Source organism: Polyodon spathula, chromosome 16, assembly GCF_017654505.1.
Source record: "Polyodon spathula isolate WHYD16114869_AA chromosome 16, ASM1765450v1, whole genome shotgun sequence".
Taxonomy (NCBI): domain Eukaryota; kingdom Metazoa; phylum Chordata; class Actinopteri; order Acipenseriformes; family Polyodontidae; genus Polyodon; species Polyodon spathula.
Window position 1 is genome coordinate 26,723,851 of NC_054549.1, and position 144,179 is coordinate 26,868,029.

The 144,179-nt window shown below is 37.6% G+C and overlaps 7 protein-coding genes across 17 annotated transcripts in view; 3 read left to right on the plus strand and 4 right to left on the minus strand.

The window, feature by feature from the left end:
* LOC121329379 (coiled-coil domain-containing protein 71-like) overlaps positions 1-5,684 on the minus strand; it is a 15,075-nt gene extending 9,391 nt beyond the window's left edge. Inside the window, exon 1 of the mRNA XM_041274958.1 lies at positions 5,432-5,684. The gene's annotated coding sequence lies outside the window, so the exon portion shown is untranslated. The remainder of the gene's footprint in view (positions 1-5,431) is intronic.
* A 14,772-nt stretch (positions 5,685-20,456) lies between these two features.
* LOC121329381 lies at positions 20,457-28,690 on the minus strand. The gene is made up of 5 exons (XM_041274961.1): positions 28,533-28,690; positions 23,028-23,163; positions 22,173-22,290; positions 22,054-22,083; positions 20,457-21,221 (listed from the first exon to the last, which is right to left on the minus strand). Exons 2-5 carry the CDS (start codon positions 23,106-23,108, stop codon positions 20,641-20,643), a joined length of 810 nt encoding a protein of 269 aa, XP_041130895.1. The 5' UTR covers positions 23,109-23,163; positions 28,533-28,690; the 3' UTR covers positions 20,457-20,640.
* An 11,393-nt stretch (positions 28,691-40,083) lies between these two features.
* Positions 40,084-83,693, plus strand: dnase1l4.1 (deoxyribonuclease 1 like 4, tandem duplicate 1). Of its 7 annotated transcripts, XM_041274384.1 has the most exons (19): positions 40,084-40,191; positions 41,152-41,194; positions 41,567-41,627; positions 45,413-45,512; positions 45,761-45,849; positions 46,935-47,021; positions 72,320-72,432; positions 73,152-73,264; positions 73,675-73,829; positions 75,628-75,724; positions 77,245-77,384; positions 77,486-77,585; positions 78,268-78,356; positions 79,247-79,333; positions 80,214-80,326; positions 80,729-80,841; positions 81,279-81,436; positions 82,252-82,348; positions 82,832-83,693. In XM_041274384.1, exons 4-19 carry the CDS (start codon positions 45,432-45,434, stop codon positions 82,886-82,888), a joined length of 1,689 nt encoding a protein of 562 aa, XP_041130318.1. In that variant the 5' UTR covers positions 40,084-40,191; positions 41,152-41,194; positions 41,567-41,627; positions 45,413-45,431; the 3' UTR covers positions 82,889-83,693. The 7 variants fall into 7 exon arrangements, with proteins under 7 accessions (XP_041130318.1, XP_041130316.1, XP_041130315.1 ...); XM_041274382.1 differs by lacking the exon at positions 41,152-41,194; XM_041274381.1 differs by lacking the exon at positions 41,152-41,194 and having other exon boundaries at positions 41,580-41,627.
* Positions 83,694-83,789: 96 nt separating this feature from the next.
* LOC121329073 (translation machinery-associated protein 7) lies at positions 83,790-86,968 on the minus strand. Its single transcript, XM_041274387.1, has 4 exons — positions 86,867-86,968; positions 85,915-85,970; positions 85,367-85,454; positions 83,790-84,000 (listed from the first exon to the last, which is right to left on the minus strand). The coding sequence occupies exons 1-4, from the start codon at positions 86,880-86,882 to the stop codon at positions 83,966-83,968; spliced, it is 195 nt and encodes a 64-aa protein (XP_041130321.1). The 5' UTR covers positions 86,883-86,968; the 3' UTR covers positions 83,790-83,965.
* An 803-nt stretch (positions 86,969-87,771) lies between these two features.
* Positions 87,772-96,922, plus strand: LOC121328666 (mitochondrial potassium channel-like). Of its 3 annotated transcripts, XM_041273582.1 has the most exons (5): positions 87,772-87,851; positions 88,031-88,084; positions 89,056-89,414; positions 89,933-90,097; positions 91,040-96,922. In XM_041273582.1, the coding sequence occupies exons 3-5, from the start codon at positions 89,103-89,105 to the stop codon at positions 91,820-91,822; spliced, it is 1,260 nt and encodes a 419-aa protein (XP_041129516.1). In that variant the 5' UTR covers positions 87,772-87,851; positions 88,031-88,084; positions 89,056-89,102; the 3' UTR covers positions 91,823-96,922. The 3 variants fall into 3 exon arrangements, with proteins under 3 accessions (XP_041129516.1, XP_041129517.1, XP_041129515.1); XM_041273583.1 differs by lacking the exon at positions 88,031-88,084 and having other exon boundaries at positions 87,788-87,851; XM_041273581.1 differs by lacking the exon at positions 87,772-87,851 and having other exon boundaries at positions 87,858-88,084.
* Positions 96,435-110,261, minus strand: zgc:171775 (STKc_p38 domain-containing protein). The gene is made up of 12 exons (XM_041273584.1): positions 110,072-110,261; positions 108,580-108,709; positions 108,048-108,106; positions 107,108-107,219; positions 106,069-106,098; positions 105,489-105,536; positions 101,820-101,934; positions 101,129-101,200; positions 100,143-100,222; positions 99,458-99,536; positions 97,761-97,934; positions 96,435-97,170 (listed from the first exon to the last, which is right to left on the minus strand). The coding sequence occupies exons 1-12, from the start codon at positions 110,188-110,190 to the stop codon at positions 97,109-97,111; spliced, it is 1,080 nt and encodes a 359-aa protein (XP_041129518.1). The 5' UTR covers positions 110,191-110,261; the 3' UTR covers positions 96,435-97,108.
* Positions 110,262-137,143: 26,882 nt separating this feature from the next.
* LOC121329137 (plexin-B1-like) overlaps positions 137,144-144,179 on the plus strand; it is a 122,472-nt gene continuing 115,436 nt past the window's right edge. For all 3 annotated transcript variants that reach the window (XM_041274518.1, XM_041274517.1, XM_041274519.1), the window contains exon 1: positions 137,144-137,583. The gene's annotated coding sequence lies outside the window, so the exon portion shown is untranslated. The remainder of the gene's footprint in view (positions 137,584-144,179) is intronic.

A 144,179-nucleotide genomic window follows, 5' to 3' on the forward strand; every position in this document is an offset into this window, starting at 1 on the left:
ATGGATCCACACTACATTATTATTATTATTATGCATAATTCAGTATGCATTTTTACTGTAAATGTTATTAGAAAAATGCAACCATTTGACTCAAGGGGCACATAAGTAACATTTTTTTTACAATTTTTATTGCATAGTAAAGAGCAACACCATGTCTCATCTGTGCTGTGCTGCTGTATATGGTCCCTGATCTTTACAACGCAATACACGTTGCAAGAAGTAATTGTTTCTTCCCGGCAGTCTATTATTTTCTCATTGTTGTTCATTGATTTAGATTATTGCATGGGAGTGTTTAGCAAACGTTTTTATATTTCCATGATTACAAGGAGAGATGTTACTTGCCTAGAGATAGTGTAGGTTTCTTAGCCTTTCAAGATAAGCTGTCTGCCTGCTCCAACAATCACTCACTCAGTTCCTTTGTTTGCCACATGTCAATCAAAGTAAAGATGAAAGGAACTAAGGTGTTTTCAGTCTGTCAGTCTGATTTAGAGCAGCAAAGGTGGCTGCAATCTCTATTATTATTATTATTATTATTATTATTATTATATTATTATTATTGTAGACATTTAGCAGACTCCTTTATTCAACAATCAACACATGTTCACCTGTCAGCAGTGCTTGAATGAGTGTAACCACTTTATTTTGGAAAAAAAAAAAAATCTCCTCATTATTTTGCTTCTTGACATTTACATACTTAAGCAAGTGAGTAACAAAATAGTCAGATACTGAAAATGCAGAGCTACAAAAAAAACTCAGTAGCAACATTCTCCTGCACAAACACACAGTTATGTGAGAGCAATGTGCCTGACAGTTGTGGCGTATGAACTAAAAGTATTTGTCATGCATACTCATCGTGGATACATTTCGGACACCCCAAAGCTCTCCAAAAAGGCCACTTTTTGAATGAAATATCGGACAAAAGTAAAAAAAGACGATTACAAACTCTAATTCATGTGGCAGTGTATAGCATGTGAGGTGCCAGAAGGTAACCTCCCTTTTAGAACTTGCTCAAGAAACTAGTGTATGACTGGCCATAAAGATTTACACAATATTAATTTTTGGACAGGTTTGGGGACCCTTGGGCCTAGTTGTGTAAAAACTCATGTAGAATTTGATCCCTTTATTCAATCAGTTTCGTAGACATGTTGGGGAAGCACTGGAAAAAAATCTGGCTCTTTTCATGTGCTACATGGTCAAAAAATGATGATAGAATATAAACAAATGAAAAGCGTTTCTTGATTTTTGTTTTCTGGATATCTCCTTCCAGTGTGGTACTGAGTAAGACTTAAAACAAATCTGAGGTTTTAGTCCGAATGGCCAGGGGGTTACCTTGAATTCCATGCCTGTGCTTTCTACACTTTGGAAGATAATGCGATTTACTTAAGGCCATAGCTCTCCAGGCAGAAATTGCCTGTGGGAGGCTGGGGGTTTAACAGGTTAAATATAACACGCTCCAATTTTCATATTCCTGCCGTCACTAGCCTCTGCCTTGTTTTGTGTAAACTCTGACAAGTTTCCAGTGTTTACAGAATGGTAAATTAAGAAAAAAAAATAAAAATCAACCCCACTGTCCAAAAGAGAAAAAAAAAGGTTTGAAAACTACAGTAACATTATGGCCTATTCAAGTCAAAATAATTTGATTGGTTACAATCTCAGGGTTCTCCCCAGGAATTACATACAGCCGGGCAGCAGAGTATTATAGCCGGGAGCACTTTTAACGGAAAAATAAACTTGCCTAAATCTATAATACAACAAAGAATTTGAATAATGTGTTGTCTTTATCTTTTCATTTCTGTTTTTTATTATGGTAAATTATCGTGCTTAGGCATGCTACAATTTGACTGGAGAAAGAGAATTTGGGTTTATTGGAGTTAACAAGTAGAGAAATAAAACTTAACCTTTGCACTTCCTTTTTAGCTTAATTATTGAGCTTATTGCTTCATTTTGTTAATGCACATCTGTTTGTTTTTCACTGTTCTACTTTTTTTTTTAATGCAACTGTTCATTAACTATTTTTTTTTTTTTTTTTTTTTTTTTTTTTTACAAACACAACAGTACTCGCACGTTTGGTCACCATCGTAACTGTTCCATGCAAACACAGTATTAAGTGGTGGGTTGCACCGATCATGGGCTTATTTTGACCCCCTGCATTCATTGTCACTTTTTGCTTTGAAAATATATATATATTTTTTTTGTTTTCCTTTAACGTTTTAGCCTCTCGAAGTGCTTAACACTGAAAATTCGCCCCTTAAACTCTCTGAATGGTTAAATGTTTGGTCAACACGTAATACAGCTGTCATCTGGTTCCAAGATTTCTTTATTCATGCAACAACGGTCTACTAGAAATGCAGTCAATCCTTATTGTTAAAGGTACAGTAGCACCTGCAAAACTGGCAGATAGGGTTTTTTCAGACCTGGGGAGAACACTGCATTGATTAACCATGTGGCTCAGCTTCTGCTTCCCAGTGCCTTCAGTCCCTTCCAGCATGCCACGGCTGCAGAGATGCATTTCACTTTTTGCTGTCATATTTTAATCAAAACTTTACATGACTTTGCATAGCCACTTAAATTTGCATTACATTCAGGTGAATACAACTATATCATCATTTTTGCCTTTCCTGCAACAGGAACTTTCGACAGCGATTGGTTATCAACTCCAGATGATAATTTTATTTTGCGTCTCCATATTTGAATATGTAGAATATCTCTTTCATGTATGTATAGGCCTAATCAATCTACATACCATGTTGCAACCAAAAATGCATCACATACTGGAGTGCTCAGAGAAGCGTTTCGCCTACATGAATTCGCTTACACTTATGCAGTAAATTACTAAAATGCTACTTATTTCATGGCCGCGAAAAACGTCAAATTCATTCTTCACCATGAAAACTGTCTGTTTTGTGTACTTTTACCCTAGACTTAAATCCAATTAAGTTATGTGTATCGGTCAAGGTTCCTGAAAGCTTGTTTCAAATTCAAAAAGAAAACTGGACAGGATTTATTGATTGACACTTAACAGCAACCAATAACCACTCTGCACTTTTCTCACTGATTGGTAGATATGGGCATCCAGGCAGGTTTAATATCCTAGATCAACTGATATTGTTAAGCGCGCGATCATTTTGCGAGCGTCCAAAATGAATACATTTTGTACAACCTGCAATATTTCCTTGGATCACATATGTCGAGCTACGATCCAGCGGCATTTAGACTCTAACAGCAACCAAAAACAAAGGTTGCGGATAGTGCATTGCTTCAAAACAAAAAGGTAAAACAAACTAATAATATGTTCTGAAGCAGCGGCAAGTGACAATGTAGTAATGTTAAATATTATTAGTTTCGCTCAAGACAGACGGCTACAGTTGGGACTGATTTAAAGCAAAATATGTAAAAATTACATTAACAAAGCAGGTTACTCTTGATCTCTGTATCATCCTGCATTTGTTCACAGACACATTCTCAGTAACTTTTCGAAGCAACACCACAGATTACGTTCTTGACAGTAAGTTAATACATACAAGACACGTTTTTAATCTCATGGAATATTCGATTTCATTAAAATATTATTGATGTGTTACCGTGGGGTCCAAATCGATAAATAATTTGATTATTATTGTTAAGCCTAACTATTATTATGTATTATTCTTATTTTTAGTAGTAGTAAAATGTGACTGACTGCTAACCTTCTTGGAATGGGGACTGTTAATGTTTTATTTTGCCCAAGTCCGCTGCAGTTCTTTTAAATGGCTGCAATAAGGTGCTGCTGCAATGCAAGCTTACTATATATCACAAGCAGCATCAATTACGAGTATGTAAACATGCATTTATTTAAACTTAAACACTTTGAAAAATCAACAGATGTTGTCAGAGGACGATAATGGCTTGAACTTCTGCTGCAATGGACAATCGGGTTCAGTTTAGTTCGACTTTGTTAGTTTAGTTGCTGTTTGTGTTCTTTATCTGCTAATCAATTTTAAAAATTTTTTTTTAAAAAAAACTTACAAAAACTATTCCAAAAGAACAAACAAAACACTCAAAAGTCTGGCTACATACAGCTTGTCAAGCAGAAACATGAATTCTGTTTCAAAAACTAGTTCTGTGTATTTCGTGCAATTCTGTAAAATGACCCTAAATTCAGTCAGCAGTTCTGTGGTATGCAGGTGCAAAACTGCTGGTGGCTGCAGTTCAGCTGATGCTCAGGAATTCATCTGTACATTTAAGGAACTTGTCTCTATGAACCATGTGATGCTATACTATATAAATGTATGCTCCAATGTCCCTTACTTAGCACTAGTCTCCTTTCAGTTAAAACAGCACCTAAATCAGTTTCTATAAAAGGTACTCTAAAAACAGACAAAGAAAACTGGAACTGCATTTTCTAAAAATGGTGGCTTCGCCTTGGAAAACAAATCAATTTTGAAAAAGAACATCCCTAAAAAAAATACATTTCATTCCAATTGGTAAAACAAACATAAGCACATAAGTTCAAAATTATGCTGAAGCTCAAGTAAAGGACATCAAGGTTAAGCTAGGTAAGGTGTAACTTGAAGAGTTTGAAAACTAAACACGTATATACTATTTTGATTATGAGCAATGTAAAAAAAAAGTTATAAAACAATGGTATTAAGTATAATCAGCAGCATATTTATTAACAGCAATTAGTTATTTTAGAACTACACTGTACGCCAACAACGGAAGTCATCAAAAGACATTGGTTATTAGTTTGTCTCAAATGTTTCATAATTAGCAAAAACATTAAAAAAAAAAAACACAAACATACTAATTTTAGCATTGTCAAAAATGGACAAACTCTAGAATATATAATTAACTTTAATTGCTGAACTAATTTACTGTACGGTAATATAGCGGTATGCTTGCAGTACTGGAGAAGTGCAAGGTAGTGCTTCTTACAATATATACGGTAACCCGGACAGCAAAAAATAAAGTTACCCAACATTTTTAGCCGTTTTCTTGTTATGACACTGGCTTTAAAATTTAAAAAGCTACTCAGCAACTACCAAATACTTTCAGAACCTCGTTTAAATGTCAAAAAAATGTACAGCGAGTATGTTTTATAGGAGACAATACCGTTAGCTAGCATCAGTGTAAAAAATTTACTTGTTAAATAATTTTTCCTACATTTGGAGAATACATCGAGTAAACAGCAAATATGAACTGTAATATGGAATTGAAGAAAAATAAGAGAAATTAAAAGGTTCGCGTCTCTTTAAATTTTTCGCACAAACCTACTTCAAACAGTGTTCTCACAACAAACATTACATGATTTACAAAAAAAAAAAACAAAAAAAAAAAAAAACCACGGGGCATGTGATTCAGGGATTACTATGGGAGACCGAAAACTAAACCAGACATTTCAAAACAACATAACAATGCCCGCAAATGAAAAACAGAAAATAGTTTGTATTACCTTCAATAAGGGTGGTGAATCCAAGCTCCACAGACACTACAGAGACGACGTACCATCAGGTTCGCTCTGTCTTCAAGACAGCGACACACAATGCCAAAGATAGCAGGGCTGAGAAAGAGGAAGACGGGTTCCAATTCCTGTTCTCGGGCTCTTTTATTTAGCACTGGTTGGCGTCTCGCTGAGAGAGACAGTGACCAAATTAAAATGGCTGCCACCACATAGCATAGGGAGTTTCAGCTCAAGATAACAGGCAGAGAAGGGGGCAGGCTTTGTCTGTATATAAAAAAAAGAAAAAGAGGTGGAGAAAGGGGTGGGGCATACCGGAGAGTCTCCAGTACGCCCCACCCCTTTCTCCACCTCCTTTGTCTCCCGTGGAGACAGACCCCCAAAAAGGCGTGGTCAATGTTAATGATGCATGGAGAGGGAGGGGTTTGAAACAACAGGCTGCTTTTTGGGATGGGGAGTAGGTGTGGGATATCAAATCTTTGGCAAAGAGGCAATCAAGAGGTGGAAGTGAAGGGATGTGGTTTAGTGGGTGATCCGCCCAAGGTGGGCTCGGTTAATCAGATAGGAGGGGATAAAGCCTGATTGACACAGAGAGTGGGAATAAGTCCAGGGGAGGGCACAGGAAGGGGAGGGCACAGGAAGGGGAGGAGCAAAACAAGAAGCCACTGGAAAAGGAGGAGGTAACAGGAAGTGATTAAAATGTGTGGGTTTTTTTTTGGTCAAAATGTCTAATAGCAGTGTTAAGCCAAAAAAACAAAAACAAAAACAAAAACCAAAACCAAAAATAATTGCTTGAGTGTCTTTTCAGTGACCTACTTTAATTGTTATTGTTATTTTTTGTGTGTCTTTGTTTATTTCTGTGTATAATTTCTACATTTGTTTGCATGTATGGCTACATTTGTATTTGTACATACAGGGGGTTATGTGGTCCAGTGGTTAAAGTAAAGGGCTTGCAACCAGGAAGTCCCTGGTTCCCAGTAAATGATGCATAGTTCACACACCCTAGCCTCTGTAAATTGCCTTGGATAAAGGCATCTGCTAAATAAACAAATAATAATAATAATGTGTTGAATAATCCTTATAATATGTCTTTAGTTATTTTGAGCACATCCTCATTATGTAATGTGTGTGTTGCTTTAGGGGTCTTGTTTGAACTCTTTTATAATATTTGCAGTTGCTCTTCTATTCTAGTTGCCTGTTACAGACACAAGTAACATAGACAAGATTAGCCAAAGTGTAGAAGTAAGTGCCAGTCCCATCTAGTAATCTGCCAAGCAGGGCCAGGGGCGGGGTTAATGATTTTCATAATTATGCTGCGTCAATTGGTGCACTTGAGGAAGACGAGCAGCTTGTCAGATCCAAATCACTGCTCTCTCTGACCCTAATCTGCCCGTCGTTGCATTTCACTTGTATTCAGTAATATAGGACAGTAGATGGTGCTGGCACTTACTAATACAAAGACAATTTGGCTGATCCAGCCTGCATTACAAATGTCAATGGCAGACGACTAGAATTGATAAGCAGCCTGTGACAAAGCAGAGGCCCAGCACATTTAAATATGTGTGTTTGTGGTTGGCAGCCATCTTAGCTTGAGTGAGGGAACAACCTGAAACCAAGATGGCCGCCCTCTGCACAGTCACATGGTGTGGTGTAAGTCTTTTATTTGTTAAATAATAAAAGTGTGCAGGAGTGCTGAATTGCAATCTTCCTTGTCTAAATTTCATAGAACTATGCGATTTATAAGTGAATTTACAGTCCTCCTTTCCCTGACAGTATCATTTAAAACTTCACGCTTGCTTCCTTTATATTGGACAATCGAGTTCAGCCAACCCACAGTCCTAACTGGGTCTGTCACAGTGCCTATTGAAATTGATTTGATCTTGATCTGCAGCTGATTGAACTGAGGGAGGGATTTGACATCTCAGTGGCAAAATGGAAATATAATTTAACAGACAGCGGTGTTAAGATACATCTTAAAACCTAATGCATCTTTCTGTATCAGAATGGGTTATAAACTGTATGGTCACGGCTCCCACATGCTACAAAATGTCAATTAAGTGGCACTTGTATTCTTATGTAAAGGCTGTCTCTTTACTATTGCCCCCAACTACAGTGCTATGAAGGGTGAGCACGGCATTGAGTGGTGCTGTACTTATAATTGCTCAGCAACAGAGCCATGTGGGCAAGGGAGTGGATCCTAAACGTGAGGAGAGGAGCTTACCATCATTATTTAAATGCTTTACGCTTGTCATGACAGTTTTGCTCACATGGATCCAGACACTTTTGAGGCGCTGCTGAGGCTTGTAGGAAATGACATGCAATGCATCAGCTTACATATCAATACAACGATTGATTGTAGCAGGATTCCAAACCATGACATCTGCTATAGAAGTCACCATCTTGCATAGTCACATGATCGATGACTCATGCTCCCAGAGTCTTTCCTAAATACTAAATGTTTCTCGAAATTTTTTCCCAAAGTAAAACCGGGAATCATGTGTCCTTGTTTTTGGACACACGGAAACACTCAGCATACACAAATAAATATTTTGTCTTGAAAGCTTGCCCAGTGTTTCACAGCTGCTTTGTCAAATCGGTGTTTATCTCTTTGACTATGTTAATAGCCTTGTTTTATCTGTGGCTTTCATTTTGTATGCACTCCTTTCATTTCATATCTATTATCTTGTCTCCCCATCTTCACACTCTCCTCAAAGCTATTCAATTCATTCCTTTTCTTCTCACCATCTCTGGTCACAGGTGTTTCCTTAGCTAATCACCGTTTTAGTTTCTATTTTAATGTTTCTTTTGACAACCCCTGAAGCCTGAACTGAATGGTACATACTGTGCATGATCATTGCATGAAAGCAATTCAATATAGCAGACACTCTGGGTCAATTGCAACAAACAAAAAGCTGCAGATGATCCCCTGTTAATACTTCAGAACAATACTAAACGAGTAAGCTAGATAGCACCAACTGCAATGAACCAAGAACTTCCAGATAATCCCCAAGTGCGTATTAAAAATGTTCCCAATTGCAACGAACTCCAGATAATGACTGCTGCCCCCTAGATGTTCCTAATGTATGGTACTAAATTAAACCAACAAACTCTTCAGACTAAGTAGAAGAGTCACCATACTAACTCAAGTTAAAATGAGAAACCTCATTACAGCCACATTTTCTGAAATAAAACCATAAATAAAAAGCAATATCAAATATATGTTAGGCAACCGTGGTTAAGTTTTGTGTGCTCGAAGAGTACGGTCTGGCTGAATGATATCCAGATATTATCGCTGGTTACAAAGATCTATTTGTTACATATAATGAACAGGAGTTTAATGTATAGTTTTGAAAAACATTGACTTTAATAAACCAATTATTACCCATGTTTATTGGCTTACGTTTAAAGTTGCATTATGGCTGCCTTTATAATAGCTTCAATTACATTTTCAAGATTTTCTTTTACTGGTCTGTGAACAGGACAGCGTCACTGGCAAGGCTGGCACTACCAGGAAGTGAGACTCAAACAAAGGAGCTGCAAATTTAAATGCTAATGCGCACATTTAATAATAACAATAATAAAACCACCAAAAAAAACACAGGAACAAACAAACCAACGGCACGACAGCCAAAGCAAACATTTAAACAAAACAAGACAAAGACAGGACAACACTTACCTTAACAGCAACTATACCCCATGAAAACCAACATACACTCTACTCTCACCTTCTCCAACATTAACTCTCTACCCAACACCGTTAACACCTTTTTTACACCCTGTCACTCAAGATATTTAATCTCCTTGTATTCAATTTATGGCACCAGCCACATTCCCACATGTTTCTGCATGAAGGAATTTAACCCCCATGTCTCTCCAGGACCACAATGTTTTTGATTGTGTGCTGACCGAAATTAAACACAGTGCATTGTACAACCTCATCATAACCTCCTTGGATTTGTACTTTACACTTTTGCCAATATACCCAAGCCTTCTGTTTGCCATTTTAATTGCTTCCCACATTGTGACTCTATTACATCACCAAGGTCTTTTTCTTGGTGGGCCTGTTCTAGTTCTAATAATCAAGCTCACAATTCCTGTGACACACTGTGGCAAAGTGGCTGGTGAGTGGGGAACAGGTGTTGTGGTGATGCGCTGCAGGAGTGAAAGGCAGACAATCATAATCCTTTGGAAAAGTGCCTTTATTTGTATTCCAGGTCTGATGACCGTTTTAAATAATAAATCCCCGGCAATACACAACCATGTGTAAAGCACGGGGGATAACAAAATAGGGCACAGTCCCAAACAGGAAAACGAACACACAGTCACCAGTCCTGGGTGAGTACAGACGTGCTTGTGGTGAGTGAAGACACAGGTATTTCATAACAGTTTTGTGCAATGGTGATCCTGATCGTGCTGACCCTCGGCGTCGGCTCTGGATTTGTGAGCTGGCTGTCTAGTGATGCAAAACACAGGCAATTACTGGACAGACAAAGCACAACACACAACACGTTTTTTCTTTCTGAATGAGAGCTCCTCTCTCTGTCTTTCTCTCTACTGAGCCTTTACCCAAACAAAGGAAAAGATCAGTGTTACCCTGGCCCCCATATGCAATCCCGCATGACATCTTGGTAAATGGTTGCAGCTGCCTTATTGCTTGCAGCTGCCCCTCGTTTATCTTTCAGGTCAATACGGTCTTACAACAGAGTCTCTCTTCTTTCCAGGCTGACCGACTTCCCGGCCCCGGAAACTAACTGTCAGGCCAGCCCTTCCAGATACTTCTCCTCCCGTTCTTTAGTGCCCTCACAGGTCGGGGGGGGAGATTTACCACCAGAACTCATTGTCTTTCTGTCACACACACACACCTTGCTAATAAGATATATTACTACAAGAGATTACAAGACACAGGAAGAGTACCAGAAACCAACAATATATCATCCCCAAATAAGGAATGTGTCTTTTATCAATACTTTTCCACAAGCTTGCCTTTATAATGAATGTAATGAAATCCACAGACAAACCATAGCAACACAAAATAGAGACACATTAACAAAACAAAATATTGTTCTTCTTCTTCTAACACTATTAAATTGGCAGTGAAATGATTGTGTGACTGTTAGGAATATGTCTGGGCTTGAGCCAGTAATCATAAATAAAAGCTTCCACTAGAATACAGTTGTAACTATACTACTTCAATGCTATGTGTGCTTAGGTGTTTTTAGCACAACATATCTTAATTATTCCTATTCCTCTTCAAGTTTGTTTTTAACAGACTGAAGCTTTTCATTTTCATTTACATTTTTTTTATGAAACCTATAAATTGTGCAGTTTGCTTGTACCAGCTACAATATAAAAGCAAATTATTTTGATAAAAAAAAAAAACAATTAAAAAAATATTTATAATCTATTCTTCCAAAATCATTTTTTGATTAAATATATATTTCATGTAGAATCAAACTTCGGTATTATAAATTGCTTTCATTTTCTTTTGTTTTAGACCTGCTTTTTTGGCACAGTTTTCCCCAAAATGATAGCGTGTTTTTTTCTTAACTTTGTTATAGAGAATCATTAAGACAAGATCACTCTCTATCTTCTGATTCCCTGTAATTAAATCTGGCAAGGCAGGTGGTACAGCAGCTATCACTGATCCCCAGCTTCAATATGTCTGCAATGCCATACCAAGTCATGACGTGTTTCAGCTCTTTAGAAACTTAGTAAAATAATATATTGGTTATCAAATTAATTAGCAAGTCAAAATGTTATACTATTAACAGATTTGAATGATATTTCAATAAAACACAGCTCAGAATAAATTAATCTAAATTATAAGTATTGTTTTTTGTTTTTTGCTGATATACTTAATGCTAAAATGGTATTTATATTACTTATTAATTAACTCTAAAGTTAACCCCATAGGTAAGCACAGCACAGAATCCAGGACCAGAGGACACTACTGTATGTAAAGTTAGAAGAGAGGGTAAGAGACACTTCTTCACACAGAGACAAGTAAGGGTATGAATTTGGTAAGCTAACCATGGAGATGATGCTGAATCATTGGGATCCATGAGTTATGATATCATATAAAAGTAATGTCTTATATTAAAGCAGATTCAAGAATGTTTTCAATTTAGATTTAAAATTAGACTTAGAATCCAATGTTTCAATTTGCCTAATGTCAACCGGAACAGAGTTCCACAAGCGGGAGAGCACCACAGCAAAAAAGCTCTGCCTCCAGATGATTTAAGGTGATCATTTTGAATAACTAAAAGTTCTGCATTTTCTGATCTCAAAGAACAAATAGGAATATACAGAGTTGGTAGTTCTTGGAGATAGGATGGTCCTAATCCATGAAGGACCATATAAATTATTAACATAATGTTGATATTCTATTTAACATCATGTAATCAAAGAAACTACAAAATTGCATAGCAAAAGTCTACCGGAAGCCATAATAGCAGAACAGTATTTTGTAGTGTCGGGGGGGTGGGGATGTCATCATATCATTCTGTGCATGAAAGTAACAGAATTGGAATATACAGGGGGGAGTCTTAAACCATTCTCTGTGTCTTCTTGGTTTCTGGTCTCCAACTCCCCCACTGAAGAAGAATGTTTTTAGAAAGAGTCGTAAACTAACAGCTGGACAAGTGTTTTATCTCTACCTGTCACTGAATGAGTCATTTTGGCTCCAGTAGTGTTTTGCTGAAGGCAACTTCCAGACAATTCTGAATACCTTGACACTAAGACGAGAAACAGTCCTTGTCGTAAATCCAGCCAACAAGGGGCCATGTCGGTACGAGAACAACCAATGAAAGACACTTCATGTGGACTCAGGCACTGCCCAAAATAACCAGAATAGCCAATCACAGGGTTGAAGTGAGAATCACAAAACCCCCTGACTTTCGAAGTGCTGCGAGCTGTTGCTAGCTGCTGCTGTGAATGACGTTGCAGAGGCAAGGAAGAACCAATGTTCTGAATAATGGCTAGAATCTTCTTCTGAGGAAGGTCCCTGCCGTCTGTCCTACGAGAGACCGGATCAGTGATGGGATACTGCATTAATCGGAAAGCGGGTCTTTGTTTCCACGTGTCTGCACGAAACGAACTGAAGCAAAGCCGTACAGAAGAATTGCCAGAAGAACACTTTTACGAACTATAACTTTTCAATTGCAACGCATTAGCTGAACTGAGTTACGTCCGATCAATGGAACTATTCCCAGTGGGAAAACTGCCAACAACAAAGATAATAATGTAAGCCTTGGAAATCGACAAGCTGATCTTCATTTGAAAAATAACTATGGTTATTGCAAGCCTATGCAATACAATGCGTGCTTCAAAATACCATCTAAATTGGAACTGCAGTTTGGAAAGCTGCAGTATTCATCGACACAGATTGCCGTCTGTATATGGAAATCGATAAGTATTCAACATATCTGTTCTGCAATTTGGGTTACATGGTGCACCAGTCATATTTTAAAGGTTAATGAGCCAGCTAATCAAGCCACACGAGCTGTTTCCTACAGTATACTTAGAGATGTGGTAATCTTCAGTGTCGATTGTGAGTCACACATTGGGAAGGTTGAGGCTGTGTTAGAATCTCTGAGAAAAGTGGGTTTAACAGCCAATATAAAAAAAAAAAAATGCATTTGCGTGGCAAGAAACAACATATTTGGGGTTTTCGTTGGGCCTCAAGTAAATAGTGTCAAGGCTATTATGTCCTGCAAATGTTCTGTAAACAAAAAACAGGTAAGAGCCTTTCTTGGTTTAATGGGATACTATAGAAGATTTATTAAAGATTTCGCTAGAAGAGCAGTTCTGTTAACAGAACTAACCAGAGGCTTAACCCCAAATATGGTAGTGGTCAACTGATGCGGAAACAGCATTTGAGGACTTGAAATCAGCAACGTGTTCCGATCCGGTATTATGAAGTCCAAATTTTGAGCAACCATTTATCTTGCAAACAGATGCCTCAGAGGTCGGTTTGGGGGCAGTGCTGTCACAAATGCACGAGGGTGAAGAGCACCCTGTCCTGCATTTAAGCAGGAAGTTTCTCCTCAGACGGAAAAACTACACAACAATTGAAAAGGAGTGTTTAGCGGTGAAATGGGCAAGAGAAGCCCTCCACTATTATCTCTGGGGTAGAAAATGTATGCTTGTCACAGATCAAGCCTCCTTACATTGGATGCACAGGCAAAAAGGTACGAATAAAGATGCAAGAATAACCAGGTGGTTTCTAGCATTACAGTTATGCTATTATGATGTAAAGTACAAGAAAGTAAAGGAACATATAAATGCTGATTTCTTGCCAAGGTTCCCCACAGACATGGGAAAGTTTGCATGCCCAACCTCACAGGATCAGGGGAGGGTATATGATGAAATGTACATTGCTAACTGGAATTTGGAGGCTTTAGGACCCTTGGGTTATGGGTAGTGCACTCCATCTTGATAAAGGTGAGGTACCTGGAGGCCATGTTGGTTAACACCTCCTAGATTGTAATTAGTGGTTTACTGATGTGGGTTAATTGAATGATTGTGTGACCTTTAAAAACACAAGGAGGGAAATGTGTGGATGAGGGACATTTTGAGAGAGAGAGAGAGAGAGAGAGAGAGAGAGAGAGAGAGAGAGAGAGAGAGAGAGAGAGAAAAAACAACTTCCTGGAGTGGAAACTCAGGAAGAGTGAGTCTCAGCATCGGGTTCTGTGACAGGATTGCATCCTGGCCAAGAGGAAGGCTGCAGTTTAAGCGCAGAAGCACACATTTATTGACATGAAACAAGAACAAAGTAAACACAGGAACAAACAAACAGGCCACGGAAACCCAGAATAAAAGGGTTCAACAAAACGTGCCTTGCTGTTCAGTCTGGGCAGTCACCTTCATTTAACACCTCCAAACTCCTCTCCCAAACAAAGGATTTTGCTTCCCTTTTAAGCATGCGGTACTGTCACGGATGTGATTTAACCCCATCCCTGCCAAACTTAAACATATATATTACAAGAAATAGATGTGTACAATTATTTGTTTCAGCAATTATTTTTACTAAACTTAAAAAATGCTAATTCAAAAATATTCATAAACCCACAAGGAAAATGAAATGAATAGCTAGTTGAGGCACTTTTAGAAACAATAACCTCTTTTAAACAGTTAGGATATTTGTCAATGAGCTTTTGGCATGATACTTTAATGATTTTTAACCATTCATCAGCGCAAAATTGTTCCAGTTCATTCAAATTCCGAGGACTTCTCTTGTGCACAGCCTTCTTCAACTCATACCAAAGATTCTCAATTGGATTTAGACCGGGAATTTGACTAGGCCATTCCAGAACCTTGATTTTATTATTCCTTAACCATTCAGAAGTAGAACTGTAATTAAAAATAATAAAGAACTTGGTTTTGGTTAGAATAAACAGGTTTAGGCTGTCCCCATATTAGACAAGGCTCTAATTGTTTAGTTAGGAACCTGAGGTGGGTTTTGTTTGTTTTGTTTGTTTTGTTTTTTGTTTTTGTGTGTATATATATATATATATATATATATATATATATATATATATATATATATATATATATATTAGGGATCCAAGTGCAAGAAAAGCTCATAAAAATGTTTTAACATGACACCACCGCCTATAATTGTTTGGACACTTATTTTAGTAAGGTCAAACCCTACTGTGATAGAATCAAGAGGCCTGTTTGTCATAAATACTGACTTATATATAAAATAAGTATCTGTACGCTATACTCAATAATTTCAAATCCCCAGCATCAATGCAAATCTCTGCTTCGTGCACACACACTGCACACTGAGTTAAACAGTCTCCAGGCTCCAGCTCAGCCAACAAATCTTGATATTTCTATGCACTATACCTGTTAGTCAGTTGTAAGTAATGGTTGTTGACTAGTTTTATTTGATATTTAATTTACCAGAAACCAACCCTGAGTGCAACTCTTGTTAGTCAGTAAATGAGCAATGCTTTTCAAAAATCAAACATAAAGAATGTATATTAGTAGAGTCTTTAAACTGCCAAGATTAAATGCTACCTGCATAGTTTGAAAGAGGGATTGATTCAAATTAAAGGATAAAAATGCATGTACCTTTTTCTGTGAATTGTGATGCTGATGCTGTAGGCCCAGATATGCACAAAAATGTATATTTTCCAACAGGGCAAAAAACAGTTGCGCTAAGTTGAAAAATAGCAGTTTTTTGCTCAATTCACAAAACCACGTGAACATTCAGTACCAATATAGCAGAAATGCACAAGAGCTACACATGAATGCGCAGAATTGGAATACTACACGACAATGTAATTTAATGGAAACATTCGACATTATAGCAAAACTTAGCAATTTTCATTCAAATTTGGCCTTCGGAGCAATTCAAATATTTTGTGCTTAAGCATATGAAATTTGCACACATGCACACATTAATCTAATGTTTTTCATTAACACAGGCATTAGCATGGCTAATAAGCTAAATATTTAAAGGGCCATCACAGATTTTACAGAATTCAAACAGATGATGTGCTGTGAGTTCTCTGCTTCTGTCTCCATAATTTTGACAGGTGTCACACAAATATGACTACATGTTACCTATTCTAATTCATTTACATTTCTTGACTTTCTTGTTTTCTGTTTCAGTACCATCAGTTTTTTTTTTCTTTATCAGTATTAGCCACAATTCCACTAATCAAACCGCTGTTGCTCCCTGTCTGGACTGATTTTTGTAATGTGTTTTTTTGTAAGAACTGTAAATCGTCCTGGATAAGGGCATCTGTTATAAGAAAATACATACACACATTAATTAACATAATTAATAATATTAATAATCCAGTGACAATCACCTGATTTTTTTTTTACTTACTTATATATATATATATATATATATATATATATATATATATATATATATATATATAAAAAATAACTGCTAAACTCCAACTGCAAAACTCTGGCTCATGAATCCTGAAATGGTATATTCACAAGTATATTTAGAGAAGTTAGATTGAAGGTTGATGCTATTGATTATCTTTGATGCATGTTACATGTTTACGACTTTTGAGATTTCTGTATTCAATAAATATCTGCTGTTAATTCAACCTTTCTTGTGTCTGGTATGGGTGTTCATAGTAAGTCCTCGATCTCGACGAACTTAAATAATATTTAACATTGTAAACTACACAATTGTTCCAATTGTCCGTGTTAAGGTTCTTTCACCTGAGTTTAAAAATGAATGAATCATTGAAAGGTGGTCACAATGCAAACCCTCTGCAGACTTGCAGGTCAAAGCACTGCCATCATTGCTGCACTATATTCTACGTCTTCTTAATGTTGAGCCCTGTAAATATTGCAATAGCCAGAACAGGGCTGTTTTGCTTTCAAGATACATTTTATTACAGTCTGCTCACTTTTTTTTTTTTTTATTTTAAGGGTAGCATGTACACTATAATGGTATTAAGCAATATTCAGAATATATCCACATATAGAATATGACCCTATTTTTTAGTATAAAATGCTTCTTCATCCTGTTCCAAATAGAAGCGGTTATACATTGATGCTGAAGTGGTTATACATTGATGCTGTATTAACCACTGCCTTCCAGCAGATAGCACTGTTGTATCCACTATTGCTGTGGGAGGACTACTTGCCGTTCCCACCTCCACCAGCAGAGGGAGAATACCTGCTGATTCTGCCTCTACCGCTGTGGGAGGACTACTTACCGCTCCCACCTCCACCAGCAGAGGGAGCATGCCTGCTGGTTCCTCCACTGCAGCCAGAAGACGAGGAGCCCCTGCCGCCTTTGCCGCCAGAAGGGGAGGAGCCCCTGCCACCTTTGCCACCAGAAGGGGAGGAGCCCCTGCTCCCTTTGCCGCCAAAAGGGGGAGGAGCCCCTGCCGCCTTCGCCAGGAGCAGAGCAGCAGGAGCTGCCTTTGTCTCCACCACCACCACCACCCACGGGAGAGGAGCAGGAGCTGCCTCTCGCTTCACGACAGGACAGACCAGGACAAGAGGCTGGTGGTCCACAACTCTTTGCATAGGCTGCTGAGCAGAGCAAGGGGGAAAACTGCTGGGCTGCAGCTGTGGAGAGGGCCATACCCAGCACAACAGTTAGTTCTGGCTCCCCTCCTGCAGTCGCCTCCCAAGGGTCCGCTGCCGCAGTCGCCTCCCGAGAGTCCGCTGCCGCCATTGCTTCCTGAGGGACCACTGCTGCTCTGTTGTGCATCACCTGGGGATGACAGTTTTGCCATTGCCCAAGGATACCTGTCTTGCACTGCCCAAGAATGCCTGCAGTTTTGCCAGCTCGTCCTCTGCCAGTGTAATTAATAGACTCATGCACATTGTGGCCTAGGGGTAATAGAATAATTACGAGCTAATTAAACTCAGCCACGATATATAGCCCTGCAAGTTCCCCTGCTCGAGGTGGGTGTTCAGAGGAGGAACGGGAGAGCGAAAGGAGCAAAACAAAACTGAAACTAAAAATAGAAAACTTACAAGATCCGTGAAGGATACTGCCCAGCTGGACCTTTAGTGCTTTGTATTTGTGATTTGTGCTCTGTGAGCAAAGTGTTTGTTTGTTTAATTATTTTATTTATTTTTGTATTTAAATAAATGGCGCGCAGCGTCTTTTTGCCCAGCAGTACTGCCTTTTTTTTTCTGCCAATCCTACAGCTGGCCTGACGTCACCACTCGCCAGCTTGTCACACGTCTGTATCTGAAATGTTTTCTGAAAGTGTGACAAAGACTGTTTTGTCACGACAGCAACTCAAAAAATGTACTGTTAGTTGACAATATCCATAATTTAATTGACTGAAAGAATAATCGAGTACAGTTGCGGACCAAATTTGAAGTCAACACCTCAAAGGCATATTAGTTTAAGGCCGAGGCCTAGGCCAAAGTTCAGTATTGTGGTAGACTAATTTAACCGAGATTACAGTTGAGGTAAAAATAGCTGAATGGGTTGACTGGTCTCCACTCAAACCCCCCCCCCCCAAAAAAAAACCTGTATTTGATAATGTGGGTGGCTACTTTAAAACTACTTTGATTTAAAAAAAAAAAAATTGTTAATGTTCTAAAATATAAGTTAAATGTTCTTAAACTTCTGTCCATCTGAAACCGCATGCTTCACAATGACATAACCCTTAATAAGACACCTATAATGATGTATTAACCACTGCCTTCCAGAAGATGGAACTAATGTAGCGAATGTTAAACTAACCCTAAACAACACAGTGTTCGATTTGTTACATATATAAATGCGTACCGCACCCTGTAAATTTCACATATAAAACTGGGAAGAATTATAAGGACATTTTTCATTTACAATTCAAAGTTCAACTGAGATAAGTTTGAACTTATTTCAAAACTTGGTTAGCCTTACAAAAGAGTACAGGCAATTTAAAACCATCTCGGAAATGTCATTTTGGTGATTCATGCAACTAAATAAATGGCTTCCTAAAGGTCTGAGCTATTGTACTAGATAAAATAATCTGGGGAATTCAATTTGGTGGGCAAATCTGATAGTGAGGTAAGCAAATCTTACCATTGTCCTCAGCAATGTAAATGCTGCAAAAGTAAATTACAGTGGAACATTTTCTTTATACTGAATAAAATGCAGTCGCTTGAATGTGAATATGCTCTCTTTAAAAGGTGTTGAATGTGAATATGCTCTCTTTAAAAGGTGTTGAATGTGAATATGCTCTCTTTAAAACATACTGAATGTGAATAAGCTCTCTAAAGGGTGTTGAATTTTAATATGCTCTCTAAAGGGTGTTGAATGTGAATATGCTCTCTTTAAAAGGTGTTGAATGTGAATATTTCACTCTTTAAAAGGTGTTGAATGTGAATATGCTCACTAAAGGGTATTGAATGTAAACATGCTCTCTAAAGGGTGTTGAATGTGAATATGCTCTCTAAAGGGTGTTGAGTGTGAATATGCTCTATTTAAAGGTGTTGAATGTGAATATGCTCTCTTTAAAATGTGTTGAAATGTGTGCATCTTACTGTTAATACAGGATTGTCATAGAATTGTCAATCAAACATATTTTAAAATAGAACGACAACAACTAAACAACAGAAGATACTAGTGTTTTGGTCACAGACGTATTTGGTCAAAGATAAACATCACCAGCACATTTTACACTACCCCTGGCCTTAAAAATATAAAGTCTGTATCTGAAATGTTTTCTGAAAGTGTGGACTGATTTGTCACATGACAGCAACTCAAAAAATGTACTGCTATTTGACAATATCCATAATTGAATTGACAAAGAATAATTGAGTACAGCTGTGGACCAACATTGAAGACAACACCTGAAAGACATATTAGGTTGAGACCGAGAACTAGGCCAAAGTTCAGTATTGTGGTAGACTAATTTAACAGAGATTACAGTTGAGGTAAAAATAGCTGAATGGGTTGACTGGTCTCCACTTAAAAAACAAAACAAAACAAAAAACATGTATCTGGGTGTGCTACTTTAAAACTACTTTGATTTTATTTTTAATAATGTTCCAAAATCTAATTTAAATCTTCTTAAGATTTCAACCGCTTTTGTCCATCTGAAACCGCATACTTCACAATTGCATAACCCTTAATTAGTCACCTTAATTAGTCAGTCTTAAAAGATTTGATGACTGAATGAATAATACATTAGATATGTCACACCCTTAACAAGTTACTCTTGAATAAATTATTTTAAAATAAATAAATAAAAGATTTGTGTTTTTTAAAATTAGGGGGCTGTGAATTTGTAGACATAAACACTTTTTAAAACATGTGTTAATCAATGGGAACAAACATTATTATTATAAAATAATGAAGTTAAGACAATCTGTTAAAAGACTTAAATGAACCTAGATGAAAACTTTTGTGTGATATGTGATCACCTGCGATACACGATACCCATGTGCCTATGGGTGTGTACACACACACACACATATATATATATATATATATATATATATATATATATATATATATATATATATATATATATATATATATATATATACACACACTCTGTTGTCTAGGTGACAAATATCCTGGCTTTTGTAATACATTAAAAAATATATAAAACGTCCATATTAACCCTACCCAGAAAACAGTCAAATAGAAAGTTGGATAGAATCCAAGTGGTTAGACGTTTTGCATACCAGTGAGTACTGTTGCATAGTGCTATTGCATAGAGAGAGATCTGAGTTACATTGATTCAACTTTGCCTGAGTTAGAGCTGCAAAAGTCCCAGTTTTTTTAAGGCTTCCTGATGGTCTTTATCCTCAATGGTGGATGCCAGTTGAGGGCTCGACATGGTCGTATTTGTGGGCGACTGAGAGTACTTCTGTTCCTTGGGAGACCCTGGGGGTGTTGGTGCCTCTTCTGGAGTTTTAAGGAGTCCCAGTTTCAGAAGAGCGTCGACCCTTGGGCTATTGAAGTCTGAACCTTCTGGAAATAGAGAAGTGGGGGATCGTGGACCCTCGCGAAGGTTTGAAGATTCATCCGTGCAGGTACCACCAAACCGAGCCAGAACCTGAGCCCGTAGCTCCTGAACGCTGACTCCTGATCTCAAGATGGTGTCAAACTTGCGCACGTGAGCAGGCTGGTGGCTGAAGGATCGTGCCAGTCGTGGAGAGACCAAGGTTTGTTGGCGGAGAGCTGGTATATCCAGGGGGGCAGATGTTGGCATTTCAAGTTGGTGATTGTGAACTGCTGTGGCTGGATTTGGGTTTTCGGGTTCCTCAGCAGCAGGGGTGACCTCCTCTTGTTCTGGTTCTATGTTAGGACCAGTGTCCTTATCATCCATATTGTCTAAAAACAAAACATACAGACAGTGCTGTGATCTATTTCATTATACACTACCCTCCAGTAAATATGGGAACAGATAACACACTTAACTGCATTTCTTGATCAATACATATCCTGGTATTTTTCCAATACCCACATATATTTTACAGTGGAAGTTTTACCAATGAAGAATGATTAGGTAGGACATGTATATCTGCAATGACATTTGGTAAGACTGGTATGCTTTACAGTGTGTACCTCATCGCCAGTTTAGTTCATATATTCATCTTTCCCAAAACCTGTTGGAGAGTTGTGTATATGTACCATGGTTATCCCGGGATTACCCCTATATATTGTACAGTGGTTATCCCGGGATTACCACTATATTACCCCTGTATATTGCCCCAATTAAAATCCTTTAATCCTGGAGGATTACCAACTCTTGATTAACGCACCTGAAAGTCATATATTAATATAATGATGTTTTGCTGCTGAAGATGGGTCTAAAACAGAATTTATAAAACTGAAGTTAGGGATATTTCTTTGATTCTACGTGAATTTCATGTTTAATCAAAAAATTGTACAGAAAATGAGAAGCTTGAATTTATGACATCATTCTATGTAAAGTCTATGCATAGCTGCCACCAAGATTAACTAACAAAATAGGTTATGAAACACACTACCAGCCCCAACATAGGCTCTGCATCATAGAGTCATTACCCTCTCTATAAACATTTGATACCTTACATTCTTATTCTTGCTACCAAATATTTAGCACTGTAAGACCAAAATGTATAATTTTAGTTAGGAATTGTACAGCAAAGGAGAATTTTCCATCACTGATTACATACATTACCTGTTAGTGTTCCTGTTTCCTGTGCTCCTCCTGATAGAGAAAGAAAAATATATAAATGCCGGTTCATCTAGTCAGACCTATGTCGATCATTCCACTGTAATATTACAGTATTACAGTACCTGTCCTTTCTTCTTGATCATCAGCCACCATATCAGCTTCCAAGGAATCAATGGTGTCCATTAGGTATTTCAGACATTCCTTCTCCTCGTTAGACAGATAAATGAAAATGTCTTTATCCTAAAATTGAACAACAAAGTATGTAAGAGACAAACAATCCCACATTACGAGTGTCATTGTGTTTTCATTTTAAAACATCATAGGGTCTAACATAATGATGTAAACAGGGGTGTGTCTTCAAATTGTCTTGCCTTGATTCTCCAGGTGAAATGAGCAAGGCTTCTTTAACCCAGTGTTGTACAAGAGATCAAAACACATGTTTCCTGTAACACCTTTTTTTGAAAACTGCAGGAACATCTTGCTACGTGTACTTTTGATGATTGTGACAAAACAACAAGCATCATAGTTTACAGTAGTATCTCTACATTTTAAATCTAAAAAATACCACAACAACTGAACACCAGAAATAAACATTTAAATACATATTCCTCTGTGACCTACAACACTAAAAGAAACTTAATAAATTCAATGACGAATGTTACAACTAGAAGCCTTGTTCATGTTTAACATTGATGACTTCCCGTCAAACCATTTCTTTAGAAATCTGTATGCCCTGAATAAAAGTTTAAAAATGACAAATGTTATATTGTTTCGAAGGATGTACCTCCTACAGCACAGTGCCTCCCAAGATCACTGCAGCGCCCAGGGAAGAGTGCCCCTTACTGATCCAATAAAAACCCTTCTAAAGTACCTGATTGTCCTTGAAGGCCACTCATCCAAGTACAGCCAAGCACAACCTTGCTTAGCTTCGCATAGCTGATAATGTCATACCAGTGCAGATATATAAACTAGCTTACCCCCTCTTCATTAGCCGGCTCAGCCCATTCCTCACCATTTTCCTCTCCATTTATACAAACTGGATCTGAAACTGAATCCATCTTTCAACAAGTTATGTGCTGTTCAATTCCTGGCTAGTTTTACTGGTTCATTAACCTGAATTGGAAAACAAAACAAGAAGAGTTACATAAAGTCAAAACAACCCTTGTGCTAACTGTGTCCGACCATCTGTTGGCACACTAAATGGTACACATTATAACTCCATATACTCTTAGCCTCCTATAGATGTTTCGAATTGTATTTGGCTAAGGTCAAATGTTTTCAGCCTCATAGGTTATGCCATTGTGAGGATACTCTGTGTGTGTGTGCCCAGGTTAAAACACCACAAAAGACTTGGCCAGCCTAACAAGGTCCATGACATTGTGTTTTTGATCAATTCAACCAGTTTTACCGATTAGGGCCTGTGGCAGAGCACAGCTCTGCTCTTTAGAAATTGGCAGGGATGGGGTTAAATTCCCCTACCTGCCTGGGTTCATTGTGTTCAGGTGGCTGGGGTTGATTAGATGATTAGTTTAACGATCAATCAGCACCCAGCCACCTGACATAAAAGGAGGCCTCTGCTTCCCATTAATGAGGAGGGAGCTGAGGAAGTTTTTTTTTTTTTTTTTTTGGTTGTTTGGAAAGTTTGAATCCAGTGAAGGCATTGCCCAGCCTGGAAATTGTTATTTTTGTAAGTTTGGTTTTTTTGTGTTTAAATTGCTTTGTTTTGGCCCTTGTGCCCTTTCATTTTTGTGTTTATTTATAATAAAATAGTTATTTTTTTTAACTAGAGACTGTCTCTGGGCCTCTATCCACTCGCCAGCCTGCCACAGGGCCCAAAAGAGATGTCCCATATTGTTTATATTGGGGTCTTCCTGAATGTAGCAGGTCCAGCTGTGTGGAACTGTGCTAACATACATACACAAAAAAAACAAAAAACTGTTGAATTGAAGGAAGAAGAAAAAAGGATCTGCATTTATCTGACCAATACGGTTTACATTTATCAAATGTGAATCACACAAAAATGTCATATTTGAGAAGATACTATAAAATTCAACTAATTCAGTACATTCAGGAAACTTGGATCCAAACCAGCGTTCCGTCTTTAATTGTATTCTAACCAGCTAGGGTTTGATGATGCAATGAATCACATTTAACATTACAATACATGTTACAAATCTGGAACATGAACTTCAGAGGCTGTATTCAGATGTTAAGAACACTGAAATGACACCTACATCAAAGGACGTGAGATGCAATTAGGGTTTTCTTTTTTGTTGGCAGCTGTGACCCACACATAGTCAAATTAATTAGAGTGATTCCCATGCTGATGTGTCACTAAATTAGACATCCAGATTATGACATAATTTCCAATTTACGCTGACAGTCAACATGTCCGACCTCACCAGTGGTAACGTCACATCATGCAAATCGCTGACAGTACTCCTCGGAGGACTGTGACTCTTACCTGGCAGTTATTATGTCAAATCCAGAGAGTATAGTAATAGGATTTGTGGTTTAAGGTTTTACCTGATAAACAACAAGACATCAAATGAAACCAGTCCTCAAAATGCTACATGAATATAGGAAATACCAAAAATAATCTGTCACTCCACTGGTGGGACTGTATAAAAACTTAACTAAATCGAGTTTGCAGCTCATGAAACATGTTGTTAACTGTTCTAGAGATGCTTAGAGGTTTATTTTCATTGTCAAAGCAACAGTCCTTAAAAACAGACTCATTGTTGGCATATTTTAAAAGTATGGTATTTGTACATATTGTTCACCAGCATTGCTGTACAACATTACTGTTGTTCCCATCCGTAACTTGAACTGACTTGAGTCTGGAATACTGAGGGAAAAAAGAAGAGAATGGTGACCAATATATATTTTTTATTTAAGAACAAAATTTACGAGCGAGAGGAGTCCATTCCGCCCATCAGTGCTTATCCAGTTCCTAGTAGATGATTGATCTCTGACCTTTGTCGTGGTTTGAAGGATCCCAATGATTCTTTATCAACAACTTGGCTACTGTCTATGTAAATAAGTGCCTCCTACTCTCTCACCTAAGTCTGACACAGAAATATACAAGTCATGACAAGCCCCTCAATGACTTGTTTCTGTGAAATACTTTTATGCATCACATATTGCTTGAACACAGATTGATTGAAATAGTTTTCAATTTGTCATGCAGTCCTTTGGGGGGTTACGAACGTAGCCTGCATTCAGTCTATCGCACCAATCACTTTGGGAAAACCTGCAAATTAAGATGTTCGTTTAATTGCTGCTGTGGACTATCAAGAGAATTCCATTTATCAAAGCAGTGTTTACCTGAGGAGAGTTTGGTGCTTATTCCTGCTGATCTACCTGCAGCAAATTGTAGCAACACCCGTTTGGCTCTCAGTAAGAGAGTTTCCTGGTTGCTTTCAAGTCATCTTTACGGGTCCAGTGGTGTCTGAATACAGAGTAACCTTGATGAACTGCCTAATAAATAGAGTCCCGTGTTTTCCGCAAATACGAAATAGCACAAAATAAAACTAAATGCAATACATAAAACTAAACGAAATGCAAATATAAAATAAAATAAAATGAAAACTCATTATAAAGCAAACATAGAATGACATTTTTAAATTCAGAGGTTTATATAAAAATATTTGTAAAAAATATTTGCAGTCGTAGTTGTCAAGGCTCAGCCGTTACCATAGACATGGTCTGAAGGGAAACAGAGGCTCTGACTTGCCTTTGCACAGATGCATAATTTGGAGCGAGTCATTTAGGAATTAAAATTGTGTTGGAAGAGAAGAGACGTTTCTTTCTAAAATGCCTAAACCACGCATAAAAATTAAACAACGCTGAAAAGAATTGCTCCTGACTTCTCTTGGTCAACTGTTTAATCCACTGGAGATAGCCACTCGGGCATCAGTGGATACAAACGTAATGTATTCTGAACCTGCCACTTCTGAGGGAAGCAGAAATAAATTATTAAATTATTAAATAAATTATTTTGTGTTGTGGTATCTGAAACTAAGCGAAAATGTGAACGATGCAGTTCAGAATAATTTTGACGGCTCTGAAGATATTATTGACATGCTTATTCAATACCGTGATTTCTTGTCTCATGTACCCTGTGGTTTCCATTGACTGTGAAAGTTTTTTTTTCTTTCAAAGTATTCACTGATTGTAAGTGACAAGCAACAAACCATGAAAAAAGAAAACGTAGAGTTCTGTTGAATGCCTGCGTCTAATTCTTAATTTGAATATTTGTACTAGAAATATCCAAATTTCCTTTCAGTAACCTGCTTTTTGAGTTAATACTGAATTGTACAACATTCTGAAATAAGCCATTTTTGTGTTTGTTGATTTAATATCCATGCTGATTTGATTTTCATTGTGCAGTAATAAAAGTATTTTTGTATTTATATTTTATCTTATTGTATTTTTTTAGACGGCATGGCCAGTATTCACTGTAAATAGCCAGTTAATTAAAAATAGTGGGGACTTCACATACTGACACATTTTTAGTGGCTAAAATGAAATAAAATGGTATTTGTGAAAAATAAAACAAAAAATTATAAAACAAAAAAATAAAAAGAACTTCACGGGGCTCTACTCATAAACAAAGTAGGACACCTGTGCAATGCAGGATTCCATGTGGGAATACATTTATCATGCAAGTTCTCAGTAAATGGTGAGGGCCCCCCACAATATCACCTCTTTTTTTTCCTACTCATGCCCCTTACTCCCTAAATACATTGGTATCCCTGAAGAGAATAGTCCCCTTTTTAAATATATCCAAAATATCTTAGTTAAAATCCCGCAGGCACAGTGGCACCCCAATAATGATCACATTACTACCAATGCAGAATGACTGTATGGGACCCTTCATTCTAATCCAAAGCATGCTCCCACATTGGTGACTGCCAGGATTGGTGCTCCATTTTGTACTGGAAGCCACCACTGCAGAAACGTGTTCTTTAAAGGATGATGACTATTCAGGGATACCAAGATATTTAGTAAGTAAGGGGTCTTGGTGGGGTAAGGGCTGTTTCAAGGCTGGTGACAGCACCGTTTGGTGTTTATTTTTTCCACAGACCTGGTGTATTGTATAACAGCAAGCTGTTTTTCTGCAGTGCCTTCAAATAACCTAGTTATACAGCTGTGATTTGCTCTTTCATGATATTTGGTCTGGAGCCTGGCAAGACCTGGCCCCATAATAAACAAATCTTGTTTGTCTATTCCTCTGCAGTGGAGCATTTGAATGTCAAATCCCTGTTTAAAGGGATACTCACCAGAGTTTGAAGTTGTACTCGTGAGCATTGTTTTTATGTATGTATGCTGTGCAGTATGCTTGTGTATTTGCATTTACTGAGGGCTAAATGCATTTTAACTGTGACCAGACTCCCAGAGTATAAACACATGAAAGGCAAATTGGCTTGTTAAAATTGATTAAATTTGACATCTCTATCCAGTTAAAAATGCTTTTATTTTCCCAGCAGGTGGTTATATGGTTGTAAAATCAGTGCATGTGTGTGGGGGTTCTGATCTCGTGTTGTCAGCCCATGTTACAGGACAGCTTTTCATAAAATACCTATCTAGATTGTAAGTGGAGTACAGCACTATGGTAACCAATCAAAATACATTATTTTTCTTACATATGTTAGGCTGCATTTCCATCTGTCATTGGATCAGCAGATTAGCAGCCAGCAGAACTAGATCTCTCCAGCTTGCACATGTGCACTAGTCCAACAGTAAAGTGACAGTTGACCAATGCAAAGAACGCTAGAGGCGTGTTTTAAATCTCAGCAGAAATAAAATATGTAAACTGAACGTGAAGGCTGTGAATATATTATAATGTCAAGTGCTGCTGCCAAGTACTGCTTGTATCCTTGATCACTTTTACCTATAGATGGGAGACTATAAAGGTGTACATTACTACATGAATTGATTTTCAAGTAAGTCTGCAAACACCTTAAGTTACACAGTAGGCTGCAAGTTAGTGTATTAAGAGGGCACCTCCAGATCGGGATAACATTAAAAAAGTATGACAGGGTTCCAGGTTCCATTAAAAAAGTATGACAGGATTCCAGGTTCCATTAAAAAAGTATGACAGGGTTCCAGGGTTTTTCCACTTACAATACTACAGAAACCCCCTCTTCCTCAGCAAATCATACATTCTTAGCCCACGGAATACAAACTCTGTATTCATGCTGATTACATGTTCAGGGTAAAGCGGATTAAACATTCTTCACCGCTTTCTTTAAACTGGTCCTTGTAACCCCGTGAGGGATTATTACACGACAGCTATTTTATTAATACTCTTTTGTTTGACATAAAAATAAAAAAAATTAAATTAAAAATCACATTACACAGCTACCAAAACAGTAATTCACTGTACAACTTTACACAAACTTTGGTTATGCCATTCATTGACAGGGGACGTTAATAACACGCACGACATTTAAAACTGCTAAAGTATATAAACTTACCTTTATATTTTACTATATTAGTTATCTCCGCGTGCAAATGTCGTTTTCATTTTGAACTTCACCAACCTGTCGCTTTGGAGACACTAAAAAGAATCTTCCTAAACACTGGAAAACTCCACCAAGCTAAACAGGAGCCACGCGTCGGATGCACCTTTCTATGTCTCGCTGTCTGTTTCTAAAGAAATCCCAACGAAGCACGGACTGACTACGTACTGCACATCATTCACGCAGGACCGGTGTTTGTTTAGAACCGGCAGGTGTTCTGGGTGTCTTGTATTCTATGAGCTGTAGGCAAATACAGTGCTCTCCTTCTAGTTTAAGGTGGCTTAGCTAGAGTAAACAGTCACATTCAAACCAGTTTCCATTTCGTCTATAGGAGATCTGTGGCAAAGAATCTATACAAATAAACCAGTTTTGTATAAACACGACAAAATTGTATGTGTTAAATCTTAAACAAAATAGATATTGTTTATACAGATTTGTACTTCTAAAATACAAGATATTTAAAACGAATAAGGTAATTAAGTAATTAAGGGAAGGTTTTAATTGCGAGCATAAATCCATTAGCTGAAATAAATGAATGTTTTATTTCTAAAAATGAACTAAGAAGGGGGGGAAGCAATGTAAAGGAAATCCCACCACGTAAAATAAATATAGTATGAAAAATATATAATTGATCTGTGCTTAAACCAACATGGAACTTGATAAAATAATTATAGTCTTCTGTTATTAATACAATAAGTCAAAGTAGTCAATCATCCTGACCAACACATTTAATATACAGTGTTTATATAGCGCTGCAAATATGAAGTCACTATCTCAAATGTTCTTTAATATATTATGGTAGGGTGTTTGAAAAATAATTTCATGTACAATTGATCTAGAGGCCTTTAAAAGCACAATACTTGATAGATCAGACTGTTATTTAACATTAACAAACCAGTTTATTTAATTTCCCTTTAAAACAGTAGTACCACACATTATTCAGACAGTTGCCTTCAATGTCCTTCTTGTTTTGTGTTCCTAGTCGTGCTAATTACTAGAGGACTAATCCTGAATTATTACTGAAAAGAAATAATAAATAAAGGCCTTAGAAGGAACACGATTACCCTTTAATACTGTATATAATACTATGGCTATCAAAAGGGATAATGGCATTTCTGTGGTGAGTTATAAGGTAATAATGGAACTCCTAGTTCCATAACAATCTTTTACGGTTATTTGTTTATTTACCTCTGTTTCTTGGAAATAATGATTGTGGTCAACTGAATGAGTTCACTTTTTGAAGTTCTATTTTAGAACTGGTGTCATTAATTAGTGGCTGACCTCCATATACCAGTGAAATGCATAATTTCTTCTAGGAGAAAAACTGGGGTTCAGTTAAACAGTAAGTAAAGTCAGAACAGCAAAACAATAAGAGCCTTTATGTTAAACTGTATGCTTCTTACGATGTGTGACATTCTGTTATATCACTTGTGTTATTAAATATTGCTAGGCAACACACTTGCATCAAACACACCAATACCCTACACTGAGTTATATAAAAGCTACACTAACGGCTGGACAAGGAAGTATAAATGAGTGTGTGGCTGAGATATCACATCAAACACAAAACAAAGTGAGGCATATTATTACCACATATCATGCACATTTTGGATAGGAATACTTGAAATGCCTCTTGAACTTGTCTGAATGCAGATAACTTGATAACTACGTGCTCCAGCAAGCAACTACTCAATATAAAATCAATTCAGATGGATAAATATTGAATATTTAGACCAGCGTGTACCAGAATTGCCACAATACATACTGTGGGGGTGATGTAAGTATAGGCACAGTGCAAATAATTGCAGCTGCAAAATTCAAATTGTATTGCGGCCAGGCAATTATTTTGCACTGTGCCCTATGTAAGGAGCGGATAGTGAACATTCCCTCCAGACATTCCAACTGTGGTCTGAAACCACTTTCACATGTGCAGGGATAGTGGTCTCTAGATTGACACAGTGGTCTAGCTCATCCCTCAATTCAGCTATTAGGTCTAGGATGACCTGCGGAGTGAGACGATAACACTTTAGCACCTGCATTCTCCGGCATCCCAAACAAAGTCTTGCCCTTCTCTTCCGAACATGTTCCTGCCTCTCCTCAACAAGAGCCAAGTGTTGCCACATCAGGAAGTGCACCACAGCAGCCATCTTGAAGCCAATGACAGGTGTGGCAAAGTGGCTGGTAAAGGGAACAGGTGTAGCGGTGATGCGGTGCAGGAGTGATAGGCAGACAACGATATTTCCGTGAATTTGTGTTTATTTTCATTTCCAGGTCTGGTGACCGTCAAATAATAAATCCCCGGCAATACACAACAATGTGTAAAGCTCGGGGATAACAAAACAGGGCAAAGTCCCGAACAAAAACAAAAGAAGCGGTCACCAGTCCTGGGTGAGTGCAGACGTGCAGGTGCTCGGTGCAGATACAGGATGTGTGGTGTGCAGGGGTGCTCCGGATCGTGCTGACCCTACCACAACTCTGGAGGTGTACTTAACTGTCTATTAGTGAAATACAAAAACAGACAATTACACAGACAGAAACTATAACACAGAACACGAACTCAATTCACTCTGAGAGCTCCTCTCTTAGTCCTTCTCTCTCCCACCGTTTAACCCAAACGAAGGAAAAGATCACTGTTACCCTGGCCCCTATATGTAATCCTGCATGACATCTAGGTAAACGGTTGCAGCTGCCTTATTACTTGCAGCTGCCGCTCGTTTACCTTTCAGGTAAATACGGTCTTACAATAGAGTCTCGCTTCTTTCCAGGCTGACCCACTTCCCGGTCCCGGAAACGAACTGTCAGGCCAGCCCTTCCAGATACTTCTCCTCCCGTTCTTTAGCACCCTCACAGGTCGGGAGGAAGATTTATTACCAGAGCTCATTGTATTTCTGTCACACAGGTCTCTGCAGGTGCGTGCTTTTATACAGCTCTTAGTTACTCGCTTCTACAATGGTTTGCACCTTGGAAGAAGAGGTGTAAAGGTTTTGAAGGGTCAGCAATTGCCCAAGTGCAAGGCAAAATCCTTGCATTACATTATAATGTTTGTGCCCGCTTAGTATCCAGAGCCCGCACAATTCCATGCTCTTTTCTTTTTGAATGCATTTCAGTATAATTCGAATGGATCAATGATGGCAAAGTGCAAATTTGACAGTGCGTGCAGAATGGCAGATGAACACCATTCTTTAAATACAATGCATTTTTTTTGCGGCCACTAAAATCAGACTTTATGGCTGCTGAGCACGATTTATACAGCATTATAGGGGTTTTGCACCCGCAAATCACTTTGCACGTATCCTTATATCACCCCCATTATGTTTATATACAAGAACTGTAATCAAGCGCAGTGTGTAGATTGGAAGAGAGTCATAATGAAGAGGTGGATAACAAAAAGTCTTTAAATTTGAAAGTGCTTGCAATCCTTAATCTTCATGTAGCTATGAGGACAGGTTTATCAAGGTTTGTACATCAAAATGTAATTGGCACCCTAAAAATAAATCATAAAACTAAAGATATTATATTTTAACTTTGATAGATGAAATGGTAGCCGTATTAGTCCAGAGATGATAGACAAAGAGAAGGAGATGTGCTACCTTTTATTGGACTAACTAAATAATAATTATTCACAAGCTTTCAAGATCTCAAAGGCCTCTTCTTCATATGAAAGGTGTCTTTCCTACTTTCAACTGCAGAAGAGACCAAGGTCTTGAAAGCTTCTGAATAATTATTATTTAGTTAGTCCAATAAAAGGGATCATATCTCCTTCTCTTCGTATATTATAACTTTATAATGTTCTAATACTGTTAAACAATAATTCAATGTTGTCAATATATTTCTGGAATATTCAATTACTGGTGCAGTGTAGTTTTATCTAATTCAGTACATTCATTGGGCCACCTAATCACATTTTCATTGTACATGATGTAATATGTGTGTTAAACTGAACCACTCTTTTGTGAAGAGAAAATAGTAGCTGCCATGGTATCTGTCCAGTTCCACTAAATATTTACCAATAGCTTAGTCTGTGAGATCCCTTTGTTATTTCCTTACATGGACTAACAAGTAATGTAAATACGATAACGTGAGAATGGGCGTCCAAAGAAGCAATTGAACATTTGAATAACATGTACTTTATGATTCAAATACATAAAGCGCTTTCAATTTATCACTATAGCATTCAGTATCAGTTTATGCAGTTTTGACCCCCAAGGCCAATAATGAATATCTAAATAATGTCATACATTAATAGAGAGGCCTAGTAAATATACTGTAGCAGTAGATGTGATCAGATAAACAACAAACAATATCGGTATTTATTTTAAATTTAAGCTCTAGTGTTGACTTTAACTTAGGCCCTGGTTATTCACTATAGCTGCTCTCTGTCAAAACTGCCTCTAGCTGACCCCTCCATTCCCTGTCTCTGGAGCCACTCCAGTCAGCAACTTCACCTGATGAATAACCCCAAGAACAACAACATTGGTGTAGAAAAACATTATACTATTCCATTCCCATAGTCACTGGCGAATGCTCCAAACCAAGCCCCCATAGCTGAGCATCTCCACCCGCTAGCCCATGTACCCCTGGGTAACCTTTTATAAGTGAGTACAGTCAAAATTCTGCATATTGTTTACTTTTGAAATTAAATCCTTTTAATTTCAGTTTCCTTTGAAATGCGTCATCTCTGCAGGGAGTTGTTGGGATTGTAGTCCTCGACAAAAAACTACAAATCCCAGTGTCCACAGTGGTAGTTCTTGAGTTAGGTTCAAAGGACAGTCTACTATTTAGTCAACTTTTTTCTCATTGGTAGTGATAAATACAATTGTATTTGTTATTCAATCACATTCATTATTATTCATTCTTATCATTTATACGATATTTAACTCGTGGTACCTTTGTGTTGACTTTCTAATTGTTCTTCTTCCTTTTCCTCCTTGGCGAGTCTGGAGGTGGACGGAGTGTTTGTTTCAGTGTTTTCCAGACAGTGTCTGTTCACAGCCAACGCTACTTAGATTTCATGCTAACTGTGCCACTCAAAGGTGTACATATTCAGTTACAATCCAACTCCTCCGTAGCACAGCTGCGAAGACCCGGTTCTGTACCAGCAGCCTCAGTATCTCCTGATATAGATATGTAGCAGAGTCTTCCCAGCTTTATCAGTTTGATTATTAAAATAGCTGTTTGTTATTCATTAACGCCACTTTTAGTTCAGGTTTACAGTAACTTCTTGGTACTTTATTATTGCATTCATTAATTGTACTGCATTTGTTTCTAATATGTCGTGTTTGTGTTCAGTTTTATTTTGTTCAAATAATATCTCACACTCCGTGTACTTCAGAAGTCAGAATACATTTAGATTAATTGCCTAGTACCTAATAAAAAACATAGGCAGGCAGGATGTAGAATTTATTAATAAAAGTTTGAAGATACTGGGCTTAGTTTATTGAGTATTTGCGATATTGCAGCTTTGACAGCTTCGAGTTTTATTTTATAACAGGAGCATTTTACAAATAAATCAAGAATCAAGAACAGTCTTTTCAAATATGAAACACCGTCATTGGATATTTTATAAGTTGAACGTAGAGCATGGGAGCCAACAATATTTCACCTCCTTGCAATAATTATTCTAACCGCTTGGTGTCGCCAAACACAAAGCTTTCTACCCGCAGGCGCTTTAAGATTGTGTTTTGTGTTCTGGAAGGCCACATAAACTACATATAACTGGATTATAGTGTTGTTAATGGTGACTCTGATTTTAGGGTGTAATCCGATACAGTCAGATTTCACCTGGAATAGTATTCATTATTATCTGTAAATGTTCTGATGTTATATGTTTCTTACGATCACCTGGAGTCCAAGTTCAAACAATAATACAGAAAGACAAATGACCTTAATAGCCTGTCTCCTTGCAACACTGCCCCTAGTGGATATAAGACATACCATGTATGTATAATATGCCCTTAGACCAACTGTGGTATGTATTACATCCACTTGGAACAGATTGTTTCAGGGTTGTGATGATTGAAGCAGAAACTATGAATAAGAATACAGTAGATAAGATAATTCTGAATGCAAAGTAAGAGCAAGACAAGCCAGAACCATTCAGAAAGATGAAGATCATGAGAGAAATGTGACAAAAAATCTATTAAAATGATATTTGAAGTCATAGTTTATCATAGTTTGCCTTGTTTCTAATATGCTCTCTGGGCTTTACAATGTTTACATGTGCTTTACCATGCTTTCACTATGCTTTATTCCACTTTGCTATACTTTTACTATGGGAAACATTTATCATGGAAGCTACTTGTTACATGGAAGCATTGTTATCTTCAATACCAGTGAAGCAGCTAGTTAGTGTGGTGATGTTCTATAAGTGTTGTTGCTAGTTTCCATAAGGTTAATGCTATAAATAGACCTTATTTTGCTCTCCAATCAGTGCCTACTTGCATGACACACTCTCATGGGAATTAAACATTACTGCTGTGTAAGGTTCAGTTTTCACACTGAACACATGGTTTTGTTGAGGTGGTTTAGGTTGTGGTTTCCTCTGCAGCAGGTCTTTTGCAATTCATAGGCAACAGATCAGTAGAGTACTCTGATAAGCTTCTTGACAGGATTGACTGTTAGCAACTATCATCAGATTTCAAGTGGCCTACAAGTTTCTTCTAGGCATCAGTGTAGAAATGGATACCTGGACTGGAACCCACTGAAATATGAATTCATAACATAAGAAAATTGATGAACAAGAGCAGGCCTCGTCCGGTTCCTAGTAGCTGATTACAATAACGATTCAGCATCAACAACATGGCTTGGAAACCCATTCTCCTACCCTCCGTTCTACTGTAGGTCTGTCTTTACCACATTTCCAACTATCTCCTCTGGTCCTGGTTTCTGTGTTGAGTTTAATCTTTGGCTAGCGTTAACTTTGTCAACTTTTTTTCAGACAATAAAAAACCCTTTCATAAAAAAGAAAGGCTGAAGTTGTGCAGCTTGTCAGTGAATGGTTGATTGCTTGATTGCTTGATTGAGTGAGTGATTGGTTGATTGATTGATTTATTGATTGATTGAGGGTATAATGAGTGGAGGGTGTGAGGTGTTTAGGAAGGCTGTGCTGCAGATGAACTGTGCTGGAGAAGGGACTTGTAATTCTAAGTGTGGTCTCACCAGTGCATCATGCAACCTCATCATAACCACCTTGGATTTGTACTCTACACTATTGGCTATATACACAAACATTCTGTTCCTGTTTATTATTGCTTCCCCACACTGTGTGGTTGCTCTCATTGGTGTACCTACTGTAGTTCTATCCCCCCTCCCCATTTAGTATTTGGATGGTTTTGTGATTGGCATGTAACACTTTACATTTGTTGAATTTAATTTGCCGCGTTTCTCTGCCCAGTTGCATGTGCAGTCTTTTTCAATTTCCTGGATGGCTGTAACCAGGTCTGCCACTCCTCCTAGCTTTGTGTCATCGGAAAATTTGACAATTCTGCTGATTATCCTCTGTGGCACTCCACTGAGTACACTGCTCCAGTCAGAGGTTTCACTCTTATAGGGACCCTCTGCTTCTTGTGTTTTAACCAGTTTATATCCACTTGTATGAACCACCTTGTATTCCCACAGATTGCAGTTTGAGGATTAGTTTTTCATGTAGCACTTTGTCACAGGCATTTTGGAAGTCCGAGCATGATGTCATAGGCTCTTTCTGACAAACAACCTAAATTATTCAAATTGAAAACCACCCTTTAGTATCCAGTGAGATCCTACACATTTCAACATATCTAAAAATCAACAAGAAGTCTGACAAGACAGAACCTTCTACGTTTTGCTTAAAAAAATAAATAAATACATTTAAAAATGCCAAAGTAGTTATTACCAATACAGGATGTTAAACAGGAAGAAAATCAAATACATGGACAACCTCTTATTGTGATGATGTTTTGTGCACCTTCATTTTGATCACCAGATTAATGCAAAGATGTGGATGAATGAACAGACATATAGACACATCCCCAGAATCTGATATTTTCAATGACATATTTTTACTACCAAGTTTCAACTTGAGACTCATAGAGTTAAACTATATTTAAGTTACATTTTTAACTAATGTCTATATTAGGGGTGTGCCAGTACTCGTATTGTCTGAGTGTTTCCCTTTAAGAAGTGTAGTTGTTAGGTAATCATTAAATGGAATAAAACACACTGAATACTCATTTGCCATTGTTTCCACAGTACTGAGTACCAATCAATAACAAGCTGACAGTATAATCTAATATAGTTAGATCAAATTAACTAAACTAACTAAAATCCCTAAACATGTATTTGTGATTATTTGTCTTACTTCTTTCTTTTGTCCATTTGATATAAAATAATTTAAATTTCACTTTGCTTCCTTCCTTAGAAATGCATCATGTCTGCAATGAATTGTGGGACTGTTGCAGGATTTAATCACTCATTAAACTCAATTGAAAAAAAAAAAAAAACATTTCCCAGTTTGCACAACGATAGCTCTTAAGTCTAATATATATTTCATTACAAATTAAATAGTCTGCTTTCAAATTACTTCTACCCTTGACTCCTTGCACACACAATCAGTGGGGAGGCTGAGCACCTGGGAATCAATATGCAATAGCCCTATACAAATACAAATACAAATACATATACATATACAAACACCTATTCAAATCAGGGCTTTCCCCATTCACAACCAACCACACCCCAGGAAAGCTAGTAATTTGTTATGCTAAATAACAGACAGGGTTTCTGGCGCTATGTAAATATAAATAATCAAATCTACACCGAATAAGGTAGACACATGTAGACACATTTATTGTTTGACACCCCTAATCAAATTTGACTTACACTTGGATTATTATTATTATTATTATTATTATTATTATTATTATTATTATTATTATTATTATTACCCCCAGTTGAGAATGTCCATATATGTTCTCTCACGCAGCAGCTTCCCACAACAGCTCAGGTGAATTGAAGATCTGTGGGTGTCCTCCGATCCCACGGCCACACTGAGGAAGTCAACAGCAGTTGTTTGATGCCAGCCCCTGGAAGGTGTAGCACAGTGAGTAGAAACGGTCCCTACTAATTTTGCCTTCCTAACCATTTCATTATTTTTTATTACTGCCCCTTCACTTTTCATAATGTCTGCTGTCTTTCTGGGTGCTTCAATTCCCATTATTTAATTGCTGTGTTTTTATTTTAATCTTAAGTCTGAGTTCAAGACTTGCTCTTCAGTTTTTGTTTCCTGACATACATATAATTGAGAGTCTTTATAGAAGTGAGCATCACTTTGGATCAAGCTTCCTTTAGTTTCTCTAGAAATACAGAGCCGTTCTCAAGACAGTGCTGGTACTTCCTAATATAATGACACTTTGGATAATCACGCCTATCTTACATGTATCAGTGGCAGGCAACTAAACCTGAAGACCACTTCTTGAACTCATAGGGAAAGGACCTTGACACAGAATTGAATTTGAAGCACCTTTTTAATCTTATTTTTTAATGCCAGGTTTTTGATAAACCCCTGATGAAGTCAACCTACCCTGCTTAATTTCACCATAGCTTAGTCACTTTGAAGTGAGACTGTAAGACTTTGATTGCATTTTGTAAGTACTTTAACCACCAGTGTATAAAATGTATAAGTGGATGAGAGTATTAGTAATTGAACATACAAAAACAAGTGAAAGAATACCGTTACACTCATCTAAATGTACTGTGTGGCAAATACCTGTTACTTAATTCAGATGAAAAGATCACCATTTAATTTGTTGCTTTTTTCCACCTGTGACTAATCAAATAAAACCAAGACCAGTCCCGAGTTGTTTTCTATAGATTGAATTACCAAGCAGGTGGCACTTCTGCTTCCTCTGCTTCTTGCATTTCTCACCTCTACATTGATGACAGATCATCTTCCTGGTTATTGTGAGAAACTAAATGCAGCACACCCTCTATTTCCTTTAGTCATCTCACTCTTTTGTGCTAGGTGTGTATGGTGCAGAATCCTGCTTAAAAATGGAGAGACCACCCTGCGTACGCCTCAAATGGTCTTAAGTGGCAATGCAGTTGTTAAAAAAGACAGCACAAAGGCAAACACACACACACACACACACACACACACACACACACACACACACACACACACACACACACACACACAGAGTTCAATTTAGTGGGTGGCTGTGCAAATGGTGGCCGTCTTGGCCCCAGGCTGTTCCTCCTTAGCCAAGATGTCCACCAGCCACCAAACACACATCCTTCCATTTGCAGAGCCCCTGCTCTGCTACAGGTCCATTATGTATAGTGTTCCACTTCTTCAAATTAACGTAAAGCCCCTTACATACAGTTGGCCTTTATTTTTAAGTTTGGCTATTAATGCTCTACAGTCTTCCAACACAAGTTGAAAAGGTAAAAACTTTGTTAAAGAAAATGTGGAGCATTACCCCCTAAATTTACTCCACAAGACAAAGCCACAGCATGTGTCAATGCACATTGTCCTACACCCACAGTCAACAACTCCAGATAGGCAGGTGACTGTGAAAATCATCTCCCTCAATTCACTGACTATTTTAAATTAGCTGGCGTCTCTTCTACAACAACAAACACTCCTAAGATAATGATCAAAAGATGTCTGGTATGTTACCAGGTTTAAGGTCTGTTACACTTAAATAGGTTGTTCATACTAGCCTTAGAATTAGTTGACATTTAGAGCAATTAGCTAGAGATGACAATGGTGAACAATGAACTGAATTGCGTAACTAGGGTGCAGTACAGTTTAGCATTGATATCTATAAAAAATATATGCCAAACTCACCATATTAAGTTATATAGTCAGTATCCTGCTTTCAAACTTCACATCAGTTGGAATCCAACCCACATATACAGGTCAGCAATTCAGAAAGAAGTCCTGCCAGTAAAATAATATTCTAGTATGCATAGGGCTTTCATCACTGGAAACATAGGTTTGAATCTAGCTCAGGTCACATCACGAAAGATCACGACCCAGTGTGCCATTTATTAACACCTGTACACCAAAATTCACTTTGCTTTAAGTAACTGAACTCAAAAACTTGCCTACATCGTTTGTTAATAATTTTGTCACATGAACAGTTTCATTTTCCATTCCCAAAAAAATAATCTTGTCCAATGAGTCTCGACTGGAGTCCCTGTGCTGAAAGACAGGAATGAGGATTGGCAATGAGGTGGGTTTTCATCAGCCTTGGAGCTCTCTAGGTGTCTGCTGGAACCACCCCTCACTATAGCCAGAGCAACTGTCCCTATTGTCTCAACACAGCCTTAAACGACAACATGTTAACAATGGTTTTCGTGAAAATAACACGCAACAAGGAAAATACTTCTCTCAAGACAACTGGAACAATAACAGCAGACAGAAACCAGAGAAAGCATCAACAAGTCAGAGTCTCAAATTACAGCAAGCGAAGTGGTCTCAAGTCTTATTCTGGTTTATCTGGTGTGTTCTCTTTTTTTGCTTGTACAATGGAGGCTGGGCTTAAGTGTCTACTACCTCTAGTACAGTCCCAACTAAGACCTGCTCAGAGCTAACAAGAGGCACCCAGTCATCTCCAGTGTGAAGACAACAGCGGTAAGAGGACATTTATTTCCTTGCTGTCTTTATTGTACTGTACATGTACCGATTTAGTTTCTTAGTTTTAGCTCACATCTTTCAATCTGATAACCAGGTTGGTACAGGTAGGCTGTATTAATCACGCAAAAGACAAAAAGAAAAATTATTAATGTTATTGTTTCAATGCTGAGCTGCTTGTTTTACTTTACCTGTTGTTCTTGTTGGAATGTACCTTTGGAAAACAAGACCTGAACTTGTTTCAAAACTTTAGTGTTTTCAGTCATTGTGTGACAGGTAATCCCTGTGAGATTTTGAACAGGTGGTCACAATATAAAATGAAATGAATTTAACATTCTGTGGTGAAAAATACGATCATTGTTGTCATAACAAAAATAAATTCATGAAACCTACATATTCTTCATATTGAAAGAAGTGATTATTAATTCATGAGAAATTAATGTTATGTCAATATCAGTTAGTTATTAATTATAAAGTTAACATAAATTCGTGCATTTAATGAACTGGTTATTTGGGGTTTAATTTTCGTATTTGTCTCTATTAACTAAATGTTTTGTGATCTACTGTTACAATAATTCGATATATACAGGATTGTAAGATAGGTAATGACTTAATTAACTGATTTAACAAACTGTCTAGGTAATTTGAACACATACATAACACCATATTTTTCAATATAAACAAATCAATGAAATACAATTTCACCAAGATTAAGCGCTCTGTTCTAAAAAGCCATGTTGTTGATATAAAAATCAGTCACATGACAGCATGTGGCGAGGTCAGAGACTATTTCCTGAGTGTCTGGCTTGTAGCTATGGCCAAAAGTTATACCCAACAGAATTAACACATTTTGTTTCATAACGTTGAATGAAACCTGCTGAATAACGCAGAATTTTATACCTGAGCCTAATTAAGCTCATGGAATTCCTTGGTGTCTGTTTGCATTCTTCCATGATTTAGCCTCCTGTGCACACCGCCATTTTTTGCTGTACACTCCACAAAGGTAAGTTTAGCTCCAGGGAACAAGCTGCTCACCCCTCCCTCCTTAAAACAGACTTGACCGTACAAAGCAAAAAAAAACGTGGTGAAGTCTGGCTTCAGCTACGGACAAAAGTTTTGCATCAGCCTATATAATGAACTAATTCTGCTTCATAAGGTCGAATAAAACCTGATGAATAATGTTATGTTAACATATTGAATGTTAAATAAGAGATCTATATTATGTTCATATAGTTTTTTTAGTTTTTAGTTTTTTGTTTTTTAATTATATCTCAATCCTAAAATTCTAGGTGATGCAAAACTTTTGGCCAAAGCTGTGTATACAATATATGCATTATGTTACTTCAAAACTAGTATTAATAAGTCAACTTTATAGGCGTTTTTTTCAGGTTTGATCTAAATTGCTTTTGGCTGGATTCTCTGTGACACTTTTGCCCGTAAGTAATATGTTCAGTTAGTACCGTGTTAAAAGCCAAAGTATGCTTTAATAATCCATTTCATGTTGAAATTAGATTCCTGGGTTACTGGTTTCTTCAATCTCTCATAGTTTACATTTCTGTCACCTTCAATAATAATAAAAAAATAGCAGTTTACACTTTAATATGTGTATGAAAAGGGATTTCTAAGTATGCAATCAAACATTAAATGTCTTTTTGTTTTATTATTTTAAAACATTTCTCTTAAATAAAACAGGTCTCTGTTTATTTTCACTTTTTTGTGAAACTGTTAGCAATCTTATTAACATGTTAACACATGCTGTTCATTTTTAGTTAATAGTTGTATAAACAAATACAGTGGGTAGAATAAAAGACTGTACAATCTGATTTGTAAAACATTTGTGCAGTGGCATCTTTAAAAAGAAATGTAACGCCATTGCAATGATATGATATGTATCCCAAAGTAGGGGTGTGATGTGTGCTGAACAGTTTATCTGGTCCTCGTTTTGTCAGTTTATAAATAGGTTATTGTATAAACAGGAGACCCCAGATGATTCCAAGGGGACAAAGAAAATGAAGAAGAATTGCATTTTTTTTATATAAATGGAATGATTATTTTTACATTTTGTGGAGCTTGTTAAATGAAATGTTTTTTTTTTATACATTTTCTGGAGCTTGTTATTGAAGCGTTCATACTGCTAGGGACAAACTAATTGCTGGTAAATACATTGCATTCAATAAAACATTACATTTATTATTTCTAAATAAACATTTCATACTTTGTTGCAGAGGTGGTGCTGAGTTTTGGAGGAGGAGGGGTGGAAAAAGCAAAAACCAGACAGAGAATGAGTGTTTGACCCAGATCTTAAATAGGCAGGTTAATTAATAGATTGCTGGATTAACTAGGGAGGAGCCACTGCATATATTCCGCAAAACAACACCCAATGCTTACGAGAGAAACTTTATAAATCCAATGACGAATGTTTCAACTAGAAGTGTTTTTCAACGTCTTCACTGTGATATTTGTACATTCAGCTCTACTGAGTTCTGGATGAATAATAAACACATGATTGCATCGTCCATGGCAATAGGAAAGCAGCCCTGTTTCTTTTGGTTTCTTTGAGGTGAATTGTCCCATATTGAAGTACATTTAACTTTATTTTCATTTAATGAGTCACTGTTGGTTGTTTATCATTTATAATATGGAAGATGCTACTTTATTGATCATTACTCTTTTGACAATACATATTAGTAGTATTTAAAATAAACCAAGCTTTATTATACCTTTTTTCCTAAGTAATATTTTACTTTTTTCATTACAAGCTGATGGCATAACATTACTTTTTTCATTACAAGCTGATGGCATAACTATTTATTCAGTTATTTCTATTGGGTGATGCAAAACTTTTGGCCATCTTTGTACAGTATGTATGGTCCCATTGTGACATTGGTGCTGGTAAATACATACAAAGGGAATCATTAGTGTTATATCAGTGTGGCTAAGGTAGGCTGGTGGTCTTTCCATAGAGCCTATCTTTGAATCTATAAATGGGAGACCCCAGATGATTCCAATCCCATATGTAGGGGACAAAGAGAATGGTGAAGAATTACATTGTTTTAATATAAATGGAGTGATTCTGGGAACCTGTTGTATAGTTAATGAAGTGTTCACACTGCTATGGTCAAACTAAGTGACTCAATAAAAAATCAAACCATTTGTTGGCAACCACATTGCATTCAATAAAACATTACACTTATTATTTCTAAATAAACATTTCATATTTTGTTGCAGAGGTGGTGCTGAGTTTTGGAGGAGGAGGGGAGGAAAAAGCAAAAACCAGACAGAGAATGAGTGGTTGACCCAGAACTTAAATAAGGGGAGGCATTAATAGATTGCTGGATTAACTAGGGAGGAGCCCCTGCATCTGCTCCACGAACAACACCCAATGTTTTATAACTTTATAAATTCAATGACAAATGTTTCAACTAGAAGTCTTTTTCAGTGTCTTCAATATTAAAAGAAACTTTATAAATTCAGTGACAAATGTTTCAACTAGAAGTCTTTTTCAATGTCTTCACTGTGGTATTTGTACATTCAGCTCTACTGAGTGCTTTATAGTTCTGGATGAACAATAATAAACACATGATTGCATTGTCCTTAGCAATAGGAAAGCAGTCCTTTCTTTTGGTTTCTTTGAGGTGAATTGTCCCATGTTGAAGTATATGAAGGAGATAAGAAGTCTTCTTATTGAGGGAAACTATTGTCTTTAAGTATTGTTAGTGATTCCTCCAGTTATACTTATTATATGACTAGCTGTTTGGTCTTTTCTTGTTTTAAGGACCTGTCATTAGATTTTAATTGTCAATAGTCAGAATACAGGGGCATTCATTTCAACTACAGGTCTTCACATTCTTGCTTGGCTGATGAGAAGACTAATATTTTTAAGATGACTCTTGAACAATACTGAAGATAAACAGCTTTTTTGAGAAATGAGAAACCCTTTGAGAATTGATGTCTTCATATGTTACAATGCTGGGTTTTTGGGACATTTTTATATGTTACCGGTACGATGTTGGCCCCACGCCCATCCCTCATTCAAATCTCCATGGAGACAAATCGATAAACATGGAAAAACATGGAAAAACATAGAACCCCTTCATTCTGTGGAGAATGCCCTCTATTATTCTTTGTGGTTTTATGCGTGCACCTGTATGAATTTGCATGTTACTGTTGATAGCATAAAGTAGAATGCAGCATAAAGTACCATAGAAAATGGAAAAGAGTATTGAATCAAATTAAGAAATAAAGTAAATAGTGGGGTATCTTGAACATAGGAACTAAACTTGTAGCTTTGTCAGGAAAAAGTGGAAAATGTTAAACAACCCAAAAAAGATATGCACTCCAATGGTGTCCTACGCTTCCTCTTTTTCACATCATTTTCTGCAGCCAAGTAGTCATGAAGTACTAAATAATACAGAAGAATCAAAGGCAACACCACAGACATTCCCCAGGTCTGAATTTGTTCTCAAATGCTTTCAGATAACACAGAAAGATACAATATCAACAGGCATCTGTTTTCCAGGTTTATTTTTGATGAGCGCACAACATACTCACTGTTAAGAGTCTTTGTTTTGAGCAGACTGGGGTTGTTTGTTAAAACCTCCTGATACCTGTTCATTGTAAATCAATGAACAGTAAATCAAAAAGAAAAAAAAAAAACACTCTTCAAGTCTTATTGCTATTACCTTGAACAACACTGCAAAAACAATATTGTTTCTTTGTAAATGTTCGATTAACAATGTTACTCGATCTTTAATCTAAAGGTTCCTAATATTAGTTTTATAAATAAATTTATAGGCCTGTTTTCATTTTCTTTTCAGTTCTAATAACCCCAAATTAAAAAATAGAGTAATTAAAAATAGCAATACATTTACTATATGTGCATGCTGTTTTGTTAGAAACAGAAATTGCACCAGATACCAGAACAGTTTTACAAATACTTTTGAGCAATAAAGAGCCATCAACAACAGAACAATCCCATAAAATGTCTCCTACAAGCAAAAAAATGATATATACACAAAATGAACTTTGAATGTCTCCGAAAAGCTCAGTGGGACAAAATAACCTTTGATGAAGAGGTCACCTAAAGAACCCTTTTTACTATTGAAATAGCTTTTTTAAAGAGCGTCTGTGTGTTGATCTATATAGAAGACAAGTCAAGGACCTTTCAAGGCTTTGGGACCTTCAATAAACTGCTTGTTGTTTTTCTTCTCTCTGAATCTAGATCCCTCTCATCAGTCAACATGAAGATTGCATCCTTTAACATCCAGAAATTTGGGGTGAATAAAATATCCAACAAGGGAGTCCTGTCAACTATCATCAAGGTGAGGAGAGAAGTATCTGGTTTACCCCTACTGTCTATAAAGTGTTAACAATCACAATGGAAGACTGCTTGGCTTCAAATAAACTACATAACTTTAAAATTAGCTCAATTTGTTTTTATCAAACTACTGTAAACCAAATCTTGTTACCACAGTTGCTTTTAAACATTAACTGGAGTTATTTTGTTTGGTCAATGTATTTTAAATTGTATGATCATTTTGTGACTTTTTGTCCCACTCTTTTTTTCCAGATTGTGTCTCGATATGACATCATCCTCATTCTGGAAGTTGTTGATGCCAATGGAAAAGCTGTGGAAAAATTCCTGACTGAACTGAACAAGTAGGAAAATTACTGTGGGATTTTATCAATTATAGCAGTAACGCAGCACTGATAGAAACACCATCAAAATGTCCTTTATCAATCGCAGGCAAGAGAACCTTGCTTCGCTGCCACCCCTTCATCCTGTCCTCAGTTATCATCCCGTAATGTTATTCCTCAGTTTCACTGCACACCAGAACAATGATGACTGTAGCTGTGTCCTGGAGTATCTCCTGTAGTGATGGAGAAGACAATAGTACTCATTTTGTGGAGTAGATTCCAAAAGCTCAAACCCAGGTGACACTCTGTTCAGCCAATACTGAAGAGAAGGAAACGGCTGGAGGGGGCACCATGGGCTAATAAAGGAGCTCAAATTGATATAGGGTCATATTTTCTTTTTTGTTATTATACATATCATTCACACCCAGATCTACAGCTGTCATTGTACTCCTTTTCTAATGCATCATATAATTGTTTAGAACAACTGCATGGTAACAGTGCATGAACGTCAGGGGACTCATTATGTTTTTTTTATTATTATTATTTTAGTTGTTGCCAATTATTTTATGTTATTTTCTCCCAATTTGAAATGCCCAATTATTATTAGCTGAGGACACCCTTGCTGACCTAAGCCCACCCCCCTGGCAATGCTCAACCAGTTGAGTGCCGCCTCCTGAGAACTCCCATCCACTGTCAGCTGTGAAATATCCCAGAATTGAACCAGCAATGTCCAGGCTATAGGGCGCATCCTGTACTCACTGGGAGCGCCTTTACTGGATGCGCCACTCAGGAGCCCCAGGACTCCTGATCCTTTTTAATGCCTGAAAAACGATATGATTTTGAGTCTAGAACTAGTGCTCATATGACAAATACAGACTTGGTGGGCAATGTTCAATAGGAAATATTTGCATAATTAACATTCGATGCAATAACTGTGTACGATAACTGTGATAAGGAAACAGTGTGTAATTGCCTTGAGCTGTGGGAACAGTACTTTAATGAAATTGCTACAAAAAAACAATAACATTAAAACCAGCCATTACAAAGTATCTGTTTCATCCCTGACCTTCACTCACAGTCTGTTTGCTTGTTCTTTGTGTTCACAGGGCGCAAACCAACTATCACTATTCTATGTCTCTCAGCCCACGACTGGGCAGAAAGACATACAAGGAGCAATTTCTATTCCTTTACCGGTAAGACAACACAGGTTTAAAAAAGAACAAAAAAACAACATAGTTTGTGTGCTGTGCGGTATCTTACTGTAACTGTGTGCAGTGAGGTATCTTATTGTAATTTTGTGTCTTCATAATTATTACTGGGGCCCAAGAAAGCATTAGCTGGATACCTTGACTGAAGTACTTAATTACCTGTAAGAAAATTTAAGAATGTCAGCCAGGAACAAAAAATAATCTTCCTGGTAAAATGGGCCTCTGCCTTGGCCCTTTAGTACATTTGAGTACTTACAAATACAAGCTAACAATAAATGATATTGCCTTTGTACAGTAATTCATTCATAAAACAGTTTTCTCCTGTGGAGGAGGAGGGGGAGGGACGCATTGAACCGATGATGTAATATGAAGGGTTGAGTGCCTTGTAATGGTGGCTGAAATTGAACAAAACGTGATTAAGTCATAATTGAACATCGCCAATGTCTGTGCAGTTAATTGAATATGTTAATCTGCTAAGGTTGGGCCTGTTTCAAATAAATATATATTTGTCATGTCATTTTAAAGAGATGATTTAGTGAAGCTCACAGATACCTACCAGTATGAAGACAATCAAACAGGAGATGTGGATGCCTTTGCTAGAGAGCCATACATGGTGCGGTTCTCCTGTAAAAATACAGGTAAGAGCCATTGCTGGAATAGTACTGCAAGTTGTATCTTAACTGCAAACCACTGGATTTGTGTTCTTATTGCGAAAGCCCCTTTACAGGCTATAGGTGGCTGATCTTTATTTCATCGCCTGGTTGTAATATTGTCTAGTCTTGTATGGGGTATTGAAATATAATTTATCTTAATATCTTAATTTGAAACTGTATTGTCTTTATTGTGTAACGTACATTGTGTTTATTTGTGGTTAAATTAGGCTGGATTGCTGTTTGAGTGCCTAACCACTAGACACTATTTCAGTTAAGAAGCACATAATACATTTATTCTAGAAACATGATCACTTGTCCATCTTTTCCAAGACTAACAGCCTCTTGGTTCTTTAATTGTTTTTTAGGATGTGTGGGTTTGTCAGATACATCTCTGTAATTAAAACTTAAATGGCTGTTTTAAGATACCGATTAGCTTCCTGTGCTGTAGGTCACATTACTATATTTATACCATTGGAGTGAATTTGGTCTTAAGTACAAGCAGTGATTAGCTACCAGAAAAGTATTGTGTACCTACAGTATAATATAACAAACGATAACTAATGCTAATAATAAATATAACAAATGTCCCCAGTCCTGAACTGACAAGATGCCCTTAAAGTGATTGTAGCTAACAAAATGTTTTTATAAATCTTACCTGTTTGGCACTTTCATTCACTATATATGTCACAAATGTGCAGTTTTGAAAGAAACACAAGTTCTCAGTTGGCTTGCCTTCCAGGAAATCTGTTATTGCTGTACTGACTGGATCATTTCAGAACAGCAGTGTCTTTGGGGTCAAAGAATCTTACTGGCATTATTCATCAGGGGAAGTGGGGACAATTTTGTCTCTACAGGGGAAATTCCGTAAAAGTGCAAAACTATCTGAAAGCAAGGCTTGCAAACAGAGATTTCTTTAACCTGGTGCAGTAGCACTGTAGCAGATATCATGTTTTAAAATGAAAACTACATGCTTGTTATAACATCTGTTTCATTCCAAACTGGACATGTGAGACCTAGTTAAATCGATGTCCATGGTAGAGAAAATGCATTTATGGGAATCATTTTGTAGATCCATGGTAACTGAGAAGCCTAACCCTATACAGCTGTGTGCTGATTTGAGTGTTTCTCCCCTGCTCCAGTGCTGAAGGATCTGGTCATGATGCCAGTGCACACCACACCTAAAGATTCCTTTAAGGAAATTGATGAGCTCTATGATGTCTTTCAGGTCGTCAAGAAGAAATGGAAAACCGACGTATGTCATCCAATTTAATCATACAGTAACATTACAAACTGTCATACCAATATCCATTTTATGTTTCTGTAAGGTGCTTTGCAGTGTCTGGTGATAGTATGTCCTTTGTAACACCTGCCATGCTAACAAAGGGTTGGATTTTTTTCTCCAAATGGAGTTTATACAGGAGAAAACCCTGTACCTCTCTCAGAAGAAAACTACAAAGCTATGGCTGAAATTTTCTGCTGAGAAGGACGACACGTGGAGCAGAAAAAAAACTACAAATCCTCTGCCCCTAGTGGGTGTAAGAAACAGCATATTTATTTATTGCTGTTTTAGTTCTCCCACCCACTGGAGGCAGAGTATTGTACTGTGCTACCAGGATGGGGTGGTCAGTGCTTGACGTCAATATTCCAAAAAAACAGACACTAACAGACGCTCTTCTTCACAGAACATCATGATCCTGGGAGACTTTAATGCAGATGGAAAGTATGTGTCCAATAAGAAAATGAAAGAAATCCGTCTCAGGACTGAACCTGGTTTTCACTGGCTGATTGGGGATGACGTCGACACCACAGTCAATCCTGGGAATGACAACACTTATGACAGGTAAATACAGCTTCCAGAACTACCCCATTAGTAATATGACATCAGAATCGGATTATGAATAGCTACAAATGCTGAAAATAGAAGTTAGGGACCAGTATCTACGTAGAGTGGTGTCAGAAATTCTTAGAATGCAAATTATTTTTGTAGTGAAGTGTATTTTGACTACAAGATATCTTCAATAAGCAGCAAAAAGCTGAAATCTGCTGTTTTCAGAAGTCAATCCTGCTTTCCTTCGAGGTCTTGCTCATTATACTTGGGCACCCTGAAGTGGCTTCTTGTAGAACCACACCTGTGCAGCATTTTATTTTGATGTAGTGAGCGGTAAAAACTGAAGTGGACAGTGCTCCATTTTTGACATCTCACCTACACCTATACAAAATTGATTTATTGAATGTAATAAATATGATTTGAATTAATACTGGATGTAAATAGATTTAACAACCTTACTCACTTTTAACAATATACGCTTTACTATCTTAATTTTATTTCTATTTATTCCAGAATTGTGGTTTATGGGGATGACATGCTGAAGGCTATTGTTCCACATTCAGCCAAACCTTTCAACTTCCAGGAAGCGTACGGGCTTGATATGGAACTAGTAAGTGCATTTGCCAATCGGATGGTCTAACTTAACATACCATCCTGTAAAACTACATTTAGATAAATAAACATTCAATGCATACTGATAGCTTCATTAGACTGTTAAAGCATTCTTTATTTTGAGCTGATGTATTAAGTGTATATGTGAAGTGCAGTCTTTTGGCCATTCACTTTATGTAGGATTCCAAATCCTGTTCCTTTGCCATATTATAGTGTTTCAGAAAAGGTCAGCTGACAGTATTAGAGACAGCAGAGAGTCGCCAGCATGAATGCCTGATTGGATTGAAGTCAGAATCTGAGCAAAAGCAGCATATCCTTATTTATTAAAATCCAGAATCTTAACAAAATGAAAGACTAAAACATTTGTAATATATCTATAACTAAGGTTGTAATGGTTTGTGTGCCAAAATAAAACCTATAAGTCACTCATCTTTTAGAGGAATGTATTTTGATCAGACTTGGGTTCTTCTTGAAACTTGTTAATTTGTGCATCACGTTTCAGTAGCTTTCTCACTTAGGGCCCTATTCATAAAAGTACTTGGCGACTTTCGTTTAAAGCTAAGGAAAGTCATCCATATTGCTATTCATAAAATGATCTGAGCAAATAACGGGCGACTGTCGCAAAGCAATTTATGAATGAGTATATTGTCGTTCAAGATTGAAAATCCGGCTCTTTTTGATGATATCATCAGCATTATTAATGCTCGCTGGGTTAAGTCGGCAACTGCTGCAAAAAGAAAAACGGAATCCACCGACAGCAGCCTACGACACTGGAACCCGAGTCTGCAGCTGCCAGTCACAGGCAGTTTGCAAAACCTGATTCCGATACACCTATCACGTCTGCCAAAAATTCAGGACATGACATAATTTAGAAAAAAAAAAATAAAAAATAAAATAGCAATAGCTATTTCAATAGCCTAAGTAATTTGTATTTTCAGTTTTGTTTGGCAATGCTGGTAAACATATGCACACATAAGATTTCCATTCTTAACTGCACGACCAAATAATAAATAAATAAAATAAACAAAAAGCACTTAGAAGGACGTTTGAATAATACAGTAATTCTAGTAATAATAATAATCATGTTGGAAACTTAAATGTTAATCTTATAAATTATCAACTATTATTATTATTATTATTATTATTATTATTATTATTATTATTATTATTATTATTATTATTATTATTATTCCCAGCTTAAAGCAGTGAATCAATCAGGGGCGAGTTTACGTTTATGAATCAGTTAAAGTTTCACGTTGTATTGCATACTGTAGCCTACACAAAATGGATTGTTTTGTGGTATGCGAACACTGATCGAGTCTCGCATTGAGGCTCAATCAGTGTTTTTTGCAATACCCAGCAAGCCCAAATTTCCTACCGACTGCATCAGCAGCACTTGTATATTGTAATGCTACGTGAAAATAAACAGGTTCACACAGGCAGTATTCATCCAAACTGTTTATTGTGAATGCAGGTAAAAGAAACAAAAAGATAAGGACCGCTGTCAGCCGCGGATCACGGCAAATAAATAAAATAATAATAATAATAATAATAATAATAATAATAATAATAATAATAATAATAATAATAATAATAAAAGTCTATTCTCAGTCTCTCACTTGCTCTCCGCTTCACTGCGCTGTTTTCAGGATGATTATGGTAGAGAATATGTTCTTGTGTGATTTGTATATTTATATAGACCAATTATCATCTCTGGACTAATACGGCTACCATTTCATCTATCTATGTATGTTTATATGAAATTTTACAAATGTATTTATTTTTTAATCACTGGTATGTCAAACTGTATAACAGAACAAGTGTAGTAATACAATATGTCTTTTAAAAAAATAATCTGCCAAGGCTGTCGATAGTTTAGACTTGACTATAGAAAACTCCTAGTTATCCACAGCATTTTGCTGTCGTTCACTCTTATGAATAGCAGGTTGACGCTCAGGACCGATGAAAACTTTATGCTAATGAGGTAATCGTTAATCTTTCTCTCAATTCGTTAAACACATAAACTAACATCGTTGGGGCTTAACGCATCAGAATTATCTCTTATGAATAACAGCTGCCGTTAGACGTCTGTGGACAAAATCCGATCATGTACTCCTGTTTTCTCATTTCGACAGACCTTAACCCTTTATGAATAGACCCTTTTACGTGATCACTTTCGACTCATTCCGCTGCATTAAACTCTGCCTGATTTAACGGGCATTGTTAAACAATGCAAAGCCCATTCAAATGGATGTCAATATGTTATAGCCTTGTTCATAGCGAATCACAAATACCTGTAGTGATCTACTTCTGTCTTTCTATTTTTGTTTTTAAATGAGCCCCCTAAGTCTTTACTGAAGAATTGTGCCAACTGACTCACACCCCCTCCCCACCCCTCCCCACCCCTCCCATCAGCTGTGAGGGCTATCAGTATGGTAGCCTTAGATCCAATGTATTTAGTCTAAGAGAAGTACATTTTGATAATATGTATTTTGTTTGTTTGTTTAGGCGAAGGAGGTGAGTGATCACTACCCAGTTGAAGTTGAACTGAAGCCTGCACCTTAGCACAACATTAAATCCTGGAAGAGCAAAATCTGCAGATGTATAGCCACAGCCTGAAAACTGTGGTGTGTCGATGCTGGGATCATCTGTCTATCTGTTTAATAAAGTAAAAATTTAAAAAGAGAGTTTGGTGTGTCAGTAGTTATATAGTAACTACAACAACAGTCTTCTGTTTGGATGGCAAGTGGTAAAGTCAACAACTCTGCATGTAGACTGATTACTGCATATCATAATCTCTTCTCTAGGAGGCTTTTAATAAACTTCACAATCACATTGTGAACAAGTTACTGAACAAACACCATGGTCAGCATTATGTAGGCTACAAGATCATTTTAATTAGGGACACTTTTTTTTTCTTCTTTTGTTAATAATTTTGCATTGAGACCCACCTGTAACATACATACTGAATCCTGTCTGAATGCACTCAAATCTAATTAAAAAATAATAACATACTTTTATTCGTTCACATTTGCAAACGTTACCTAAAAACAAGCATACCACAAATCAGAGATAGGCGATATGTAAGGCATGTAAGCCCTCTTCTTTGGGTTCTATAGCTCAGGGAAAACATTATGCCAAACTTACAAATCAGGCAATGGTTCACTATAGCTGCCAATACCACATGAACATTTTGCATTAAATAACTGTGTGTGTATTCTCATAGTATCCTGTCTTCAGTTATTCTGTACTTAAAGTCGAAAACATTTCTATATACAGTATATGTATAAAGGCACACATTGTACACAGTCCAGAAACCACAAACTGCCAAGTGTAGAGAGGCACATTTATTATTACAATTTTTTACAATTAAGAAGCTAGGGTTTTAATAATTGCAAGCCGACAAAATTGGGCAGGTGTTTCAGCATAACATATTCAATATGTACTGTGACAAACGGGTAATGATTTGTTACTTTACAGGATCTTCTCAGTGTTCTTGGTAGAAAATAACAATCTACACAATGATATCAGGTATGAACAGGGCAGTACTTGTATTTTTTATTATTTACAGAAACCATAAACAAAACAAAACTTTAACTCCTCCAGGAGTACTATCTGAACTTTCTTTTGTATAAAGCCTTCTCTCAATATCGGACAGCTAAGCCGTTCACCATAAACTCAGAATAATAATTAGTGTAACTCACTCTGTTTCCTCTGCAGTGTAAGTTCTTCATTGGGGCCCCCCTAACCACCACACAGATCATCTTAAATACTTGTCTTCATTATTCTCAGGTGCGCCTCATTAAGAACCTGTGGTTACTTTTTTATCGACCATCTTTAAACTCCCAGTGCCTCCCAGGATATGTAGTTCTATTATCATTTTCAAGACTCTGGAACTACTTTTTAAAAAAAAAAAAAAACAGGTAAATTACACTGGGTATAGGCTACAGGTCATTCGTGTGCCAATGCATTTACCGTCTATAACTTTTCCCCACACTGTCACAGTGCTTATTGAGCACCCATTAATTACAAATACATGAAAGTGGCACAACCAGTACCAATGGCATCTCTGCACAGTGCTACACCTAAAATTCCAACATGTAGTTTATTATAGGAAAGTGTTAAACACACAAAGAAAAGCAAGTACAGTACCATTGTTTTGCAGGTAAGTATTCCCTAATTAAGGCAGTTCACAATACTTGCCGCGTCAGAAGCACTGGTTTAATATATATAAAAAAAAAAACATTTAATTCTGAAGGAAATAATAATAATATATATATATGTGTGTGTGTGTGTGTATATATATATATATATATATATTCTGAAGGAAATATAATATATATAAGTGTGTGGTGGTCGAATAATATGAATTATTATATATAATATAAGGAATTCCTTAATAAAAGTTTTCAACAGTCAGAAAGATCTTCTTGTTTTAATGGTCTTTTTCCTCTAAGAAATTGTGTCTTTGCCTTTGTGTTTGCTTATAAATATGGTCAGTTGAGTTAAAGGGCAAAGTTTGCCCATAATAAAATAACTTAAAACATTAATGTAACTTCTGCTACTGTAACCAAGTCATTTCTTGCTGGTTTTAAAATATTTATATTTTTTACTTTAAATATTTAGGCAAGTTTTGACTTGCTTAGGATCTGGTACATTATTTTATATCTCTAACAAGGGCTGATGAATGAAGGGACAGTACAGTATAAGCAAAAATATTTTAAATACCTTGGAATTTCAGGTATGTGCTTTTAAAGTAAGATGATACTGACTGTGAAAGAAGGACTGTGACTCTACTGTCATTTTGTTTGCACAAATAAGCTTACTTGACTTGAAAAACATCTAAAGCTAATTCCTATTTGGTTTGATTGACTGAGTCGCACACAACATGCAGCAATATGAAACTTAAACTGAAAACTAATTTCAATAAAGAAAAACATTCTAGGCTATTTCAAAGTAAAAACATGCTTTTGTTATTTAGAAATACCACTGCTTCAGATTATTACTAGTGTTTAATAACAGAAACAGCATTTTATTTAGAGTTGGTGTTGAATTTATACCCGTTCATGGTCCCACAACAACATAAACTTACGAACTTCCTTATTAAAATAATAATAATAATAATAATAATAATAATAATAATAATAATAATAATAATAATAATAATAATAATAATAATACCTAAATAAATAAACCATCTGGTTCTCTCTTGCATTTTTTTTCCAATCAATATAATTTAATTGATTTAATTAATGAATTTTGTAAATAGTGCAGAGCGGACTATGAAATAATGTTCCTGGTGCTAGGACTGGTACATTGGGATTGTCTTATTTGAAATGCACAGCGTGAAAATTGAGGAGAAATTGCAAAAAAAAAAAAAAAAAAAAAGATTTAAAAAGCTGTGTTAATGATGTAAAACAATGGAAAATTAAACAGTAAATAATAGCCAAAGAGGAATTTACACTCCTTAGAGTAAATTGCAGCCTGCTTTAGTAAGAATGCCTCAGGCTGTAGACTAACAACCCTTGTGAACACAGCGGGCAGCCTAATCACAAACAGATACATAGAAAAACAATTTGCCTGATTACTAGTCTGTAGGCAGCCTACTTGTGCAAGACCCTCAATAGTTCCAACTTAGACCACTGCACAGGAAATGCTGTAGACCCAGTGGAAAAAACATCGGGCTGGAGAGGGGTTGTAAAGCCATAGTATTTGGTCTAATGCTGTAGACGTGGCAGACAATAGGACCGTCTGGATGTTTAGTAATTTTCGTATGGATGACTTTCAGCACTTTAGATATTGTAGCAAGTCTATTAGTGCAATAATTCACAATGAGGCACTTGCCAATGTTATGGTTCACCCAAATAGGGGAGCTTTGAGATGACAGCTTCCTGGGGAACCTCAGTATTATAACCCTTCTAGAAATCTGCAGCGATTGTGGTTCTTCAGAGTAGATAGAGAGTTATGTGTATGCAGATCAACAGTCTTGAAATTGCACAGTTTCATTAATTCGTACAAAGCCATCATTTGAGATTTCTATAGAGAATGGAACTGCATGCAAAGTGGAATTATTGGAGTTATTTTGTTTGCTGCATCCACTTTGTGGCATTGTGAAGCTTGTAGGTACTGGGCTGCCATTCTTGGCTAGCAAATGAGGGGGAAAAAGGACACTGATGTTGTTAATTAGAAAAGAATGCCATAAAATTTTAATTAAACATGTCTGGCACTTATTTACAATATTTGCCAGCAGACTCAGTGTGTATTGGAGACCGGCGTTTATATTAGATCACTAGCTTCATATGCTTCATGCGGTCATTGAGATGTCGCTAACACACAGCCCTGTAGCAACATCATACCTCAATTTAAACATTCCAGCAACTTTGTTAAAAGGTTGTGTAACTAAGTAATAGTTTTATAGCAAAATTACATTGTATTGTACACCCTCAAGTATAAAGTGAAAGTATTGTAGTGATCTTGGATAACACAGGCAGACACATCACACAGAATGAGGCAATCCACACAGAGGCTCCTTTGCAAGGAGCATATATCAGGCTTATGTCTCTGGCAACCTGCAACACACAAGCGAATATAAAGAGCTCAGTAATACCTACCCAATGGGCAGGCATATCCCATACATAATGCTGTTGGTGGTCGTCTTCGAATTGAAAGGGAATGGAACTGATTGTGTAATTTATGATCTTATAATTTATAATCATGAAGACTATGAGTCGAGTGGAGACTTTTGGGCTAGCACTTGTAACTAGGGTGTACTTCAGTTAAGCATTGATATCTATACAAAATATACGGCCATATTGAGATAGTCAGTATGCTGCTTTGTGCTGCTGCTGTAGACAAAACAAGATTGTAGGTTCAAGTGCCCTGTAGCAGTGTGATCTCAGTTGGAATGCCCTCCCCCCACAGCAGCAATTCAACTATGCTGCCAGCAGTATAATATTGTAGGATGGGACAGAAGGCTAATTTGACATCCCTTTCTCATTGGAAACATGGGTTTGAATCTAGCTCAGGTCACATCACAAAAAAAATCCCACTAATTAACACATTTACCCAAAAATTCAATTTGCTTTTAGTAAAATAACACTAAATGAGCACATAACTCCTAAGGTTAAATTAAGAACTCAAAAGCTTGCCTACGTTGTTTGTTAATAGTTTTCTCACATGAACAGTTTCATTTTCCATTCCCCAAAAAGAATGCTTTTTGGTCATGATAAATCTTGTCCAGTGTGTCACAACTGGAGTTCCAGCTCTGAATGACAGGAATGAAGATTGGCAACGAGGTGGGTTTTCATCAGCCTTGGAGCTCCCTGCTGGCACCACCCCTGACTATATATAGCCTGAGTAACTGTCCCTATTGTCTTACACAGACTTTAACAACAATACAAAGGTTTTTCTGCAAACAACACGCAACATGGAAAATACTGCTCTCAGTACAACTGGAACAACAGTAAGAGCAGAGAGGAAAAAGAGACACTGCCACAAGTGTGAGTCTCGAATTACAGGAAGGGAAGTGGTCACAGTCTTATTCTGGTTTATCTGATGTGTTGTTTTTCTGCTTGTACAATGGAGGATGGGCTTAATTCTGTGCTTAAGCCAAGTGTCTACTACCTCTAGTACAGTCCCAACTAAGACCTGCTCAGAGCTAACAAGAGGCACCCAGTCATCTCCAGTGTGAAGACAACAGCGGTAAGAGGACATTTATTTCCTTGCTGTCTTTACTGTACTGTACATGTATCGATTTAGTTTCTTAGTTTTAGCTCACATCTTTCAATCTGATAACCAGGTAGGCACAGGTAGGCTGTATTAATCACGCAAAAGACAAAAAGAAAAATGATTAATGTTATTGTTTCAATGCTGAGCTGCTTGTTTTACTTTACCTGTTGTTCTTGTTGGAATGTACCTTTGGAAAACAAGACCTGAACTTGTTTCAAAACTTTAGTGTTTTCAGTCATTGTGTGACAGGTAATCCCTGTGAGATTTTGAACAGGTGGTCACAATATAAAATGAAATTAATTTAACATTCTGTGGTGAAAAACACAATCATTGTTGTATAAAGAGGGGTAGTTTTTAAAGTAACAACTAGTTCCAATTCAATTACCTACCAACTAATATTTAATTCATAACACAATTAAATTCATGAAACCTACATATTGCTCATATTGAAATAAGTGAGGAATTAATGTTAGGTCAATTAGTTATTCATTATACATTTACATTAATTCATGCATTTAATGAACTGGTTATTTGGGGCTTCATTTTAAAGTTTTTCTATATTAACAAAACAGCAGTTCCATATCATACAGGATTCTAAGACAGGTAATTAACTGATTTAACAAACTGTCTAGGTAATTTGAACACATACATAACACCACATTTGTCAATATAAATAAATCAATGAAGTACATTTTCACCAAGATTAAACGCTCTGTTCTAAAAAGGCATGTTGTTGATATAGAAACCAGCCACACGACAGCCTGTGGTGAGATCAAAGTCTACTTCCTGTGTCTGTCTGGCTTGCAGCAGTGGCCAAATGCTTTGCATTACCCCATAGAATTAACACATGTTGCTTTATAAAGTGGAATAAAACCTGAATAATAATGTTGCCTAACATATTAAATTACATAACGATTTGTAGTTTTCCATATACTTAACGAAAACTGACACAAAAAAAAAAAATGAAAAATGTGATTTTGAAATCTAAAATGAAATTTTGTACTACTAGCATGGCTTTCAGTTGACTTTTGCAATACCATTTGGTAGTCTCTTTGATTAGATGATGTTAAATGAAATATCTAAAATATGTTCCTTATGTATACGAGGCGTATTAATGCAAAACAAAGGCTCCCACAGGGTAGCGCACACTGTGTAGTAGACGTCATCATTATAGGCTAAAGCCCGATCAAATGACAAGGGTGATAAATGTAGGTAGTAAAACGAGGTTTATTTCATAACAATAACCTAACCCTAAACTTAAGGTTCGTGGGCTATTGTGGTCACGTGTTAGGAGAGGGGGGAGTTGAGGGTCAGTGAAGCGCTGTCCTGTGTGAGTTGCGCTGTGGAAGCCTTCGTTCTGCAGCTATACCCCTCTTGTGTAGGAACATATTTTAGATCTTGGAGTGTCCAGAGTGCAGTCCATAGAGGCGGGTGTGTTAACAATGTACCAGTGTTAAAACAACGCAACCGTGAGTGTGACTTCGCTGCAATCAGGAACCTGATCTGAAACAAACGGGGTTACTTTGGAAAACACTGCGAAGCAAACAACAACAAGAAAACACGACTACGACGCAGTAAGATAGCGGAAACTTTTTAATAATGCTAAACGGGAGTGTGTTTAGTTATTTACACGGGGGTGTGTATGAAGGCAGCAACTAATACGAGTGTGGAGTCTGACTGTTCACCAGGATACCCGATTGCGATTAATCTTGCAGCATTAAACCTGGAGTAGTGGAAACTCTGCATTTACCACTCTGATTTATGGACTGTTTAATTTAAAGAAAAATGACAAAAAAGTTTACTTTAAAGACTTATTTTTATTTTGTGGTGGTCCAAAACTAAACGTAGTGTTTTTATGTGGGCTATTGGAGTTTGCTGGCCATATTTTTCAACCTCTTTGAACGGACTACAGAGATTACTTCACCTGCATTGTCGCAAAACTTGCCTGAAGGGGCACCCTTACCTACCTGTTGAACCTGGAAAGAAAGAGAAATTAGTATGCAACTATCACCAGGAAGAGTACAACTAATAAAACTAGGAGAGAGACACTTATCTGAGAGTCCTCCTAGTGGTCAGTGGTGGAAGTATTGTCAAGAGGAACGTGAAATTAAAATAACTGGAAGAACACCCGAGAGAGAAGGGGGACGACGACTGTGTTTTCAGTTTAGTTTGGCCTGGGGCTAGCCCCGCCCAAATTATTAAGACGAGGGCCCGTTGAGTGGGCTAGGTACCGACAGACTGGAAAATTGCAAACGTAATACCGATCCACAAAAAGGGAAACAAAACTGAACCAGGTAACTACAGACCAGTAAGCCTGACTTCAATTATATACAAACTTATGGAAACTATAATAAGATCCAAAATGGAAAATTACCTATATGGTAACAGGGTACTGGGAGACAGTCAACATGGTTTTAGGAAAGGGAGATCATGTCTAACTAACTTGCTTGATTTTTTTGAGGATGCAACATCGATAATGGATCATTGCAAAGCATATGACATGGTTTATTTAGATTTCCAGAAAGCTTTTGACAAAGTCCCGCACAAAAGATTAATTCTCAAACTGAACGCAGTAGGGATTCAAGGAAACACATGTACATGGATTAGGGAGTGGTTAACATGTAGAAAACAGAAAGTACTGATTAGAGGAAAAACTGCAGAATGGAGTGTGGTAACCAGTGGTGTACCACAGGGATCAGTATTAGGTCCTCTGCTATTCCTAATCTACATTAATGATTTAGATTCTGGTATAGTAAGAAAACTTGTTAAATATGCAGACGGCACAAAAATAGGAGGAGTGGCAAACACTGTTGCAGCAGCAAAGGTCATTCAAAATGATCTAGACAAGATTCAGAACTGGGCAGACACATGGCAAATGACATTTAATAGAGAAAAGTGTAAGGTACTGCACGCAGGAAATAAAAATGTACATTATAAATATCATATGGGAGATACTGAAATTGGAGAAGGAATCTATGAAAAAGACCAAGGAGTTTTTGTTGACTCAGAAATGTCTTTATCTAGACAATGTGGGGAAGCTATAAAAAAGGCTAACAAGGTGCTCGGATACATTGTGAAAAGTGTTGAATTTAAATCAAAGGAAGTAATGTTAAAACTGTACAATGCACTAGTAAGACCTCATCTTGAATATTGTGTTCAGTTCTGGTCACCTCGCTATAAAAAAGATATTGCTGCTCTAGAAAGAGTGCAAAGAAGAGCGACCAGAATTATTCCGGGCTTAAAAGGCATGTCATATGCAGACAGGCTAAAAGAATTGAATTTGTTCAGTCTTGAACAAAGAAGACTAAGCGGCGACCTAATTCAAGCATTCAGAATTCTAAAAGGTATTGACAATGTCGACCCAAGGGACTTTTTCGACCTGAAAAAAGAAACAAGGACCAGGGATCACAAATGGAGATTAGACAAAGGGGCATTCAGAACAGAAAATAGGAGGCACTTTTTTACACAGAGAATCGTGAGGGTCTGGAATCAACTCCCCAGTAATGTTGTTGAAGCTGCTTGATGAGATTCTGGGATCAATAAGCTACTAACAACCAAACGAGCAAGATGGGCCGAATGGCCTCCTCTCGTTTGTAAACTTTCTTATGTTCTTATGTTTTTCATGTTCTAACTAGATCGGATGGCTAAGACGTTTACCGATTTACAAAACACTTATTTTTTTTTTACTTACAACACACACAGTTTACACAGTATAGTATTTTGTTCTTTCATCGTTGCCTTCACACACTATGCCCTGAACAAAAAAGGGCAGGTGTCTCTCATTAAGCTTAGAGCCAGCCTCCTCCTGGCTCACTCCCGTGGCATTCACCCCTAGTCTCCCACTAATATTATTTATTTTTATTTTATATTTTTAATTGTTCCAAACCTAAAATTAGAGGTGATGCAAAACTGTTGGCCATAGCTGTATAGTATTTGCACTGCATATGTTGTTACCTCAAAACCTAGTATTTATAGGTCAGCATTATAAGAGTTTCTTTCAGGTTATGATACTTTTGCCCATAAATGATATGTTCAGTTAGTTCCATGTGTTAAATAAAAGCTAAGTTATGCCTCCCAAAATGATCAATTTCATGTTGAAATTGGATTCCTGAGTCACTGGTTTCTTCAGTCTTTCATAGTTTAAACTACTGTAACTATCATTAAATTTTGAAAGCAGTTTGACTCTGGTAATCCTAAAGTAGGGGTGTGATGTGTGCTGAACAGTTTTATCTGGCCCTTGTTTTATCCATTTATAAATAGGTTAATATATAAATAGGATACCCCAGGTGATTTAAACCTCATATGTAAGGGGACAAAGAGAATGAAGAAATTCCTTTTTTTTTTTTTTTTAATTCTAGAATATGCCTGCGGAAAAAATGTACATTTGTAAAGCTTGTTAATTACATTTTCGTATTGCTATATGGTCAAAATAAAATAAAACCAATTGTTGGCAACTACATTGCATTCAATAAAACATCACACTTATTTTTTCTAAATAAACATTTAATGTTTCGTAAATGGAACACAGGCCTCCTATTACAGTCATTTTTGAAAAAACTACCAGTAGTAAATAGAACATAAGGAAATCACTATCCATTGATTTTTTTTTTTAACTGAGTTTGCAGAAAGATACCTTTTTTAACAGTTACAGCCTGATGCAGAAATGCTTGAAAAAACAGCACAGCAAGTCAGTTCCGGTTTCTTATCTCCTCGGGTGTATTTTTCACTATCAAAATATTGTAAATATTCTTCAGCCAGATGGTGTTTTTTATTTTTTTATTTCAGTGCAGTAATACAGTTCTTACAACAACAAGCAAAACAGAGGCATGGTGGCCAAAACAAACAGTTAACAAAACAAGACAAACACTTTCAACTATACCCCTTGGTTTCAAGCTTCCAACGAAACATGCCACCGTACTACCACCAAACACCACTAGCATGCAACACCAAAAAACATTACCTCTCCTCTCACCTTCTCCAACATGAACTCTCTACCCAACACCATTAAATATGCGGACATATGCACATTTTTTATGCAGTTTGATGTAGTACAAACAATAAAAAAGCAATACTAAAAAAAGTTATAAATTCAGTGACGAATGTTTTAACTAGTAGTCTTTTTAAATGTTTTCACTGTGGTATTTGTACATTCAGCTCTACTGAGTGCTTTATAGTTCTGGATGAACAATAATAAACACCTGATTGCATCGTCCTTAGCAATAGGAAAGCAGTCCTTTAACTATTTGCAAACTGCGATAAGGTTTGCAATTTGCAGGTAATTGATGCTATTATGAATAATATATTGATCAGTATATCTCATATGTTTTCCAATATTTTGCCATTGCTGTACAGCTTTAGCCAAAATATCTTATTTAACATCCTGTAATCAAAGTCAGCCATTTTTACAGTATTTAATGTGATTTCAGAATGTCACATTTTTGAATTTGTCAGTTTTTTCGTTCAGTATATGGAAAACTACAAAGCGGTATGTAATTCAATATGTGAGCGTTACGTTCAGCAAGTGTATTCTGTTATTTTGGCCATTGCTGTACAATATGATTCCATTGTGACATTGGTGCTTGTAAATACATACAAAGGGAAACCTTAGTGTCATATCAGTGTGGCTAAGGTAGACTGGTGGTCTTTCCATACAGCATATCTTTGAATCCATATTTCCTGGTCGTGAAGATAACGTTAGGGTGCGTCATGTTTTCAAGGAGATAAGAAGTTTTCCTAGTGAGGGAAACTGTTGTCTAAGTACTGTTGGTGATTCTTCCAGTTATAGTTATTATATGACAAGTTGTTTGGTCTTTTCTTGCTTTAAGGACCTGTAATTAGATTTCAATTGTAGTCAGAATACAGGGGCATTCATTTTAACTACAACTAGTCACATTTATGCCACGTGCCACAAGACAAGGTATTTCTAATCATCAGTAATTGCTCTGCCTAAGTTGCTATTTAGATTACATGCCATGTTGTCTTTGAGGAGGGTACTTTTTATAAGGAGGAAAAGAACAAACCTGGGGAAAAATGGCCTTTTATATCCTGAAGTTTTCACTGGTGTGGTCACAATGGACAGGTTGAGTTTATTATATTGGTCTGACTGTTCACAGTGTTTAAAAGTTTCAGCTCCCGTTGTTAGTAAACAGCACAATTGTATGAAACAACACCAGGAGTATTAAGTTGCCGTTGGGTGTGTGTACCAATTACAAAGGATTAGAAATATAGTATCTGCAGTTTGTACTCGGAAGTGGAGTTTTAAACAGTGGGGTGGTTTTAGAACGGCTGTTCGAAAAGGTTTTCACATTCTTGCTTGGTTGGTGAGAAGACTGATATTTTTAAGGTGACGCTTGACCAATAATGTACTGACGATAAAAAGCATTTCTGGGAAACATTTCAGGCATCCTTTGAGAATTGATGTCATCATGTGTTACAATGCGTGGTTTTTGAGACCTTTTTATATGTTACCGGTATAATATTGGCCCCATGGAGACAAATGGATGAATGTGGAAAAACACGTAAAAACATAGAATTCCTTCATTCTGTGGAAAATGCCCTCTATTATTCTCTGCTGCTCCCAGAACATACGGTTTTAGCTGCACCTGTATGAATTTGCACGTTACTGTTCTGTGTTGTTCTACAGTACTTATGCAACATAAGTACTGTAGAAAATGGAAAAGAGTATGAATCAAATTAAGAAAAAGTAAATAGTGGGGTATCTTAAAAATAGGAATGTGACGGGGAACTGCCCTGTCTATATGAATGTGTTTGGAACTGGCAGGGAGGGGGTTAAATTCCTCCTGGCCAGGCAAACGTGAGTATGTGGCTGGAGCTCTAATTGAATGATCAGTAATTATTGATTAATTGGGCTCCAGCCACAGGGGATAAAAGCCAGGGGAGAGGGCCTGGCTGGGAGGTGTTTTTCTGTTTGGGAGTTTGTTTTGTGTTGAAGAGTTTTTGTGTTTGGAAGAAAGGAGTGTCTTGTTTTAAAAGACTTGGAACCTGATCCTTTATTTTGTAAGTTTACTTTGATTATTTGTGTTTGAACTTGTTTTTGTTGACCCTTGTGCCTGTTTATTTGATTATTTTGTTTAAATAAAGAATTTTTTTTCCTATAAAAAAATTAATAGGTAAACTTACAAAATAAATGGTCAGGTTCCAAGTCTTTTAAAACAAGACACTCCTTTCTTCCAAACACAAAAACTCTTCAACACAAAACAAACTCCCAAACAGAAAAACACCTCCCAGCCAGGCCCTCTCCCCTGGCTTTTATCCCCTGTGGCTGGAGCCCAATTACTCAATAATTACTGATCATTCAATTAGAGCTCCAGCCGCATTCTCACATCTTTTCCTGGCAGGGAGGAATTTAACCCCCTCCCTGCCAGTTCCAAACACATTCATATAGACTGGGCAGTTTCCTGTCACAAGCAACTAAACTTATAGCTTTGTCAGGAGGAGGTGGAAAGTGTTAAACAGCCCAAGAAGGATATGCACTGCAATGGTGTCCTGCGCTTCCTCTTTTTAAAATAATTATTTTGAAACCGAGTAGCCACAAAATACTAAATACAGAAGTATCAAAGACAACACCACAGGCAATCCCCAGTTCTTTGTTTTCAGCAGACTGGAGTTGTTTATTTGTGAAACAGGTTTGGCCACTTCATGCGATTACTGACACAATAGGAAAGAGAGCGGGTTGGGTGGAATCATATCTACCACCTTAAATGTTCAATTTTAAACCTTGTGTTTTTATATTTAAAAAAAAAACAAAAAACATATCTAAAACAATACATTTCTTTAAACGTCCACTTCTATATCATAGTAACTAAAGAAACAATATCCGCTCTTCAAATCTCTTATCGCTAATCTTGAATAACACCGCAAAAACAATATTGTTTCTTTGTAAATGTTCGATTAACCACGTGATATTTTTCATGTTGAACCGGATGGTTTCTAATGTTAGTTTTCCGAATGCAGTTCTAGGACTGTTCATTCCTTTCAGCATTAATTACCCACAATTTAGAAACCAATAATAAAAAATACATTTTGTCAGGAATAGAAATTCCAAACAGACTGTAAGTTGAATGCACTTCTTGCAACCTGAGCTGACTTTGCGGGGCACCAGACTTCAGGCTCCAAATTGCTTGATTTCTACAAGCTGTTTTTGCAGTTTTCCCATGCTTTTCTCATATACTGTGCATTCACCATAAGTTACCTCATGCTTGTTAATATGCTTTACCATACCTTGCTGGTGTTTGCGATACTTACCTATGCTTTACCATGCCTTCACTATGCTTTATTACATTTTATTACACTGTTGCAGGAAGAGTATTCAACTTCAGTCTGGAAAACCTTTATAAGAGTTACATGCACAGTAAATCTAGAGCATGTGCCTTGGGCATGGAAATCTCACCCATGTGAGATAACTCTTAGTACATTGGCATTATGTCAGCCTCAGGCAATACATTTACTAGAAGTGGTATGTGCATGCTGTTTTGTTAGAAACTGAAATTGCACCAGAACAGTTTTACAAATACTTTTAAGCAAGAAAGAGCCTTCAATAACAGAACGATCCCATAAAAGGTGTCTTGCAGGCAGAAATATATAAGTAAAACAAACTAAGAATATATCTGAAGTGGACAAAGAGGTCACCTGAAGAACCCTTTCTACTAAAGAAATAACATATTTAAAGAGCATCTGTGCATTGGTCTATATACGTTGATCTATGTAGAAAACAAGCCAAAGACCTTTTAAGGCTTTGGGAATCCTTTTCTTCAGAGAGTGTAGTTTTCGATTGCTTTGATTGGTTGACTGACAGTAAGAATCAGAGAAGAGGAACTTCAATGAACTTCAATAAACTTCTTGTTGTTTTTCTCCTCTCTGAATCTAGATCCCTCTCATCAGTCAACATGAAGATTGCATCCTTTAACATCCACAGATTTGGGGTGAATAAAATATCCAACAAGGAAGTCCTGTCAACTATCATCAAGGTGAGGAGAGAAGTATCTGGTTTACCCCTACTGTCTATAAAATGTTAACAATCACAATGGAAGACTACTTGGCTTCAAGTAAACTACATAACTTTAATATTAGCTCGATTTTGTTTTGTCAAAGTACTGCAAACCAAGTCTTGTTTTATTTTTTATTTGCAATTCTTTTTTAAATGAATGCTGTTTATTTTGAAAACTAGGGGCCTGTTCAATTAGAACATCGATGCCTGATCGGTTCCTAGTGGTTCCAGAACCACATCCAGGCAGTAGAGGAACCCAAAGACTGAGCAGAACCAACCTGACTTGGCAACTTATTCCAGAGACCCACCACTCTCTGATAAAAGTACCTCCTACCCTCTGTCCTGGGTCGAGCTCCACTCATTATGCTTATTGGTCTTGATCTCTGTGCTGGGGTTGAAATAATGACTGGGGTTGAATATGTTCAGTTCTCTCAACCTAACTTCATAGCTCATACCCTGGGATTAGTCTGGTTGCACTTATATGAATTTTCAGCCGCAGTGTTCTTTGGTGGTGTTTATACACCATTCCAGTATATTTTAAACACACACTGGACCTGAATTTCAAAGCCTTTTACTTTACAATTACAAGGAGAAAAGTTAGAAAAACTAGAAATAAACACAGGGGGTCTTTAAGACAGTTTAAGTACGTTTTTGTTTTTTATTTTTTAACTTGGTAGATATTTTTTAATTTTTATTTTTTTGCCTTTTGGGAAAAAAATAGTAATTTACACTTCTTAGCTTTGAAAATCACCCCCAGTATCTTTTTACTTCACTTTTCTAGTTAATGCCCAATCAATCCTCTTCATCCAAAGTTACATTGATACTTTTTTTAAGGGCATGTCTTTTTATTATGCGTCTTCAGTTATTCAAATATTTTACAGAAATTCTTCAGTTTAATAACCATCTTCTGTTTTTTCTTAAATGTTGTGCACAGTCTGAAATAGTATTACTAATATCCCGAATCCACCTGCCACATAAAGTGGTAACTAGTTGGTTCATACTACTGTGTTTATATGTACCCAATTGTGAACGTGTGGGTGGCTGTGCGTTGTGAAAGGGTGATGCAGGTGCTCCAACAAGGACAGACACAAAGTTCACAGTTCAAGGTATTTGTTTTAATTCCCTTTCGGCCTCCTTGACCGGATTTAAATAATAATGCTGGCTGTACCCACCAATGGGTATTGCCAGCGTCAAACAAGGGGGGGTTGCAGTCCCGAAATAATAATTACAGTAAGCACAGACACAACACAGATATGTCTCCAAACAGTGCGTGCTCTGAATGCAGGTGTGGTGCTTGAGGGGTGCGCGTGCTTGTGTTCAGGTGCAGTGACGTCCGGGTCTAATAGTGGCTTGAAGCGGCAGCTCCCGGGTTAGTATTAGCCGTCTGGAGAAGACAAACATACACAGTTAGCTGCCCCAACAAAACACTTGCGGTTTCCCCTTTCTCCATTCCTCCCACAACCACAACAAAAGGAACCGATCACAACGTCACGTCCCCCTAAAGTACCCATAGCCCCGCCCTCTCCGATAGCTAGTTCAATTATGCCTCCTCCAATTCATGAATGAAACTTTGCTCACCGTACTAGGGCGATGACTCCTGGTACCGTGACGTCGTCCCTTTCCTGAATGGCCGGCTTCCGGAATGAACTGCCCAACCATTCATTACGGGGGCACGTAATTCCTGCTGTGCAGTGCTCTTACAGGTCGAGAGGGAGATTGTTGATCCAGATTCATTCGCTCTTTGTCACACCAATGTATCACTATCAAGCTGTCTCAGATAGAGACTGGATCTTCCTAGGGACAGAATAATCGATGGATTTACAATGTTAAAATAAACTGATAGGATGAAGGGTACCAACTGTAGCAAAGCCAGCCATGTATCCAAGACAAAAAAACATTAGACTTGCAGGCAGTCGGTGAGCTGGAGTGGGTAAATGAAGTCCACAGATTATAAAGATCTCTATGTATGCAAAATCTCTCCTAAATATATATATGTATATATTTTTTTTTAGATTGTATCTCGATATGACATCATCCTTATCCTGGAATTTGTTGTTGCCAAGGAAAGCTCAGCGAACAGATTCCTGAGTGAACTGAACAAGTAGGAAATCACTATGACTTTTGTTTTAATACTGGGGGATTCTGGAACTTGTCTGAGACAATGGCATTACAGCCAGTATGGGGAAGGCAAGCCCTGTGTGAGCTCTACTGCTCCTCGGTGTTTCAGTATTGGTCCTGTCTTTGAATTGGAGCTGCCATTGTGCCGAATTGGCCCTTGGTTTTCTGATGTGAAGTAAAGTCTTATGAGAGCTGTTGCCACCAAACTAATTTCACTTGTAAGGAACTTCAATTGTCATTTTAATAGATTTTCCCTTACTGTTTTTTGATGTTTGCAATCATTTTGAGCGGTTCTGGATTCTGTTCCAATATTGAGTTACCGTTTTTCTCCTAATCTGCATTGACCTTGTGTGGAGAATCCTAAGTGCCGGGGCTAAGATCTTTTCTCGGTGTAGAATTAAGAGGGCAAGCAGAGTGAAAAAAAAGTCATGTTGTCACATGATTCAAATGAAACGAGGAAGGTTGTTTAGTCCTGAGACTTCGGATACTCCAGACAAACTCAAAGCCAGGGACAGGGAGCTTTAGAGGAAAATGAGGTACAGAACCCTGAACCAATCACAATGGTTAAGGGAAGAGTAATTTTAAATAACATTTGAAGCTTGAGTTGTATAGGAGGGTAGTGGATTCCGCCACATTGCCACCTCGCCATAGAGGTTTGTTCAAGCCCCTGGTACAGATTTTTAAAGTGTTTACTCCAGCCTTTAAATTACTCAAGGATAAAAACACCTATTCATTTCTACATACCTAGATAGAGAAATGTAATTCACTTTTATGTTTTGTGTTCCTCAATTATAATGTGTAAGACTTCAGTTTAGTTTCTTGCTTCTGTTAAGGGGAATGTATATTAACTTATGTATCGCAGGGTAGTTGACACTGGTGTTGAAGGTGAGACCAATAATAAAATTAGTAAAAGAGAATTGGAAAACAAAAAACATGAATGGTTTGTGAGTGACAGAATTCTTTCGCACATCCTATTTGTTCTACCTTTAACTTTGACCATTTGAACCGTGGTCCGTCCAGGGTTGGTGTCTTTTATTCCAGCCCATTTTTCACAGCTGGTTTTTCTTTGTGTTCACAGGGCACAAACAGGTCACCAGTACCGCATGACTCTCAGCACACGACTGGGCAGAACTAGATACAAGGAGCAATTTCTATTCCTTTACCGGTAAGATTTAAAAATAATTACATTTTGGGCAGTAAAAGACAACAGTATAAAGCTCCATGACATGCTTTCTGCTATATAATGTAATTTACATTTTGCGAACCTTCTAGGTTTACTCTTCTTTTATTTCAAGTGTGATCACATTTTTCTGTTGGAAACTGTTACTGAAGACTTCAGCAACTATCTGCTTTGCCATTTTGAAATCAAAAGTGCTGTTGCTTTATAACGACATCACATTTGTAATTAACGTGTCATTAGTGTAATAACACTATTGATAGAGACACAGTGTGTAATTAGTGTAATAACACTGTGGAAAGGGATACAATGTGTCATTACAGTGTAATAATACTATAGATAGAGACAATGTAAAATGCTACTAACTGTTTAAGTTTGAAAATAGCAGGGAAATCGACACACTTCTATCTTGTCAAAGTGAATGCTAACAAGCAGTTTGAGAGATGATGTAAAGGTGAAGCTAACCTGTACTACAGTAAACATAGGGTGACCAGATCAAATCTGGATTGTCCCGATATTAGGGGCTTTGTCCCGCGTCACGCTCGAGGTACTGTCGGGACGCCATTTGTCCCGATTTTTAAAGTAAAAGTTGAAAACACAGGCATATAATGGAAAAATGTTATTTTCTCATTAGGAAATTTTGCATATGTAGCTGCTGTACTGTCTCGTGGTGCAACAGCATACTCTACTGGTTTAGGGCGTGTTGTTTGCATTGCATCTGTGCGGCAATCCAATCACGTTAACCTGCATGTGTTTTTCTTGGTGCATGCGCCTGTACGTCCGGTTTTACTAGGGAAGTGTCATGATGGCTGGTGTTATTGACAAGCCTGTCACTAATAAGCAAAAAATGGATTCAGTCATATGCCCATGGTGAAGTCATCCGATTAGGATTATAATTAGGATTTCACAGACATTGCGCAGACCTGTTTAAACATTAAACACACCTAATATTTCAGAGAACTATAAAAGCCTAAAAATAGTGGCACTTGCTTTCTTACTAAAACAGAGCGCTGTCATTTGTTAAAAGGCAAGCATGCAACATCTCCCAACAGTTGCTGCTGAATCCACTGAATTGGTTGGAAGTGTAAGGCAAAGCTTTGCCAAGTTATACAGATTTGGACATCAATTAGAAACTCGGTTACCCAAAGGTATCTGGCATTCTTTAATCAAGTCCATATATGCAGAACATTCGCTGTCATGTTACTTGTCCCATCCAGGAATTTATTTTATCAGTACCCTGTTCGGGTCTAAAATTCAAACTGCATTTAAAAAGTAAACATCAGATTGTTTTGAACCGTGGTAGCTGTGCTTGATTGGACCTGTAGTGCTGATTTAACTTGGCTACAACCAACACAGGAATACTTTTTTGTCTGCGCTGACTTTCCAGTTTGTTTACTGAAAGCTGTTTGTTTTACATTCTCTTCAGCAGCCTCTGTACTTCCTTTTGTTTAATGTGTTATTCTGAAGTTATAGCGATTGGTCGTATTTTCTTTAAGTCACATTACAAGATGTGCAAAACAATTACCCCCATCTGCATGTAGTTTCTTTGGGAAATGTCTTGACACGATCCTCAGCCGAAATATACTTATATAATAGTGAAAATGTTTTACCTACCGTAAACCTGGTTCCCTGAAAGAGAAGATGGCCACCAAAACATAGTTACAGGATACACTCCTCAGTGACACCTACCAATAGGCAGGAGTGTATCCCATAATGATGTTTTGGTAGCCATCTTTGAATTGAAAGGGAACTATATTTTCGCAACCTAAATCAAAACAATGCAGCACTGACTTTGTCCCACCTGCTACGTGCAGTACAGCAGGTCACAGAAAAGCCAGTACAGACGCACTAATAGGCTGATTAAAACATCGCTGTCATCTGAACAATAAACAAGAAACAGAAGAAAGATACATAGTTTGCATCACTTGTTTTGTGCAGTAGTTCATTTAAACAAGGTTTCTTTCCTTCCTGCACCAAATGAATTTTTTTTTTTTTCATTTGTGCTGTCTGTTCACTCTAAGTAAACGCTGCATAGCTATCAAACGGAAAGGTATAAATCAGAATTCCACATGCTTTGACTGCAAGGTACAAGCTGATAAAAACTGACCTTTTTTTTTCCCTTGATTTAAGTAAACAAAGTGTTTATGTTTTCACCTAAAGGGATGATTTAGTGGACCTAGTCGATACGTACCAGTATGAAGATAATCAAGAAGGAGATGTGGATGCCTTTGCCAGGGAGCCATACATTGTGCGCTTCTCCTGTAAAAACACAGGTAAGTTGAGGTGCACCAGGTCTGTAAATGTATAGGATCTCAAAGAGCAGTATAACCTCATACATAGTGTATCATTGAAATGGCCCAATCCTATATACCTAATCCAGACCCTACCCTTAAACCTAAGTAGATTGAACCATATTTTGATTATCTACAAAAAACATCAAGTTGATTAGGGGTGTAAGGATTCATTGTATATTGATGAATTGTGATGCTTTCTTTGCAAGATGTGTCGTATTGTATTAGAGGTTTGTATTGTGATGCAAAACCAAAAGCACAACCTAGCTTATTGTAGTTCACCAAGTGGTTCTTGAATGACGAATGTGTGTTTTAAAGCTAGTATGAATACATACTCTCTCTATCCCATTTGACGTTTGTCTTTTAACAAAATGGTCCGTCATTAAATGGCCATTTGATCTTATCATGCACCATACAAATAGCCCATGAGGACCATCACATTTATCATGGTATCTGCATATCGTGATACGAATGCTTTCGTGACATCATTGTGTCATTACATCCCTAAACTTGATCAGGTTTCCACTAGGGGATCCTAACATGTAGAGCCAATGGGGTCATATTTCTGTATATTTTGGATATTGTTTTGTTTAAAGTTCTGAAATTATCAGTTAAGAACCATATGAGTAATAAGTGATCTCTCTGCCGGTACAGGAGAGCAGCAGCAGTGTGCTTAGCTGTGTGTTTCTCCCCTGCTCTAGTGCTGAAGGATCTGGTCCTGATTCCAGTACGGGCCAATCCTCAAGACTCCTTAAAGGAAATTGATGAGCTCTTCGATGTCTTTCAGGCCGTCAAGGAGAAATGGAAAACTGACGTATGTCATCCAGTTTAATCCTACCGTAACATACCCAACTGTATGATACCATATTCATACAATATCAAATAATTCATAAAATGAATAGATAACTAACTGTAGCGACACAAATTCGAATGCAAACAAAGACAAGTTTCGTTATCTGCAGGTATTGACTGCTATGGAAGATATTAATGCTCTTACAAACCAATGAAATGTTTGAGTATAAGGACTTTTTAAAAATGCGTTTGTTTTTTTGGGGGGGTTATTTTTTGGACTGGCTGGCTTGGGTTGCTTAAGAATATGATGTCGCTGTGTAAAACGAGTTAGCTTTGGGGAGCATCTGCTAGGAAAGTGAATGCTCTACTTGGAGCCGGAATATAATGTTATGCACACTTCATTAATAAAGTGTTCTTTTCTTTCCCTCACAGAATGTCATGATTCTGGGGGACTTCCATATAGAAGGCAGATACATATCTGGTAAGAAGATGGGGGGAAAACGCCTCCGGACTGAGCCTTGTTTTCATTGGCTGATTGGCGATGATGTCAACACTACAACCAGTAACAAGAATAAATCTTATGACAGGTAAACTACAGTTAGTGAGCAGAGTTTAGCAAACGATGACATCGCTTTGTAATTGCCTCTAATCTTGCCATCATACATCTGATAGGAAGACTTATTTTCATTTTGCTTCATGCAATCAGCAATCAGAACTAGAAATAATAAATGAAATCCAGTGATGAATGTTCCTACTCAGTCTTTCTCAAGGTCTTCAATGTTGCAGTGATATCTCTGGGTAGTACAGCAAGTAGTACAGTGTGAAGGGTGCACATGTTGATTATAGATGTCAGTGGTGTTAAATACAATAAGTCAGAGACAATTTCTGTGTCATACTTCTTACATGCAGGGGTGATACAGGGATGACAGTGTGAGGGTTCCAAGCTGGTGTACCAGATGAACTGGCATATTTGAGAGCCCTTGGGAGGTCACAGAGGTGCTTTAAGCACCTTTGTCTGAAACAGTAACAGTGGTACACAATGTGATTATAAATAAGAAGGGTGTATTAGCAAAGATAACTAAGATTCCTGCCCCATACCAAGCTGTTTTTCTGGCGTTTTTGTTTTTAATTTTAAAGTTTCATTTTAAACACTTTCCTATATAAATGATAGTTTGTATATATATATATATATATATATATATATATATATATATATATATAATATATATATATTCCTCAGTTAAATATAGGGGTAATATTGACACGGACGATTAATGCACAAAATCAATTACTTAAAGATTTTTTTGTTTGGTTTTTCTTTATCTAAAGAGAGAAAATCCATTAACAAACCTAGACATAAACTCAGGAATTAGAGGCTGGTCTATAGTATGTCCAGTTAAAATGAAAAAAAAAAAAAAACTAAGAAACTAGAAGGGTGTTTGCCTAACACGACAACTGGTTATAATACTGTGGCAATGTTGCCCGCCCCTGTGTGTATTTCAGTGTTGTTTGTTACGTGTTGTATGTTAATGTTGGTGTATAGTCATTGGTACAAGGGATATAAATGGGTCTGTGGAACACGAGTTGTTTGAAATTGATATTTGTATTTAGATACGAGGATTGCACAGCACGTCATGTGCAGGTAAAATGTAATAATATGCAAGCACGGGGAATTGCACTTTATTAATTCACGTGCAGTTGTACCGCGACTTCAATTAAATGATTGATTAGCAATCGAGTCTCGGTACAGCTGCATAAAAGCAGCATGTTTTCACTCACTCAGGGTTGTGTGTTCAGTGAGTGGAGAACAGGATTGGAGACAGAGGTAATAATCATAGTAATTGTTAAAATATAAGCTCACTGTGTTTGTCTGTGTAGTCCGTTTTGTTTGTCTCTTTGTTTTGGCTGCCAGTGCCGTGTCAGGTGTATTGTTTGTCTTTACAACCTTTTATTTTCTGTCTGTTCATTATTAAATGCTGAGCGAAACCAATTGCTCAGCTCCACCCAACTCCACCTCTCTGTTTTTTATTTCCTGGTTCCTGTTTCTGGTCTGACGTCACCCACTACAGCCGTCTTCATGACAAATACCCAGAGGGGTGTTTCAGAAATCTTATAATCCTACATTATCATGAAGCTGCGTAAACATTTTTACATCAATCTAAGCAGGCGTTCCAAAGTTATAAGCCTCACAAGCTTCCATAGAAACAAACTCTGAAACAAGAAAACATTAAAGTGTAGTATGTGTTGTATGTGTGCAGCGCGTGCTTTTTAAAATTGCATTTAAAACTAAGAATAATTAATAACCACAATAATAATTTGAAATCTAAGTAAAAACATTATTTTTTTTTTATGTTAGATTAATTTTGTTTCTGTTTCCTAATCTAGAATTGTGGTTTACGGGGATGACATGCTGGACGCAATAGTTCCAAATTCAGCTAAACCTTTCAACTTCCGGAAAGAATACAGGCTGGATATGGAAAAGGTACGTGCATTTGAAGAACATATTGTCCCAATATAATGTCCTGTAAAAATACATGAATATAAAGTAATACAGAAACATGTACCTTTTTTGTGTCTTGGTTTAAGTCATGTACCTTTAGAGCAAAGGTGTCCAATCACAGCTCTGGAGATCCATTCCACTCCAGGTTTAACAGTTAAAATAAAATAATGAACTACTAGGGTGGAGGTTTAATTGGTTCAGTTAAACAATTTAGAACAGGGTTGGAACAAAGACCAGGCCTGGAATGGCCAACCGTTTTTTAGAAGGCCACCCCAAAAAACTGAGTGGAAAACAAGGCAAATCAGAAGTTGTGCACCACGTCCGCACACAAGACTCAAGATGAGCACAGTTCTGTTGTTGTCAAATACCAATTCTCTTACACCCTTGTATTAAACCATTTAGGACGTGGCTAAACTACAAGTTACAAACATCAACAAAGTCATTAACTTTTCACCAGTACTACCTATATTCTCACCACAAGACTCAAGACAAATAGACTCGTCACCTTCACCAACCAGGCAGTGTGGGAGTCAATTAAATATGCAGACAGAGTGCGTGGTAGTATGTGGAGCCTTGAAAAAATGAGGCCAAAATTTGCTGGAACTGACTCACTTAGATGTTCACATAAGATGTTCTTATAATGACTACAATTAAACTGATATGAACAATCAATTACTCCTAATTATTAACACTCCCTAATAATGAGGGACAATTATGGTCATTGTACATATTAATGCATTTTAAAGATAAAGTACAGGTTACAAATTTCTGAATCTTAACCTCTAAAGTTTACATTTTAGTTCTTTAATTGAACCAGCCCTAATTGTTATTGTATTCAAGTGTGCAATGAAATGGGATTATGATGAGTTTGTATAATGCACTGGTGAGATTGCATATTCAGTACTGTGTTCTGTTCAAATCCCTGCAATACAAAAATGACACTGTGCCCTTGGAGAGAGTCCAGTGAACAGCAATCTGACTGATCCCAGGTCCGAAATTAATCATTTAGATAGTTTGAGGGAACTGGATATATATTGCACAGAACAAATAAGGATTGGGGTGGGGCTTAGTTGACATTTTTAAAAGGAATTGACGAGAATAACCCATGCCAAAGCATTAATCTCATCATGGAAACCAGGACCAGAGGACTCTGTTGGAAATTAGGTGGAGACACTTATGACAAAGGGTAGAAAACTGTTGCCCTGAGTGGGGGAAGTGTATGAATGTGTTAGCCATGTTGTTGATGCTGAGTCTCTGAGATCCTGTACAACTCTGTAAATCAGCAATTAGGAATCGGAGGAACATTGATGTGTCGAATGGCCTCCTCTGGTTCATATATTTTCTTATGTTACTTTGTAAAAATAAATGGATCAGGTTTTACCAGCTACCCTTGTGTAGCATAACCACAATTCATACTACTCAAAGTGACTCCCAATCAATTTTCATTCTGCTTAGACCGCTGAAGTAATGTCCCTCACGTTCAGTTCATTTTGTGTTTCTAGGCTCTCAATGTCAGTTATCATTTCCCTGTGGAGGTTGAACTGAAGACTGAAGATCAGATAAATAGCAGTCTTGGAACTGAATCTGGATCTGGAGAAGTTCAACCTGAACCTCACAAGAGATGGCAAGCAGCAGATAAGGAGTGAGTGCAAACCAGCTTTCATTTTGAGGCTGTGCTAACTCTGTGTGAGAGTCAGAAGGTCGATACAATATATGTTCTTATTTCTCCTCTCCCTCAATCAGATCTCAATCATCAGAGCATTTGAGGATTGCATCCTTTAACATTCAGAAGTTTGGCATGAATAAAATATCTAACACAAAGGTGCTGTCAACAATCATTAAGGTGAGGAGAGAGGTATCTTGTTTACACTTAATTGCCTTCAAATAAACGACAGGACTTTAATTTTAGTTAAATTTGTTTTGTCAAATCTTACCAATTGCTATTAAACATGTAAATAAACAACACCGGTCAAAAGTGTGTTGATCAAATACTGTATTGTATTTCATATTGAGCGTATTATGTAGTTTGGCATTTCTTATACTGTATTCATAAAGAGACTAACGTGGACACATAGTGTAACCATTTCTGTATTTTGAAATCCCCCTTTTTTAAAAAAAAGTACATAGAGCTAAGAAAATAATTTTAGTAAATCTAACCTAAATTGACGCAGATCACTTATCGCATGTATAAAACATTGGTATATAGTCGCGCCACTAATCGGGGTACTGATAATCGAGATGTCTGTTTAAATTGGATACAACTCTTAAGACCTTCTTCACCATTCCTATTTATGTTGTTTAATTGGGATGTCACTTCGTTTAATTGGCACACAGTATTTTCAAATGATGAGCGGTGATCACTTTACAGAGCAAGGCAGGCTTGCGTAGCACGGTGCAGTAAGCATGTGATCACACTGTGACTTGCGTGAATTGCATAAACTTTAAGAAGTTCTATGTATTTTATACCGCCTGATGTACTTTGACGTTTTGTCCCACTCTTTTTTTTTTTTTTTTTTTTTTTCCAGATCGTGTCTCGATATGACATCATCCTCATTCTGGAAGTTGTTGATGCCAATGGAAAAGCTGTGGAAAAATTCCTGACTGAACTGAACAAGTAGGAAAATTACTGTGGGATTTTATCAATTATAGCAGTAACACAGCACTGATAGAAACACCATCAAAATGTCCTTTATCAATCGCAGGCAAGAGAACCTTGCTTCGCTGCCACCCCTTCATCCTGTCCTCAGTTATCATCCCGTAATGTTATTCCTCAGTTTCACTGCACACCAGAACAATGATGACTGTAGCTGTGTCCTGGAGTATCTCCTGTAGTGACGGAGAAGACAATAGTACTCATTTTGTGGACTACATTCCAAAAGCTCAAACCCAGACAACACTGGGTGCAGCCAGCTGAAGAGAAGGAAACGGCTGGAGGGGGCACCATGGGCTAATAAAGGAGCTTAAACTGATATAGGGTCATGTTTTTTTTGTTATTGTACATATCATTCACACCCAGCTCTATAGCTGTCACTATTCATTTTTTTGTTAATTGTTCAGAACAACTCCATGGTAACAGTGCATGAATGTCAGGGGACTCCTGATCATTTTTAATGCCTGTAAAACGATATGATTTTGAGTCCAGAACTAGTGCATCCATCTCCTACAACAAATACATAATTGGTGTGCAGTGTTCAATAGGAAATGTTTGTGTAATTAAACTGTGTACTTTAAAATTGGATAAGGAAGTGCTTTTGCAATGGCTGAGGGTACAGTACTATATGGAAACGACATTAGAAACCAGCCACTAGACAGTCACTCTGAGCACTTGCTTTATCTGTTTCATCCCTGTCCTTTGTCAGGACAATTTGGCGTTATATAACCACCTTTTAATATTATACAAAATCTTACGGATTTCCAAAAACATTGTACAATAGATTTAATGCCTGAAAAGCTTGCAAGCTTTATATCACTCACAGACAGTTTGCTTCTTGTTTGTGTTCTCAGGGTGCAAATCCACCATCACTACACTATGTCTCTCAGCAAACGACTGGGCAGAAAGACATACAAGGAGCAATTTCTATTCCTTTACCGGTAAGACAACACAGGTTTAAAAAAGAAAAAAGTCAGTTTGTGTGCAGTGAGGTATCTTACTGTAACTGTGTGCAGTGAGGTATCTATATCTGTTTAGATTCACTTTGTACATCATTGTTTGTTTTGAAACAACAACATTGATTAAACCTCTAATATTTCATACCCCTAACAAGTTGCTTTTTAACCAAGCTGTGAGGCTGTACCATCTGCAAATTGCAAACATGACTAGCAAGAGTAAGGAATTAATCTACTAATTACCAAAAACATTTTACAATTTTACAATGATTTTGAGATTAAGTGTAAACTGGAAACCTAGTTTTGCTAAATCTGGAATACTTGATGGTGTCATGGTAACAAGACCGTCTACAACATGGGTTATGCTTTGTTTTGTACACACCAACTGAATTCTCAAGCCCTTGTCAAATTGGCACACTCAAATGTATATAGGGACTTTTATATATATATATATATATATATATATATATATATATATATATATATATATATATATATATATATATATATATATATATATATATATATTTTTTTTTTTTTTTTTTTTTAAGTGTTGCTAGTTTAGCTAGTAAAATGTTTCTGTTACCAGGACCCAAGAAAGCGTTAACTGGTTGTCAGCCAGGAACAGAAAATATACTGGCATAAAATGGTATTACCTTTTGTACAGTAATTGTATTCTTTCAGGGTGCATTAAACCAGTGATGTAATATGACAAGCAGGGGGGCTTGTATGCTGGTTGAAATTGGTCAAAACTTGATGACGTCATAATTGAACATCACCAATGCCTGTGCAGTTAATTGAAAATGTTATGTCTGCTAAGATTGGGGCCGTTTGAAGTAAATACAATTTTTATGTAATTTTAAAGGGATGATTTAGTGGACCTAGTTGATACCTACCAGTATGAAGACAATCAAACAGGAGATGTGGATGCGTTTTCCAGAGAGCCATACATGGTGCGCTTCTCCTGTAAAAACACAGGTAAGAGCCATTGCTGGAATAGTACTGCAGGAAGTCTGTTACTGTTGTACTGCCTGGGTCATTTCACCCCAGCAGTGTCTTTGGGGTCAAAGAGTTTTCCTGGCATCATTCATCAGGGGAAGTGGGCACAATTTTGTGCAATTGCCATAAAACTCTTTGAAAGCAAGGCTGCAAACAGATTCTTTAACCTGGTACAGTAGCAGATATCATGTTTTAAAATGAAAACTACATGCTTGTTATAACATCTGTTTCATTTCAAACTGGACATGTGAGACCTAATTAAATCGATGATCATGGCAGAGAAAATGTATTTCTGGAAATCATTTTGTAGATCCGTGGTAACTGAAGAAGCCTAACCCTCTACAGCTGTGCGCTGATTTGAGTGTTTCTCCCCTGCTCCAGTGCTGAAGGATCTGGTCCTGATGCCAGTGCACACCACACCTAAAGATTCCTTTAAGGAAATTGATGAGCTCTATGATGTCTTTCAGGTCGTCAAGAAGAAATGGAAAACCGACGTATGTCATCCAATTTAATCATACCGTAACATTACAAACTTTCATACCAATATCCATTTTATGTTTCTGTAAGGTGCTTTGCAGTGCCTGGTGATAATATGTCCTTTGTAACACCTGCCATGTTAACAAAGGGTTGGCTTTTTTCTCCAAATGGAGTTTATACAGGAGAAAACCCTGTACCTCTCTCAGCAGAAAACTACAAAGCTATGGCTGAAATTTTCTGCTGAAAAGGAGGACATGTGGAACAGGAAAAAACAATTATAAATCCCTGCACCACTTTGCCCCTAGTGGGTGTAAGAAACACCACATTTATTTATTGCTGTTTTATTTCTCCCATCCACTGGAGGCAGAGTTGCAGGGATTTAGAATTATTTTTGTGCTCCACTGCTGATGTCAATATTCCAAGCACAAACACTAACAGACTCTTTTCTTCACAGAACATCATGATTCTTGGAGACTTCAATGCAGATGGAGATTATGTGTCCAATCGGAAAATGAAAAAAATCCGTCTCAGGTCTGAACCTGGTTTTCACTGGCTGATTGGGGATGACGTCGACACCACAGCCAATACTGGGAATGACAACACTTATGACAGGTAAATACAGCTTCCAGAACTGCCCCAATGGTAATATGAACCAGAATCAGTGCCCTCTAAATGGGAGTAGTAGACGCAGTGGGGGAGCTGCGGGAAAAGGGAGTATGACCATCTCTGTAACAGAGCAGATTATAAACTAAATGTGCTACCTGCCGCAGAACACAAGCACAAAATTAATTTAATTCAAGAGTAAGTTTGAAAAGAGCCTTGAGGTGATAGTGGACTCCATTAAATGCCAATGTGGAAAAGCAAACAGTGTTTGGTTAATTAACCACAAGTGTGGAGTGCATTTAAGCAAATACAGTGCTCATGAATACTGTGTCCAGGGGGATTTATAAAATCATAAATTTCATATATAAGGTTAATCCAAAGTACTATTTGAAATTTAGCAAAGCTATGAATAGCTACACATGCTGAAAATAGAAGATAGAATGCATATTTTTTTTGTAGTGAAGATGTGTAGTTTGACTACAAGACATTTTCAGTAAGCAGCAAAAACCTGAAATCTGCTGTTTTCAGAAGTCAATCTTGCTTTCCTTCGAGGTCTTGCTCATTATACTTGGGCACCCTGAAGTGGCTTCTTGTAGAACCACACCTGTGCAGCATTTTATTTTGATGTAATGAGCAGTAAAAACTGAAGTGGACAGTGCTCCATTTTTGACATCTCACCTACACTGATACAACATGTTAAAAACAGTGAATTATTGAATGTATTAAAAATTATGTGAATACTGGATCTAAATAGATTTAACAACCAACCTTACTTTTAACAATATACGCTTTACTATCTTTATTTTATTTGTTTATTATTCCAGAATTGTGGTGTATGGGGATGACATGCTGGAGGCTATTGTTCCACATTCAGCCAAACCTTTTAATTTCCAGGAAGCGTACGGGCTTGATATGGAACTGGTAAGTGCATTTGCCAATCGGTTGTCCTAACTTAACATACCATCCTGTAAAACTATTTTGATCTGACCTGGGTTCTTCTTGAAACTTGTTCATTTGTGTAACAAGTTTCAGTAGCTTTGTCACTTAATGTGATCACTTTTGACTCATTGCGCTGCATTAAACTCTGCCTGATTTAACGGGAATTGTTAAACAATACCCAGCCCATCCAAGTGGATGTCAATATGTTGTGACCCAAAAAAAGCCTTGTTCATAGGGAATCACAAAGACCTGTAGTGATCTACTTCTGTCTTTCTATTTTTCAAATGAGCCCCATAAGTCCTTACTGGAGAATTGTGCAAACGGACACCCCCCTCCCCTCCCCTCCCCTCCCCTCCCCTCCTCTCCCATCAGTTGTGAGGGCTATCAGTATGGTAGTCTTAGATCCAATGTATCTAGTCTAAGAGAAGTACATTCTGATAATACGTAATTTGTTTGTTTCTTTAGGCACTGTACGTGAGTGATCACTACCCTGTTGAAGTTGAACTTAAGTCTGCACGTTAGGACATTAAATCCTGGAAGCGTGAAATCTGCAATGTACAGCCACAGCTTGAAAACTGTGGTATATGGATGCTGGGACCATCTGTTTGTGTATTTGAAATTGAGTTTAGTGAAGAAAAAAACAAACAAGAGTAGGGTTTGGTAAGTCGACAGTCATATAGAAACCAGAACAGTCTTCAGTTTGGATGGCAAGTGGTAAAATCAACAACTCTGCATGTAGACTGATTATTTTCAGCAACTTTATTACAGAACATTGTAACAAGGAACAGTGCTCTCTTCTCTAGGAGGCTTTTAATAAACTTTATTATCACATTGTGAAAAAGCTACTGAACAAACATCATGGTCAGCATTATTTAGGAACTAATCATTTTAATTAGGGGAAACTTTTTTTTTTCTTTACTAAATTTTATATTGGGACCCACTGGTAACTTCTTAATCATGTCTAAATGCACTCAAATCCCAATTAAATAAAAACATACCTTTATTCTTTCACATTTGTAGTCGTTAGATAAAAACAAGCATACCACAAATCGGAGATAGGTGGCATGTAAGGTTTCTTTTGCATGTATTTATTAATGTTGCAAAGAAAGGAAGTTACATGATACAATAGTACCTCCCATCAACATCTGTACACCCCTTACTGTTTGCACTGTAAGTACATGCTTAAGAAAATGCATCTGTTATTCTGCCATTTCATATGAAACCTGAGAAATTTCAACAACGTACATAAAGTTGCATTTTATTTGAAAATAAGAAATGTATGAAAGACTGCTGGTTTATAACTGTAGAATTGTCTAGCCAGTATGGAGGAATATTCTGCCTTTGTGTTGCGATGTACTGCATTTGTTATGTAACTATTTACATTTTCTATAGATAAAAAGAATTCAAAACAAAAACAAGCATATTTAACAAAAAAAGAAGTTTATTCTGCTTTGGACAAATACACTTTTTTACAAAGAAAAAAAGGTTACGACTTAAGAAAAGCTGATTTGATGCTTTCTAAATGGATCCAAATGACGAAACAAACAGGTCCCTCCACCTCCTGCCTGTCCTCACTTGTTATCTCACATCCCCTCAAACTCATTTCTTGCCTGACTTCTTAATGCCACCGGTAGCTGTGAAAGAGAAGTGAAGTGAAGACAGAAATCAGGACACATGGTACATTTCCCTCTTGGGATTCAATGAACACAGTACACCCTCGCTATAGCAAACGTGCCAGGGTCCAAGCCTTTTGTTCATTATATTGAAAAGGACAATCAAAATGAACGATAAACGGTTGGAGTAATTAAATGAGATGAGTGTGCATAAAAGTATAATTACATGTACCCATTTATCTCATGTATGCAGTATTCTGCCTTTGCTTTATCCTATTCGTTAAAGAATTAAAATGCAGTACAAAAAACAAAAATCCTGAATTGAAGCTGAACTTTTATTCAAAATCAATCTGAAATAAATAGCTTCAAAGTGCACCAAATCTTAATCCAACATGCAAGAATCCCAAACTGATCTTATATTCCAAATCAACCCGACATGAAAAGTTAATCAGATCCACATGTTTTTTTTTTCTTTAAGTCAATTTTGCTTTGACACATAGATGCTGAACAAGCCAAAAAACTGTGCTTTTTGACAACCTATATTCATGACAGAGATATGCCTACGTTACTACTTCGGGTTTTTTTTTTTTGTTTGTTTTTTTCAAACAATCAATAGTTTCCAGCTTTGTTGCAACATGAAATTATTTTTGTTTCAGAGGCAGTTACACAGCATGCGCTTCTTAAGACAAAAGACTTGACTTCACTGCGGAGGTGGCATCCCGTGCTTACAGACCGGGATGTTGACAGTGTGTGTTTAGATTATTATCTTTTGTTTTTTTTTTTTTAGGGTGTAGGTTTGTTGAGTGAAGGGCGTTAAAGTGAGGGTGTTTTGTTCCTTTGCAACTGCTGAAATCCTGTTTTAAAAAGACTATAAATCAACCTTCAGTCGATTAAACTTTTGTACACTTGATAATGCATTTCTAGTCTTCTTCATATTTTAAATTTTGTTTTTATTTTAACTTTGGCATTGCTTTTCACATACAGTATTAAGTCACAATGGATCAAAATACTGTAAATGAGGAAACTGAAAATGCAACATCTACACAAAACAGCATCTTCAGTTAATTTCATAAAACTAGAATGCCATTCAGGATTTCTATATTCACTTTAACTGCCTCCTGTTTTATGAAAATATGCTGGGTACCGGAGAAACCTTCACAGATAGTGCTTAATGTGTACCAGGTGCAAGTTATTCAGCTACTTCAGGAAAGTGAATGGAAAAATGGCACATTGGCAATGATGTTAGACCTTGGCTTGCTTCCATGCCTCCTTCTGGAAGGTAGAAGACAATGGTGTAAACCCAGGGATACTGAGCATGAATGCAGCAGCCCCCAATCCAGGAATCTTAAGACATTTGCAAGAAAGTGAAATACAACCCGCTACTCACTAAGCGGCCCCTTTCCTGCAGCCTTTGCTTTCATCGCCTCCAATTGCTTCTGTTCCTCCTTCTTCTTTTGCTTCAAAGCTAGGTCCTCCTGAAATAGGAATAGATTACAACGTTAACAAGGTTCTGGTCAAACTCAGGATTTAGTTTGATTTGATTAGTGCGCAACAGAGGCACTTTCTTGTATCAATAATAATAATGCTTTGAAATGAAAATACAAAACCTTAAGTGTAGAAGGGATTTTTGGTGAATACTTTTTTTATTGTTACCATTTACACATAAAACAGCTACAATGAATCATAATTTAGCAAAGGCCATAAAACAAACAAAAACTGCACTTTGGTAGATGTCTATCAAGTCTGACATACAGATGGATGAACAGATAGTCACCATGTATCCTCTGAATCCAATAATCAAGAGAATAGTCTTGATGTTATTTCAAGGTTTCATGACAATTGGATAAGCGAGTCTCCAGATACATGAAAATATATGAAGTGTGCCACATGTAAGACCACCTCCACTATACCCCCTTTGCAGACAATAATACACACCTCGTCCATATCCTTCCCTTGCTTCTTGGGCTGTTTAAGCGGTTTCTTCTTACCACCTATGAAAGGAGAAATGACACACTGAATTTACCAAATTCTAACAGGTCCCTACAAACTTTCAACTCCTGTGCAGTACCAACTTTACACCCTTCATGGTACTTGTGCAAAGGTGTACTCTGCAAACATCAACGTTAGACATGCATCTTACAGAGATTAAGTTCATTATAACTTGCCAGATGTCACGAATACCAAACCTGACCTTAGGCTATCTGGTTAGCCAAGCTGCATGACTAATTGGACCTTAAAACAGATTAAAATCATCGATTCAGTACTCGAAATAAACTGCGCAGGACCACACAATGCCAGCATCACAGGGATGATAATCAAGACAAAACGAGCTCCAAACTGCTTGCGAGTGAAAGGCCAAACCAATGTTTTCACCTTGGATTTAAAAAATACTGACCGACTCAATATTCTGGATAACATTTAGAAGCGAGTTATATTGAAGAAACTAAAAAAATAAAAGCCCTTGAACCATAGTTTTGTAATCGACTGCTTGGAATAACCAAAGCGAGAGGCCGGCATTTGCCGATCAATGTACGAGCTCGTTTTATAGGAACATTAATAAACATACAAAATAAGCAGAGCCTTGTGTAGTGAGCAGCTTTATATAAAGGCGCTACATCACGGGATGCCAATGCAGTGACCTTAAAACTGTGGCGATATAGCAACAGTATTCTTGCTGCGGCACTATCAACACACACCACAACATACACTGGTATGGCATTCTGCTGTTTAGGGATCCACCCCCAGCGATGCAACTGCCCGTGGGTTTAGTTCAGACAGATATTATGGATCTATTAGAAGCTATAATGTTAAATCTCTATATCCATTATTAGCCAAATAAAATACTGCGGCATTTATTTAAAACAAATATAATTCCTTAAATTCTTACCTTCTCTACCTGACATGACTGCAGCTGTTCGTATGCGCGCTTCACTGAAAGTGGAAGACCCCAACTAGTCCGCTTCACCGGATATAGATGTCTGCGATAGTGACTGACAACCTCGCCAAAAAAACACGTCCTTGTTTAATGGCAGGCTTAACTATTACTATTATTATTATTCAGAATATCTCTGATTATTTTTGGGCGTTTGTTGAGCTCAGAAAAACCATCATGGATTGCGTTGAAATTACTTCATCAGTAATTTTAAAGGTGCTGTCACCCATACGGGTACATCAAGCCTTTTCGTGTATTATGCCGAAATGCCCTTGTTGAAAAGTTTGGAGTTGTTAATAGATATTATGCCTTTATCTATTAAATATAACCTAATTGTGATTGGGGGACTCCTCATCCTAGACACGTCGTCGCATCACACATATACATATGTATATGTATGTATAATATATATATATATATATATATATATATATATATATATATATATATATATATATATATTTAATTAACCACACACATGAATTTTACGTGTTACAACAAGTCAGTGAAGGGTTAAAGTACCATTCATTATCATGTAGAATAACACGTGCATCGACAAGTATATATATATATATATATATATATATATATATATATATATATATATATATATATATATATGTTTGCAAGTCTCGTTTCCTTGCTGTAAAGACCCCTAAGAAAGTTCACCGGAAATAGTTGTCAACGGTAGTGACTTGCATTAATACCATTGCGTTTACCGATTCGAGTACATTAATTACTAAATATGTATATTTAATGTTATCTTTTGGAGTAATTCTTCTAGCATTATAGATATTATCGAACAATATATGTATATTGTATGTTTATTTAAAAAAAAAAAAAAAAAAAAAAAAAAAAAAAAAAACCGCTAAACGTCCTGTCTCCGTTTCCGTACAAATCAGAGGTCAAGGACTCTGAGGGGTGGAACTGCAAGTGACAGGTAGCATGTGAGGGACACAATCGTGTTCTAAATCCCATTCTTACATATTGCTAACATTATAACCTTTACATTTTTTATATGAACGTTACTTGTACCCATTTATTAACTAGTAGCCTCTTGGAAAAGGTTTAAGCAGTAATGTTAAATGTAGCATTTTAAACAACTTCTGCCCGAAACAGGGTCGTTATGTCAGTACAACTAGACTGGAACGAAGCACTGTTCCCGAGCTTAATGTAAGTACTACTGTACGCTAAATGATCCACGTGCCTTAATGGTAATATATAATGTGTGCATTTGTACAAAACATGCATTAGGTAAAGTCGGCGAGCACAGAGATTCTTTCGGTGTTTTGTCTTTGTCGGCTGACAAGATCTAGACGTGACTGCATTAATTTCGTTTAAAAATGAATTATTATTATTATTATTATTATTATTATTATTATTATTATTATTATTATTATTATTATTACGTGAGAACTATAATGGGTCATATTCACGGCTAAGTAATGGCTAAGTTAACACATTTTATTTTCTAAAAACAAACTAACCCATCTCAGAGCTCCTGGCTACATTGATCGTGTTTGTTTCTTTTCTAGTTCTGTAACATTAATAAAAATCGATTATTCGTTTTACCAAAAAATAATTAATGCTTTGTGAATATGGCCCGAACTAAATGAGCTGTATTTCGCTGGCAATGTCTTTCAAGAAAAAAATAAAAGGTTCTGTGGTTAGTGAATGGGCATGCAGAAGAGGAGCTGTGGGACTGCACTTATGAACGTTTCTCATAGTAAAGGCATGGAAAACTGTAATAAAGCATAGAGAAGACTTGTATGTAGTATAACAAATGGAAACCTGCCCGATATGATGAAAAGGTGCCCTGAAGGTTCTGAAATGCCAATTTTGATGATGATCTTAGACCATATTTTTTCTCTGTGTTAATTATTTCAATCTTTTTTTCTTTCCAATAATGAATTGAATGACAGATACTAAGCATCATTTTCAGCTCATAGTCCAAACTGTGTTCTGGGAATTGCTCAGGCTACAAAGTAGAAATTTGAAGTGTACTGTGTACTGTAAATCTATTAATGTGTGCTGTCCAAAATCTGAGGGAATCGAGCAAACCCTCCTAGGCATTCTTCATGCTTGTGTAATGCAAGAATAGACAACTATCTACGATTGAATGTTCTTTCTTTCATTAAAATCAGATTCCAGCTGTTTCCAGTCCCTTAACCGCATACCGTGGCAGCGTCAAATGAGGTACAGAGCGGACCTGCTAGTGTTTAAGTATGGGAGTCGTTTTTGCCAATCTCAGAACTCAGGGCGGTACAGGTCAGATGTTCTTGCTGCGCGGTTGTACTGCACCCAGAGCCCAAAGGACCCACCTAGCAAGCCTCCGTTGCTGCAGACCAGCATGAACACCTTGCAGAAGGTGACTGAAGTGGGTAAACAATTTGGGCAGAACACTGTCAAGCAGATAGCAGCATCCACAAACTTACTGTGGGCGAGATATGAAGAGTTTGTGGGTCTGAACGAAGTCCGGGAGGCACAGAATAAAGTCACAGAGGTAAGCAAAAGTGAGAAGTGGCTCAATCACTTAACATTACCGGGATATTTAGGATTTTACAAACATACTGTTTTTTGATAAACATGCAAACCATCTGCAGTAAACTGAACAGAAATGTTTTATTAATTGTCACACTCAGGTACAAAATATAGCCAACATAAATTAAGAATAGATACCTCTCAACCACATCACAGTTTTTTCTCTGTTTTACAAAATAGATTGCAGTAAGAAATAAGAACATGCAATATGACGTACAGTACTTGTAGACTACTTCCATTAGTTACATAAGTCTGTATATTAGGTACTGCACTTGGCTAAAGAAATCTCTATTTGCAAGCCATACTTTCAGATGCAGTTGCTAGTTATTTGCACCTGGAGAGTGAAATAGTCCCTACCCTTCAATGGCTATTTCCTAGTCATCAATCAGCTGCTTCTCCTATTGACTAAAGTAGCGACAGGTATCATGTTTTAAAGTCTGTTTGTTTCGTAGTGTCGGGTGACTAGATCTTTCTTCCCAGGCTGAGAAGGAGTTTATGGTGGCCAGAGGGATTGTCCGAGAGTCCCATAAGAGCCTGGAGAACCTGCAGTTGAAACTAAAAGAGGTTCGGGATCGGCTGGACCGAGTCTCCAGAGAGGAGGCCCATTACCTGGAGCTGGCCACCTTGGAGCACAAACTGCTGCAGGTGAGGGAGAGGAGAGCACCCTGTGGGGATACAGGCATACAGACTTCAAAGTTTTAGGGTTTTGGCAACTAGAGCAAAAAAAAAACAAAAAAACAATACCCTTTACGGTGACCTTATATGGCCTTTTCCTTGCACAATATCTTGCAATTTGTTGCCCATATCTGCAGAATGTTAAAATCAAGAAATTCCTCATTTTAGTGAGTATCATTAAAATTGAGCATCCCTGTGAGGGGATCTTGTCTGAGTTTGCAAACATGCCGCCTCCACTCCTACTACTGCTACTAATGTTTCATAAACTGTTTAGCTGACAGATTGATGTTTTCAGTGTCTCCTCAATGTAACCACACCCTTGTCTTTGACCTGTGAACCAAAATGGCTGCCATATTGGGGTCACGTGACTTTTTGGTTTCCATGTGATAAAGACCTAACGCTTTGAGATATTGGCTTCAAACTCTATACAGAGCTGTATTTTGTGATTCTCAAGGACAAGCTTATTAGTGGAGATAGCTTTTTTTGTTGTTTAACAGTTAATATTTATGATGATTATCTATGTCCTCGCTTGATAACAACTTTACCTTGTTTGTTAAATATATAATAATTATTTATTTATTTGTCAAATGCCTTTATCCAAGGTGACTTGCAGGTGTTACAGGGTTACAGTGCACAATCAGTATTTAAATACATTGTGTTTACAGTAAGTGCAAATTATTCTACTAAAATGCAATATGAAATAAGATACAAGAAGGTAGGATTAGAACAATGAAAATTACAGTGCCATAATAGTAGTCCTGTTTCAATATATTTAACAGTTGCATACATTTTCTGCATGCATTTACACATCTCACCTATTGTTTTTTTTCAATTGATTGTTTTTTTTTTGTAATGTTATTATAATTTAATAGCTTTGAATAGCTTTAACTGTTGTGGGGTTGTGTTTTCTAGGAAGAGCGACGTCTCCGGACTTCGTATGAAAACGCAGAAGAATCTGAGCGTGTGACGTTCTCTTTGTTTTCAGTGGCGGTGCGGGAGAGCCACGAGAAGGAGCGCACGAGGGCTGAAAGGACGAAAAACTGGTCCGTCATTGGCTCTGTACTGGGGGCCTTAATCGGGGTGATGGGTTCCACCTACATCAACAGGGTGCGTCTACAGGAACTGAAAAGCCTGCTGCTGGAGGCCCAGAAAGGACCAATAAGTCTTCAGGAAGCCATCAAGCAGCAGGCAGCCATGCACAACTCCCAACAGGAAGAGCTGAGTAGTCTTATCACCAACATGCGGAGAGCGGTGGGGGAGGGTGTGAAAGTAGAGGCACCAGCCAAGCCATGGATACCCACAGTAAGCAAGCCCACTGAGGCTGCCCAGTCCTCTGAGGTTGCCCAGCCCTCTGAGGCTGCCCTCAAAGAGCAGCTAATCTGCAGCAAGAAGACCCAAAGCCTAGTGGAATCCCTCCAGCCTAAATTACAGAAGGTGGAGCAGACCATGGGTAAGATGATGTCTGAGCTGCAGTCAGTGAGGGTGGCTTTCCAGTCTCGCCCCACGGAGAGACCCATTCTAAGAGCGGAAGAGGTGCAGGTCTTGGATGCTGAAGACGTTCTGAGCGGATTGGCTGAAACGGAACAGAGGATAGAGGCACAAATGCAAAAAAACACAGTGTACAGCACAGTGCTGACATACACTGCCTTTGGATTGACGCTACCTGTACTCTATTTCATATTCAAAGGCAACTGAGAAACAGTGATATAGAGGGTTATACTGCGACTACCTGTACATACACTGGTCCAAACAATCAGAGAAAGCAATATTCAGTGTCACACAGGCACTCAATTTCAGTATTTCAATGAATTTGTGTCCGGTGTGATCACATATACTTCATGTACAGTATGGAGGATGGTCATAAAGACAAGTATGGAAGGAAACAGTTAGGCCCCTGTTCACCAGTGTAGACTGTAATATCATATATTTATATATTACCATCCCCAGATTGTTCTCCCTTAATTGTTTATAGCCATGTATGTGGAGGTGAAACCCATACTAGTGTAAGATGCTACAAGACTAATGAAATGTTACCTTTAGTGCATTGTCGTTCTTTATGCAGGTCTCAGATTATAGTCTTTGAAAGCAACACATGCAAACTTTTATTTATATATGTATAGAAGTAATGTGAATTTTAATTCCTCTTGGGAACTTTTACATCGTGTTCTTCCTTGGGTGAATTGCACCATCATTGTGATCTAGTATTCAAGAGGATATGCTGTCATCCTTGTGTCAAAGGATCTCCGTCACTGTCTTATTGTCATAACAGAGGTTAGGGACAGTTGTTTAATTTATTATTAAGCATGGTGTGTCAGAGGGTCTCAGGGCTGATTGAATTTCAGGAAACAGATGGTAGAGTGATTACCTGTTTTGAACCCCAGAGCAGCTGATGCCCCAGTGCAGTTGAAATACTGAAGAAAACACGAGCAAGGACGAGGTTCCCAGTATATGTAGGTAACTGAAAGGTCTCAGATAGCTGGCCTTTAATTGCTTTCAAATATTATGTATTAAAATATGCTTTAAAAATCTGAGACTTGGATAGGGGATGACGGTACGCTTAAGGTAAGTACTTATGGAGTAAATGAGTTACTTTACCGAAAATGCATCGGACAGTGTCAAGATGTTAAAGAAATTAAAGAAACAGTTATCCTTCCATTGCATTCCCAATTAAGGTGTTGCACTGGGGTTTCATCAGTATAGCCCACTTTGATTTAAACCTCAGTTATTAATCTTTATAGTGATTGACTGTATGCACTTTAGTGCCATGTGTTCCCAGTATCAAAGATCACGTTAAACCCACCTCTAGGGCCAGGTTCAAGGGTTTTGACAAACATTTTTTTATATGTATTCAAGGCCATTTTTGGGGGATATGTATAAAATAGAAGATCGTCACAGCAACTCTTGGCCCCCTATTTACTACTGGCTGCTAAAAAACTTCAGCATTTTAGAGTCTAGATTAGGCTGCACATACAACATTAGCTGCCAAATAGTGATCTTTACATACATGTGAAGTTGCCAGTGCTGTTTCGGATTTAGGAACCAAGTCAATGGGGATCCGTTTCTGTCTGCAGCATGGTACAGGTCAGGTACGTCATTCCAACTTGCAAAATGCGTTTCTTGTATAGTAAAAATTTAATTATGTACACCTGGCAATGGGTTTAGCTCAAGGTCTCAAAGGAGAATGATACTGCTCACCACTATATACAGTAAAACCTGCATCTAACAGGAATGCAAGAGGATAGTCTCTATATGGGTGATATAACAAAGTGAAATTATACTTGCATGGATATTCATCAGAGTGATTGTTATATATTGGTGATGTACCTGGAAATGCATATTTATTCAAGTGGCCTTTGTATAGGTGTGAGGATATACAAAAATGTACAGTCAATTCTCATTAATATGAATTTCAGGGGACCAGTAATTTTTTTTTTTATTATTATTATTATCATGAGTCTTAGCCAAATACCTACTGTCTGTTTTTGATGCAGTTACAGTAACACTGAAATCCAATTTTAATTACAGAACAGAGAAAAGTATCATACATTTAAAAGTACTGTGCATTTTTTTTTTTTTTTTAAATACAGTTGTAAGTGAACTTTTTAAAAGTATACATTGCAACTTGAAATCTACATGCCCCATTCTGATCACAGGTATTTTTAAACCACACAAACAAGGCGTCCTTAACATCAGAGTATTGAGCAATTAGGAAATGCTGACAAGTTGCATCCACAGTTTGCTGTCCATAGGCCTGTATTATTGTACCCCAATTTTTTAGAATGGTTGTCAAATTGTTTGTGAGAAATTGCTGAAATTGTTGAAATCTGCAGCAACATCTTTCTTTTTCTTGCACGGTGGTGCATTATCCACTGCTTTCAACACCTCCACTTTTATCTGCAAGGATAGAGCACGTTTCTGCACTGCTTCCTGGAAATGGCATTGATGCATTAGCACTATGGCAAGTTGAAATGCACCATATGATCTTTAGCTCCAAAACAGCACTAAAATATGCTAATCTGGATACAAGTTAATACATTTCCTGAATATCCTTTATTCAGCTGTTCAGAATTTTCTTCCCGGAGGAGGCTTCAAAGTAATTTGCACCAACAGAACATTTGTGTAAGTGAATTGGTATTATAAGAAGTAATTTACAATAAGTGACTGCTAAATTTCCGGGACCATGTAGAAATTTCGTAGTGTCAGGAAATTCCTCTAATCCGAGTTTGTTTTAAAGAGAATTGATTGTATGTAGATGCCTTTAAGATGCAATCGGAATGCAGGTAGTTATGTTGTGCCTTAGTAAGCCGATGCTCCACAGTGTTCTCCACTGTGGTGGAGTTTATTCAGACCTTCCAGTTGGACTTCTGCCTGTTGCTTTATCTCGGGCAGGCAGGCCAGGGGGTTAGCTAGGTACTAATGAGATACATGGTGTGAAGAGACAAGTTCCTTGTGTAGTGGGGTGTATTCACTACACTTTTAATTTTCATTTTAATTTTCAAATTTTAAGACTGCTGGGTAAAAGGATAATTCAGATCATCACAGTTTTACTTATATTTAATATTGTACTGTACTTCATTAAAGCCCATTAAGGATGTTCTGCATGATTATTTGTTTATTCTGCTAAGATCATTATTTGCCTTGGTTACTAACTGTTCCTGCAAAGATTGCTTCTGAAAGGACTCCTTTGTGGTGAAGCACATCACTTTTGCACAGAAACAGTGCACTGTGATTCAATGGACTTCAATACACAGCATAGCAATAATATGCCTCCCCACAATCAGCTCTGGGGAAGCTTTTCAGAAGCATCTCGTGTCCTTCACCTCTTGTCTGTTGGGTCACAAGTGAGTCCGGTAATCTCTTCAGTAGTCCACTGCCAAAAATTATTACACATTTTTGCACAATTGGTTTATACACATGTATGGGTTCATTTGAAATAATCTAATTTGCTTGAAGATTGTGGATTCATAACATTACTGATCTTTTTGGAATTTCAAAAACACAGGAATTAAGTATGTTCTATTCAAAAGAGACAGTGCACTTGTTAAAAAAATAAAATCAATGTGCGAAATTAGGTTATACAAAAGGTTTGTAACACTGTAACCCCATGCAAAACCACTGAAAGAAATCAGCAGTATCTTCAGCAGTTTCTGTCTTTATGTTCTCCATGCCTCTTTCCACCTAGCAGTGTCTCAGTATCGTGTTGAAGGCTTTGTCCACTCCCAGTGCATTTGATGTCTATAGCCAGTGCATAAGCATTTTTTATGCCACTGTAATATTTATTATATTTGGTTCTCCTAGCTCAAGCATGTAGGTACTTGATTTGAGATGAACAAGCACCTATATATAACCTTGGCAGCAAGTGAATCCGGGAACATGGAGCAGATCTGCCAAGAGCTGCAAGTGACATTGAATACTATATTACAGTGATTAGAAGCTTTCACTATTAGGAGTAAGTTGTTCCAAATGCCAATTTGTTTGCCCATATTGTTGTGTTATGTTTGCAGTGATTCTAAGTGGTTCTTATTATATTTATTAATGCTTGTTTTACTTTAAATCTCAGTCTAAACCTGGCTTTTGAGTGTGTCTGGAGAATCCTAAGTCCCAGCAATATGATCTTTCAACTCTGCCAAGCCCACCAACTATTTGAGGTGTTAGCAGAGTTGAATAGGCATATTATCACATGGTTTTAATTAGGAAGGCTGTTTAGCGTTGGCACTATAGATTCTCGAGCTAACCCAGACCCACTCAGAATAATTGCAAACTACATAAAAAAATGAAAAATTAAGATAGTGACATAACAATTTGGGCTCTGTACTAGTTTTATGTGTTGTATGCAATAGATGTGAAAATGTATCAGACAGACTTTGTTGCTCAGTCAGCTGCATTGCTGGTAACATCTCAATTAAAGGGACAGGCCCTTCTACTATGTATGTATTCCGTACAGTCGTAGATTTAACCCTTTACAGCATGGTCTATGGACTATACTAACAGAATCTTGATTTCTCACCCCACAGACATTTAATACTGAAGACGTTAACAACAGTGACTTGAGAGACAAAGTTTACAGTACCTCATAGACCACTTATTATTTTTAATAAATCTTGGTTGACAGTTTTAAGATAATGTGTTTAAAGCTCTAAGGAAGTTAGAAACTTAAGATGAATAAATGGGGAATCAATTTAAAATAAATACCTTTAAACGCATCTATGGTGATGTGTATATGGTTATAACTTTTGTTATTTAATAGATATAAAAAAGTAGAACTGGTTAAATGAATGAACAACAAATTGAAGAATGCTACAGATAATGAAACTAACACACTATACACTTTAATGTATGAGCCAGTAAGATTTCAGTCTTGTTTCTATTAAAATTAAATTTGAATATTCAGAATTATAAATTATACAAATGGCAAAAAGGACCATATTGGTTCTTTATGAAAAAAAAGCATTGTTATTTTGTTATACCATAATAAATGAACTGATGTCCTTGTTTATAAGGTAATGAAAGGATGAAAATTGTCAGGCATAATCATTTTTCAGCGGTGAAGGTACATGTATAGTATGCTGTCTCATAGCACATGACAGTCTTTTTGTGACCCAAAGTTAAGACAAAGAATACACTGTTAATTTAAAATTCTGTCTTATTAAAAACAAGCTTTAAAGAGCATATCCCCAAAAAATGAAATTTAAAACCACTTGAAGAGCAAAATGTGGTTCTGAGTTAAATACTACTGCTTTGTTTATCAATATCTCACTATCTAGTAAATGTCAGCTAAAGATTCAGATCAAAAAATTCAAATCAAAAGAAAAGTTCCTCAGTTTATTTTTCTTACTAACTGACCCACTCTTCTCAGTCTCGGAACATTGCAAGTGTTTTGCTTAGAACTTTACACAGCGGCCTCTGTTTCCACAGGATGTTAACTACTTATTCTTGTCAAGTTTGTATTGTTCTTCCCCAAGCTGCTCTGAATACCTCAGGCTATGTTGCTGTTTGCCTTGGGTTGTCAGGGTCAAAGGTCATGATCTCCATGTGGATGAGACCTGTAGAAAACAATACACCGGACACCCGTTAATATACAAAAATATGTAATGCAAAAAGTGGATTTATCTTCCCCACCCGTACTGGTATTTGAGGTAAATTTATAAAGTTAATTCATCTAAATTTGTCTTAAACTGGGTTTGAGCTTGTTTTGAGCCTAATTATTTTACCCCTGACCTATAAAAAGACTGAACATATCTAAAAAATTATGCTAAAAAGGAGAAGTCCTAATTATATTGGCCCCATTAATATATTAACACTCAGGCTTCAGGACTAGAGTTCTGTTGTGGTTCCAATCTCCTGAAGCCTAATTCATGGTGGACATATAAACCAGAAAGGTGTAGACAAAAACTAATCTGCCATTACAGTAGACAATAAAAACTGGTTTCATTCCATCCCCCACAGCAGTTACTGTACCTGTTTTATTTAGGTACCTGTGCTCTTTGTTCTTTGAAAAGACTAGGACAGTGGTATCAGTGAGGCATACCTAAGTGATTAATCTCCCTAAGTTAACACCAACTTCAGCATTGTGTTACATAAAAGGGTTGAGGTGCCCCACACTGCCAACCCTGCTGCAGACGGAGAGACTCACTCCTCCACTCCTCGACCGGCAGCTCCAGGTTCTCAAAGGAGTCGTCGTAGGGCTTGGAGTCGGGCTCGCTCTCGGGGTCATGATACTCCTCCAGGTATCTGTGAGACAGCCCCTCCTTTGCTGTCAGCCTCTGGTCTGGGTCCAGCACCAGCATCTTCTCCAGCAGATCCACCACTATCAAATGCACAATGTCAAGCAACTGGGCTAGTGAGGGCATATGCAGTCTGGTAATCAGTTTCTGGAGAATGGACCCACATTCCAGACTAAAAACTATTGCAGGCACCTAGCTTGGCCTGTTTCAAAAACACAGACAGTTTTTAACTTTTCTAGCCAGCAAAAAATAATATATAAATAACAAAGCTTTTAACACCACAGTAAGTTAATGCACACATTTTTTATTTGAAAAAAATAGAAGGTTGGCAAAATTTCAACTATATAACTCAGTTCAATTAGAAGTTTTGTAACATTTTGCAGTTTGATTTTTTGCTTTTAAAGAATGGTAATAAATGCTTTGTAAATTTGGCCCTGCATGTTTTATTGGGACCAGATAGGAGTCAGGTTAACAGACAATTGGGATGGATTAAGGAGTTCAAAGTCACCCAAGTGGGACTTAGATACTCATTCTGAGCAGTATGCTGCAGCTACACTGCAATAAGCTGTTTCAGCTCTGAGACAATTACTACCAAACACAGGATGCTTAAACAAAAGAAGAGCTTTTTTGAGTCTGTATTTGTATCTATTTCAGGGAAAGCTGCATCACCTTTAATAGCATAAGAGCTCATGCTAGTATTATGTGTTGGTAAAACAATAAATGTGTGCGTCTGCTCACATTGAAAAAAAAGTGATTTAATGCGTTCCATGCATTTTCACTGTCATGCACATCCATTCACTGCACAGATCTCAGATAGGCAGTTTAAAAATTATGAGGTGAAATGACCTAGGAAGTAAAGCAGTAACACACTTCCTGGAAGGCAAGGCAAGAAACGGGGAACTGTTTAAAATCTTGTGTAGCACCAGACTGTCATGTTTTAAAATGAAAGTCGTGTTTGCTAGAACATGTGTTTCTTTCAAAAGTGCACATTCAGAACTTGCATAGTGAATCAAAGTGAGAATCAGGTAAGGTTTATGAAATTAGTTTTTCTTTCATTTTGTGCGATACCTATCCCACGTGAGGTGGGCGTTGCTAAGTGATTCAGTTGCAGTGTTTGTAAAGAACTTGTGAATGAAAGGAACGCTCCATTCCATTCCATTCTTCTACCGCACTGGCACTGACATGTTACTGCGCTTTTCAAACCTGCTTCACTACTACGAGTTATGGAATACCTTAGAATCAACTATAACATATATTTGTCCTTGTTTGAAATGGCACCAAATCCGTCCTTGTAAAAATGAACTAGTAGGGGGATTTGCTTAACTCTAATAGCAGTCAGTGAGCAGGTTTTTGGGGTATCAAACTGTGGCCATTTCAGTCCTGCCAATGTAAGCCACAAAAAAACATGTTCAGATCAATCCAACATGGAGCTCAGAAGCTATAAGCCTCACAAGCTTTGACAGAAACAAGCATTAAAACAAGAACACATATAAACACACAGTTCACGTACATATTAACATAAACCCTGAACTGGCTGCAGTGTACACCTTGCCAGCATGTCACCAATGGTAGAGTCATGACAAATACAAATCTAATCCAATATTACCTTTCTTGTCCATGTTGGGAAAGGCCTCTCTGAAATTCCTCTTCACTTGGGGGGGTAGGGCCTGGATGTACTTTTTTGCCTGTTGAGAATCAAAACATTATTGTTATTCCAGATCCCTACATTCCTATACATATTTTACAGTGATATTCCCCTGGAAAATTGCCGTTATATTATAAAAATAAAACAATTACAAATAAACAAAAACAAAAAGTTGCCTGAAATTTTTGTTTGACAATATAGGGTTTATAATGCAGGAGTGTTGATACCAATAGAAGCCTGTGTTGACAATGTCAGCTCTGTGTTAAGTATATCTATGCGTTTGAGTCATAACAGAGCTTGTAATGTAATGTGTGATCTTCTGCTGCATGAAGAACCACTGTTTTAAGATGAGGAAGCCTTTCTCCATAGTGTTAAAACTTTGGGTACAAACACAAACTGGACCTAATAACGTCTGCTCTTATAAACATTTGCCACAGTAAATTTTCCCATGTGTATTGAGCATCAAACATTTGTTATTTACCGTTTCATTAATATGTGTAATATCAAGTAGCCAACTCTTTGAATTCAACACAGCAGCACTTCTCTCCAAAAGACCCTTGCCTATTGGTTGTGTTACCCTAATACAATGCTACATTGTATTGCAATGTATTAATTGTATATTTCATGCATTAAAAATAAATCTTACATCTTTGCTCTGCATCTTCTGCACCAGCGATGGTTGTGGGGTTCCTGTCAGCTTCATGATCAGCTTCAGCTGGTCAAAATCTAGATTGTCAGTCAAGGAGTAAGTTCTATAAAGTAATTGCAGCTAACACCATAATTCCATAAACTTTCATAGTCAAGTCGTCAAACGTTTTGGCTTACGCCTTCATTACACCGTCTCCAACATTTTCATCACACAACAAATATAATGGTTTAACAAATTAAGCCCCTATAAAGGATGGCACTGGTCTAGAAAGGAGGAAGAGGGTGAGAACCAGACATTGTGATTGTTTTTTTAATTATGGCACCGGTATTTTTTTTTTAGTTTTAACAGTTACATGATATTATAGCATATAATATGCAACACATTGTCTTTATTTGTGGGTACTGCAGCTTTGCAGATATATTTGTACCTTACTGTATTCGAATTATGGGTATTAATAAGGACTTAGATCACTCCTGGGAGAAGACACCAGCATGATTAATATAGAGTTAAAATTTGGCAGTATTTTGATCTGCTATTTTTTTACAGTCCTTCCCTGCAGCAATTTTCCACAACTCAGGAGAACTAAAGGTCAGTGGGCATCCTCTGATCTGACAACCATGGCAACTGCTTCTTTACATCTAGAGACTCAAGAGTGAACGTAGACGAGGTACCGATCTCTGGAGGACAAAGGCCAGCCCCGCAGATGTCCGCCTGAGCTCACCAGGCGCCGCGCTAGTAGGGTTCGCTGTAGTGTGGGGAAACAGGCCTGCAGGTTTTGCTTCCCTAACCCACGGGAGCTCCAGAAACAATGCAATGCTCCCTCTGGAAACCCCAGTGAAGACCAGCAACTTGGTACATAATGGACATGAACCTGCGCTCCTCTGACTGTATGACCCTGTACACCACGTGGCTGTGCCTTTACCAGGTGATCCTAATGTGTTCTCTGCTCACCTTTTGTACATTTAAACTCTGATAAAGGATACAGTCCTTTCCAGGAAACAGGACTTGGCCCGTGATCAGCTCTGCTAGAATACACCCAACTGACCAGATATCAACTGCAGAAGGAACACAAAGACAATACTGAAAGGTTATTATTATTATTATTATTATTATTATTATTATTATTATTATTATTATTATTATTAGTAGTAGTAGTAGTAGGATTAGCATATTTATTATTCCCCACCGTGGATGCATTTTACAGTTTTGCATATAGTTATAGAAGCTGGTAAGAACCTTCTTTAGTTATTGAATGTATCAGAATCTGGGAGAGACAATTTGTCTTTCATGCTTCCAATTTTAATTATCGCTAAAGAACTGCTTATCCAATTGTGAATTTACAGTTAGGCGGTATATGAATGTCACTCACATGCTTGTTGTTAATTGTATTATTATTATTATTATTATTAGAGACTTTTTTTCAAGTCTTGAGGTTCCAACTTTTTACACACCATTCATTACAGCAAATTGTATTCAATGGTAACAGACAAGTCCACAAAGGAACGAACCATGGGTGGAATGCTACCACAGTAGTAACATACAGTGCGATACAACATCGGTTCTATATTAAGCACGTTGTCATTTCTGGTAATGATGTGGTCTGCAATGAAGGTACTGCCAAGGGTCCATTATGGATTCCAAGGGTATCCCAGTGGTATTGTTCCTGGTGCTCACCGGTCTGGGTGTAGTGCATCCAGTTGAGGATGATCTCGGGGGCTCTGTACCAGCGCGTCACCACGTACCCCGTCATCTCACTCTCTGCATGTCGAGCCAAGCCAAAATCCAGAATCTGTGTGTGACAGGGTTGGCTGAGTGGTGACGTCATGCCAGAATGCAGGACGAAAACAAATAAGTGCAGCACTGCAGGGAAAAAGATGCTGAGGTGCCATTTATTTAAATTACTAAAAGAAAATAAATATTTAAACAAAACATTGCTCACAGAACAAAAATATAAAGGCAAACAAAAATAAATCTTGCACACAAACTGACTACTGATCAGGCTGGACAATCACCATCACTGTTCCTATAGGTTTTGTTTAAATTTCCTTTCTCCTCTCGCTCTCCCATAGTCTCTCTGTACACCCACAGACTGCAGAGAGCTGAAGGCTTTTATGCAGGTGACCACCTCCCTATTAGGAAGGCATTAATCACTTTATTTGGGAAATGGCCACCTTCTGCTTGATGTTTTTATTTACACACTGGCATGAGGCTGAGGCTGGGCGGTTTTCGAGCTGAGGCTGGGCGGTTTTCCCCTGTGCTCCTCTCAGCAGCATATGCAGGGGCTGCTGAGGACCGCCAGCATCCTGTCCTGGTCCTTCTAGTGGTGCAGGGACAGGCAGCTCCTGCTTCTCTCCCTCTGGCGGTGGTGGAGACAGCGGCAGCTCCTGCTTCTCTCCCTCTGGCGGTGGTAGAGACAGAGGCAGCTCCTGCTGCTCTGCTCCAGGTGGGGAAGGCAGCAGGGTCTCCTCCCCTTCAGGCTGCGAAGGCCGCAGGGGCTCCTCCCCTTCAGGCTGTGAAGATGGCAGGGGCTTCTCCCCTTCTGGCTGCAGTGGGGGAACCAGCAGATATGCTCCCTTTGCTGGTGGAGATGGGCACAGCAGGTCTTTCTCTGCTGTGGGTGGTGAAGATGGAACCAGCAGGCACTCTCCCTCTGCTTGTGGAGGTGGGAACGGCAAGCAGTCCTCCCACGGAGGTGGAGACAGAACAAGCAAGTATTCTCCCTCTGCTGGTGGAGGTGGAAGAGGCAAGCAGTCCTCTCATGGCGGTGAAAGTGGAACCAGCAGGTATTCTCCTTCTGCTGGTGGAGACGTGGGCTGTAGGTGTTCGGCCTCCCCCCTTTTGGACTGTGGACGCACTGGCTACTCCATCTTGGGCTGTGGACATTCGACCTCCGCCCTTATGGGCAGTGGACGTACCGACTCCTTCCTCTTGGGCTCTGGACGCTCGGCCTCCTCCCTCTTAGGCTGTGGCGGTGATGGGGTTTACTGCTCCAGGCGCCAAAACCATCCAGATGCACCGGACACCGTCCCCATCGAGTAGGCCTCCCAGAAGCAGGGGTCTTCACAGGGGCAGTTCTCCTGGTCATTCCCAAACTCACTGCACATGATGCACAGGGAGGCCCCTTCAGCCCTCCACTGCTCCTGTTCAGTGTCCCAGTATAGGGTCCCAGTCAGGTGGGGTCACGTAACCAGTATCTCCCTTGCTGCTGTTGTTGCTGTAGCTGTTTGCAGCTGTCTCCTTCCCATCCTCTTCTTTCCTCCCATCCTCCTCTTCACTTACTCCAAAAAGAAAAACAGTAAATATAAATTTAAGGCACCTGCAGTAGCTTTTCTGGCCTGAGTCCACTAGTGGTGATCCCACTATGACACCACGTGTGACAGGGTTGGCTGAGTGGTGACGTCAGGCCAGAATCCAGGAAGAAAACAAAGAAGTGCAGCACTGCAGGGCAAAAGACGCTGTGGCGCCTTTTATTTAAATGACAAAAAGAAAATAAATACTTAAACAAATCACTGCTCACAGAGCGAAAATAAAAAGTCAAACAAACACAAACTGACTACAGGTCAGGCTGGATAATCGCCTTTGCTGTTCCTATAGGTTTTGCTTAAATTTCCTTTCTCCTCTCACCCTCCTGTACTCTGCTCTGTACACCCACCCAGACTGGACAGCGCTTTGCCCTGCCCCCTTTTCATTTGCAGGGCTCCTCGCCCTGTCACACTGTGGAAAACAGAAGAAGAGTAAAACCTGGAAGGCCACTTAATATACAGGCCTCCTACTGACAGCAATGTAAACTCCCCATCAATGTTATGGTCACCGCTATATTCAGTATTAGGACCACCAGTTAAATTATTATTGAAATGGTTCACAATGGTGAATTATTGCAAACAGTGACCTGCACATGTATAGTAAGGTGCAGGGAATCACATATATCTAAGAGCACAATTAAGTTATTTATTACTGGCAATACACTGCCATGTACGAGGTAGTGGTGCTTACTAATATAAAGACTCTTTGGTTGAGTCTGTTTTATATATGTTGTGACAGAGAACAAGAGGATCTGAGCTGTAAATCTCCCTCCCGACCCAACAGGGCGCTAAGCAGAGGTACTTGCACGCCTGTATTGAGACAGTCCGGCTTGGAGAAAGAGGCGGAAAAGGAAGTTGGCCATCTTAGCGCAGGGCGGAATGACCATATTAGGGGACAAGATTACTGTGATCAGCTGTGCTGCATTAGACAACTGGCAAGTGTGCTGAGTTGCGCTGATCATGGGGTGGAGTGTCCTGGTATAAAGGGCTGTCATTTTGCAAGTGCAGGGATTTTGGAGGTAACACTGAACCTCGGTTGCTGAGCTGTGCGTGCGTGCGTGCGTGCGTGCGTGCGTGTGTGTGCGTGAGTGCGTATGCGTGTTTGCTAGCTAACTACGTGTTTTTGGTTTGTTTATTGTCAGGACCGGGGTCGGAGTGAGTCGTCACGACAAGGAGCTGCCACACTACTGCCAGCACTTTCACCTTGGACACCAAACACCCCGCACAACTGAACTGGACACCTGAACACCTGCACTTTTCACCACCTCGAAAGTGCACAGTAGAACCGAGAGGGACTCGCTCTATTGGGACATATGATTTGTATTTTTTTGTTGCTTTGGACTGCGTTCCCATAAATAAAACACACCCTCTACATTTTGCTGGTATTAGGGTTATTTGCACCTGTACCAATGACTCTGTGACTCCATTATTGCTGTGATTTTAATGCTGAATGATGTTGAAACCTTGTTTTAATAGCTTTTATTTTCCTGACTGTTCTTATGTTTCTCTGAACTCAAACTCAATTTATCTGACAGAATAAATGGAATGGCAGACTTGTATCTTTCATCTTCTGTTATGTACAATGAAAAGGAAATTACAGGGAACTCTGTCAAACTACATTATGACAAGAAACTAGGGTCAGTCCAGTTCAAGCAGAACAAAATCTGGGGAGGTGTTTCCTCTACGTGTGGTGGGTGGCACTATAATGCACAAGTCAGCAGGTGTTGTGTGCTTTCAGAAGAACTACACTACTCATGTCCTACATGGCGAGAAAGTGTCAAAAGGTGGTAAAAAAGCAATTTTATTGACCTTTCATCTAATTATGTTATCCTTTGAAAACATCTATTTTAAATATCTTCATACAATTTTAAATAACATACATGCAATCTTGTAATACAAAGATATTCTTAAATATATAACACATTTTAAGGAATTTCCAACCAAGCCAATTCATTAGTCATTGACACTTGATGTTGAGTAGCCCCACTGGAGCTGGAATGACCCACCCATTTATACTTTAAGATGCTACGAATTCCTTTACCTTGAGTTCACAGTTCTGGTTCACAGCCAAGTTACTGGGCTTCAGGTCCTACAGGAAGACATGAGAACCTTAAAGAAATTGTAGCAAACCAAATAATTCCATAAATCCTACCCAATGTGCACTTCCATTGGCTACATGGGTCTCAAACATGCAGTTTTGAAAGAAACACATGTTACAGCAGATGTGGATTTTCATTTTAAAACAAATCTGATACTACACTAGGGTTAAGGTTCTCAGTTTGCTTGCCTTGCCTTCCAGGAAGTCTGTTACTACTCTGCTTCTTTGGTCATTTCTCCCTTGCATGGCTGAAAGCAAGTAGTACCAGATATCATGTTTTAAAATGAAAGTACGTTTGCACATATTTCTGCACACATATAATGAATGGATGTGCCGAGAAAATTATATATTTCATATATAAGGCCAAGAAAACATAATAAAACCGAAATATAATGAAATACGTTTTCGTTTATATTACTTTATGAAAAAGCCATATATATATATATATATATATATATATATATATATATACCCACTTGAACCTTCTTGGCTATTCTTAAGAAAATTACAAAAATGTACATACCCTGTGCACTATCCCAGCAGAATGGATATACTGAAAGAGAAAAAGTAAAAAATAAAAAACATGTCACTTCATCAAACTTGAGCTGGAATGACCCTCCAGCATAAAACCAGAAAGTGAACAATTAGCATTTGAATATAAGCGCCTGTATTTCTTTCATAAGAAAAGCCTGTCATCTGAGAAGCTGTTTTGAGAAGATAAACTTTAAGTGCTAAAAAAAAGGCTACATAATGGAGGTATTGTTAAAACAAATCGCCTGACGCCTTTAGGCAGTAATGCTGGTATGCTGTTTCTGCTTTGTACATTACGTTCAATATTCCTTCACAATTCTTAAAGAGCTTAGTATTGGTATGGAATATCACTGTTATCTTAACAATTGTATTTGTGGTCTTGTTTAGATTCACTTTGTATACAGTTTCCTTCTTCAGTCTTCCCTGTGGCCTTAATAGGGGACTCAAACATGTCTTAGCGCATCTGCACACCATTATCCTGCCAGGTTACCAGGCTTTAAACAGAGTGGGGGGTAAGGAAGGGTTACCAAGCCATGCTGCTGATGCTCAATCGCTGGGATCCTTTAAGACCCTTCTTAACAAAGTTGAGATCAATCAGCTGATAGGCCATTGATGGCCGAATGGCCTCCTCCTGTTTGCAAACGTTCTCATATTTCTGATGTTAAGAAACCCTTTGCAAACTCAAAGTCCGTACCCTGTCTGCTGTCCCAGAGCAGTGCATTTAATAATAACAGAAAAACAAAGGACCACGCAAAGAAATAACAGTAAATTATGCGTTTTATTAAAAGAAAGGTACAATTGCCTTTATTCATCAAGACTTGCAACGTTCCAAAAACTATTGAGACAGGACTTCCAAGTGCTTAAATTAAATGGTTTAAAAATAAAAAGAAACTAAAAAACGTAAAATAAATTTAGGACTACAGTATAATGTAAAGGAAATAGCATATCTAATTAAATAGTTTGTATACATAGTAAAATATGAAATAGATTTCCAGCATTGGAGTTCTTAAATTGTCTGCACCCTGCCTCACCTTGAGACCATGGAGTATCTGGTAGAGGATGTAGGAAATAATTTTGTCAGTCAGTTTTCCTTTCTTCATGATATGGCTTAGATCCTGATCTACAAACGGCATCACCATGTAACTGGAACAGAGATTAGTTATTCATAACAGATCATTACTGAGTGTTAGTCACTGTTTTAAAATCTGCAAGGGATTCAAAACAGTAAGTATTGAATTATTTCCACTTGAGCTGATGTTTAATCAAACATGAGCAGCATTCTAAAGGTTGCGTGTTGACAAAGAATTGAAAAGGGTTTGTCTGTCGTGCAAAACAAAGTAAAACATCTCGTTCTGTCCTCTTCCACTATGTACTGTAGAATACAGTAGTAAACTAATAAAGACAGTCGGGTAGTATTTGCTGGAGTAAATATTGCAATATTATCTTTAAAGGGACTTATTGCATATAATCTTAATTAGTGTTGGTAAGTGGTTGGATGTAACTGGTTAGAACAGCTGTGCTCCCGCTACCTGAAAGCAACAGAAAGCTTAAATTCCACACACCTGTGAGACAAACAGCACCCGGAGACAGCACTGAGGCAACATTTTTAATGAACAACTTTAGTATTATATAGTCATTTAAAAAATGACCAAACTTTTGATGGCTCTTTGGAAATATGTATATCTAAATATGTATATACATTTAATATAATAAAAAAAAACTGTACAATCCTAAGGACCAATTCATTAAAAAAAAATAATAATAATTGTCCTCAACAATACATTCCTTAAAGCAGTTCTTAAAATGAGTGCCCACAAGGTAGAAATAACTGTACCAACCCATTTGTGACAGACCCCCGTCCCGGGGTGTCACCCCTCACCCCTCCCCTCCCCTCCCCAGTCCTGGTACACTCTTGTCTGAACAGGCATTTGTGTAACAGCAGGTATTTCACAAACCTGCAGTTCTACTTACAATGTCTGAAATGTATCTGGAGATGAATCAGGCGTGAAAACATTCAACAGACAGATTACCTGCAGGGACAGGAGGAAAAAAGGACAGATTGAAAGCTTATATGAAGCCATTGAACTGTCCAATCTTCTTAAGGGAGCACAGCAAACTGGCTCATATTTAACCAAGTCTTTCCCTCCAAAAGATGTGAAATTTAGTTTTTCTCCAAAATCTCACCTGCTGCAAACCACAGGAAAAAAACTGCATGGTAGACCCATGGGAAAAGCAAGAAAATATCTCCATGGTAAACTTTTATAAGTGGGGTGAACATCAGCTTCTATCGTTCAACACCCTATACAATATTCTGTATGTGAAAAATCTCTGTAGTGCTGTTTCTGCTTCAATCCGACTAAAACCCTTACCAGCTACTATAGGAAAAATGTCATTTTAAACCCCCCTAGGCAGCTTCTGAACAGATGTTTTTCTGAAGCTATAATGAAGATGCAGACACGCTGTATAAGACTGAACCTGCGCTTGTTTTTAACACACGTCTCACATTCTCATGCTGGATATGCCTGAGCAGACGGAGCTCCCGGTAGGCTCTCTTGGCGTGAATCAGAGACTGGAAGGGACGGTACAGCTTCTTGATAGCCACCTTCTCCTTGGTCCTCTGGTCTATGGCTCCACTGGAAGACAACAGAGAAGGTTGCTAAGACTCTGCTTTTGTCACCAGACTATTGACTAGGACTAGAAAACGCAACACCTGTCGTTGGATCCTAAGCGCAATTTAGTGAAAATTGATCTGAAAACTAACTTGCTTCTCATTTTTTTAAAGCTGTAGATGGCCTGGACCCTGAATGAATATTCAAATTAGCTGATCACCGCATTCCTGCGTGAATTAAGTTGACTCAAAATATCAACTTGGCCATCTCAGCTGAGCTCTTGTCTTACACAACGACTAGAATCCAGTAGAAAGTAAAACTAGAAACAAGACTTTACCTCTCAGCCAGACTAGGCAGGGTATTTTTAAGATGGAAATAAATGATGTTTCACAAGGAACAAGGTGATTCTGTGGGTCATTTTCATAATGATAGATCATCTTCCCAGAACAACAGAGGGCCATACCTGTAGTGCCAGGGCCAGTTCGATGGTGGCCTATACCCAACTGACAATGTTATGGAAGGTGTTTCATTTATTTTCTCTCTCTAAATGCTATATAAACTGTATATAGTTTAGTTTGATATTACAAGCATGTTTGTAGGTTTTGAGTGTGACTATATAAAAGGCAGTTAATTATTGCAAATCTAATCAATTAATGTTGAATCGTGTGTGAACTTATCTAAATATATAAAGCATGACTCAGTTTTTGATATGACTGATATTATCCTGGCTATTATATGGCTATATCATCTATCTAGCTATCATTATATACATAATAAATACTAACAGTAACAAAACACACCTTAATAACCACTTCGTGATGGGGCACAACCTTACAGCTGTTTACACAATAGACTTCAAAAGATACACTTCCAGTAACTGACCCAATCCCACCAAAACACCAGAGTTTCGCTCAACCTCCTCTGATCAAGGTAATGTACCCCAAACTACAACAAAAATTCATTATGCCCAGGTTATTCTCAGGCTACAAGAGAGAGGGTTTAGTCCCTTGGGAGGAAACAGCGCACATTTTTATTTTCAACGATGTAACCTGAGAGTTAATGATACAACTGTTTTTTTTTTTTTTTTTTTTTTGCAAAAGCGTTTTTTATACACTTAGCTTATACCAAGACTTTTTAAGTTATTTAATGTATTGTTAAATTCAAACTCAGATATAAAGAACAAAACAGTAAAATATGATAATTAGTATTATTGTTATTATAACAATAAATAACAATGCCTGATTTAATAACAGATTTAATTGCGTTTGCGATTTACTAGGCCTACTGTTAACTTAATTAGTGTTCATAATTAGTGCCTGGTTTGCACGACGTATAAGTACAGACAGATCCCAAGCGGAGATGGGACAGAATAAGAAACTGCCTTACCAGACCGTTCCGTAAGCCCCTGAGCCAACAGGAGTCAAGCCAGTGTACCTAACTGGTACTTCCCAGGTAGTTTTCTGGATCTCCTGCCTGTAGAAGCCTTTCTTCGCTGGATTCGCCATCTGTCCTAGAATAATCCAACAAAGTTCTACAACTAGAATCTCCTGAAACAAGATTTAGGTGGAGCTGAAGTCGAGAGAACCTTTTCGGCAGGTAACGCCCCTCCTCTCCATCACGTGGCAAAGGTATATCCTTATCAATGTTTGACCAGAGCAGTAAGGACATTTTGTAGCATAACAAAGGAACTTAAGTAAGTTTCTGACTGCTTTTACAGTAAGATACAGGGATAGCACACAAAGCACCTGCCTAAGCAGTGTCAATGTAGGGTCACTATTGGAAACCAGGGAGGGTTAGTAGTTCCCCTCCTTTATTTTTTGTCTAGATCAGAAACAGTAATACTTTTAAGTCGTCCCTGTCTTCATTTTTGTTTGTTTTTTTAAAGTACAAAACCGTAGTAGTGTGCTCAGCGTTTTTATATCGATAGGACCACCATCCAGGTTCGCCTTTTAAGTTGGTCCCAATTGTGTCTTGATTAACACAGCCATATTATAAGAAATATATATATATATATATATACTATATATATATATATATATATATATTATATAATATATAGGAGATATAATATATATATAAATGGGATATTTATCTATGATACAGTGCAGTTTAAATGGGAATAGTTGATCTAATTTTTCCAAAAAAAAACAATGAATTCTTACGACCTGCAATAAATACAGCTTATGTTTAACTTTTAAATGATAGATATATATATAGCAACTGAAGAAACCGCAGCACTCAGTTGCCTATTAAACAGTTGTGTTGGCAAATAAAATTAAGTTAGTCCCTGAATTCCTGTCTTGCTTTCCTCATTTCAGAGATCGCTACATTTCAGATGTGGTACGCAGGAACCCTGGCCGTGCACCTGGAAGCCTGTAGCCTGGTGAGCAAGTCCGAGTGCGGACTTGAGGCAGGCAGGGGAGAGTGTTGTGATGGAGTGTACATTCCAGATCCAACTTGGGCAGGTAGTGGGGCCGTGGCTGTAAAGAATGCACATCTGGGTGAAGGCTTGTATGGATCTTTGAGGAGATTTTTAAAATATAACAAACAAAATTAATAAAATGTGAAAAGATAACATAAACCAACTGGATGGTACGGGGAGGGGAATGTGGGGAGGAGTTGGTTGTGCACAAAGAAACGAAAGGAAGGAAAATGATATGTTACCTGTGTGTAAATCGGGGTAAACATGAGTAGCCTGTTCCGGTTTACACAGGGACTTTTTAAATGTTCAGTTAGAGTAAAAAAAACAAAACAAAAAAAAACAAGTTTAGGCTTTTGTGTTCGTTTATGTTCGTTTTCTAAGTATTGTTTTCCTTGGAATTATTCTTAAATACTACACACCACGAGGTTATCCCGAAAGACGGCAGTAAATTATTTTATATACACAGATACCCTGTTATAGTGAAAACTGTCCTTTATTGTTATTTAATTTAATAGTCCTGTAGGGGTGGTCCTATTTGGGATGGTGAATCTTATGGATACAGCATGCCCAACTACCTCTGACTTGCTTAATTTAAAAATCTGACTAAAGGTTTTAACTTGTTTGTCCATTATTTTTTTTATTTGCTATTTACTGAAGTATCCAACAGATGGCGCCACAACCTCACACAATTTTGGAAATTAACTTTTGAATGCCCCTTGACAGTTTGGTATAGAATTACCTGTTTGCGATAATAAACTTAGGCACAGAGTGAAGAAACATCTTTTAATGTTAAGAAGACCCACTGTTTTACATGGGCGTCATCATGCTTTGGACAGTACATAGCACTAGATGGCTCTGGCACTTACTTACATAAAGACACATAGGCTGACGTCTCCTCCACGTCTGTTGAAGGTAGTTAGAACTGAAGATCTGCTTCTGAACAAAAGGTAAAGCCAATCAGCAGAAGGTATTTTATCAACAAGAACCACTCCAAGTGATTGTAAACATCACAGAAAGCAAAGGGGCCGATAAATAATTCACAAAATGTGGGAGCTTTAATATTTAACAACCAGACATTGTGTTGTAGTGCATGCATTAGGATTTTTAAGGCTACCAGCAATCTCCATTGTTGCACTCTGCCATTATACCAGAGCAGGTCGTGTGAAGGTCATCATGGTTTTTTCCTCTCCACTGGATTTCTCTCAGCAGTGAATAGTGAGCGAGTCCCAGGCTGTCCTGGTATGTAATCATTAGCTTGGGTTGCTATGAGCTGCGAATGACCTTGGGCCTTGGGTTTACAGACTCGTTATTTCATATGCACATCATGTAGAAAGTGCTAGACCTTCCTGTACAGAACATGCACACAAACAGATTGGAGTGGAGCTCTTTAACCCATTAAGTACCAAATAAAATGGTATTTGAAAAAATCAGAACACAAGCTGTAGTTCTGAATTTGATACATTCTAAATCAACATTTCTTTGAGGGGGAAAAAAAAAAATGTAAATCCTTAATTTTGTCATTTTGGCTACAAACATTTGTTTTCTATTTTGATATATATATATATATATATATATATATATATATATATATATATATATATATATATATATATAAAATACACTGAGTGTACAAAACATTAGGAACACCATCCTAATATTGAATTGCACCCCCTTTTGCCCTGAGAACAGCCTCATTTCGTCGGGGCATGGACTCTACAAGGTATCGAAAGCGTTCCACAGGGATGCTGGCCCATGTCGACTTCAGTGCTTCCCACAGTTCAAGTTGGCTGGTAGTGGACCTCTGCTCTGAATAGCTCATTCCGTCTCATCTCACAGATGCTCAATTGGATTGCGATCTGGCGACTGGGCAGGCCACTGCAGTAAGCTGAATTCACTGTCATGTTCGTGGAACCATTCCTGGACAATTCTAGTCTTGTGGCATTGGGCATTATCCTGCTGTAAAAATCCACAGCAGATGGATACACTGCTGCCATGAAGGGATGCACCTGATTCGCAGTAATGTTCAGATATCCTGTGGCATTCAAACATTGCTCCACTTTTATCAAGGGGCCCAATGTGTGTCATGAAAACACACCCCACACCAACACAACACCACCACCAACCTGTAATGTTGACACGCGGCATGATGTATGCACGTATTCATGTGGTTTTCTCCATACCCTAGTCCTCCCATCAACGTGAAACAGCAGGAATCGGGATTCATCAGACTAGGCAATGTTTTTCCAATCCTCCAGTGTTTTCATTCCTTAGCCCACTGCAACCACAGTTTCTTGTGTTTTGCTGAAAGAAGTGGAACTCTGTTAGGTCATCGGCTGCAAAGACTAACATCTCACTATTCAACTGAGAAGCAAGCTCTGTGGTCGAAAGATAAGTCTGTGTCAGTGTAGTGAACTCATGAGCCGCTAGGTGCAGATCCATTGCAATGTGATTTCTGATAAATTTTCTATGATGGCTGTACCATGTGTTACATTCTGAAACATTTTTAACTCATGTTTTATGTCACTGATCATCAACGCTTTTGTCATACTGATAGCTCTAATTGTGCAGCCATGCCAGGAAATGTATGTTACTTATTTCGATACTGTGGATAAATCTAAAAATACAAAAACATAGAGAAAAGGTAAACAATGGGTCAGCCTGAATAATATATATATTTTTTTTCCCACTTACACTTTAGTAACTATTTCCATCATAAAGCAGCAATTCCAGTTTAAATCCGATTGAAAATAGAGATGCTGCAATGTTCTTGTGTAGCCTCTCTGAAGCAGTAACTCATGCCTAAATGCTTGTAAATCAGGAATTGACTTTTCCTGTATAACACAGGGCCTCCATTGTGATCAATAGTCATCTGTTTCCATTTAGGGTTGTATCCAAATCTGGTTAATAGCCACACGCCTACTTACAACAGCTGTACTGAAACGACCCACAACTAAAGAACCCCTTGATGTCTGTAGATCGTTTGTGAGCCTACAACAAGAACGACTAGTGATACAAATGCACAAAACATTAACTATGAAGCCCATGCTTTCCAGAAGATTACAATACTTATGCAGCATCAGCCAGTTATGATTCTGGACATTAGGGTTTAAAGAAATCAATGTTGTGTCAGGTATGAGGCACTGAAGAGTTTTCCAATATCTTAAAGGTATTGTGCCGTGTTTTGACTGTGCAAAAATCATGGTCTCCACTGTGAATTCCTGAGGGCTCAGGTGTTCCTGTTTGTTAGACAAAACCATCAGGGATTGTTTCTCCTCACCCCGCTACAAACGACTTTACTGGCCAGACACCTAGTGAGCACAAGTGTACACCTGCAGGGCTGGTCTTTGTCCTCCAGAGGCCAGTAGCTCGCCCACATCCACTCTAGAGTTCCTGGTGTAAAGAGTCAGTTGGTTTGGTAGTGGGATTGCAGGATGCCCACTGACCTTCAGATCTGCTGAACTGCAGTGGGGATTTGCTGAGATAAAGGAACACTGTTGGACATTTTAATTGGGAGAGAAAATCGTGGATAAAATTGGGCAACTTTTCAAAACGTTGTGATTGGGCATTATTCATGTGTGAATAGGGTATTAGATGCAGTAGTCATTGAGGATTAGTGGCCTACACCCTTTGTTCCAAGCCCTGTATGTACACGCAGAGGAAAAATATAAATAAATACTGCAATAAAAAAAAGCCCTCATGCTAGTTTAAGTATCTCATTCAGACTAATCTGCAGTTGTAGTGGGAATGATCCTTTTTAAATTGATCTCCAAGCCTCTATTGAGAAAGGTTGATTCATTTAGCATTGATCTCCGGGAAACAGGAGTTGTTGTTTACTTATCGGTATGGAAACACAGATACTTGGATTAGCAGTCTCTTGCCTACTTGGCATCTTTCTTTCTGGGAGTTAGTTCTAACAACAGTATTGCTGGAAATCTTAGTGCAAAGCAAATTACCTTTGCTTCTTCAGGTTCTCAAAACAGTACTCATCCACTGGGGTCACTGTTGTGCAGGGAGGGCAGGATAAAGGTTACACTCTGGTGTACCAGCTGAACTTGGAAAGAAGACATGCCACAGAGGAACTTTAAACTTTGGAGGTTTAAAAAGGATGTGACGACTGAAACCGAAAATGATATCTAAACCAGAAGAATGTATTTGTTAAGATAACTATGATATTTCATACCCAGATCGACTGTAATGTCCTCGAAAAGAGAAAATAAACACACTTGACCTACTTGTTTAAATAAACTAAAGATGACTTATTAATGATCTGCGAAAATTGCATTGCCTGAAATATCAACTCTCATTTCCTATTATATATCTATTTTCTGCATGTATTTTATTATCACCAGAGGATACTTAAATATATATATATAGTTGAAGTCATTGCTGCTCAAGGGGATGCCACCAGTTACTGAATCTAAAGGTTCACATACTTTCTCAACATTTATTTATCCACAAATGATTCAACATTCAATATCCCTGTGTGAAAAAGTATGTGAACCTTTAGATTCAGTAACTGGTGGCACCCCCTTGAGCAGCAATGACTTCAATTAAGCGCTTCCTGTAACTGTTGGTCAGTCTCTCACATTGGTTTTTGTTTTTGTGTCATTTCTTTAATCAGGTTATCTTTATTTATTATTAGGACTTGGATTAAGATCTAATTACATTTTAGGTTTGAAATATGTGAAAATCCTAAGGGGTTCACAAACTCTTTCACGGCTATATATAAAGTTATAGGATGCGACTGTGTGTGTGTATGATGGAATATCGGCATAAGTAGGTAAATGATTAAGCACTACCATTGTCACTATAAACCCCCCACATACAGACATTCACCGTCCTTTAACTATTATATAGTGCTTTATTATTAATACACCAGTTAAAAATCCAGCTATATTTGTTTTCTAACCAGCCTGTATTTATGTCAATTTCATTGAAAAGAGGGAAAAGGTTGATGAAGAGAATACTGTTAAGTGGCTGATGTCATCATTTTGAATGTACACTTTAATAGAATTCCGAGAGGTATCTCAGGTGTGATTTTTTTACAGTACAGTTTACATTGCCTGCTCTCCATTTATACAAGTTGACCTCAGTATTTGTCCAGTTTTCCAATGGTTATACTCTGTGTTTACCATAGTTTGCCAGAATGTGTAGCTGCATTTCTGTTGCATGGGATAGGGGTGACACCAGAGTGGGGAATATTTAAACAGTGAATTAGTGAAGGACGTTTATAAATTATAATACAATTTACAGTCAACTTCTAATAATGAACAAACTGAATTGAAATTGTGAAACACCTAGAAAGCACTGTAATGTTTTCCTCATAAAATCCTTGCACAGCCTAGTTCAGAGCAGGCAGAAAGAACAAGCAGTGTTAATGGGTTTGGTTGACAGACGTTGCTTTGCTGTGCTGGGGAGCAGTGTCAATGGGTTTGGTGGATAGACGTTGCTGTGCTGGGGAGCAGTGTCAATGGGTTTGGTGGATAGACGTTGCTGTGCTGGGGAGCAGTGTCAATGGGTTTGGTTGACAGACGTTGCTTTGCTGTGCTGGGGAGCAGTGTCAATGGGTTTGGTGGATAGACGTTGCTGTGCTGGGGAGCAGTGTCAATGGGTTTGGTTGACAGACGTTGCTTTGCTGTGCTGGGGAGCAGTGTCAATGGGTTTGGTGGATAGACATTGCTTTGTTGTGCTGCGGAGCAGTGTCAGTGGGCTTGGATCGCCTCTTGGTTTTTATCCTGAATTTTAAAATTAGTAAACAAGCAAACAAATAAATAATTTGCAAGGTGAAATCTATTACAGTATAAATTAACGATGACAGGGACATATGGAGACACCTATAAGTACATGTTACCTTGTAAAACCACTTATAATTGAATTGAGAATTGAACAAGCTGTTCTCTAGATATATGCAAAACTCTGAAACACGGCTCATCTCCATTGTATCCCTACCAGGGGATAACAACAGATTTTATTCCATAAGTATAAATTCCCCTCTTTGGCTATTCAAGGGTTAACAGGCCTGTGTTTCAGAGATATCAACTCTGACTGTAAGGCCTCTTTAAAATTCTCCTACCTCAGCTGGAGCAAAATAATGGCAGTTGAAAACCAAACATTAACGGTTTACTATTTTTAAAGCACAGCACAGGTTTATAAGATCTTTATAGGGCTGTAGTTTGTTTCTCTAGGCTTGTCAGTCTCTGTAACATGGTCTAATAAAACCATCTCTAGAGCCATATAAGTTTCTTTGTAGCCTGTCCAAGGAGCCCTGTTTACTAGCTATAAAGTTATTTATGATTGTTAAGGAAGCTGTACTTATTTTAAAACACAGGGATTGGAACGCACCTGCCAAAAAACTGTCAGTAGGATTTAGGACCACGTAGGCTGCCAGAACGACATTGCAAAGGGTTTAAATTGTTCTTATGACCATTCCTCAATGACATTATGATACCTGTTGTAAACATTTACAGTGATAAATTAGCACAGTATTTTTCATGTTTTTTTTTTTTTTTAACTACACTTTGCTATGTTTTTACCAGAATTGGAGTCATTGAGTCTGTGGCATAGCCAGGAAAAAAATGAAACAGAAACGAAGCTACAGTATGCATTACTACAATACAAGTCAATATACAGATGTATGAAAACTTAAGAACATAAAAAACATAAAGTTTACAAATGAGAGGAGGCCATTCGGCCCATCTTGCTCGTTTGGTTGTTAGTAGCTTATTGATCCCAGAATCTCATCAAGCAGCTTCGAAGCATCCCAGGGTGTCACCTTTAACAACATTACTGGGGAGTTGGTTCCAGACCCTCACAATTCTTTGTGTAAAAAAGTGCCTCCTATTTTCTGGTCCTTGTTTCTTTTTTTGGGTCGAAAAAGTCCCTTGGGTCAACATTGTCAATACCTTTTAGAATTCTGAATGCTTGAATTAAGTCGCTGCTTAGTTGTCTTTGTTCTAGACTGAACAGATTCAATTCTTTTAGCTTGTCTGCATATGACATGCCTTTTTTAAACCAGGAATAATTCTGGTCGCTCTTCTTTGCACTCTTTCTAGAGCAGCAATATCCTTTTTGTAGCGAGGTGACCAGAACTGAACACAATATTCAAGATGAGGTCTTACTAATGCATTGTACAGTTTTAACATTACTTCTCTTGATTTAAATTCAACACTTTTCACAATATATTTGAGAATCTTGTTAGCCTTTTTTATAGCTTCCCCATATTGTCTAGATGGAGATATTTCTGAGTCAACAAAAATTCCTAGGTCTTTTTCATAGATTCCTTCTTCAATTTCAGTATCTCCCATATGATATTTATAATGCACATTTTTATTTCCTGCATGCAGTACCTTACACTTTTCTCTACTAAATGTCATTTGCCATGTGTCTGCCCAGTTCTGAATCTTGTCAAGATCATTTTGAATGACCTTTGCTTATGCAACAGTGTTTGCCACTCCTCCTATTTTTGTGTCATCTGCAAATTTAACAAGTTTGCTTACTATACCAGAATCTAAATCTTTAATGTAGATTAGTAACAGCAGAGGACCTAATTCTGATCCCTGTAGTACTCCACTGGTTACCTCACTCCATTCTGAGGTTTCTCCTCTAATCAGTACTTTCTGTTTTCTACATGTTAACCACTCCCTAATCCATGTGCATATGTCATATGCTTTGCAATTATCCATTATCAATGTTGCATCCTCAAAAAAATCAAGCAAGTTAGTTAGACACGATCTCCCTTTCCTAAAACCATGTTGACTGTCTCCTAGGATACTGTTACCATATAGGTAATTTTCTATTTTGGATCTTATTATAGTTTCCATAAGTTTGCATATAATAGAAGTCAGGGTTATTGATCTGTAGTTACCTGGTTCAGTTTTGTTTCCCTTTTTGTAGATCAGTATTACGTTTGCAATTTTCCAGTCTGTCGGTACAACCCCTATGTCAAGAGATTGTTGCATGATCTTGGTTAGCGGTTTGTAAATAACTTATTTTATTTCTTGAGTACTATTGGGAGGATCTCATCTGGCCCAGGGGATTTGTTTATTTGTTTATAACAACACAATGATCCTAGGGTATGATAACAGGTGCTGTTGACAGATATTAATGTCGTCCTTATTGATGCTGTCATGACAGGTATATCTATCTGTTATTACCCCTCTCTTGCATGATGTCTGTTTTTGTTCATTTAGGTCATTGAAATGATAAACCAAAATGTCAGTTTGCTGTAAAAAACTTGTCCCTGTAGATTTCCAAAAGTGCCCCTAGTCATGAACACAAAGTGCACACAATCACTGCAGTGCTTTCCACTCAATAAACCACATGGCTTATTCACAAGACAGCTAAGAGCAGGGCCCGTTAAAAACAGATCAACACTGCCTCGCTTGTAATGGACACAATCAAGCTCCTGCATTCAACTGGAGGAATCGTTTTGAAATTTTCAGAATTTCAGTAGCACTTTGGAATACAGCGCACTGAATGTCTCTTTCTGACACATTTGTGGAAGTTTGGTGAATTGCAGAAGCTGATCCTATGCATCTATAATGAGTTCCAAACTGGGAAGCATCATGCACACCCAAGTGGCATCCTGGTGAGCTGCATATACGTCTTTACTGTTGTCTCTCGACTACTGTGCATTTAAGACTCCACCACTATCCAAAGAGATCTCTCATCCTGACAGACTGCTTATAAGAATGATGGTCAGTCTTACAATTCTATACCAATTGACATTTATATAGTACAAAAAGAGAACTGCAAGGACAGTTAAAACAAGAGAAGAAATACGAACTTCCATGCTGTAAATCCTGTAAAATAAGCAGCAAGGATAGACAAATGACATTACCGAGTGAGAGATCTGTGTAAGGACAATGTCTGGTGCAAAGCAGAGTGTGAGTGTACACCAAAATGGCAATCAGGGGGACTGAAGGTCACCGAGTGTCCTCCATTCTTGTTGTAGCCAGTCGTCTCACTGAACCTAAACAACTAAGGTTCCAAAGCAACTGAACACTGGAAGTGAGGCTGAGCCTGGCTCTACCTGGCCTCATTGGGCGCCTGACCAGTAGGGATTAACTATCTCCAGACAAGTTTCCTCCCTAACCCAGGGGAGAACAAAGGCCGAGATTGGAACCACTCTGGCATGACTCAGCTTGGACTATAGGCAGCAATGCTTTTACAAGGTGAACCACAGGGCACAATGGGGTAACTCACTAGCCTTTCATGTCTTACCTCTGGAGGCCTGCCTGGGTTTAATTTGCCGGTTTCAACCATTTGTCCACCTACCAAAACTGGCACACAATTGTGAGCAGCCTCGGGAGTGACGTGCACATATCAGCTTAAAAACAAATGACTCTGTGATTAATTTGACCTGTTTAAAAAAACAAAAAACAAAAAAAACATGTCGGCTTGAAGTTTCTCAGAGGAGCATGGTGTTATAACATTATTGTCAAAAGGAAACGTTTTATTTAATGTTTCTTTTCTTGTTTGATAGACCCTGATGACACAAGCGGTACTGTGAAGCTATTATTGTTACAAGACTACCTGCTGGAAGTCTTGTATGTTGATAGTCTAAACTCCAGGCTCTTCCATGTGAAAACTATTTTTAAACTGTATGGCTGACTACATGTGAAGGGATAGCGTTACAGACAAGGCTGGTGAAATGTCAGGAAGCAGACCCAGAGACAGAAGCTGCACTTTAAAGTGCTGGTGTGCACTTTTATTGAACATAAAACAAAGAAACAAGCACATGGGCAAAAACAAAAGGTTTAAAAAAAAAAAAAGCACTTGTAGGCTGGGAATTTCCCTTGACTACAAAGCTACATTTGCCACACAAATCACAAAAATAACACACAGGTTACACACCCTGATTCCCTCCAGTCACATTCTCACGTGGAGTTGGCAGGGAGAGATTAACTCTTTCCCTGCCAACTCAACACAACCCATGTGCAGGACCGCTGCCCTGTCACACTACACCTATAAGTGGACAGGCTCTTGTGCTGAACTGGAAAAATGAACCTGCAATTAGAATGCGGGCAATTAAGACCTCTCAATAGGCAGCTGTTTATGTCTCTGGGTATCGCATTACAGTGTGCCAGCCCTCTTTATTCTACAGGGATCCTTTCATACTCCACATTCTCACCAGTGCAGAAACAACTACAACCACATTATGTATTGCAAAATATCTCCAAGCGCTTTACAAAAATATACGTGATCCTTCCCAACAGAGCAGGGTAGGTTGAAAACAAGAGGAAACACATTTGTCTTGATTTAAAAAGCGAGGGTCAGCATTCATAATCCAGTTAGAGTGTTCCATAGAGGATCAACAGCAGAAAGATCAAGCTCGCAGAGTCAACTGTTTTGGGTCCATGGGAAGATGGAGGCAGGCTTGTTCCTGGGTACAGGTAAATCAGAACCCGGCCCTTATGGATCCTTTGAACTGGTTCACTGAAGAATGGGAAGTAGCATGTATTTCACTGTGGTTTTGATCACAACAGCTTTGGTCTCTGTTTAACCTATTTATTTATTATCTCCTACCCTATTTAATTGGTTCCAGGGGTCCATTGGATATGTGAAAATATCGTATCTCTGAGGGAGTCGTTATACTACAGTACAGTACAGTACATTGTGGTTGCTTTATTAACGTCAGGGCATTATAAATGAACAATGTCAAGTACATCAGTGTGTCTGAAACACCACAGTACGGGACTGCACATATATTACACAAAGACCATGATTGCAAAACAAAGCACTGTAATACAGTGTTTCACAACAGTTGTAGCAGTGCTTTCTCAGTCCATGTCAAAGTGACCTGCACTGCAACGCGTTAACTGGAGACAGAAAGCGTTTAAAACAACAGCAACAACAAAAGAATGCACATCAGCACAAACAGCATCTTGTTTTCTTTTATTGAACATGGTTAAACTATGTTCAATAACTAAGTGACAGTATATAAAAAGTGAAAGTGAATTCCCAAACGCACAGTGTTTTTATTTATCTGCAACTGAATCTGTTCTGTCCTGCTATAAGCTGAATTTTACTGTTTTAGACCCATAATAAAACCTGCATTGATCAGTTTCTTGTACCGTTCAGTTGGTAGCAGCATGTGTAAATGACATCTGCCAGAGGTCCATCGGTGAATAGAGGGTATCGTATCTTACAGGATCGGATATGACAGCTTCTATTGTACATGCTTTTTATTTGTATTTTTGTTTAGAAATCAATTGGTCCAGTAGCATACTAGAGGTAGAACCACTACTAATTTGCGTTGAAAAGATGAGGTAAAAAAAAGTATGGTCAGGGTCAGGGGTCTCTTATCCTGGTCCTAGAGGGCTTGTCGTCTGCCTGGTTTTTGTTCCAACTGTACCCTAAATTAGTTAATTGGACCAATTAAGCATAAACACTTAATTGGTCCAATTAAGTAATTTAGGGTATAGTTGGAACAAATACCAGAAGGGACATAGGCCCTCCAGGACCATCATTGGAGACCCCTGGAATAGGTTGGCTAGTCTCCACTGTATATATATGTATGGGGCTCTATTGGTGAACATACTGTTTTATACCATTTTGCTGTTTGTGCACTATAATATAATTTATATGTTAATGAATTGTAAACACAGCTGTACTTCCTTCCGTCCATCTGAACCTATGTGTTTCACACTTACTGTCACATACTATTAGTCTACTACGGTCCCTGCAGGTTTTTATTCCAACTTTATTGGACCTAATTAGAAGCTTAATTGGTCGAATTAACTAATTTAGGGTATGGTTAGAACATAAACTAGGAGGGACACTGGCCCTCCATGGCCTGAGTTGTGCACCACTGGTCTACTAGTATATGTAACATATCTTTAACGGTGTGTGGAGTTTCCCGTGGAGGAGGCACACTGCTTTCAATACACTCTCAGTGGGTTACTTTGTCCCAGGTTTGTTTGATCTAAGGAGAGGAGGACGAATCTTCATTCTTTTCCTACTGGCTTGCTGGCAGTATAAAAATAAGTCTGGACAGAAATAAATGGGAGTTGGCATCCTCAAAAGGCTTAATAATAAAGCTTCCCCTTTTTAAAAAAAAAAAAAAAAAGAAAACCCTTCTAGAAATATCATTGAAAAGGCCACTGCGGTATTCTGAATTACTATTAATTATACAAGACAAGTTGGGAACTGCATAGGCATGTGATGGACCTGTTTAGCTGAGTCACTTATTGTCTTGAAACATTTGTTCTAACCTTGCAAACTGTAGCAAAAGCTTTGAAATCCTGTTCCTTTAACCATTTAAAGAGAAACTTAACTAGTTATCTTAACTAATATCTAATACATGGCAAATGATAATTTTCCTAGTAAAATTCTTATTTCACAGTGGTGGCGTGAGACCCTTTGTAATAAGATTGCCAGTGGATAATAAGGAAACCTCAATTTTTTTAAACAAACTCTATCACCAGTACACAAACACAACAAAACACTGCCAACACCAAAAACAAACAACAACGGACTGCAGATTTCAAGTGTTATCTGCAGAAGACAAAGTTTTTTTCAGAAGAATTGCCTAAATTGTGATGACATTTGGTATTAACTTTATTATTGGGACCGTCGGATTGTGGGTATATATGGAGGTGTCTCTCTCTGTCTGTACATCTGTCAATCTCTACGTCGCACTTACATTTCTACTGTAAATCAGTATTAAAATACTTTACCATGACACTACTATCTTATTTGCTTGCCTAATGGCATCAAGGTCCTAAATACCACTTACCCATTTCACAGTACTTTAAACTATTCATTGGTATTTTTATTCTATACTATTCTGTACATTCATATATGTCATAATCAGCAATGTTTTGGGTGGAGATTGTACGTTAGGTTCACAAGGATCCTCTACTTCATCAAACAAACAACCAACATATATATATATATATATATATATATATATATATATATATATATATATATATATATATATATATATATATATATATGTATATAATGTTAGAATTCATTGAGTCCTTTCAGAAGAAAATTAGGGCAAAATTTGTTTCACAAGAGGGGCCTCCTTGCCTAATTTCTTTACCTGATCTAATTATTTCCATCCCCATTGCATTTATGCACAAGGGAATTAAGCCAATTCAGTAACTCCAATGAATAGGCATTATTGTTCTATATTGTCACGGTGTGTATTTTGATGGTTTATAAACATAAGAACTGTTTTTAGCTTAACTATTCAACTCTGGCAAATAAGTAGTCGTTCTACCCCTACCCATTCTAAGTACTGCCTTCTGTTCTGAACTTACTTTTAGCTTCCATTTGTCCTCTTCTCCCTAACCTTTTTAATGCACGTGTTCTCATATGAGGCTGTAAAGAAAGGGGCATTTAAACAGATGTGTGCATGAAATGGTTAAGCTTGAAATAGTGACTTGGGTTAACTTAATCTATAATATTTCATTTTTTTTTTAAACTTTAAATAAATCCCCTTGTTCCAGCTTTCTTTTTTTCCTAGACTGAAGAGATTTAATTTCTTTAAGCTGTCCTTATAGCTCATGCAATTAAGTCCAGGTATTAGCATCAATGCCTTCTCAATGTAGGTTTTGTATTGAGGTGACCAAAACTGCGCACAGTATTCAAAGTTAAAAGAATGTACAGTGTGCTTTTGGATTACCATAACAAATTATATAGTATCGCCAAGATTTTAACAACTTTTTTTTTTTTTTTTTACAATACTGCATGTTTGTAGAAACCAAGTATATTTATTTTACATTTAGTTCCCATCACAAGTTAATTCACCTGTGCAATTTTTAGATGGTCTATTGAATATTAAGCAGGTTGACTGCCAATATTTAGAGTGATATTTTGTTTTATAAAATGGAAAAATAGTGGGAGTTATCTCATTGGCTAAGTGTTTCAAGCTGTGCAAATATGTCCCCATGCCAAGCAGCACCTCTGAGAACTTGATTGACAACCAATTCACTTTGCACGGTGTGATTAGGCTGAGGGTGCCATTTTAAAAGCACAATAACACACTCTAGAGCAGGGCTTCTCAAACCCAGCATGTTTATGAGCTGAAAGCAATCAAAAAGTTTTAATTACGCAAATAATCACTTCAATCAAATCAAGGTTCTAGTTAAATTACTGAGAGCTCAGTTGGAATGAACCAGCAGACACAGGGGGTCCACAGGAACGGGTTTGAGAAGCCCTGCTCTAGAGTGTACATTGCATCTCATTCAATTGTGATGCAGAGTGCATTCCAAGCCCTAGTATGGGCACATTTATCAGAGACGGTATATTAACATAAGTTGGTTATTTGTGCTCTGATAGACCAAGACTAGTGTTGCATAAACTGATGTTCTACACTTCCCCAGGGTTTATTTTTCATTGTGTTTTTAGTTCCTCCTGGTCCCCCCTCTCTCTCTCTCTCTCTCTCCAAACATGTTAATATTCAATGTGGCCAAGCTCCTAACTGGAGCACCATGAATGGAGCTCTGTTTGGGGCATGAATACAGCGTGCCGTGACAGACAGCCTTGGCCATTCACACAAACCTCAATCGTGTACCCCAGCACCGCTGCAAATAAATGGCTACACGAAGACACAACAGATTGGGACTGAGTGAATGAATAAATACTGCTCTTTTTTAAGCTTCTTTTTCACTACCTACCTCCCTCTCTTTCCTTCTTTCATTCTGTATAAATTGAGTTTTCTGTTACAGAGAAGCTGATTTGATCATTACAGGGAGACTGGCAGCCCCCAGGCTGAAAACTCAAGCGATTAATGTTGAAACTGAAAAGAATGGGATTAAAAAATCACTTTGTTGGAAGGTTGTTTTTTTCAGAGTGTTTTCTAGTTGCTTAGTTTCAGGTTTGTTTTGAGCGATTTCAAGGGGGAGAATGGGAGCTGTGCTCATCTAGACAGCTGCCTTTTTATGAATTTAGTAGTGTGTCCCGATTTATGTAAATGTCTGGTTCTCCGTAAGCTTTCTTTTCATCATCAAACACACCCACAGCCAATGCACATGGCATGAGAGACCACTGGCAAACTGGGAAACACTTCTGAGAAATATTGATTAGAGTTTCCAGTGTTTCTTTTTATTTATTTATTTATTTCAATAAACAATTAAACTGGGGGGAAAACATCGCCTTCTCTTCTCAAGTATTTCTAAAGGCTGTAGGCTTTCAATCTTTACGTTCTCATTGAATCAGTTCATTAGAACAGGCTGTTTTCTCATATCATCACAGATCGACTGTCCCAGCAAAAAGTTACATTAACCTCTAAAATTCCAAGGCAGAAACAACAGTTTCAGTAAATGTATTTGTAATTATTTAAACTGATTCAACAGGCTTACTAAAAGCGCTCTTCTTTTTGTATTGAGTATTTACTATATATTTCATTTAGCGAGGCAATGATTGCTCAATTAATCGATTATTAACTGCCATGGCATTTATTTTGCAAGTCTCATTTCAACATTCATTCATACATTAATTGCCCTGTTTTTTTATATATATATTTTAAATTTTATTTTATTACTTTTATCAAGCAGATGGTAAGGTGACACATGTGCATCAACAGGTCCCAACCCCACTGTCAGATTATGCTATTTTGACAAATTGGTTAAGTTCACTGATAAAGGTATTGCCAAACGGTTTGTCTACTTCTACTTTTACCTTTGCTTTAGTATAAACTTTGTATGCTAAATATGTAGAATATGCTCACCCTGTTAATTGGCATAGAGTACACTGTATTTCTTTTTGTTTTTTGTTATTACATTGGGGCTGTTGGTTCACACTTCTTGTGCCAGTATCACATTTTTAAGAAATGTATAGTCCTGTCCCTTTGGAAAATGTGTTTGAATGTCTCCATAAATTAGGGAGATAATATGGACCTTAATGCATCATGATTACATTCACCCCTTATTGAGGGATTTCTCTCCCAACATGACTGGCACACCTCTGTGTGTGCATGGTAAACGTGAAGAGACAGGCTTGGCCAAAGAAAGAGCCTGGTGACCAGAAGAATTCATTATGCTCCTGTGATTCTCTCTGATATTTTCAACTATGGCTTTATAAAGTAACATCTTTCTCAGGTAAATCAAGTAGACAACGTTTCTGTGCAACAAGATATCATTTTAAAAAGGTTTATTATCTGAAAGAACCATAACAATCCACAGCATTACCAGCAGTGGTATTACTGAGGAGGGCACAAGCTGAAACATTTCTCTATGGATGTTAACACTATTTATAAAACCGTTAATATATAATAGCACTATTTTAAGAGAAAACAGGAAAAATCATAACAGGTAAATAGAACTGAAATCCTCCTATCAAACTATCCCATAATTGGAACAGTACTTGCTTTGAATTTTGGAGACCCTGCAGGAAGGGAGCGCTCTTCCCCTTGGTGCAGTACTCAGTTAAGATCCCATTAAGGTGTTAAGAGGCACTGTGCTTAGAAGGTGTCATCCTTTTGAAAAGATGGATGAACTTTAAACATCACTTATAGAAAAATACCATTGACATACCATTATACAATCCATGCATTAGCAACCTTAGCAGGCCATAACATTAGCAGTACAGCCATAAACAAACCACATAATTACCAGCACTACCAGCAATGGCGTTTTAATGGATCTGAAACCAATATTTCACTGTGGTCCTGATACAGTACTATTAGCAGACCAAACCATTGCCAGCAGTGGCATTAGCCGACCACAGTATTACCAGCAGTGACAACATAATGGATTTTAAAAACAGATTTCACATGGTACCACACTGGACAAGTCGATTCATAATGAGATGTTGTATTTCAGAGAAATTATCTAATATAAATAATTTGGAAAGTACTGAATTCAAATAATGTTCGGAAAGTATTGATTTAAGCTTTTCTTTACCAAAATAATACTAATAGCAGTGCACATTTCTTGGGACAATGGAATTCTGAAGCAAGTTGTTTTATTGCTCAGTGAACTATTAGACTTTGCAGAGTTTATCGGTGTGGTTAATTTTTTATTAATTTTTTTACAAATTAAGTTTAATGGTTTTACATTCAAAGTTACATCATATAGTACTGATTAATGGCCTCGGCATTAATCTTTTGCACGGTTTTGAGAGATCTGATAGTGTATGGCTGAGACTGAGAGGAAGTACCCTAGAACAGTAATGAAACAAGTCCCGGTTATAGCTCAAAAAATCCGGAGACACACTCTGGATGATGGACTTGGTATGATTTGATATAGCAAATCTGCAAACTTTATTTCTGGAAGGATTTAGTACCCTTCTTCAAAGATTACTGGCTTAAATGGCACTAGTTGAAAAGTTTATCGCATTGTCATAACGATTGGTTTGATCAACCTATAACCTATCAGGATTCTTTTTAGAGCATTTTACAGCACTGGAGAATCACCCTGGAATGCATTAACTACTTATCAGCGATCATCCAGGGAGTACCCATACAAATAAATTATTCTAATTCCTGAAAAATGCTCAAAAAATACAGCAGTGGCTGTATTCCCAGAGGATAAAGGTAGATTAAATCAAACTCTTAGAACATTATGTCAAAGAGAAAATACCAGTGAAATGTATTCTTCACTAACAGGTTTCAGGTTAGCTGCAAGGTGGCAGAGCGAGTGGTTGCTTGAGAAGTTGTGTGTGTATAATTATTTTGTTTAGGTAATCAAGGCTTCTGTGAGTGCTTACGCTGTACAGGGTGGCATGTGTTTGGCTACTGTAGAGCCGGGCTTTAGAGCTTTGTATAATCAGGTTTTGGATACTGTATATGTGTTTTTTATTTTGGTTCAGTGGTTATTTGTAATGGTCTCATTCTTCAAATGTTCATCAAGATTCAGCTAGTAACGTGTCAGTTCAGGGAGAGGCGAGGTACTCAAATAAAACACACATGCCCTCGGCAATTCCGTTGAAAGTTAGAGTATAAGATATGAATTATAAAGGCATTTAAGGCTGGACAGTGCTTGTTTCAGTGCCTCGAGCCATAAAGTTATGACTTGATATCCAAAGGAATTCTCTATAAAGACCTCCAGCTGGTAAACCTGAGTATGTATTCATAGCCCCCTCCCTCTACCAATGAACACATAATTTAAACAGGCTGTAATCATACTGGTGTATTACTGTCACTTAATTACATTTTACGTGCCTGAGGTTTTCTTTAAAGAGTGGAATACATTGAGACTTACATTTATACACTGCCATCCACCCACACAGGATCCAAAAAAGCTTTTTTTACCATTGTGAGTCAATTGATTTCTGGAGCAACCCATGCTGAAGTGGCAGTAACATTGCTCTACACATCAGCTTTAATTTTTTTGGCTCATATTATATGTGTTTTTGTGGAAAGTGTATGGGGTGGAAAACCAGGAGGTAGGCTGAAATCACAAGCTCTCATTTCACAAAGATGTCCGGTGTCAGAATCAAATTGTGGTCCCAGGGTGATCTAACCATAGATTATCAATTCATCCTCTGCAAAAGGCTCTGAAAATGTACAATGCTTCTATGTTTAAACTGATCACTCTTTCCTCCTTGAAATAAGTTAAAACAGTTAAACAGTATACCTACAAATATATTTAAACCATTCCTGCAGTTTTGTAATTGAAGATTTCACAGTAGCGGAAGAAAAGCAAAAATTTCAATAAAATAACGCTTGGTTTCGGTAAAATGGGATTGAATTGAATGGGATTTCATATCAATCCTAATGAGCGACCAAAGCAAAGGATGTGAGAGGCAGGTTTAAAACTGCGGATTGCAGAAAAAAACAATTAGGGATGAAAGGGGGGCGATACATCTTTATTAAAATTAGGTATGGCCTTTTTTATACAATATGGGGGACTCAACCGATCAGCAGGGTCAGTGCTATGTACCAAAAACCTTGACGTGTATCCCATGCTTCTCAGGATGAGGGTGTCACTACTTATAAGAGCTTGCTATTTTGTATAAACTACCAGCCTGTGAAATGACCACTTACTCAAATACAGTATATAAGCAATAGTTTGATCCAAAGTGGTCGCCACTAGCAACATGTAGAAGTTTCCCAATCTTTCTTTTTATAAATATTGTCCTAAAATGCCTTGGGAGTGACACAAAAAACAACTAAGGGATTAATAAAGAGATAGTAGACAAAAAGAGGCACTAGCGATTTCTCTTTTTTGATCAGATAATGGCTTTTACACACACACCCCATTTGTTTTGCATTGTCTGATACAGCTGAAGGGAGAAGATGACCTTTTAGATACAAAGTTTTAACCTCATAGTAAGGCTCTTCCTGTGGCCATATAGAAATAACAAAACAAACTCCATATAGGCTCTGAGCGACCTCTTCTAGGACTGCTTTCTAAGAACTGCTTTTCTGAGAACTATTCACCACCCGCCCACTCACAACCACATTTTGTCACCTATCAGTCAATCATAAAAAATATAAATTGGCCTGTTACTTCCTCCTCCTTTCATTTATTCAAGTCACACACCTCCACCTCTCCCAATCGCCACATTTCTTAACCCATGATTAATCACAAATAGTCTATCTTCTCCTTTGAATGGCCCGGTGATGGACTCTAAAACCAAATGGGTTTGTGGCCAAATGTTTCATCTTGTATCATGCTGTATATTCTTTACAAATTCCATGTTGTTGGAGGTTTGTCCTAAACTACTGAAGTATTACCGGAGAGCCTGTTTTTTAGACCACTTTCTATCATTTAAGAATAACTAATGTTAACGATGCTGGGCAAAACCTTTTACAGACTATTTCAAGGATTGTTTTTAAGTGTTCATAAATGTTCTCTTAGAATAAACCGTGCTTTGAAAAACAAGAAGCTATGAAACCTCTTACCCACTCCTAAAACTGTTCTGTGAGTAGGGCCTGTATTACTTGTGGTTATATCATTATGTTTACTGGTTTTTCCAGATGTTAAATGAAAAAGGCTTCAGCGTGTTCAAAATGTTTACTCACACTTGTCGAGTTTCACAATGAATTTCATGATCGCCTCCTGTAAGACTCTATGGTTTGTAGGCCAAGACCCCTGTATTCCCAGCTAGTTGGATCTTTTGATGGTTCCAAAAAAACCTCTCAAATGAGTCAGGACAAGGCTTTCGATTGTAATGCTCCATGTCGATTTGGAGTCTTTGTTACTGTTCTATTGTGAATCATATGAATAGCGCTATTTTAGAGTAAATGTTATTTTAAAGTAAATGACACTATACAGCATTCATTACACCTTCATATGTACTACATAACACTTTATAATTCTTCATAATCTGATTTAAAAAAAGACAACGTAACATGCCTATAAGTATTCATGTCATGTTATTACTATAATTCTGCAAAAATTCTATTTTTTAATAGTGGGGACAACTTCACTTTTCAAGTAAAATGACCAAGGAAGTGCAACAATATTTGAAAGTATGGCTTGCAAACAGAGACCTTGCGTAGTACATGTTTACTATATGTTTTTCTTTTTAAACATTTGAGACCTCTATAACAGATTTAGGTGCACAACAGGTAAGATTAATGGATTTGTTTTGAAAGCTGCAGTCACATTAAGAATGAACGGTTAAGGGGGCTGGAAAAATGAATAAATAATAATTAAAATTATGTAATAAGAAGAAAAATATATATATATATATATATATATATATACACACACACACACACACATATATATAATTTGTCACAAGGACGGCTGAAGTGGGCGGCGTCGGAACCAGGAAAAGGAATACACACAGACAGGATGGATGAAATGAAATGATGATGGCGCTTGCTTGCGCTGGTTTATTGTAAAATAAAACAGTTGAACAAATAGAAAACAACAGGACACGGCACTCTATGCCAAAATAAGAGAGACAAACAAAACAGACTAAACAAAACAAACAATGGACTAACAAACAAACACTGTGAGCTTCTATTTAACGATGACTACTATTCTTATTGCTTTGACCTCCGTCTCCTATCCCATTCTCCACTCACCGAATACCAACCCCGAGTGAGTGAAATGTGACGTGCATCTATATATACTGTTGTGCTGGGATTCAATTACTAATTACTTATTCACTTGAATCCCAGCATGTGAATTCATTATGTGCAACCTCGTGCTCACATATTAACTACTTTAAATGTATGTGAAGTGATCTACAATCCCGTGCCTAAATGCAAATATACATTAAACACTCGTGTTACACAGACCCGTTTATAACCCATGTACCAATGACTATACACCAACATTAAACACACAACATATAACAGAAAATACACACAGGGGCGGGCATTTAGTCACACACATGATATATATAAAATAATGCGTGGTTATTTCCACTTAGAATCTTCTTATATATACAATATTGCATTGATCACCTACCACTGGTTATCCCGCGATTACTATTTAAGAAAATAATACACTTGAGTTTTACCTTTTACAATTGCTGTGTCTCCTCAGTGAGATAACATGTCTCTCCTTTAATCTCAGCAATCAGAAAAGCTATTTCATCGACATATAGAAAGAGTTTTTTTTTAATGAAAACCAAAATCTCTTGATGTGTGATTTTATTTTAGTATTGTTTTGTAACTGCTACGTGTACCAACGGTTTCTGTTCTTCCATGAAAAGCATCATACAGTTTACATAACAAAAAAAAAAGACAAGTAACCCGGATTTAAAATGTTCACTTTTTTAATTTGTAATGGAAAAGATTTAGTTGGTCAGGTTTGTTTTACAAAGCATTTCCAACTGACAAATTAAGGGGAAATCCGTGTATGAACTGAAGTTAATTGAACTTCAGAAACAGAACATACCACTTGCATTAGACTGTTCCCAGGATTTGAGCAATTCCCAGAAGTCATGTTACTGTTAAAAAGCTGGTGTGGTATGTGTTGAATATTTGGGTGGCTGTACTGAACTGACACAATAATGTGCATGGTCAACATGAAAGTGATTTATGAAGTTGCGCTTTCTTTTTTTTTTTTTTTAAACTGATTATGGGGTCTGCTTTATGATCTACACAGTGAAGGATAAAAAATACCGGCAAACTTTAACTGTGTATTCATTCTGTTTAATTTACTGACTGCCATATTAGCACACTAAGTGCAATACAGATACAGTAGAAAGGGGTCCACAGTACCATTTAGGTCTACAGTATTTAAATATACCACTAGACCATTAAAGCAGAAGTCTATATGTCTTATGAGAGAAGATAGGCTTTTCTGTACAAAATATGAAGTAGAAATAAATATAGATTTTCTTTTACTGTCTCTGTATCTATTTATGAGGTTTGCAATCATTGCAATGGTTCTGACTGCGGTTACTCAAATACTGTGTTTTGGGTTAAGGTATCCAAGTTCAGGAGGTACTTTTTATTTTTAGCTGCCTGCCATCTACAGTACATATATAACATATGAGAGACCAGCCAAAGGGCATTTATACAAGTAAAAGCCAGCACCACCTGGTGATCTGCCACTTTGAAGCTTTCTTTTATATTGCTGGCAACACACTTGCTGTGCACTAGATGGTGCTGGTGCTTATTAATACATATGACTATAACAGGCAACCAGAACTGAGGAGCTGGTCCTGAAATCATAGTCAAAGCAACTCAAACCTATCAAGCAATAAAACAAACAATACAGGCAATTGTCATTCACAACAAACTCAGATTAAACTCACTTCCTGAAACTCTTGAATTTTCTAGGTGGTCCCGGACAAATTTTAATAGTCGCTTATTGTAAATGACTTTTTATATGAATTCACTCAACACCAAGTTCCTGCTTTGTGCGAATTATTTTGGAGACATGCCAATTGATACATGATGTATAAAGGCCAAATTAACAGTATATTTATATTTACTTTGCTTTATACTTTAACATGAAGTCACTATGCTTTTGCCTACCTCTGTAAACATTGTGTATTATGCTCTCATTTCAAGAAAACAGCCTATAAAAACATAAAATGGGACGTATGCCATTTCATCATTTTAAATTGTTTTGCCTTTTTAATCAAACTTTCCAGATTTTTTCCATGAGCATTTTGTTTCTTCCCTGGATTAGATAAGAAAATCTTTCAGATTCAATGACTAGCGTGTTTATTTGTTTATCTTAAGTTTCCACACTGGAAATATGAAGGAAATGCGTCATTCAACACATTACCAAATGAACTGAGCCAAACATTGTTTTGCAATGGGCACCCCTCTACACTTCAACCACACTGTAACCATCAGAAACAGACAATGGAGAAGTAAATACAGGAGTGCTACCACAATATTGTATTCCTTATAACACACATTTAAACAAAACCTTCAAAGGAAAAGGAATACATTTTTTTTTTTTTTTTTTTGTCAGTCCTCTTACTGTTTTATGGTACACGCAATGATTCAGTGCTTCTGGGTTGGGCTAGTCCAATGTTGAGTTTTTGTCGTTTTTCTCAGTTTTTTCCATTGCTTTTGATCAACTTTGAACTTAACCGGGACACTGAGAAGTAGGGCTGTGCTGATACTGTGGAGTAAAACACCTTCTTTACATTGCACTATCCCCACCAATACCTGTCTTCTTTCATTGTATTACTGATATTTCCTGGCATTATAAGCAAGCACACTGCAGCTGTCGTTATCTTAAATAGTAAGGAACATTGCAGTTGTTTCTTACCTTTTTGCATGATGTTTACAAACATTCTGTGTCTTTTTTTCATTGAATCAAATATTGTGTTTTATCCAAAGTCCATGGCAAGGTGTTTTAACTTTCCCTTCCTTGGTTAGTTCACCCCAGCAGTGCCTTCTGGGTCAAAGCATGTCAGTCAATAAGGGGAAAGCAGATGGTTGGTTAATGACAGAAAAGAAGCTATTGAAGGGGTGGGGACAATTTCACTCTCCAGGTGAAATGACCGTGCAAGTGCAACACTAACTGAAAGCAAGGCTTGCAAACTGAAATGTATTTAACGACGTGCAGTACCAAATATCAAGTTCTAAATTGAAAATACATGCCTGTGATATCGTAATTCATCGAAAACTGCACATGTAAGACCTGTGTGGTAAATGGAAGTGCTTGATATGTAAGATTTATATATGTTTTTGTTTGCTACAATCACTTTAAAATAGACAAATACAACAATAAAAGACACAGTATTTGAGTGAATAAGAAGCTAGCTCTTAATCCACACACTAAGTGCTTTTTGCCCCAGTATAAAACGTCTCTGTCCTCCACTTGACACAATGAATTCTGAACTGTTTATTGTGTATATGCCTGTGTGTATGTTGTGTGTGGTGGGAGTAGGGTCAGAGGAGGGGTGTGTGGCAGATGCAGCAATTGATTAGTTTTCTCTCCAATCCTGTCAACAATAAACAGAAACCTCGAATGCCAATCTGATTCCTGATCAGTGGGACCCCCATCCTTGTTCCCGCCTTCTAGCAATCCTGAATGGTCAGCCTATTATTTATGGATATAACAGTACCTTTTTAGGAATACCATTGTTTTTCATCTGGTGTATTACTATGCAATACCATTTTTCATATTGGATCAGCTGAAAATTGCAGAACACCTTAGCAAGCTGGTAACCACTCGAGGTTTTTACTGGTTTCCCAGCAGGCACTGTATATAAAAAGAAAGAACATTAGATCAATTTAAAACATAAATAAATCAGCTGTATAATATTACTGTAAATGATTTAACAGAATTTAGAATTTTTTTTTTTTCTGCTTCAAAAGTAAGACAAATAAAAACCTATTTAAAGATCTGTGTGCAACCCCCATCAGAACAAGCCCCTCAACAAATTATATACATGTGCTTGTTTTTCCCTCACTGTGTTGTTGGCCCTGTAGAAAGCTGTTCTTACTGAATGGATTTCTCATTAGGTTCTCTGATATGGCAAGGTTGTCAGTTTAGAATGTGTCCCTTGTCCCTTTAACACTGCTGTGTCAATAACAACTTCTTAACATATGATTCAGTGAAGGCTGTTTGCTACAGTCATCCATATTAAGCCTTATGTGCACTCTGTCTTCATTACTTCTGAACAATCAAACACTGCTGGGGTTTATAGGGTATAAGCATCCTCTCCTGCCATTGTGTAGTTTTCTGTGACCTATAAAAGATGCATATCCCTGCTGCAGGGAAACAAATAGCAGCTCTTATTGATTTGCACAAAGGGTGGATATCTAAGGCTTAAAAGTGAATGCAGCTTTACCATACATAAGTGAATTCTTTCTTTCTTTCTTTCTTTCTTTCTTTCTTTCTTTCTTTCTTTCTTTCTTTCTTTCTTTCTTTACCCTACCGATAAAGACGAAGGGCTGGTTTATTATGCAGGGAGGGCTAGACATTTGATGCATGTTTTATCCCAGGTACTACTTTCTCATTAAATATCTATATCAATAATTGTCTATAACAAGTTTAATAATAAAGAAGTCCCAGAGCTGCAGTAAACCCTAAGTGTATACACTGCCAGTGCACTGCCACTAGGGGGGATATTTGCTCTTCATTTTAACCCCACAAAATGGGGTCCTGCAATGACGGCATTACTGCCGTTACATGGGACATTGCTGTAATTGCGGAAGAAACACCCCAGAGGACCCCCACATCAAAATGTATTTGTAGGTCTTTTGGCTTCCAATACAATATTTTTGGTTTTAACTAAGTTCCATAATTATTCATAATTGTTACTTGAACATGGAATAGTGTTGACAAATCTGTAAATTAGGCCAGTCTGCAGTTATTCCTATGCATACACAACAAATGCATATCATATCTGTGAAGCAGGTCAAATCAAAACATTCTGGGAACAAAGTCATCAAATGCGTATACTCGTATTCATATGTTTGCAAGTACATTTATTGTGCTTATTAAATTGTCATGAATACGCATGGCTTTTTATCAAGCTTTATGAAGGCTGAATAGGTTACCTGTAATAGCCAAACATGTGACCTTCAGTTTTTAGTTCTGAATTTGACATTGCCCAAGTGATCAAACCATTTTTTTTTGGTCTCGGGGCAGGACTGTTGCAAATGAATCGGTAGCGCAGTTGTGTGACCCGGCCCCTTAAGTGTTAAGTTTCTTGGGGGCAGGCCCAGTGATGTAATCTGTCCAGCCTGCGCTCCATAGTGCCACTGTTTGCAGGGTGCATGTGATAATTGTGAAAACACTTACTACAATGCAACAACCACAAAAAGAGAGGTGCTTCATGAAACTGAGCGACTGAGCGAGGGATCAGACAGGCAAGCACCAAATAACCACCCCCACCCTTAGCCAGCCTTTACAAAGAAACTTCACACAAGCGTGGGGGAAAAAAAAAAAAAGAACAGAAAATATATCTATTTCAAATTTCGTTCTTTCCTGAGTGTTTATCTAAAACAAGTTTGGAATTTTTTTTTTTTTTTCACGTTTTGTTTGTCTGGATTTTAACTTCTCTGGGTTAGTAATAAATTGGATTAACCCCGTCTGTGAAGCAAACGAATTTCAGCTGTGCGTTTGGACCAAGTGCTAAAGAGAAAGAGAACGAGAGGAGAAGCATTCAGAAACTGTTTCTATCTGCTTCAAAGGTAAGACTTATAAAAAATCTATTTAGGATCTGTGTGCGTTTTCAACATACGGTTCTGTTTGTAATTACTGACCTGTCAGCATAAGGATTAAAACGCACACGTGTGTGCATGTATACTTATACGTATACATGGTCTAAAACAAATGCAATTAGTCTTGCAAACAATAAGATAGTGTTTATATAAGGATTATAAATGAAATAATTACGTGCGAATCAAAATGATTTTCGGTTACTTATCAATTGTAAGTTTAAGCATTTGGCATATCAAATCAGTTTGTTCTGGCAATGGAAGCGTGACCACCTGGCCTCATCAAAACTGTGATACTTGTGGAATATGGATATTTGGGCTGGACCTCAAATCTTTCTACAATACTTGGAGCTGGTGGGTAGTTCTCGCTTTTCCCAGCATGAGTTGCTGATATTCGAAGCGAAAATGTCCAACTGTTTTAATAATAGTAATTATCTAATAATAGTAATACAAAAATGACTACAAAAGATTTAGAAGTGAGTCGTTTTTCGAGATTTACGATTATACTCTATTTACAGTATAATCGTATCTCAAAAAACTACTCACTTCTAAATCTTTTGTAGTCATTTTTGTATTACTTTAGTATAAATACATGTTAATTTGGATTCATATGTTGTTTTTTTCTGACTTTATGTGAACGAAAAGACACACATTTGCTCGTTTTCCCACTAGAAATAGTGATATTTTGAAATATCACTGTCCTGGTCACAAAAGCAAAATTTGTGGGGAATAATAGCCATTTTCTATACTTTTGAGGAATAAGCAATTTGGAAATAACACATACTACCCAGGAACAAATATTGTGTTACATAGTGTAATAATAATAATAATACAATCGTAATTGTAGTTGGAAGTGCAAAAGTAAAAACAAATAATAAAGTGGACAAGACTGTATTTCAGTGGGAACAATACATGGTTCACCGTGCTTAAATAATTACGTGTGTGGAAAAACGTACGTACTTGCTGTACTTAATCGGGTACTTTTTGTAGCTACAGTGAGAACGCTTCTGTCTAGTAGTTTACGCATTGTGTAAGTGTTTTATTTCATTAGCCAATGCACTAGATTTGAGTTTGTATCGATTCATGAAAGGTTGCCGGACTTGACCATAAATACAATGCTGTGATCAGTTTTCATAGTGCATCTCTTCAACGTTGATTAATATTATTATTTTACTTGCCATTATTTAATGATGTGGAAGCAGCTTATTATATTATATTGAATTTAGTATTGCATGGTCTGTAAACTGGGGGATTTAAATGTTCTCTAGAAGTTTGTAAAATATAAGTGACAGTCAGAGAGTCGGACGAATGGGCAGATTCCAGACACCCCTAGATACTCAATAACTTGTACTAATTTAGGTTCTTGGCAAGTTTTAAGCCTCCAATGCGTTTTTGGTGTGGGATAATTGAGGGAAGGATTCACTCCAGCCCATTGTAGTGCTATCTTTAGGATTTCATTTTGCAAACTAAACCTAATTTAAAGCCAGCTTAAATATGACCCTGATTGCACACCCTGTTAAAAGGCCACTGATTCAGTTTGACCCTTGGTTGTAGCCAGAAATAAACAACTGCCCTGCTTGAGTGTCACATTTGGGGAGAATCTCTGACAATGCTGAAGGCAATGTCAGCAGAAGCTGTTGGATAGATAAGGACCAGGGACTGTCTGTTGTACTGACACATGCTGTTTTGTTTACAGTGCTGACCAACTTGACTTATCAAAGATACCACGTTTATGAATTTAAAAAAATTCACCCATTCCCTAAATGGTTAGACAAAAAAAAAAAACACACCCCTTTGTGATAACTTTGTCTTACTTTGTTCACCAATAGAGGGGTGGCCTAGACACATTAACAGTAATAGCTTTGTAACAAAAAAGTTGTTCCTACCCAATGGAATTGTCAACAAATGTGGCAAAATATTCCTCATTCAGTAGCAGAACAGTTGTGTGATTTATTTATTTATTTATTTATTTATTTGGGGGGGGTGGAGAATACCAGCATACATTGGTTTGTTTTATTGTGATAAAAGATTGGTATGGCAAAATAGTGTTACTGTACAACTGTGGTACCATGTCTGCCAATGGCTCATACCATTTTTGTATACAACTGCAAGTTGCCCTGGGTAAAGGCGTTTGCTAATAAATAAATAATAGTCATTTTAGCTAGCCTTTTGTTGCCCAGGTCCCTTGTGTACAGAACCATTACATAGGTATTTTAGCGCCACAGCTTTATGTCAAAGACTTGAATCCCACCCCTACCTCCCCAACAGAACTGATTAAAACTCCCATAAGCCTGTCTGGAGAATGACCTTGACACTTCTTGGCACTGTGTACAAATGACAGCCAAGAAAGTGTGTAGTTTTTTTTGAATGTGTGTTATATGAGAAGACACAGGCAGACGTTTTCTTAAACCAGTATCATTATTTGAACTGGGCAGTTAAATGATTAGCACCTTCTTAGTGCTGCCTTTTTAACTAAAATATTTTTTTCCCTGTGAACTTGCTGGTCCTAAATACATAACATGTTATCTTAAAGAACCATGTTGTCTGAGTTTTATAGAATTGTACATATAACTGCATTGTCATTTTGCGATAAATCAGATTGAGGTGGTGGCTGCTATAGTTAAACCCTGGAGGCTTCTCAATGTATTGATAGCATTGAAGAGTTTGAGTCAAAGCACACCAAAACAGTTTCTTACTAGGTGAAGAATTGTATTCTCATAATGCCAACAAACAATAGCAACTGTAATCCGCTTGGTTTTCTATAATCTGTCTTCTAATCTGCTTTGTACCGTGTATTGCAGAACAACATATGCTGTTGCTGACCCTCGATCTTAATTGGTTTGGTAATTCAACTGCTAGCATTTGGAATAAAGCATATTGGTTTGTAGACATGATTTTGGTGTTGAAATAAGGTATGGTTCTGGTAATCTTGTAGACCAAATGCACAGCAGGTTGTTTAGTTAGTAAGTAATGTTCTGAAGTACTGTAGTTGGTCAGGTGTAATGTGATTCCCAGTTAGTTAAGCTCCTGAGTTCTCGCCTTGCCATTCTAAGCACATTTTCCTCCATTGTAAGTAAATCGGGTTTCATTTAATGTTAATGTTTAATGATTATTTCAGTCATTCTGTGTGATTTGGAGTTGAGTGTTACTCCAATTCAAACGCTTCAATCATGAGAAAGAAAGAAATTGACTTGAACAGTTTTTGTAGAAACATTTGTCCTAATACATTTCTTTTATTGGCTTAAATATAGTGTAATGTATTACAGTGCTGGGGCAGATATTCGAATATTTGAACAAACATGGTTTGAAATGCATTTGGTGGCACAAATTACACTTATTCATATGACAGAATTTAATGATAACACACAAAGACCAATGCCTGAACTATGTTGCTAAGTGTATTGACTCATGATACAACACGGATTATAACTTGAAAAATGAACTGTACTGTAATTCTATAGAGAGCCTGAGGAGACTCAGGGAACCTGAGTGTTTCAAAATCCCTCAGTCTTTACAGTTTAATACCGGAATTTTATCCCGCGTGAGGTCTCCAAGTGTAATGAATAGTATTATGCTCCTTAATCTGTCTTGCAAGTGGAACCACCGCAAACCTTGTATTGTTTACTAGGCTATGCGTGCACGTAAAATCGCTTTTAGTTTCTCTGTTTTCTCAGTATCATTCCAGATGTTTTATTTTCTCTTCGAAACAGTAATTGAATTGGTCTTTTCATAAATTGTCTATATAGAAGAGCACCACCAGGCATTTGGATTGCGGAGCTTGTCAGAGAACAGGAGTCAGTATTCGACACAAGCTTGAATATTCAAAAGGTCAACTAAAACGGAGCTCATACTGAATTATATACTTCAAGAGAGCTGCTCTTCCCATTGTGTTGAAACCTGATCTAGACATTCTTAAGTACAACTCGACAGTGTCTGAATCTGAGCATGTATGTCACATTTACTTCTAGAGAACAGTTTGTCCAATTATAATAAAATAAAAAAAGGTCAGAATTTGCAGGGCTGTTTGTTTTCCATTCATTTCCTAAAACTTGTTTCAGAAAACCTATCCAAGAAGGCTTTCCTAGAGTTTTATATATGTGTCTTGATGAAATAATTCCTCACGTTTTGTTATAAATTCTGCAGTAACTTAAAAATGCAATATTTATTTGTGCAATACTACATATGTTCAGCTTGTATGTGTGTTGTTTCAAATACCTGCACAAATAAAAGATTAGTTTGCTACTGTATAATTCCTAAGGATAACATGCATATTGTTGAAGGCTAAAGACAAAGTTCTAAATTGCCCCTAGCGAAAACATTCTTTACCAAAAGTTATTAAAGTAACTGGGTGTAAATACCTTTTGTGACACACTTCCAGTTTTCCATAAATATATGATGGATATACAATAGGTCTGGTGATCTGCTGGTTCATCATAATGATGGCTCTAATTTTGTATTGAAAGCCATGGCGGGACATGTAATATCCTGGCATTGTTGTCCCTAATACTATTCTTGTTGTGATTTGTAGTTCATGTTGAGTGTGTCCTACTGTCTTGCTCCCAATGAATAGATAACACACAATGTTGCTGTCTGGAATCTCAGTTTGATGTAGGTTTGAGCTTTGTTCATGTTCTGTCTTCCTCTTGAACCTGTAAAAAGGTAACTCCAATTTTTTTTTTTTTGTTCGTAGTTTTAGAACATGGGAAAGTGGCATGCCCTCACATGTGCTTTTCTGGGGTGTGACAAGCTTTTGAGCACTCTAACACAAATGGAAATGTAACTGTTTATTCAGCCTGGACCTCCCTCCTGGTAATGCATTCACAAATTGGCACCTACAAAGCATCACTGAATGATTACATTTTTTTTTTTTTTTTGGCAGTTTAGGTATGAAGAGGGTTTTGAGCAAACCACTGACAGGCCTCCCTCTATTAAATCCCACATCTTGCACTAGTAACAGGGAGATGCAGCTTCTATGTCACAGTTAAGGTTTAAAGTAGGTCAATTCTAGCATGAGCTAGTCCAGCAAACTGGATAATTTATGGCATTAACCAGTTCTAGGCTGGATAATCATCGAATGAACCTATGTCTGACAGCAACATATCAGAGTACAAATTTAATTTTGGGAAAAAACATTGTGTTTGTTTTAACCTCTGTATATTGTGAAACTGTGTGTATGGAATTCTTAGCCCTTCCAGATTAAGAGTCTTTCTTCTCTGACTCTTACAGACATATCTGGCAGTAAAAGTTACATCTGTAGCTTGGAGTGCAGGGTGGGTGGTGGATTGTGGGAATGGCTCGGCTGCTGAAGAGGGGACCACATCCTCTATCATACAGTAACTGAAAAGATCATTTAAAAAGTGCCCAAAATGCTTGCCTTCAAATTTGACGTCATTAGCTCCTACAATAATTCTTTTGAAAAAACTAAGTTCTGTAGCTGTGACAAATGTAGTATTCAGCTCTGTAGCTGTGCAGTGTACCCTCTGTACCCAGCGAGGCTCTTACGTCTTTATCTTGCCATAACTAGTTTACAGAGCCGTTTTATTTAGTTATAAGATGGAACAGGTTTCTGCTGCTGGACAGAGACTAGAAAACGGTCTATAAAAGTTGCTTTTAGAAAGAGAGGTTTATAAGGAGCTTCCAGGAAATGAACGATTGCCTGTCCTGCACAATTTCATAACTGGTCAAGCAATGAGCTGCCTTGGAGCAACAGCTACAGCGGTTAGGTTTAGTTTGTTCCCTCTTTCTGTAGCCCTTTTGTGCAGATGGATGAGTGAAAAGCTAGGCTGCCTCTTTTATATTGACTTGCAGGTTTTTATAGGTTGTTCTCCACGAACTGCCGGCCAGAGGCCCTGAAGGAGTTTCTTGGCAGAGTTAGCTGGTCTTTGTAAGCAGATTTACTGGGTGCCCGCACCATATTGCTCTACTGCTTTCTCTGCTAATCCAACGGATTTGCTGACTGGTTTTAAAGTTTAATGACATCAAGTAGCTGTGACAGGGTTAACTAACTTCATTTAAATGACTTCCCTGCAAAAAGTTGACACTAAAATAGTTTTACAAATTAGGCTTTTTTTTTTTGGGGGGGGGGGGGGGGGGACCCAAGGCTGGCTTCAAAAATGACATTTCTGGAAAACTGAATTGTTATGCCTTTCACAGAAAATAATATTGAGAAGTGTGTCTGCAGCTCTTTGTTTTGTTGCAGTACTTGATTCTTGGCTAGGCAGCCTGGCTTTAACAGTGACTTAATAGAGGGGGAGGGAGGACAAGCTGAGACATGCATCAAATTATTTTTTTTAGAAGGTCATATGGGCAACTCTCAATTGACATTAATATTTTAGAACTTACAAGAAATTTAGAACTGCCAAAAAAAAATGATTGACATTTAAAGATCTTTCCAGTGTCTGTTTGTCTGCTGGAATAAGACGCCCTTTTTAGAACAAAGCATTTTATTTCCATGTCCTACTTTTATACAGTTTCCAACTGTTGATGGTTGCTGTAATTAACCATATCTAAAAAGCATTTCTGTTTTTAAACTGAAACAAAAGTAACGATTTTACTGTCCACATGATTCA

Coding starts and splice junctions, on each gene's coding strand:
- zgc:171775 (XM_041273584.1), bottom strand. CDS start 110,190: ATGGCGAATCCAGCGAAGAAAGGCTTCTACAGGCAGGAGATCCAGAAA. Junction 101,201..101,819: donor GATGCACTACACCCAGACCG/GTGAGCACCAGG, acceptor TTCCTTCTGCAG/TTGATATCTGGTCAGTTGGG. Junction 97,935..99,457: donor TCCCAACATGGACAAGAAAG/GTAATATTGGAT, acceptor TGCATTTGATAG/TGGTGGATCTGCTGGAGAAG.
- LOC121329381 (XM_041274961.1), bottom strand. CDS start 23,108: ATGGATTCAGTTTCAGATCCAGTTTGTATAAATGGAGAGGAAAATGGT. Junction 22,291..23,027: donor AGCCGGCTAATGAAGAGGGG/GTAAGCTAGTTT, acceptor GTTCAATTTTAG/GATAAAGACATTTTCATTTA. Junction 21,222..22,053: donor GGAAACAGGAACACTAACAG/GTAATGTATGTA, acceptor TTTTGTTTTTAG/ACAATATGGATGATAAGGAC.
- LOC121329073 (XM_041274387.1), bottom strand. Junction 85,455..85,914: donor AAGGGAAGGATATGGACGAG/GTGTGTATTATT, acceptor TTCCTATTTCAG/GAGGACCTAGCTTTGAAGCA. Junction 84,001..85,366: donor TGCAGGAAAGGGGCCGCTTA/GTGAGTAGCGGG, acceptor TCTCTTTCACAG/CTACCGGTGGCATTAAGAAG.
- LOC121328666 (XM_041273582.1), top strand. CDS start 89,103: ATGAGGTACAGAGCGGACCTGCTAGTGTTTAAGTATGGGAGTCGTTTT. Junction 89,415..89,932: donor CACAGAATAAAGTCACAGAG/GTAAGCAAAAGT, acceptor CTTTCTTCCCAG/GCTGAGAAGGAGTTTATGGT. Junction 90,098..91,039: donor TGGAGCACAAACTGCTGCAG/GTGAGGGAGAGG, acceptor TGTGTTTTCTAG/GAAGAGCGACGTCTCCGGAC.
- dnase1l4.1 (XM_041274384.1), top strand. CDS start 45,432: ATGAAGATTGCATCCTTTAACATCCAGAAATTTGGGGTGAATAAAATA. Junction 45,850..46,934: donor TTCCTGACTGAACTGAACAA/GTAGGAAAATTA, acceptor TTGTGTTCACAG/GGCGCAAACCAACTATCACT. Junction 75,725..77,244: donor ACAGGCTGGATATGGAAAAG/GTACGTGCATTT, acceptor TTGTGTTTCTAG/GCTCTCAATGTCAGTTATCA.